Source organism: Helicoverpa armigera, chromosome 30, assembly GCF_030705265.1.
Source record: "Helicoverpa armigera isolate CAAS_96S chromosome 30, ASM3070526v1, whole genome shotgun sequence".
In the NCBI taxonomy this organism is placed as follows: Eukaryota; Metazoa; Arthropoda; class Insecta; order Lepidoptera; family Noctuidae; genus Helicoverpa; species Helicoverpa armigera.
The window spans coordinates 818,158-934,796 of NC_087149.1; the positions used below are offsets into that span (position 1 = coordinate 818,158).

General features: G+C 39.2%; 4 protein-coding genes and 1 long non-coding RNA gene across 9 annotated transcripts; 3 read left to right on the plus strand and 2 right to left on the minus strand.

The window, feature by feature from the left end:
• Positions 1–3,615: 3,615 nt before the first annotated feature.
• Positions 3,616–57,838, minus strand: LOC110382425 (E3 ubiquitin-protein ligase arkadia-A). 4 transcript variants are annotated; one of them, XM_064042917.1, is made up of 18 exons: positions 56,906–57,838; positions 27,829–28,010; positions 27,035–27,103; positions 26,499–26,569; positions 25,825–25,957; positions 25,140–25,209; positions 24,304–24,508; positions 23,567–23,653; positions 21,839–21,916; positions 10,671–10,787; positions 10,042–10,149; positions 9,506–9,574; positions 8,903–9,043; positions 8,243–8,344; positions 7,242–7,307; positions 5,415–5,623; positions 4,752–4,866; positions 3,616–4,049 (listed from the first exon to the last, which is right to left on the minus strand). In XM_064042917.1, the coding sequence occupies exons 1-18, from the start codon at positions 56,998–57,000 to the stop codon at positions 3,987–3,989; spliced, it is 1,980 nt and encodes a 659-aa protein (XP_063898987.1). In that variant the 5' UTR covers positions 57,001–57,838; the 3' UTR covers positions 3,616–3,986. The 4 variants fall into 4 exon arrangements, with proteins under 4 accessions (XP_063898987.1, XP_063898988.1, XP_063898990.1 ...); XM_064042918.1 differs by lacking the exon at positions 7,242–7,307 and adding an exon at positions 7,574–7,639; XM_064042920.1 differs by lacking the exon at positions 21,839–21,916 and having other exon boundaries at positions 56,906–57,837.
• Positions 57,839–59,538: 1,700 nt separating this feature from the next.
• On the minus strand, positions 59,539–69,201 carry LOC126056167 (translation initiation factor eIF2B subunit beta). Its single transcript, XM_064042921.1, has 10 exons — positions 68,977–69,201; positions 68,161–68,247; positions 67,398–67,530; positions 66,639–66,758; positions 65,864–66,040; positions 65,030–65,125; positions 64,280–64,378; positions 63,298–63,398; positions 61,661–61,753; positions 59,539–61,193 (listed from the first exon to the last, which is right to left on the minus strand). Exons 1-10 carry the CDS (start codon positions 69,060–69,062, stop codon positions 61,121–61,123), a joined length of 1,065 nt encoding a protein of 354 aa, XP_063898991.1. The 5' UTR covers positions 69,063–69,201; the 3' UTR covers positions 59,539–61,120.
• Positions 69,202–74,838: 5,637 nt separating this feature from the next.
• On the plus strand, positions 74,839–76,778 carry LOC135119145 (serine/threonine-protein phosphatase 6 regulatory ankyrin repeat subunit C-like). Its single transcript, XM_064042870.1, has 3 exons — positions 74,839–75,174; positions 75,935–76,126; positions 76,527–76,778. The coding sequence occupies exons 1-3, from the start codon at positions 75,124–75,126 to the stop codon at positions 76,710–76,712; spliced, it is 429 nt and encodes a 142-aa protein (XP_063898940.1). The 5' UTR covers positions 74,839–75,123; the 3' UTR covers positions 76,713–76,778.
• Positions 76,779–93,898: 17,120 nt separating this feature from the next.
• Positions 93,899–101,100, plus strand: LOC135119112 (ankyrin-2-like). Its single transcript, XM_064042798.1, has 6 exons — positions 93,899–94,034; positions 97,059–97,218; positions 97,864–99,100; positions 99,865–99,980; positions 100,792–100,923; positions 100,965–101,100. Exons 1-6 carry the CDS (start codon positions 93,899–93,901, stop codon positions 101,098–101,100), a joined length of 1,917 nt encoding a protein of 638 aa, XP_063898868.1.
• A 195-nt stretch (positions 101,101–101,295) lies between these two features.
• On the plus strand, positions 101,296–115,879 carry LOC135119146 (uncharacterized). 2 transcript variants are annotated; one of them, XR_010278001.1, is made up of 3 exons: positions 101,296–101,458; positions 114,449–114,559; positions 115,775–115,879. It is a non-coding gene; the product is annotated as an uncharacterized LOC135119146 (long non-coding RNA). The 2 variants fall into 2 exon arrangements; XR_010278002.1 differs by lacking the exon at positions 115,775–115,879 and adding an exon at positions 115,488–115,592.
• Positions 115,880–116,639: the final 760 nt, after the last annotated feature.

Here is a 116,639-nt window from a genome sequence, read left to right on the forward strand (position 1 = left end):
CCGTTCTTTCACTCATAGAAGACTGACAAAATATAACTTTTCTCAGTACCATCTATTTCATGAAAAGTTCCTCCGTGTTTCGGAAGGCACGTTAAACTGTAGGTCCCGGCTGTCATTTGAACATCTTTGGCAGTCGTTACGGGTAACCAGAAGCCAGTAAGTCTGACAACCAGTTTTGAAATTATATCGGGTTGCCCTGGCAACTGGGTTGAGGGGATAAGATATCTATGTAAAACTTTGGACCTTAGCTACATTCTTGTATTGGGAAAAGGCTAGGCAGATAGTGAAAGAGCGATATCCTCAAAAAAATCAGTACACACGTAAACGCCATTTTCTTCACAAAATTGTGTCTATTTGTCCCTCAGTGATAAAGCACATACTAATAAAAAATATTTAAAACCATTTTTTTTCCAAATTTCAAGAAAATGGGTCTCAATTCTGAAAGTTGGTGATTGATACACCCGTGCATCGTGTCGCACGTTACTGTCGGTGGTGCTTGTGCTCTCTCTCCGGTGGTGTCGGCTTGTCGTCGCATCGCGCTATGAGAGTGAAGGAATACTGAGTGCACCGCAGTACAAGCTAATGTGCACAAACTATAATATGTCCTGCGCAGCTGAATAATCTTTTAAAAGCCGTGGACAGAAATGAATCTAGGTGCCTTTATTTAGGCGAAGTTTTGTTAGAAATGATATGGAGCTAAAGAAAATATTTTAATGACAATAAGACTACTACTCAAATGTTCTCGGTCAAATGAATAGATTATCTTATCTATTAAAACAAAAAAAGAACAATTATTTACAATTTAAATTATAACAGTTCACCTTAGGACAGAAATATGAAGCATGGCCGAAATCGGGCTTGGACACCATTATAGAGTCTAAAATCTATTTTTATAAATGCCCAGCGCCGTATGTGACTTTTCCGACTTTTGAGACCCTACAGGCAAGTCAAATTAGGAGACAAAATTATGATACTCATTTTAAACTAAAGAAGTAATTTGAAATAGCAAGAGATTATGATCTTTAAGATTTTTCAATAGCAGTGCAAATCACAAGAGGGACGTATTGAAGCTAATATGTGTTTTGTTTCAACAGTAATAGAGTATTATATTGCACGAGCAAGCCAAACCGCCGCGCTGTTGGCGCCCAACTGGGCCGAGAGGTTGTAGTAGATAAAACAACGTTAAATATTATGAAATTATTTACCCAGTTTTATGTATTTTTATAGACAAAAACATGAAATATTATTAAACGATATTTTCAGGAACATGTATTATTGCTAATACATATTATATGGCTGCGGATTTTTTTTTTTGTTAGAACGTACCTACTAATTTCAAGAACTAGTCGAAAATGTAAAATTCTTACAGTGTTAGATAGCCCATTTATCGAAGGCAACTTTTTGGCGACGGTTTCACTCGTATCCCGTAAGAACTATTTCGCGCAACCGGATAAAAAGTATATGATATTACTTTCGACGATAAACAAGCTTTTTATTAATTCTGAAAGATTTTGTCAAAACGGGAAAGTAGCTCATGAAATAGGCGCGTATTTCGCGCATCCGGATAAATAGCCAATAGCCTTCCTTGATAAAAGAGCTCTCTAACACTGAAAGATATTTTCAAATCGGTCCAATAGTTGATATTAGCGCATTCAAGCAAACCTACTCTTCAGCTTTATAATACTATTAAATCTTTACTAATAATCAAATAAAAAATTAATTGACATTTTGAAACAGATTAAAATATTTTTTCCTACATACAACCTCTCCGCCCGTATCCGTCTACAATCCGAATGTTTATAAGGTAGAATGCATTGGAAGTGCGACTATTCAATTAATGATATTTTATAAAGCCGATATTTCAATAACCAGATAACTTCTATCTGAAGAATCTATATATTACAGCCTTTGTATCGTCCCACTGCTGGGCTGCGGCCTCCTCTCACACGGAGAAGGATTGAGCATTAATCACCACGCTAGCTCAATGCGGGTTGGTGATTTCAGACTTTATAGTCCAGGTTTCTTCAAGATGTTTTCCTTCACCTTTTTATCAGCCATTGGTGTCTAAGATTACTTAGAAAGTACATGAAAACTCATATTTTATTAATTTGAAGAATATATTTGACGTTTGAACAGCTTTTGTATAGAAAATACGCTATATTTATTCCTCAGATAGAAGATAACTGATGATTGAGAAACCGACCGTTATGAAATAAGCAGGCAAAAGGGTAGGAGTTATTAAAAAAACAAATGCATGCCTAGCGAATTATTATTATTTTGGTCTTTTTTATGCTCTGTATGTTGAGATAAAGTATTAAATAGAATAATAAAGAATAGCATTAAATAGAAGCCGACCCCAACATAGTTGGAAAAAGGCTAGAGAGATGATGACGTATTTTAAAAAGGTATATTGAAAAGAATGCCTATGGAGTTTCTTGCCGGTTCTTCTCAATAAGACCAACTCTTTGGAACCATGCAACTAGCTTGACTTTTCATAGTATTAGGTGTAGGTATTTTAAATATATTTGCTTTTTACTTTGAACGGGACCCTATTACTATAACCTGCATGACCTGAATAGACCTTTTGCAGTTTTGTTCTAGAAAATCTATTAATGTCACCCGAAATCCAATATGGCGGACATTTTATGGAGTTTTGAATTATAATGTCTTTAAAGAATTTTTGCTTAAGCGTTTTAGTATTATCAACAGACATGAATATAGAGATAGTAATTAAGAACCTCTTTTTTTGAGAAGTCGGTCAAACCCAACACACAGAGCACGAAAAAACCCAAAAAAACCCACACACCAGCGTCTCAGTATACTCAAAAAACTAAACCGAACCTAATTTATTTATAGTAAGAGTCACACAACTAACGTAACCTAAGTTTATATTATATACAGGCACCGCCGACTAAACAAACAAACTATATATTTATTATTATTATGTATACGTCGTGGTTAGGGTACCTACCACACGGTAACTAATTTAACGCGGTTTCCGAACGATACTATGACATTTTTTGAACATCCTGTATCTTACATTAAGACAAGAAAACATCCACCTGTATATTAATCTTAAACAGACCGAAAAAATCACGCTGTATACAAAAATTACATAGCACGAAAAAATTCTGCCTGTATACGAAAAATATACAAATCGAAAAATCAACACACTGTATAAACAACTCATATACATGATGTTTCAATTTGGAAAATCCAAAAAAATCATAATATCATTCAAAAAAGCCGGTATTCGGTATTAAGACAAGTACACACTTAATGTAAGACCATAAGGTCTGAAATTTCAATTTTCGTGTACACAATAAGGATTAATATTGACACTTGTGTCAGACACACATGACAGACTTGACACTGCGACATTCGTTGCTGAAACTTTACATGTAGAAGTGACATTTAGGATATTTATACAAATTGAAGAGATTCCGACGACTTTTTGAAACGTCACGAAATCCAATATGGCGGACATTTTAAGGAGTTTGAAATATAAAACGTTTCTAAGTTTGTAAGCATTATTATTTGGTATTATCAACGTACATGAAAGTATCTTAAGGAAAAAATATCCGAATTGAAAACCTATCCCTTTTTGGGAATTCGGTAAAAATGGTGTTAAAAAGGATCTCCGAAATTGTCACTTCTACATCATAATATAGATGTTTCTTACGCATACAAAATAGTTACAAGTTATCTGGTCACGACGATGACGAGTAGGACTTGCAGAATTCGTCACGCTGACGTGTAGGTATCGCAATGTCCAGTTATCTGGTCACATCGCAGTAACAGTATGCAAAACTTGTGTCTTACGCATATAACATAGTTACAAGTTATCTGGCCACGACGATGACGAGTAGGTTGCAAAGTTCGTCACAATGATGACGAGTCGTACTTGCAATGACCATTTATCCGGGTGCGAAGATGATGACGAGTAGCAGTGCACAATTTGTCCGTCTGTGCGTTTGTGTGTCGAGTCACTCGGCATTGTTGAAGTATTCTGACGCGTTGCCGCGGCAAATTGGACACGTTCTGTTTGACTGTAAAAAAGGAAATAACATGTTTAGATATGTATATTAAAGATACAAAGAAAATGTATTTATTTGCAGGATTAAAACAATAATTTAAAAAATAATAACATGATGGGATACATAACGGATAATTCATTTATGTAAGTACATATTTTGTTTTGTTAACAAGGTGAGGTTTTAAATAACTGGATTAATTTAAAATTGGTCGTATTATAAATATCCGTAAATAAATAATTAAAAAAAAAAGTTGGTCTGATTTTGATGAAAAATCACCCAGTATAATGGCTATGATGAGTCTGGATTATATTGCACCAGCCGCTTATCTGCGATTTCACATAAAATATAGCCTATGTTACTTGGAAAGAGAGTAGCTTTCAAACTATAAACGAAGTTTTTAAATCTGAAGTCTAACTTTGGCAAATAACATATTTTTTGAACTAGCGATTTTCAATGCTCAAGTATAACTTAGCTGGGTATTGAACCCGACATCAATTACTTTAACAGCCAGTTTCTTCATAAAAAGTTAAAGCCAAAGTAATGTCTAAAGTAAAAGTAACGGTCAAATTCAATTGTTCTATTAGTTTTGCTGTCACTTTAGCCTCGAAAAAACTAATTTGACCGTTACTTTTACTTTAGACATTACTTTAACTTTTACTTTTGATGAAGAAACTCTAAGGAAGTCATAATTCCTCAAAAAAGTAAAACACTCACCCGCAACCACTTATCGACACACTTGGCGTGAAACTCGTGAGCACACGGCAACACCCGCAGCGTCTGCCGGGACTCGAACTCGCACATACACACCACACAGCTGGTCTGTTCGCCCCTGTGGTAATAATAATTATGTTTATTTATTAGACAGTGTATAGGCCATTTTGTTAGTATAAACTTACAGTTCGGTATTTGACTAGGTCCAAAATAAAATACGTTATATTAATTTGGCAAAGCATCTTAAAATAATGCCACTTTCATTTATAGTTTTGATATGAAAAATCTGTGATGTTACATTTCACATTTTCATACAAATTGCATGAAATTAACCGTTTCATTAAAGTATTAAATTTGACTAGTTGTCAAGTGATGATGTCCTTCTGGCCGATTATCGGTTACGAGGGCTATTCTCGTATAACGTCAGCTGCGTAGTACATGTTATAGTGCACGCACATTAGCTTGTACTGCGGTGCACTCAGTATTCCTTCACTCTCATAGCGCGATGCGACGACAAGCCGACACCACCGGAGAGAGAGCACAAGCACCACCGACATTAACGTGCGACACGATGCACGGGTGTATCAATAAATCTAAAAATATACTGTAGGTATTGCGCTGGAAATAAGGATATCATTGGTAATATTATTTTTTGTGTGTACAAACCTATGCGTAGCCGCAGCGAACTTGTAGCTCGGCAGCGCGTCGATCTCGTGACGCGCGAGGCCTCGCGGCTTGGCTTCCCCGAGGCGTTCCGCGAGGGACAGTAAGGCCTCGTAGTTTTCGGGCTCCGTTGAGTCCGTCCCTTCGTCGTTTGTGGTTCGGGCTTCCGCGTAGGGAGAGAGAGGGAACATTGCTAGGAGGTTTAGGAACACCTGTCGACAAATGGTTAGAAATGTCAAAAAAAAATATACTAAAACATTTACAGCCTTACTACAACAACTGAAACATCTGTTGAACACAAGTCTAAAAAAAATATGGCTGCAAAACGTACCTTGTTTCAACGTAATAATCTGTCATTTTTTTTGACAAGTGTTCAACAGACGTTTAAAAGTTTTTGTGGTAAGACGGGTAAATATTATGCTGAAAACCGTATTAAAATACAAACATTGGAATTTAGAATATGCTTTTGGGAAGTCGGTTATAAAAATATATGTAGATAATAGACGTAGTTCGTTTTCTTAAAACAACTGTTTCCTTTGTCAATTTATCGTTATAATCCATAGTAAACAGCTGTTATAGGAAAAGTAACGTTTAAGTTGTCGTCGAAATTGAACTTTATTGAGGAAAATATATTTATTCCCACAGGTATGTATGACGCATACACAAAAATGCAAAAAAAAAAACATACTTATACTCCATTTAGTTGGATTTAACTAAAGCCAAACATTCAAGAAAGGACTTTTTAACAATTAAATTTTCTGTAGGCACATATAATAACATTGATTTTTAGCCGCTTAATTTATTTTATTATTTAAATAGAAAGTCCTATCAAGGTTGTTTATCTTTAGTTAAGTGTCTACTCAAATGGAGTATAGAATATTATTTTATAGTAAAACAATATAGTTATTCTTGAGTTATTTATGACATATGTATGGTTGTTATAGCTATATTTAGTTAAACCAAGCAACAGAGAAGGAGCAAACATTTATCACAATTATTTATTCACCTTCCATCACCAACAATAATATTTTTTTTGTAAGTATTGTGCCTAGCCATCATCTCAACTATGTACCGGATGCAGCTAAGTACCAGTGTTTTACAAGGAGCAACTGCCTATCTGACATCCTCGACTCAGTTACCCGAGCAACACAATACCCGTAGGTAAGACTGTTTGTCAGACTTTCTGGCGTCTGTCTACCCGTATCAACTGCCAAAGATGTTCAACTGAAATTAGTTCAAAAAGCAGCATATTTGTCCCCTTGGCAAGTCTGGCTTCTGACTACTGCCAAAAATGTTCAAATAACTCCACCCAAAATGTGATTTTACAATTTGACATCATCCCAACATTATATCAAGCTTTTGAGATGAACCCTGCATATGATTACAAATTGCGACACCCGGGATAGTTACCAATAATATAAGCGCCAGATAATCGGTAATCACCCATAATGGCGCAATCCATACCCGTTACCAGCCATTATGGCGCAAGCCAAACCCGTCATCACCACAATTAAGTTCAGTTAGCAACAATTTTAGCGACACAAAAGCTGTTATTGGACTTCATAGCACGACCAGACCCTACATTCGCCATATGTAGAGTGTTTAGGCAACAATGGCGCTAACCAAGCCTTTTAGCGACCATTATGACTTAGCCCAAACCTGTTGCCGCACATCATATGGCGCCGTATCATCCCCTTATCACGCATTATAGCACCAGCAAAGTCGGCTTGGACCCATTATGGCGCATACCAAATCTATAACCACCTATTATGGCGCAACCCAAGTCCGTTATCACCCATTATGGCGCATCCCAAGTCAGTGTATTCATACCTGATGCGACAGAGCTCGCGTGGCCTGCGATATCATGCCTTGCAGCAGAGGTTCAGCCTGGCTCGGCTGAAGCCTATTATCACCCATTACAGCGCCACCCAAGCCTGTTAGCACTCATTATGGCGCCACCCAAAGCCCGTTATCACCCATTATGGCGCTATTGCATCCCATTACCACTCATCATATCAACACTCAAGCCTGTTACCACCCATTATGGCGCAACTCAAGTCTGTTATCGCCCATAATGGCGCAACTTTATCCCATTATGGCGCAGCCCAAGCCTGTTATGACCCATTATGGCGCCATATCATCCCGTTAAGGTGTAATCATACCTGATGCGACAGAGCTCGCGTGGCCTGCGATATCATGCCTTGCAGCAGAGGTTCAGCCTGGCTCGGCTGGAAATATAACTTCGATGTTTTAGAAGTGATTTTATTGAAAGAAAGACAAAGACCTTTATGAGGAAAATTTTATATGAGAAATGTTCGTTCCTTCTCTGTTTGAAAAAAGGTGATGTGCTATGTATTGTTAAAATATTAATTTTGAGTTTGTTACGTTTCTTAATTTGATGAAGATTCTGCTAATTTAAGTTATGATTAAGTTCCTTATTTAATTTAGGAAATTAACGGTGGTTATATTAAAATAAATTATACTTGAATAACTTTAATATGGTAGTTTTATTTCTGTCATGTTACCCACATGACAAAAATAAACCTACTTGTCTGAATATACCTTTAAAAACTTTAAAGAACGTGGTTCACTTAAAATGAGATCAACAAAAATAGTTTAATACTAAACATAGCGCTTTAGCTTATAAGTAATAAATACATACAATCGATGTAATAGTTTTATCAAGTACATTATTGTTGGTCTTATGTAAGTACTTTTTTTTTTGGCTGCTACTAACTAACTAAGCGACTGCGCTAAGGGCGGACCTCGGCTTAGTATGTAATTACTGATGACCTACATATTATATATTAGTACTTAATTATGTTTATTACCTGGTATGTAGGCGGTGGAGGGGGTAACGACAGCGGTTGTGCCACGTGCAGTTGCGCCTGCACATGTGCCGGTAACGCTGCGCCGACGAGGCCGCCGCCACCCTGTGGATAGTAGTTTACTTAATACACAGATAGGCAGATAAAATATTTGTTTGGTGTGAAAAAATTGCCACAGTTATATATTCTCTTGTAGATAGTGTAACTACGTTCGTAACGCTCAATTCTTGGAACAACAAAAAAGGTTGGTAATGACAAATGCAGTAACGACTGCCAGCTGAGACTTTGGATAACAAAATGACATGCAGGTGTTCGGGTGATGAGTAAAGTTACATGCTATACGCGTCATCCCTTTTTTTGAACCCGCCTAATTTTTGTGAAACCAAAAATCTTCGCCAGACGTGTCAAATAAACCAAACTCCTCGTAACTGACCGTTCTGGTCAAGCTTTCCATCCGTATTTGACCTAAAAGAAGGCGCCTGACCTACCTGCCTTACTTATGGCATCTCCGTTCCTCCTTTCTTCCTCCATGGCTGGGACCCATATATTTACCTTTCTTTCCTCGGCAGTAGGGACCCATCATGTATGTTACAGGCTAAAGTGCCTAGGCCTATGCCTAAACCACTTCTACAGTCACTGAAATGCCTAGGCCTACGCCTATACCTGCGTGTGTATATGGTGTATGGGATGATGCGGCCAGCGCGCCGCGTGGCGCACGTAGGGCCGCGCCCGCGAGCCGCCGCCCACCACGCCCACGCCTACGCCGCCGCCCACGCCAACGCCTACGCCACCGCCGCTGCGACGCTGTGGAGACGAGAAAAAAATAAATTATATACTACTTACTTTAATTAAACTTTGGGATTTTGTCAACACAAATGCAGTTTCTAACACTCAAACTTCTAGAAAGATACGAAAGTGACGGTGTTAAATAAGCGACGATTTTTTGTTTGTCACATAGACATTTTGTGTGCCACAGATTCGATCGCGTAAAAAGTCTCTCCGACGCAACAAATAGTGACTGCTACAGAAAAATTGCAATTTTTTATTTCTTTTCGGAAAACTTACAACTAGAAGATCAAGATGAATAATATCACACTTGAATTCCTTTAAAAGTTTTCACAAACATTACTACAGAATGATTAAAAAAAAAACTATTCGGCTCTGGAAAATTATGTTATAGGTACCTACTCATATTTCACACGAGTATGGCTACCCTAAAATTAAACAAAAGAATGATGGGATTGATAGTGTAAATATGTAACTTACATGGTGGTGATGTGACAGAGCATGTCTCGCGTGATGGGGCGCCATCAGCTCCAGTGGGGCTCCGCGCGCCTACACACACATAAAGATGTATTAAGTACCACACTTTTTTATATACAGGCTGTCCCGCGAAGAATTTTTTTATTAGACAAAAAATAGTGCTCGAAGAAATAACACTACAGTCTACAGCATTTTTGTTACCAAGATAAAATATATCATTTCTTGATTTTTTAGATTCTAGAACATTTGATACGTTATCAAAGTCCATAACATAATGTTGCTAGTGCAATATTTGACGTATTTTTTTTAAGGACAGCAACATTTTTTGGTAATTTCTAACTGAAGCGTCATATAGTAATGTTCCCGATTCAAACCCATTTTAACTCCTGATGCTACGAGTTTTTATTCTCCCTAAACTTTATTCCTTTCATATGATACAGCCTCGTGAAAGACGGACTGCGAAGTCTTAGTAATAGGAGGCTCCCATCCTTTGGGGCAGAACCTTAAAAAGGCTGATGATAGATCCGTAGGAGTCTTACCTCAGTGGCGAGCAGTAATGGGGCATGGTGTAGATCCGTGGCAGGTTGTAGAGGTGAAAGAGTACCTTCTCCGCCGCCCACCATTTCTAGGCGACCACCTTCAGCGCGCTGTAGGATGGGAATATACATAAGTTATATGAACAGGGTTTTATGAAAAGGAGTCATCTGATAAGTCTTTTCCCAGCTATAACTTCGGTCGGAATTAGGTAGAGTTATTTATGCACCTGCATCGAAATGTTGATAATAATATGGACCTCCCCGGGATTTCTAATTAACAATCCCGAGTGGATAACAATATTACAACAAAATAATAATAAAAACGTCAGAAATAGACAAATAAAATATTTAAAATACAAATATTTAATTATTAGTTCACATTAATTCACAAAACAAATTATTGATAGTCTTAATTTTTATTAGTTTTCATTAATTCCCAATACAAATTATTGATAGTCTTAAAAGTAAATTTCTTTTTATTTAAAAAATCACGGGATATTTTCTGCTTTTTAAAATTAATCTCGGGGTTTGGGGCATATCGACTTTATTCTTTCGCTGTAGAAAATTAGTGTAAGTACATGAATAACTCTACCTAATTCCGACCTCTGCTTATAACTTACAAAAATACCAACCTGAGAATTAGCAATATAATGCGTATGAGGGTGCGGCGGGGAGGCGAAAGGCCCGCGGGGCGGAGGCGGCGGGGCGAAGCTCCCGTGATACTGCAGGCCAGCATACACGCCGCCCATCTGTGCCAACAACTCGTTAGAACAACGCTATGTTTTGACTCACGACAGCGGGTAAGCCATTGTTGTTTGCGTGTAAGGCGTCGTCCTAATTGGGAGCGATCGTACGATGGCGCGATGCGTTTTTCATCTAATGGTCTCTGCACACAGCGGGCGCTCCGCGGCGGGACGGGACCGCGACGCGACACAATGTACTAGATCGTCGCGTCGCGTCCCGTCGAGCGGGACGGCTCTGTGTGGCGGCCTCCATAATATCTAGTACATTACAACTGCTCAGCGTCGCGTCGCCGTCCCGTCCCGCCGCGCCGCGCCCGCTGTGTGCAGAGACCTTAAGGCGTCGTCCTAATTGACAGCGATCGTACGATGACACGATGCGTTCTCGTCGTGCGATGAGTTCAAACATACAGATTTCATCAGAGTGTCCTATTTGAACCTCGCAAGTGAGATAGTGAGATCGTGAGATGAAAAACGCATCGCGCCATCGTACAATCGCTCCCAATTAGGACGACGCCTAAGGCTGCGGTTCCACTGAAGCGGATATGAGACGTGTGGGAATCGACCAATCACATTACATGAAATCCACATCTCGTTTTTTTTCATGTAATGTGATCGATCCCCACACGTCTCCTCTCAGCTCCGCTCGTCTCCGCCTCAATGGAACCGCAGCCTAATAGACGTGACGATACGAAAAATTAACATTTGTATATTGTTTTTTATGTGGCCGAGTTGCCGAGGCATACACAAGTATGTCTTACCAGTTGTCGTGAAAATATATATCTTTAGCAGAGGCTCTGATGAGAAAGGGCAGAGCGCTAAAACTTTCAATGATTGAAAAAATGAACTTTTTTGATTACATTACTGATTTTTTAAATTATTATAATTTTTGTAAACAATTAAGACAAAGTGCTTTTTCCTACCAAATCACTGATAAACTTTAGAAATTCATTAAATTAACTTTATTTTTCTAGCCTATATCCTCTGGATAGGTATCACAGGTATCTGTGGAGATCTAAGGGGGAGGCCTATGTTCAGCAGTGGACGTCCTATGCCTGAGACGATGATGATGATATCTTCTGGATAAATGGGTTATTTAACACTGAACTAAACAACTGATAAACAAACAAAGTCATCAGCTTTATAATGATAATTTGAATAGATGGTATTTTAAAATATAATATATATACAATAAGTAAATACCACCTCACATTATTTTTAAAATAATCTAGATTTTATCCTTTTTGGTTTTGTACTAGAATAGTGTTGCAAAAAAACCGTTTTTTTTCTAGTGAGAAAAAAAACTTTGAAAAAGACCAGATAAAAAACTGTTTTTTTTTTTTTCTGGGCCTTGTTTTTTTCTAGAGTATAATAACTCTTAAATTATTAGGGCATTTACCGTTAAAGATTAATACTTAAGGTTACATAATAGAGTCTTAGGTTTATTCTTGAATCTACGGTACTTTTCTGATAAAACAGAACCAAATTTCATGAAAATATTGGCAACATTCATTGATATTAACTCAACGAAAGGGAAAATTTGAAAATTGAACTAAAAAGTAGGCTAGAAAAAAAAACCAAATTTAGAAAAAAAAACAACGATGCAAAGTTTTTTTTCATGTTTTTTTTTCAATAAAGTGAAAAAAAAAACAAATCGTTTTTTTTTTCATTTTACATCACTCTACTAGAATAGGGTTTAATTTAAATGTAAATATATCTAGATTTTATTTACACATTGAAAAAACAGTTAAAAAATCAGTAATGTATTTTACCATTATTTTGACCAAAGAAAGTCTTTGCGCGCCGCCCAAACTCAGTTGTCCGACATTTCAATAATTTAAAAGATTGGATGTAACGCGAATTTTACAGATATAAATAATACATATAAATAATAATATGGATGAACAAAATGCAATGCAGTGTACATAAAGTGACAGTTAAGATAAGAAGTGGTTCAAGATTTCATACAGCTCAAGATTTAAAAACAAATATTGAAAGACTAGCTTTACCCCGCGGTTTCATCCGCGCCTTGGGAGAACCATTTCCCGTAATCGAGTAAAAAGTACTAGGCTATGTTCTTTCTCAAGCTCAAGAAATCTAGACTATGTAGTCTAGCTAGTCTGTAATTTTCATTTAAATCGTTTTGGAATGACAATGCGACAGTTTTTTTTTTTATTATTTTCGTCCCGTGGGAACTACTGCCCGTACCGGGATAAAATATAGCCTGTTACTCGGGAAGAGTAGCTTTCCAACAGTGAACGTTTTTTTCAGTACAATACAACTGTTTATTTTTTCAGTAAAATTATATATTTTTCGAGTCGTGCAAATTGGTGCAAGCAAGACAAAATGAAGGTTGAAAACAAGAGTTAGTATAAAAAATTCGCGTTACATCCAATCTTTAATTAAGTCATCCCTGCATCCTTAATTTAAAAAAAAATACTTTACACTTGCTAGCAAAAATATTGAGACAAAAATACACTTGCCGGTAGAAAAAATATGGTCAGCCAAAAAAATTTTTTTTTTCATTTTTTTTTTTCGAAAATTAAGGATGCAAGCAATTTCAAAAATGATAGAGAGGAGCCCAAAGTACCAGGGTAACAAACATAGGCCGGCATTGTCGAAAGCAAAAGTTCTCTACTCGTCCTATCATACATAACATTAAATAAATAACCACACGTGTCGAATCTATGAGAATAATATGAAAACTGTGCCATAACTATTCACATTATTAATTTTTTTATAAAAAATAAATAAAAAAATATATATATTTTGTGAAAAAATCTTGAAAAAAATATATTTTTTTGTGATTAGGGGTACGCTACGCTACGGTGGGACAAGACTATTTGACATCATACATATAGATATTTGGCAATAAAATAAACATAACTGATGAGTATATAAATATATAAGAACGAGAGAAAAACTCATTGCTAGGGTACCGCGACACACAATACCTAAACGCCATGTAAAGAGTGCCTAATGTGAGTTTTGCAAGCTAACTTTCTCATACAACTTAATTACGAAGCATTCATTTTAGAATTGTTCGTTTAATAAGCCTGTCATCTGTTTTTTGGTCGTATTTATAAAAGCGCTCACTCAAGAAATAGTAAAGGCTACCCGGCCAAATGAATGAAAGTGTTATATTCACATCATGTGATAGTAACACACGACTCTTTATTTCAGTCGAGTTATAAACGTATCGAGAGAGTTAACCTACAAAACTCTGTCAGCACTCAGTGTTAATCAATTGTTCACATTAAAAAGAGCATATCTTAAGAAACAGCCAAGTTCTAAATCAAAGCGACCAGCCAAATATTCTTTTTTATTTTATTCTCTACTATAGTACCAAAGCTGATATGCTAGCGGCAAAAATCTTAAATAAACAGTGTGGCAGAAACGTCTCCGGTTTCATTACGTGTAACGAAACTTTACCCTAACGAGAGCCACTTCGTCATTGCGCATGCTTGATAGTAGACTCACTTTTATAATAGAAGCTAGTACACTTAAAACTTGCTGAAATACTTTTTGTCTAACACTGTTCATGTTCACACTGAGACATTAATTTCGAAGCCGGTTCATAATTTTACATAATAATGTTTATTCACAATATAATTGATATGTTCATCCGTGCATTCAGTTTGAACATCCCACAATTACATGGTGATTAAGCCGTATCCTGCAAAAATCAGTTCTGGCTTACAAATTGATGTCTCCGTATGAACGTAGTGTACAATTTTAAGAGAGAGATATAAGAAAAAATTGCTGACGAGTGAGTCTTCCACCAAACACACAGACAAACAAACACACGACGAAACACGAAGACGCCGACCAAAATTACACGAATAACACGTAACACATACACAAGGTATCCAAAAGTGAGAGGAGAATCGTTGCATGCTTGTACACGTAGAAAAAATCTTTACGGGGTTAGTTGTACCAAAAAAAAAATATTTGGGAAGGTCGTCTGGACCGGGTATGAGAGACCCTTTCGGGAAGGGTTGCTAACATCATAGTGTAAAGAAACCAAGTTGGTTATCTTCATACAAATGCGCCGCGCGCGGTTTGTATGTGTGCGCCATTGTCTACACGTCGCCGTACGCACACTTACACGCTCTCCGGGTACGTTCCGGGGCACGATTCTGCTAATTTTACTTTATCATCATCATCTCAGCCATAGGACGTCCACTGCTGCCTCCCCCTTAGATCTCCAATTTTACTTAGCGATATACGAATCACATCTGACTGAGATCCAATCATGACTCAATTACGATTGAGGCGTATGTGGCATTCCGTTATTTTTTTTTTGAAATAAATTTATCGTTTTCTGTAATTCAATAATGCATCATTTTGTTTTGCAAATGATTAACGATTGCAATACGATTGTAGAGCAAACTACCGTATAGACCAAAATGGCAGACCAACCGAATGTCGTTGGAATACGTTTGGTCTTATATTAGTAGCAGAATGCCCGATACGGTTAAAACTGCTGTTGCGATTCAATGTCTATTCAATTTTGACATTATTAACTTAGGAGAATCGGGTCCCCGAAGAGCGCACCGATAGACTTAGCTCAGTATGCGTGCGTCGACGCGTAGACACAATGGCGCACACATACAAGCCGCGGCGGCACATTTGTATGAAGATAACATACTTGGTCTCTTTATACTATTCTAACAGTGTGTTATGCAGCGTCTAGACCTTGCAGTACATATGTACAACGGATTGAGCTGAGTGCATGCTCGCGCCGAGTGAAGACATGCGCGCTAGGGTGTAGCTTTCGACCGCTCCCAATATGCAATCCATCTCTGGTTTTGGTTACTAAAGATACGATTTTGTTCCTATCTCTAGTAAGCAAAACCATAGATAGATAGGATATGGGAAACGGACGTTAGTTAACTTAAGATTATACACGGTGACTATTGGATGTTACGATGTTTTTTCACCAAATATACTCTAAAACCACCCCTTAACAACCTTGAAAATATTTCCAAAAAATACTCAAAATTGTTTGAGTTATTAACAAAAATAGCGCTACGCCGTAGCAAATTACTACGCCGTAGTCTTTTGAAAAAACTGTCGTAATATCCAAAAGGTCACGTAGCATACAATATGAACCACAACCGTCGTCCCACAGAAACACAGAAAATACACTTAATGATAATATTTTTAGTGATAACAGGCGTGACGACAGGGTTAAAAAATGTGATCCTAATTAGTCCACATTTTAAATAACCAAAAAATTTTGGACACGCATTTTTATTTTAACTGAGATATAACGCAAAGAGAGAAGCTCGTGACGTCACTCTTAAGTAAACATTGTACCTAAAAGTGACGTAATACAAAATTAAAACATCGTATCTCCGTTGTTATTGGTCTGAGAAAGAAAAGAAAAAATACGTGTCCATTATTTTAGGCTGATCTAAAAGACGGACTAATTAGTTTTCTTATTCATTCGAAGCTTGTGTTCGCTACACCCGTTTGTTAAAATTAGCGTGCCGTCCGCACTTCGGCGCTGTTTTTTGTGTGTTAAAAATAACTGGTAACAATCAGAGTCAGGAGTGTGGTATGAGAAAAACATCGAGATTTTAATGTAGTTAAGAGCATTTTGGCGGACGCGAACGAGTGAACGGTTTTGTAAAACTACCAACTGTCAAAAATTCAGGCAAACTTTTAAGCGTCATCATCATCTCCCAAGCCTTACCAACTATGTTGGGGTCGGCTTCCAGTATAACCGGATGCAGCTGAGTACCAGTGTTTCACAAGGAGCGACTGCCCTATCTGACCTCCTCAACCCAGTTACCTCCGTGGTAAGACTGGTTGTCAGACAGTTTACAAAAACGTTCACGTTCCGATTCACGTGATCAATACCTACATTGTCAAGCACTGTGCACATCTATGTTTAAAGAGTGATGCACACTGTCTAAAAGGCACCGCCACCTCTCTAACATGTAAAGGAGAATGCACAATAACAGTATGTCACTAGCTTTTCTAGAAGCTTGAACAAAGTATTGATAAGCTAATAGAAAGTAGATAGTACTACTATTATGTAGGCTTCTTTACAATCGACCATACGACGCGCGACTTAGTACATATGATTTTTATACTGATATACACCAGAAACTTGTATTTTTGGTAAAAACTAACAAAAAAACTTAAGCGAAAATATTTCAGTACTTTTCTAAAATAAATTATTATCCCCATACATGAATGTATTTTAAGATTAATTCCATTACAATCAACATTATTAAATACAGCAAAATTACAAAAAAACAAATATATCCCCATTTGTTTCCGAGCGATTGCTTACTACAGACACCCAGTAACCAACATTAAATCTTAGTAAGTTGTCAGAGCGATTGGTTACGACAAAAACCCAGTAACCGACATCAATCAACTTTAGTAAATTGTCAGAGCGATTGGTTACAACAAAAATCCGGTAACCAACATCAAATCTTAGTACGTTGTCAAAGCGATTGGTTACAACAAAAAGCCGGTATACCAATGCCCGATATATCAGTGGCCAAAATATTTTTAAATATTTATAATTAAACCTTGAAATATTAAGTATGTTTTTAAACAAATAAATGACCAAAAAAAAACCCAGTATACAAATCATACATGTTTGTCGCACGCATCAGTCGCAGGTCCAAGCGGTTCGTTCTAACATGTGCCGTGGCCGGTCGGCATTCACAAAACATCGCACTATGAGCTTGTCGCCCACAAACATACACTTGTATTCCACTTAAATTACTATTGACATCAGTTAAGGCTTTTTTGAAAGATCGTGTTTCTTTAGGCGACTATTAGTTTAAAGAAAAAGAGAAAAGATTGCATGTTTAGAGTATAAAAAGTGGCAGAGTTCAGGAAATAGAAATCGTAGGCGTCTTAACCGTCTCGTCAAGGTTTCTTTCTAGATGCTAGATTTTTGATGGGAAGTGCCGCTGTGGGTGCAGCGTGAGGGTCCTTCTTAAGCCCTTTATGTATCAGAGCCGCGGTAGCTCACGCAAATAATTCCGCAGCCCCGGCAGGCTTCAAAGAATTCATTGATAGTAATTCCGAAAGCCAGCATTTTGTGCAAAAGACGGAAGAAAAAAGGGTAGTATAGTACAAAAGTATTGACAATTTTAGATAGATTTAAAGTCGCCTAAAGAAAACACGACTAAGGCTAGCTACAGATGGTAGTTACACGCATTTTCTTATAACAATGAATGAAAAAAACGCGCTCTCCCGTGCATCTGAACATAACCGCAAATATTCTTAAGACATACACATTAAACACTATGAAAATCACATTATTTATGAAGTACTCGGTTGTTTTTTAAATAGCAATATAAAGCATCTGCCTAGCTTTGGCAACTATGTTGGGGTCGGCTTCCAGTCTGACCGGATTTTCATTTGTAATATCAATTGAATGAACACTAGTGCATTTAATGCAACAAGATAGGTTTAAGTTGAGGATGCAAAGGATAGATCACGACACAAAAAGGGGTAGAAAGAAAATGGGGAAACTTGCCTACTAAACAACACAAGGAGACAAAGTAAATAGGATTTGTCCTATAAGTTGCATTAAACGTAAACTGTGTTTCAGGCAGCATAGATCATCATCTGCCTAGCCTTTTCCCAACTATGTTGGGGTCTGCTTCCAGCCTAACTGGATGCAGCTGAGTACCAGTGCTTTACGAGGAGCGACTGCCTGTCTGATCTCCTCAACCCAGTTAACCGGGCAACCCAATACGCCTTGACAAGACTGGTAATTACTTTCTGATTACCCGTAACGACTGCCAAAGATATTCGAATGACAGCAGTTTAAAAGGCAGCATTTTTATATTTAAATCATTAAGAAAAAACAACCAAATACTTCGTTCTAAAACGCAAGTGTTAGTAAGCTCGAGTAAGGAATAAAATAGGTTATCAAAAGTGTCAAAGCGTCAAGTGTGTGTTCGTTTGAGCGTGTTATAGGCTTACTATTAACATTTTTAGCTTTTTTTAACGTCTTGCTTTAAATTTAGTCTATCAATGGTAAGCCTAAACTATATTAGTACCGCCCCCGCGCTATTTAGCTCAGACGATGCTCTGAATACCTTCAAAAACATAAATATTTAGTACTTGTGAAATTGGCAGATAACTTATGTATGCCATTCTCTTACTGAGTTGTCAAAAGCTCAAATTCCCGAGTTTCTCTCTCAGTATTTTTGAGTTTGTTAAACTCATACACAAAATTGCGCCATTTCTAATAAATTCAATATGGCAGACTTTTCAATACCGTCAACCATACTACAGTAGGATTCGACAGTCATTTACCCCCGCACTCAGAGACATTTAATGATTACTTAAGTCACTCCTTAGTGACGACACTAAGGAGGGAGTGACTGAATTTAGAGGACTTTTTTTCAATCAGAGCATCGTCCGGTACATAGAAAAAGGTATCTTATAGAGTATCGAAGGCTCCAGTTAAATCTAAGCGACACAATACAAGCCACTAACTGCCTAGCTCCCTGGAACACCGGACCATCTGGGCATGCATATAGTGCGTACACCATGTACAAGTATCTGTGGGGCCCGACAGGAAACCCCCTGTGTATGTCACTTTTCTTTTCTAGGATAAGATGAATTGGTATATTCGGGTAAATTGAGGCCAATATATAAAGGATAATCTTTGTTACCAATTTGAGGTAGACATACAATTTTGATCTGCTTCAGCAAAAAATTTGGTGTTATTGCTACACAGCTGTCATGACACAGACCAGTCATTTAAGTTTTTCTTTGGTCGTATTTATGTCATATACATCAATGCTCGATATCAAAGTATATTTTTTTAGTCTGAATCAACAGTATAATCTGTCTAGCTCATGATCTTCCAATGCTTAATTGGTATCGCATCAAAAGAGCTCTTATAAGCTGATTTGAACAAAAAAAATTGACTGATTTTAATTGGATTATTCCATCAGCTTTTAAATAGTAGTAGGTAGGTAGTTTTAAAGAAAAAAGTGACAATACCAGGGCATCCCCAACTACGACGGGCCGACGTAACATCGAGAGAGTCAAGTAACATACTATTGTCAAACCAAGCGCGGTGGAGACGAATGCTTACATTTATATAGATTGTGGTGTTGACACGCTTTTTATATTACACTTTAGGAATAAATGAGCGAATTTAAAGTAGTAAAAAGCAGCCCGGTCAATGAATAGTAACAGTGGATAAGGGAGAAAATGTAATTAGCATTGATAGCCTTAAATTATTTGAATAGGATCCACAAAAGTAAAGTGTAAAAAAAGTGGCATATCATATCACAAAATATCTCCAGACACGGGCAAACATAAAACTCTTGCAGATATATTTAAACCAGTGAGCATTTCTTTTTCTAATGTAACTTTACTTCCCAAAAGTGTAAATATAAAAAGCGTAACAACAACTAATAGAAAGTATTTATATAATGAACACTATGATAAAGTTAACGGGACGAGCGTATCGTCAAGCCGACCCAACAACCTGAAGCTTAGAGTAGTACCAAACCATTGACACGGGGCTAACACACACACAACACGAGTTTTATTTAATAATAAATAAACTATATATCATGTTTGTAATGTTTAAATATGTAAATAAATAATGGAATAAAAATGAATACCTATATCCCTTGGTTACGCCATCACGTGTGAACGGATGGACCGATCAAGTTGGAAAGCTGAGTTTGTTGCGCCACTTCTTCCCAACAAAAACACATAGGAAGCGGTGAAGGGTGGGGGTTTTGAGGGCTGTCTTTTATAAATATTGACATTCAAAAAATGCTGTTCTGTAGCCAAGCTTGAACAAATGATTTCAAGTTTGATTGTTGAATGGATGCAATTTACATTCCACATTTAAAAAAGTTTAAAGGTGTCAGAGAAAAATAAATATGACTTTCAATTAGAAAAGACAAGAAAAGGAGCTACTCCCTCGACCTATTTAAATCGGTAGAGATAACAAATGGATTTTTTAATGTACATATATTTTTAAAAGTGGATTTAACTGTATGTGTCTGTGTGTATATTAGTCACCGTGACATCACTAGAGATACAGTGGTAAAGCGGGGCTGGCAGCCAGCGCCATCATAGGGACCATCACGCAGCGGAACGGAGACAACTCGTGCCCACGAGACGTTTATAACAACTATACATCACATACACGAAGGTTAAGCACAATACAGTGTAATTATGAAGGTGAATGCTCTGGACTTGGCTTACAGTTATCGCCAAATGGAGATGACACATAAAAGTCCAGATTATATCATACATAAAAATATTTAAATAATGACAATCACCACAAAGCAATAGAAATGCTATTAAAACATATTTTAAATACTTGTGTTGCCATAAAAAAGCTTACAAAGCCACCTTCGTGAAGTAATGTGATGTAAAATTGTTACTTTTACCTCGACGATATGCTAAAGTACTGTGTTAGGTTTCATGCACGCCTTCAATAATAAGTTTATGACAAGAAACTTTGTAACCCACTCCGATACGATTTAATGTTATTTACAATACAATTTAACAAGCTTTCTGAACGTTTAAATAAGATTCTTAACCCCTTCAATTGATCTGTGTGAGGTTAGTTAGATGCTTTTAAGTTATTTGGTTTTCAAGCTGTGTAGAAGAGTAAACAGTTAACTTAGAGTAAAATTAGTTTAAAAGCAATGATATTCATAGTTAGTTTTATAATTATTTTTATTACAATATATTTTAAAATTAAGACTCACATGGTGCTAATGTAACATATAATCACGGTGTCTTTATTTTCAGGATATTAAATTCAAGCGTTTTTCTGTTGTGTAGCACATAATAATTAGTTATTCTATTAAAGAAATGTGTAAAAGCAAAATAATTGAAGGGGTTAAACATACACCACTGACCACAATAACAAAACTTATCACCAAAAGACGAAAAAAGCGGAAATCCAAGCGTCTAATCGTATCGGAGCCATCAAACCCTTTAGCAGAACTTTGCGCAAAAGTTGCGCAACCATGCGCAACTTTGCGCAACGGTTGCGCATACAATAAAACGCGTGTACAACGCCTGTATACCTGGTAGCGCAGGTGCGGCAGCGGGGGCAGCACGGCGGCGCCCCAGAGCTCGGGCGCTCCCACGCCGCCCGCGGCCACCTACGGCCACCCACTGCCCTCAGCACGGGGCGCCCGAACCGAACGTGCGGGGGGGTGTCGCGTCATCACGTGATATTTTATTTTCCCCAAAATAGTGTCAAAAATATTCCCAGAAGAAAAGAATCCTCAGATAAGGAGCAAATTGAGTATTTTGGCTAAATATCTGTCTATTTTAAACGATTGAAAAGACAGCATGATAAACTCAGCAAAATAGTTAAAACTCAGATGATGACGTGACAAATGAAAAAACAAACGCAAAGTTCGGTTCGATCGCCTTTAAAAGTAACTTAACTTATATACTTTAAAACTAACATCATATTAAAAATACATGTATTTGATTTTACATATTTAACCTAAGTAGAATCGAGTGTGCCTATATCATGGAGAACAAAATGACTAGCGGAGGTGCCATAACGGAAAATGAACGGGGGACCGGCCTTAAACGTCTTCTTAAGACCCTAGCAATTTCTGTAATACTAAAAATAGTTGACAAATCTCAAAGAACCCGAACGCCTCGTTACTTCACTCGTAACTGATCGTTTTGGTCATGCCCACCGTACGAATTTGACCTAGAAGAACTGACCTACCTGCATTATAGCATCTCCGCTCATCTTTCTTACTCCGTGGCCTAAATTAATCATTAATATATGCTATGCCCAGATCGACAATATAACATAGAATTTATAAAATTTTTGAATCTTACAAGTTACGTCACACTTGGTAGTGTGTGTGAACGCACACATGTAAAACTCAGTATATTGTGATGTTACGGGTATATATACCTAAACATGTGTTTTTGTATGTGTTTAAAATCATGTATGTCATGTGTTTTGAGAATATTGGTACAAACATTTGTGGTTATAACACAAATGTTTGGTCCAAGTGTCTTTTGTTTGAAAAGTTATAATGTATATTGTTTTAAAGTGTAAAAAATTAAAATGCAACGCTAGCTTGAAGAATTTGTCCTAATCGTACCTATTAGACTTGTTTCGTTAAAATATGTTTCTTAATTGGTAACACTGAAAGAAATTTGTTTTCATTAAGTTGTTCGTTCGGGACACGCAACGGAGATATGGCGAAAAAAAACAAAAATAAATGTTTTTTTATCACCCTGTATATATGTCTTTGGAATCTATATTGAAACCGCGTCGTGATAGGATACTCCATCATTTTTAAATACGATGACTCATTTCTGATATTCTGGATTTACTGATCCGATTTAGACGAAATTTAACGCAGACTCAACACATAATGTGTATTTATTTTTATTCAAGAAAGGAAACAGTATCATCCGGTTTACTATTTCTTTAAATACCTGAGTTTTTTTTAATAATAGCTTTAATTAACTTTGATTGATTCTATCGACTCGTGTGAATTATTTAAGCTTTACTGCACAAAAGACTCGGTACCGGTACTTGATAATGTCTTAAAATTCGTTCGTTCTGAGCAGAACTATTAAGAGCGGGAACAAAATATAAAGAGGCACGATCTGCCGTTTCTCTTATCACATAAAATTATCTCCCCAAACCGACTTTAAACACAACCATTTTATTCTTATCCCGTTTAAACGACTCCCAACTTCGTACCCTACGCCTACATCTCGTTGCGCATCCGTCCCGTGTCCCCGCGTGTCCGCGTATCCGCGCGTACCTGCGTGCGCTGCGCGTGGTCGCGGTGCGCGTGCGGATGCCAGCCCACGCCACCCAGCGCGCCGAGCCGCGTGCCGCGTACTGACATCTGGTGGTCACATTATACATGAGCTTTTAGCACTATTCTAGCAATGACAGTTTTGAGTTGTGACACCCAAGTGTCCAAGGAATTAAAGTAGGTATATCCCCAACTAGCCGTTTTCCCGCGGTTTCACCCGCGTCCCGTGGTAACTACTGCCCGTACCGGGATAAAATATAGCCTATGTTACTCGTGGATAATGTAGCTTTCGAAGGGTGAAAGAATTTTTAAAAACGGTCCTGTAGTTTTTGAGCCTATTCATTACAACCAAACAAACAAACAAAGTTTTCCTCTTTATAATATTAGTATAGAAGTATAGATAAATGGATTTAACGAAACACTTTTCTTACAACTAAATTAATTCATGAGGTACAAAATAGAATATTCGTACTTTATTTTCAATTGAAAACTACAGCCACACCACAGAAATGGGTCTTTCTTTTTAATGGGTCCTGTTAAAACTTTGGTTGAAAAAAAAAAATGATTATTTGACATCGATTTTTCTAAAGCAAAATCAAAGAAAAAATTTATTCTTTATACCCAAAACATCAATTATTTCTATAGGCCGACGAAGACCCCAATAAAAACTGAAAAAAAAAAAATCATTATCTTACCCTATATAAAAAAAATAAAGTCACCCACCCCATTAACATCCTTACCTGGTTAATATCAAGCAACAGCGGCGTATGATGGGGATGCGCATGATGCGTATGATGGGCCGGATGCGCCGGATGCGCGGGATGCGCGGGATGGGCGGGATGCGCGGGATGCGCGGGGTGGGCGGGATGCGGCTGGTGAGCGTGAGGCTCTAGCAGTCGCTCCGCCCACGCGCCGGCACCGTTGTTCACGTATCGCATCCGCCGGCTGTGGATGCATGAAGTACGTGTTTAGACTATGATCGTTATGGGTATTGTCGTCGACATGTATTGTAACTTGACTTCGTCAGAGAAACTTTTCAGCTTAAGAAATGAACATAGCAGTTTTTTTATTACATTGAAATTGAACAGATGTGAAATAAACGCCAATACATAAATCTTCTCTGATGATATGCAACTAACTCTTCGGCCACAATTTCGACGTTACTCAGACATACTCAGTCTCATTTACTTCCCAAATTCTATACTTAGGGATCTTGAATAATTGTGTAAGATTGTCGTCCCATCGGGCTATGAGAGTAAAGAAATAGTGAGTGCATCTGTGTCCAAGCAAATGCTTGTGCACTATAATATGTCCTGCGCAGCTGGCTGATCGATCTCCTTTGATAGAATAGCAGTGGTGACCTCGCCGGACCTAATTTTTTTTTGAACGACGTCAAAAATCATCAAATTACCCCGCTGTGGGTTAGCGGCGGTGAGGGAGTGTCAGACTCTTACTCACTAAACACCGTCGTGTTCCGTCGTAGGCCTTTTATATACCAGGGCCGCGGTAACTTTTTCGAACTACCAGCAGCCCCGGCCGGAGAGCTATATAAGAGAAAAAGTACAGAAGTACTCACGGTGGTTGATAATGGTGTCTGGGAGTGCGTCGTTCGACGGCGGGCGCCGATACCGACACGTTGCTTTCTCCTGAAATCGTCGTAATAAATCCAATCAGACATAGTTTTAGATATAAGATTAATTTTATATAGAGACATTGCTCAAAGCAAGCAGTATCATATTAGAATATGACCTCTCAAGTATTAATGTAGGGTTCTCAGTTATATGTATGTTTTTATACCACTTTTCGTTGCAATTTTATAACTTAAGGTCTCACATATCCAAACCAAATGTTAAATCTTTGTTCGGACTATTTAGTAGATGGTTTATGTGAAGTTTGCAGAAAATCGATTGAGCGGTTCTTCATTTATAACATTTGTTGCAACAAAATGATGGACTTTACACGTAGCGAAGCCCGTGCCGCGGTTCAGCAATTACACATATTTTGAATATCGTTATTTTGAGAGCAAGCTGACTCCCATTGCATATAGGACTTACTGCCTTAACAATATAATTACTTCACCTGTCTATAGAGCGGTCTAATATCATGTTATCGTGACCCTTTTGACTACCATCCCGCAGTGGGTGCATCGAGAGATACCGACTTAAATGCATTTCTTCTTTCAGCCGAGGTAACTCTTTCGAACAATCCTGCAGTGCACCTCTCACATATTAGTTTCCACAAATCTTCCTGACAAGACATACCTGATGACAAATGTCTGGATATGCGCCTCCTCTTCCGGCTGGGGCTGTCTCCGGCCTTGGACGACAGTTCTCCATCCGAGGATCCGGCTCCGCTCACCATCGATTCCACTGAACCTTCTAGAGGGTTCGTGTCCTATGGATAGAGAGATGAGAATGTTAGATGATGTGGAAGGCCCCCGGGAAAGATGGCGGGACGACCTGGACGCCTACATGACCTGATTGGTGGGAACAATCAAAAGATCGAGAGGTGTGGAGCCAAAATGGGGAGGCTACCCAGCAGTGGAACTGTTAAGGTTAAGAAAAAAAAATGATGAAGGAAATCTGCTCAATTAAACCATTCCATACAGCAATTTAGGTATTGGATTCGTATTTAACACGCTGTTTAGGTCGACGTGTGTGTAACTATGCAATAGAATTTAAGGTAACTAATTTATTCAAGGAAGCTCAGAGCTTCATCACTTCCAAAATCCAGCTTATATATACTTCCCTGCCGATTTCGGCTATGGTGACTTGGTGACTGCTTTCAGCTGTCATTTAGAGAGGAGCTATGTGTAAACGTGCGCGAGCAATGGTTGCACGTGAGGATACCGTCCACATAGTTATAATGAATGGCTGTTGGTGTTTTAGCCAATGCAAAAATCCAGCTTGTTCTTCCATGTCAGCTGTTTACTCACCATGTGATGATGATGCATCATGTGAGGCGGGTCTGCCGATGGACCCGCGCCTCCGGGACTCACGCGCATTTCTGAAACGTTACACAAATATTGTCTTTAACATGAGAATTACAGAATTTGAAAAAAAAACTAGGTTTCTGGTCGGCTTTCTGTCTAAACAGATGAAGCTGAGTACCAGTGTTTTAGATAGAACGATTGCCTTCAATTAATGTAAGTATCTACCCTGATACCAGGTATTTAACTTGTATTCTGGAATGGTCGCTTTTGTTTGTTATTTTAACGCTATACATATATGTCTCTTAATTGAAGTGTGGGGGTTTCATACGATCTCGCAGAGATAATTCTAAAATTCGTTTCGTTTGGCGCCTTCAACGCAAACGATTTTGATCTGCGTTCACCATAAATTTTCTCTTCTGACCTATCTTACTTATCGAGTTCCAAAAGGATCAAGAGCCTTAAGGCCTTAGATTATATGATCAATGGAAGAACGGTCCAGGTGTGTTATTGGGCGTGACATTTTGATATCACCAGCATACCTGTGCGACGTCGCTCGGAGGGACCGGCGGCGCGGCGCTCAGCGCGCCGTGACCCACCAGCTCCACCGCCTTTTGGACAATTTATTATACATCAAATATAGCAAAGAACGCTAGGACCAATCTAGATTGAAGACATCATTACACCCTGAATAAATTCTATGGTAGTTCAAAAAAGAAGGGGTTTTTAAGAGGTAACTAAACTAAACCTACAGTTCTCCCTGCAACTCTGAATTAACTCAGTAGTGTTTTGTTCCTCTTTTTATGGTGGCCGTAGGACAAGCCTCTTGCCATATCTTTTACAAACTCTTAAAGGTTTAGTCTTTTTCAAATCAAATAGACATGTGTTGCTAGGGACTTTGTTGCGCCACTTCTTAGAAGCAAATACATAGGAAGTGGTGAAGGTTTTGGGCTGCCTTTTGTTGCAGAATTATCAGCCTAACGACAGAACGCTGAAAAATCACTCAATTTTAAGTGCTCCTCAAATGTTTGTACTTATATTCTTTCAATGTCACACAAATTGCTGACAGTGGGCTTTAAAGAAAGTCGTTAGAGTATTTCAGGGGTAATTCGCCCAAGTTTTTAACACGCTTAGTCGCTTATATTAGCTTCACTTGTAACTATGTGAGTAAGAAAATCTTGGAATCTTAATTTGTTGACCGGTCTTCGATGAAGATGAAATTTTGCACAAGCTCTGAGTTTTAATGACAATACATGACTAGTCAAGAAACGTCATTACAAATCCAAACAATTTTGTGTGTGCTTTTTAAAGTAACAAGTTTTTTTACTTAACCTACCTATACTCAACGGCCTCGAATGCTGCTCATGATGCATATGCTGCTGATGAGGTCCATGGGGTCCATGTTGGTGCGACACGTGCTGATGATGGTGACGGACGTCCCGCTTGACCGGCGCGGGCGCAGGGGGAGGAGACGCGGCAACGCACGCCTCTTTTGGACTGCCGGCGCTACTGCCATCGCTGGAACAAAGGGTTTTGGATGTTAGATAAAGAGTAGATTGTGAAATGAATTATGCTATTTCTTAAAAAAAATACGGGTGTTCCCAATATGTATGTATCTGATCTGTTATTTTGCTTACATAATATAGGACTTCGACATTCCATATAGGGGTTTACGTCAAAATTCTTTCAGATAGATAAAATATTAGGAATGGCCGTTAGCCACATCGTTTATATAAAATATAATACTTCTGCAAAACTGTAAAGCACTTTGTTGGCACATGTAGTCCGTTTACGTTTAGATTAAAATATTGATAATTTAGAATAACTGACAACAATACAAAACAACTATCTTTGACAGGTACAAAAAAAACTAAGACTTAGGTAGGTAAGATGCAAATAAGAAGCTCTTGGCTAAGAAACAGCTCAAATGGTCGATCGATGATAAGAAACTTGTTATGTAAGGTTTCAGAAGTCACATTAAATTAGTATGTCCTGGTTGTAATTTGTCAGTTGTTACGAGAAATCAGAAGGCAGAATGTCTGACAACCAGTAGCTCCAAGTGGCACACTGGTACTCAACTGCTTCTGGTTAGACTGGAAACCGACCCCAACACAGCTGGGTAAAAATTCCCCAAATGATGGACATGAAGAACAGTTTTCGACAAATAACCATGTGCAAAGCAAGTCAGTATTATCTGAGTGCCAACTTCCTATCTAACAAGGAAATAATATTCACGTTCCTGCCGATCTTGGCCGGTATCCAGGAGAACTTCGTCAAGCAAAATAAACAGTTTTAGTTACGAAGGGGATAACAATTTGTATGTTGTTGATCTTGTGGGTTTCTAAAGTTAAGTATAACCCCTCCCGCTGTGGGTTAGCAGCAGTGAGGGAGTGTCGGAGTCTTACTGACTAAAAACCGTCGTAGGCCTTTTATGTACCAGGACCGCGGTAACTCTTTCGAACAATCCCGCAGCCCGGCAGGAAGTTAAGTAGACACTGAAGACGCTAGTATGAAGCGAACTGTCGAATTCAACTGCCCACAGCAGTAACTGCAAGAAACGATCTCAGCTGCACTACTGGCTTGTATGTGTTTATGTGGCTTTTGATCGTCGTGGCAGCAGCACGTACAGTTGCCCTCAGCTATCAACTGATTTCATGCAAACTCTACACGTGAAGACAGCAATTCGATTCCAAGTAGCACCTTTATTCTATACTTCTAAGAGATTTTTTTTGTTTGAACAAACCAAAAAGGCAAACAAAAAAACACTGTTGCGTATCTATCCCCTTATAACATAGGCTATATTTTATCCATCAAATCACTTTATATATCAATTTCCGGCCGAAATTTTCACGGGACGCGGACCACGAAAAAGAGCTACCCAAAGAAAAAGCACTATAGAATAGATACATAGTTTAAAAAAAGTATCGACACAAACAGAAGTCACCCCATCCAAGACGCAACCTCATCTTACAACCAACCTTATCACCCTTATCACACAATAATCTAACTAACATACGAAGATATTGAATCTTATATACATATAGTAAATAGTTAAAACAAAGACCATTGTCAACAAACGGTCCTCGTGTCAGCTATGACGTCACTAACTGCAAGAGAAGGAACCTCGTGGGGTTCTGTTTCATAATTGCGTTGGGTAACGGCGTAGTAAGCCTTTTGTAATATGGAGAGAGGGTCCTACGACTGATGTGTACGCAGTATCAAGAATATTGGGGTGTATTTTAATTAACTATCAGTAGATTTGCGAAAACTTTAGTATGTAAAGTCAAAATTAATCTCTGGTAAGAAAATCAACGGATAGTATAATATCGGAATCGGCCAGTAAACAACACAACTACGCATATTTATACCCTGTGAGGGGTAGGCACTCATACGTACTAGCTTCCCTTAACAATATCACCAATATTGAACTGCTCCGTAGGTTACCACGTTCAAGTAATCAAACTCTTCAGCTTTATAAAATAAATAAGTATTAAGATTTTTGTTATGACGTAGTACAAGGCACTATTTCCTCAATCTACTAAGTTCGTATATAGATACTAATATAGATACTAATATGATTATAGATTGTACCTTAAAGGCTCCGAAACTTCTGAACCGATTTTCAAAATTCTTTTACTGCTAGGAAGCTAGACTATCCCCGAGTAACATAGGCTATATTTTATTAACTTTACTTTATTCGAACTATTTAGTAGATGGTTTATGTGACGTTTGCACATAATCGGCTCAAGTATTTGTATAGTTTTTGGTTATTACGTAGTACAAGGCATCATTTCCGTATAAACTACTAACTTTAACTACATATATACATATAAAATGTTGCGCAAAGGCACGCGTGGCCTTCGGTAGCACGCCTCTGTAGGTCAATCTATGTCGTCATATCGCGTCATATATGTCTTTGTTTCGAGTCCTCCATAAGCACACACACCTATATGTTAGATGCACTTGAAATATAGCTATTGACGTTATCTTTACTAATATTAAGCAGAAGAGTTTGTTTGAGCATGCTAATCTCAGGAGCCTTTTTTGCAGTGTGACGCAGTGTCAGACTCTTACTGAATAAAACATATTAAGTTCCTATTTGTGTCAGTATGACGAGTGACAGGGAAAAATGGAAGAGGAGGACATATTGCGCCGACCCCAAACAAAATTGGGGACAGGGCAGGAAGAAGAAGAAGTTAATATTTGAGCCCTTTGTGTACCAGGGCCGCGGTAACTTTTTCGGACCTTCCCGCAGCCCCGGTAGTAGTCTCGGAATCAATTGAACCGATTTGAATAAAATCTTACAGTGTTAGTAACCCGTATATTGAGGAAGGCTTTAGGCATACATTTTTATAAGGGTATGCGAAGTCGTTCTCACAAGTCGCGGGTCAAACCTTTGGCGGAAGCTTGTGTAGTCTAAAAATAGTTTTTATTCGAAAACGCCTTGGTTGTGTGTGACAGTTTCACCCACGTCCCGTGATATCTACTTCCCATACCAGCACAAATTCAAAATCGATGCATTAGTTTCGTAGCCCTTATTCCACCACGATCATTTCAATCCCCTCTTTCTAACATCACTTCAAAAAACAAAAATAAATGCAAAACAGTTCCTGTATGTCTTAAAATCAAGCTCAAAGTATAGGACAGGCAAGTCAAGTCGGGTCGTGGTATACAAGCTTCGATTGCGGCTTTCACCCTTCGCTTTCGCTCGCGTGGCACCCGACCGAGTGTTATGTAAGTTTTATCTGCATATACAAGGGTTATTTTTGTATATCTACAGTTGTTTTATGATTGAGTGATTGCGTTTGTAATTCAACTAGCTTTTAACGCAGTTTCACCCGGGTCCAAAAATAACTATCGTTAATGTAACCATCATCTGACTAGCCTTTTCCCAACTATGTCGGGGTCGGCTTCGTCGTCCGTAACAGATGATGATGATGAATATGATATGATTACTATAATAAGAGTACCCATGGAGCTCATTTCCATGGGATCAACTTTTTGGAACAGTGCAAGCAAGTATGACTTTTCATAAGATCCTGCAAAAGGTATATTTCAAATGAAAATTTTAGAATTTGATTTCAAAGTACTGAAAATCCAGTCAGAGGTTTTTGATTGAATATTAAAAGTAACGAAAATACATACATACATCCTTATAAACTTTCGCACATACATAACAAAATTAGTAGGACATAAAAACCGCTCTCTTTTACTGAAATAAGTTCAAGAAAGTTGTTTTAACAAAATTGATTAAAAACCCGTTCCTTGCTCCTTTTAAAGGGCCAATATTGAAATACATTAAACCACAGATTATATAATAGTTACTACGTAACAGATAAATCACTCCATACAAAAAAGTCCATACCTACTGTTATAAGCACCTACAAGTTCCCAAACTACCTACAAATTCATAGCTGCGTTAGAAAATGAACCTTAAAGCTCCAGCGCTCGATTGTTATTTCAATGCGATAGCGCACAGTTCAGTGACCGCGACTGTGCCGATAGCGAGCGTAGGGTTGCCTCTTACAATTAAATAGGGAAACAAAGTTACGCTTATTTGTAACTGACTTCCCAAATCAATGGAGGTGCCCAACTACTTTTCGAGCACAGAACACGCAAGTATTCTATACTTACCTACTACCCCTGGCACAACACCGCTGACCGCTGATACATACCTACTTACCCAAAATTGGTTTCTGCGCAGCGATATATGCAATGTTCCAAGCCACCATTTAGTTGGACGAAAACTATACCTACTTATACTCGAAATGTTTTTAGCTACAAAACTCGGTAATCATTGCATGTATAACTAAGTATATGGTATAAGTATCTATAATTTAAGTATCTAAAGTAAGTCGCTTATTTTTAAAATGACAAAGAAGATAAGTATTTTTACTTTTAAAAATAGAAACCTATGTATATTCATACATAGGTATAAAATATTTCTAAATGCCCATACATATATAATAGGAAACCTTTATATTTTCCTACAATAGTCACATACACCTACACAAATCAAAATAGTTGTTCAGTTTATTAGATAATTTTAAAAACCAAATAAAAAATAAACAATAACTGACCTACATCTCTAGGTAAACGGAAAAACGTAAGCTTTATATTTTTTATTTTACTTGATCTGCAACCAAGCACAGCACATAACTGGCCAGAGGTCGTCATGTTCACAAATAAAAATAATAAACATTAAACGCGCGCGTCGCGAGCGACTGTCGAAAGCCCTGTGCCGCGTGGGGCTACCGGTAACCCAGCGAGCGGTAGGCATTTATCGCGCGCAAGTACGTCGAGTGACAGAGGCCTGATTAAACTTTTTATCCGCTTTCGAAACCGCAATTTATGTAATATTTTATATCAAAAACGGTACACCCGAAAATATATTCGCAAAGTCTGCGATCCGCGTTGCTTGATGATTTTTCAAATCAGTTCAGTTATTTTATTTATGCAAAAACAAGGTAAAACTCCGTCTTATTACATTAGTATCTAGTAGTACATACATATACATAGTATCTATAGATTATTTATTTATACTAGCTTCAACCCGCGGTTTCACCCGCGTCCCGTAATAACTGCTTCCCGTTGCCGGATGGTTACAAATACTATGCTATGTAATTCTCCGGGGTCTAATCTACCTTTCATCTAATTTTCAGTTAAGGATTAATTTACATACACATAGATCTTTCTATCCCGACGTTTATGACGAATTGCACCTAATTTGGTCACGGGTGGACTAAAACGTCGGGTAAAGAAAAAGGTATCATACCTCTATCATAGTATCGCATTCAAGTCCCGATTGTTTATAAGCACCATTTTTGTAATTCTTGCCTCAACTATTCTTCAGAGTATTGCGTCTATCGCATGTCCGAGATAAGGAAACGTTACAGAGTGCCCGATCGCTATTTGTAAGATAAGGATGGCTTTCAACACTCGATAGATAGATAGGATTGTGTCTACAATGATAGTTTTATGGTGTTGAAGAATATAGGTATGGAGCTTGAGATAGATACGGCATATCATGTGCCAAGCCTTTTGTCAAGCATGTTGGGGTCGGCTTCCAGTCCAGTTGGATGAAGCTGACTATGTATCATCAGTGCGCCACATGGAACGACTGCCTATCTGACCTCGTCAACCCAGTTACGTAAGCAACCCTATACCCGACCCTTGGTAAGACTGATTGTCTGACTTTCTGAAAGTTAAACGGTATCTTCTTCAAAGTAAGACTTCGTTGGGTTGCACTCCTTAACTATAACAATAACAGAACCATAACCAGCCGTGACGCCGTGTGCTATCTGCCCATTGGTAAAATCAGCGATTTGACCACTGAAAATGGTTCGGTTATCACTATAGGTAAATGGTGCAACTGGCTCTTACAGTCACGTTATTTACATAAGTGCAACAGTCATACGACTGCTATTTGAACTCTTTAAAATTGTATTCCGTTCCAGTATTCAGTTGTAAGATGGTCTTATTAACCGAAATAAGGAACTCAACTCGCGAAACCACGGCCTTAGTATACAAACGTACCTTTATCAATATTCATTATGATTGTGAAATGTCAAACTCATCAGCGCTTCCGCGTTGACAATCAGTTACAAACGTAATGTTAATGACCTTATCATTTTGTTGATAAATAAATACTTAGTTTTAATGAGTTCGGTGTATCGAAAAAATATTGATGTCAATATATTTACAGCTTTTTATCCGGGTGTGCATAGTAGTTTTCTTTTTACGGGAATTCATCAAATGAACTTTCCTGCTGCAGCGTGAGGGAGTGTCAGACTCTTACTGACTGAAACCCACCATGTTCCTTCTTAAGCCCGTTATGTACCAGCGCCGCGGTAACTCGCGCGAACAATGCTGCCGCTTCGGGCGCATAGTAGTTCCCAAGGGATGGGGGTGAAAATACTAGTAGAAGCTAGTCTTTATGAATAGTATAAAGCTGTAGAGTTCGTTTGTATGATAGTGGTTATCTCAGGATCTTCCTACAGATCAGATTTTAAAGATTCTTTCAATGTTAGATAGCCTATTTATCGAGGCTACTTTGTATCCCAATTCAGGAAAAAGATCTCTATGGACGCAGGTAGAACCTAAAGTCGGAATGTCATCGAAAATCATGACTAAGCTACAGAGCCTTCTTATCTGCCACAGGTACGAAAGTCATGCTGAATTAAGGATTTGAAAAAGTATGACTGAGTAAAGTAAGTTATCATTAAAGTTACGTACATAGAATCCCCCTGATCCCTCACCGTGCGTAAATTGGCAGATTTTTTCACACGTAATTTTACCCGGCGATTCCAGCACTTGACCTGATCTAAAACCGTGCTGAACAAGCAAGAATGACGGAACGGTTTACCTGGATGACCTTGAGTCAAGGTCAGTGCTGAATGGTATCTACCTAGCGATAGTTAGTGCATTGACTTTTGATCTATACTGTATAGCAACGACCTCTAGACAGGATTTTGTTAATGTCATATGGTGATGAGAAAAAATATGGAAATATTATTAAATCTGCAAAAGTGGACTGGTTTGGTAATTATAGTAGTGTTAGATAGCCCATTTATTGAGGAAGGCAATTAAGTCCTTTTTATCACAGTGTAAAGAGTAGATCTACTGGACGCTGGTGGAAGCTAGTATTTGTATAGTTATAAGTTCTGCGATGATTTGTAGCAAAGAGGCCCACAGGAACTTTGCAAAGTCTGACGTTTCGGGAGATCTTATCGAGTGAGCTGCAGGTTTAATCACCTAACAAGCCCTAGTGTCAGAGTTTTCTCAAATCCGCCTGACGGCCTCTGACGTGGAATTGTAACAAGTACTGCTACTGAGTAGCATTTGAGGACGCCCGCTTTCCGCGCCCTCCCAGGCACGAGGGTGTAAGATCGACAACTTAATTTTTCGGGAGATGAAAACATAATATGAGGGTTTTAGTCGCTAAAAAACATAGGTTCACAAATATACCGTACGTTGTGGTAAGACATTTGGGTATCTCGCTTTTAATGGTATTTCTATTCAAACATTTCTATGGTGATAAATTGAAACTAAGAGTTTTCCAAAACGTGTTTCCTAACGGAAACGTAAATAAACATGCATAAATAACCTTAAAAAAAAAATACCACACCGTTTCGTCTGGGACCGGTTTAAAAAAACCGGGTTCGTAAGTGGGTTCTGCGTGAACCTTCGGCCTACTTTGACGTTTCGTGAGGCAGCCATTTTGTATATCTGAGTCAACAAAGAATGAAGGTTTTAAACTGCGTAGTTCTGAGGTACGCAGGTACCTTAGCAGATTGGATGCTTGAAAGTCCCTGCGTTTCTTATTTCGAACAAAAAAACATACAAAAAAGGCAACCTTTGCCGTTCCGCGAAGAAACATTCACCTCCATCCTACTCACTCTGCGAAATTCACCCTAAGAGGAAAAGAGACGGCAATATACCACGGATTTCGTATACACGGTAAACTTTGTCACCGCAAGCTACCACCAGCCACGCAAAATTGGACCCTATTTCACGACACATAAAATGCATATCCCCCTTTCATCACCGGACAATAACGCAAGATTTTTCATTATTCACCCACCCTTAACCTAAGAGTCCAATCTTATGTGCTTCAGCATACGGTTGAATTTGCAATATCAATTTTTTGTGCAAACCGAAATTGCTTAGTCGTTGCTTTTGGTGCAAATTATGCTTTATGGCTCGGGAAATAAAGATGGTTTTGGGATGATAACGAGGGTTGGGCAGACCAGTGTTCCCGAAAATGAGGGTCGTTGAACTTCAGTCTACCCATGGACTATTTTGTGAGGGTCGCGTTCTCCGAAAGCCCTAAGAAGTAAATGGCTTTGACGGGCTTTTGGGATGAATCATGGTATGAGTTGCATATCGAGCCTACTCGGAGTTTGCTTGAGTTTGGTTGCTTGAGAAATGTGAGTATTTCTCAAGTTTTCTTGGCATCTATACCGATCTATGCTACTACATATTTTAAAGAGGAAACATGTTTTATTTGGATCCTTTTGTAATAGGCTCTAAGTATGTTTAATGTTATTTCAAAAAAACACAGTCAACATACCTGCAGACAAAGTCTAGAGATGTTTCAAACTGTCAAAGTTTTATTTTGTCCCTTTTAGTGTTTTGAGAAGTCGGTATGTTTTTTTTTTTTTGTAAAATGTTTTAAAGTGAGTGAAGTGAGCGAAGTATAGGCTACATTACTTACGCATATACTTCACGTCATAACTTTAAGTCATCACGGAATATTGCGCAATTCGCTGCGTAGAACCCATATTTAGGTAGCAGAGGATCACGTAGGGGAAGGATATCAGCCAAATGTGCATATTTAATTGCAAATCACCAATGAGTTTTACGAAAACTGAACCACCAACTTACGACCAGTAGGTACAGTCAACTTCAGGTCAGTGGTAACAGTTTTATAGAAAAATCGTACTTATTACTATTGAGTTAAGGTGCATGACAGTTACCACTGATGTGCAGTCTACCGTACATACATACTCCACAAAGTTTAATATACACCCTTCGGCAATACCAACACCCACAAATCCAGTCAGTCATCATCTACCAACAGCTGCCAAGCAATAATCACCTCTATTACTTAACACAAAAGGTTGCTTCTAGGGCTTTCAAATACCGGATTTTTTCAATTCCGGGATCAATACCGGTATTAAAAATTTCAATACCGTGATCACGTGATCACGGTATTGTCGGTCATGCTAATATTGCAATATTCCAGATAGCTCCTTTATGCGTCTTCGAAGTGCTTTTGCAAGATTTTGACTTAAGTCATTGCTTGCAAGCTTGACCATCTAACTTCGTCAACATAAATTTTAGCGCAATATCCGCTTTTAGTAAATTGGCATCCCGTTTTCAAATTTTTAATACAGTTACTTTGACTACAGAAAGGCTGTTGTAAATATTTTTTAATATTGTCAAATCGAATTCGTCTAATTCGAAATCGGGGTTTAATTTTAGATCGAATAAAACTTTTAAAACACAATCCTTTAGTTCAAAAAGCGTCCAATCACAGCCCCGACACTATGACTAAAAATGAGATGACAACAAAAAGAGAGACTTCATCATGACGAACAAGAAGCACATAGTCAGAGACGTCTCCTTGATCAATAGGTTTAATACCGGGAGCGATCACCGACTTGTCCGAGGCTCTCTGAATATCAACTTCAAGGCCGAACGTTTTCGTCTGATGAAGGCTAGGCTCCGACCAACACTGCTCCAAACCATTTCAGGATCTGAAACTTTCCAGTCAAATTTGCCGCCGTGGAAACCACAACAGACGTTGGAAACGACACCAGAACCACGAATATGTGGTTCAGATCCTCAGGGAGGAAGAGTCGATATTCTGTAACAAGCAGCGTAAGGGCAAGAAATCAAAGCTTTCGGAAGAGACAATAGGGCTTATGAAGAAACGACGTGAAAACCCGCCTGTCACTTCGTCAGCTAAGTGGGCTCTAAACCAAGAGATCAACAAGCACGTACGACACGACCTATGTGCTCCAATACTCTTGACATTGAAAGAGCAATTGAGCTGAATCGGAGGTCAAAGGTGTTCGTACAATCTCTTGGAAGAAGCCACTTGACGAAGCTGACCACAACAAGTGGAGAAGTCATTTCTTCGGTGCCGGCAGTCCTTTCGGAAGTGGAAAACTTCTATGGCCGGTTATACGCATCGCATGCATCTCGACCTGATCCCGGAAATGAGGATTCTAGAGCTACTGGGGGAGCTCCAGAAGCTTTTTAACGCCGTCCTGTTTGAAAGGAGAACTCCAGAGGCGTGGAGTAGGAGTGTTGTCGTCCTGTTCTTCAAAAAGGGAGACAAAACCCTACTGAAGAACTATCGACTCATTTCCCTCCTAAGCCACGTATATAAGCTGTTCTCAAGAGTGATCACGAACCGACTTGCGCGAATACTCGACGAATTCCAACCACCGGAGCAGGCTGGGTTTCGGAGCGGATACGGCACCATATACCACATCCACACAGTGCGGCAGATTATACAGAAGACCGAAGAGTATAATCAGCCCCTGTGTCTAGCATTTGTGGACTATGAGAAGGCCTTTGACTCGATTGATATATGGTCTGTTCTGTCTGGAGTCCCTGCAGCGTTGCCAAGTAGATTGGCGGAAATAGGCTCGGAGGATGATGATGACATCTTACGAGTACGTAGTTATTTATCTTATTTAATACAACTTCCTGCTACTTATTACAACAAACCACAATAATTAAAATTATAAAAAGATTGTAATACCGTAATCACGGTATTGGCTCGTCAATACCGGTATTGAAAAAAGACCATAATATATCCGTGATCACGGTATTACGGGATCCCGTAATACCGGTATTGAAAGCCCTAGTTGCTTCACACGACCTTCGAGGATCGACCTTCGTGAGTTCTTGATCTACATGTTCTGCTCCATTCCTCTCACCTAGTTTAAGTTAAAGCTATTGGTTTCAAGTTCATTAAGTAATTCTGTGACCGCGACTTTGATTAAGTGGGCTAAAAGTTGAAAAAATATATCTAAAGTAGTACTAATTTTTGTACGTATGTTTGTACCCTAAAGACTCCGGTACTATAGAACCAATTTGAAACATTCTTTCACTGTTGGAAAGGTACACTCTTCCCGAGTAACATAGGGTACATTTTATCCCGGTACGGGCAGTAATTCCCACGGGACGCGGTAAAACAGCTAGTGTAAAATATTAGGGTGCATTTTTTAAATAATTCCAGTATATGATATTTCCAGGCCTAATCAACACATTACAAAGTAAATGTCCAATCGTAGTGAAACTACAATTTTCTACTCAGTTTACACGCCACTATCACCGCGTACTATGTAATTATAATAACTAGCTCTGGCCTGCGGCTTTGCTTCAGTAGATATTGGAAAATTATCGTAACAAAGTTGACAGGCCTACTGTGTAGCATTGCCGTTGAGAACGATGATGATAATATCCTCCTAGCAAATTGTCAGCCAAGCTGTTCTCATATAAAGAGATCAGCTAGCTGCGCAGGACATATTATAGTGCACCAAGCATTTGCTTGGACACAGGTGCACTCCCTATTCCTTCACTCTCATAGTCCTCAGTGACGGCAATCCGACACCACCGGAGAGAGATCTCAAGCAGGACCTACAGTAACGTACACGGGTGTATCAACACCAATAGTCGGCCATTGAATGCCCCACGCATGCGCTTTGGTGTTCATATCGTCTACCCCGAAATCATTAGTTCATGATCTTGCTCAATAATGACCCTGTTTCGGAGGGCACGATAAACTGTAGGTCCTGGTCATTTGAACATCTTTGGCAGTCGATACTGGTAGCCAGAAGCCTGACAGCCAGTCTTACCTAGGGGTATTGGGTTGCGCGGGTAACTGGGTTGAGGAGGTCAGATAGGACAGTCTCTCCTTGTAAAGCGCTGGTACTCAGCTACATCTGGTTAGACTGGAAGCCGACCCCAACATAGTTGGGAAAAGGCTGGGCAAATGATGAAATCATTAGTTCGTGAAATCGTTATTAACAATTTCGGAACGGTAAGTTATTTGATGATATTTACCTTGAGAGAATAATAGCAAATGTCATTACAAAGACTTAACATTGACACCAACAAAAGAACCTAGAAATCTATGATTTGGACAGAGAAAAAGAAATAAAAACAACAATAAATTTAGACAGACGAGACACCTATCAAATATCACCAGCATGAATAAAAAGTTTACCTAGATAGTAATTATTTAGATACCAACATAATAAAAAGGAAACATTTGTTTGTCCAAAGACTGCGAAAGCACAGAACCGAATTGAAAAATTCTTTCACTGTTGGAAAGCTACACTCTTCCCGAGTAACATAGGCTATATTTTATCCCGGCACGGGCAGTAGTTCCTACGGGACTCGAGCGAAACCACGCGAAAACGGCTAGCATTAAACAATTAATCATGCATGCATTTTGCATGCATGATTAATTGTTTAATACATTAAATCGAAAGTACAAATTCAAAATCATCAAAATTGTATTTAAAGTAAACAACAAACAATAATTTTCAAAAACGAATCCACAAAAATCGCCATTTTGTTTCCATTACCAAATCCCGTGCCCGCCATATTCCCAAACTCATTTTTTTTCAAACGCGCAAGGCAACAACGCTATACAGCCAATCGACTGACGTAACATTCGACTACACGAGACGCGCGCACGTGTGAACTGCACATGTGTGAATGTTTGTAAACTGACTCACACATACACACCGATATCACACATATATCGAGACCGTCTGTAGACTGTTGCGTTTATATTTATAGGTGATTGTCACTCAGTGCGTTTTCAGTCTGTACCGTGACGTCACATACGAGTTTGTTTGGTTTCGTTCGCTATCGTGGTAAATATACATATACAAAGATTTTCTTTGTTGCAACTTGTGTGCATTGTAATCTTGTACGCCATTTTGCTGCAGACATGACTGCAATATTGAATTTTATGGGCTTATGACCTGGGTAACGTAATAAGGTATGTAAAGGTACGATGTATTTTTATGACAATGTACGAGGTCGCCAACACGAGCGTTGCTAGATCCTCAATCGTTGCTAGATGATTTACATATCGAAATAAGAAGAAAAAACGAAGTAAAGCTGGTTTTTATTTCATCTTAAGTTATATTGAAATTAGCTCATCAAAGACACCATAACCATCGCCTGTGAGAGAGATTTTCATCCACATAAACCCAAAAACTACAGTTCAAGAACAATTTGGTGAAATCCATGACACGAGTCGATGTAAGCACACACAATTCTTCATATTATAAAATGTGTTCTTGTAGAAATTTCAGCTTCAGTAGAGCTAAATTTTAAACAACATGACACAAAGGTATAAGCTGGAGGGTGAGGAAAAACATCTCGAGGAAACCTGTTTGAAATCACCAACCCGCATTGAGCAAGCGTGATGATTAACGCTCAATCCTTCTCCGTGTGAGAGGAGGCCGCAGCCCAGCAGTGGGACGATACAAAGGCTGATGACAAGGGTGCGTGATTGATGAGAAATGAATGATAAACGGCAGAAGAGGAATGACAGTATTACCAAAGTTCCGTCCGTGGCCTCCGCCTACGTTCCTACTATTGCTATTCTGCCAACTGCCAATCAGAACGCCGACACTATCAAGTACTGAAACGTCCGTGATATCTACACGTGTATTTACGTCAAAAGATACCGAAAATATCTTAAGTCTGAAGTATTAGCCGTCTACTCTCAAGTTTAAGGTTAGTAAGTTTCTGCCAGGGCTGCGGGTTGTTCGAAAGAGATACCGCGGCCCTGGTACATAAAAGGCCTATGACGGAACACGACGGTTTTTAGTCAGTAAGAGTCTCCGCTCCCTCACCGCTGCTAACCCACAGCGGGAGGGGTCATTTGATGACTTTTGACGTCGGAAAAAAAAAAAGTTTAGTAAGTTTTACTATTGCGGAGTTGTTCGAAAGCATGACAGCGGCCAAATGGCTCCAGAAGGAACGAAGGTAGGGTAAGAGTAAGATTTCCTCTGAACCTATAGAGACAAGGGTTATGTAATAACTAGCCACCTCAAGAAACGTCTGTTTTGATTGATCAGTCATTTAATTTGTGCACCCTTCACCACTTCCTGTTTTATTGCAGGGAAGAAGTGGCGCAACAAACTCCCCAGCAACAGAAATGCCTACCTGTTTGGTATGAAGTACCAACTACATTACCAGACTAATAAAATAGCTGTATTTATTTGCCTTTTTTATGAGGACAGATTTGTTTCGTTCATCCATTTTCCATTTACCCATACCCTTTTGTCAGAATCCCATTTTTTTAATTCTGCTCACAACTACATACACAGACTCTTCAAAACTCGAATCCTCCATTAAAATCTACACACTCCTCATCTCGTAGCACTCAAGGGTTCCGTCGTAGCCCGTAGCGCTACGCAGCTACGCGAGTGATCGTATCTGAGTCTGTATGTCCTCCAAGGCTGGTCAGGGTTAGGTCATTGTGGAATTGAGAAACGCCTTCGACCTACTTGGTAACTCATTGAATTGCCTGAATCATTGGACTGTGGTGAATTTTTGATAGGCTGTAGGATTTATTGTTTTACAATGACCATTAATCTGTTAGGAAAGAAAGCATACAGTATTGCACTCTTAATAACAAACGCCTCATTCAGTCTTCTGAAAATTGGTACTTGATACAGAAGAGTACCAGTGTCATTCTTACACACATCAGATGTAATACTGCTAGTTTCACCGCAAACTGACCTTACTTATTTTTTTAATGTGCCGGAATTAAAAAGGTTATCCCCTACCTGCCTAGCCACCAAGCTACATTATAACCATTACACATGGCCAGGTTAAAGGTAACCTTCATCAGGCTCTACCTCTAGACTATCTGTGTATCTAATTTTGGCGTGAAAGCGCTACAGACTTTCGAATTCATAATATTGGCAAGGATTCGCTCACGCACAAACCCAAAAGGAAGATCCTCACAACAGGACGTAATTCTTGCAAAATCACAATCATTAATCACCTGAACCCAAAATTCCCCCACCCCCACCCACAGCACACTAATTAAGCAGGCATCACTTCAAACAATGCAGGCTACAGTAGGCGTCGCAAGCCCAACCTTGTAATACTTGCGCCGGCGTTGACCTGACATACATTTGCGACTATAGCGCATGCGCCAAATGGCTCACGATTTACCGCCATTAATATAGGCTGGGTTGTTAATGGTGAGGTTTTTACCTTCAAAAATATAGTGGGGGAATGTGTGGCCGAAAATCTTTGAGGGTAATCAGAGATTTCTAGGTCAATTTGGATATAAAATCGTTAATGACATTTTGCAATCGTTATTATTCCTAGAAACAATTTATTTAGCCTTAAAGAGGCAATTTTTTTTGTGTTTGTACGCTTCGTAGCTAATGAAGCGATTTGAAAAATTCTGGTGATGGAAACTGATGGAAAGCTACACTATACAAGAACAAATAGATAGATTATTGGAAATGGCCGTTAGAGTACTACAGCACCTAATCTATTCCTTCTCTTCTCAATGCATCCCAAGGTTGTCGGGAAGAGATCGCTCTTAGCGATAAGACCGCCCATAATGTCACCTACTTTAACTAGTTTCAGATCAAAAATGTAAAATTGGTGTACCTAATAAAGAATATCTATCTATCTACAGATCGCAAATCACCAAAAATTCACGGCCATGACTCAAACAACTTAAAGCGTTGATAAAAAGCCAACTTTCTTTTTCCTCGAGCGCTTGTTTCGCGAGGCGTGTCGGTGCAAAATTTCGGCTATACAAAATGGTGGCAATGTTCAACAATGGGTATACAGTTACTTATTGTTGCAGATTCTGTGTAGTTGCGAGAGTAGTAAAGGTTTACTGGTCGGTTTTGAAAAGAAGAATTTTGAGGTTATTTGATTGTGAAGGAAATGTCACATTGGTGTCCCTAATTGACTTGATCTAATTAAAAAAAAAAACTGCACTACTTAATATAACTAAGGGGAAACTTTTTGGTTTATTTGTACCCTAAAGGCTCCGGAAACTACTGAACCAATTCAAAAAACTATTTCACTATTAGAAGCTACACTACACTAACACCGGATAACATAGACTACATTTTATCCAGGTAAGAGAAGAATTTCACCAGAGAACGCCGCTGAAACCGCTAGCTAAAGAAAGTTGGTAACGAATAAATTGGGAGAAACACAATTCTGGAATATAATGATATGGAGGAACCCCTAAAAGGAAAAAAAAATCGAATCAATGAGAATAGCTAAAACCTCTCTCATATAGTGGAAGCTACTGGTTCCTACCCTGCTCAAGGATATATTTTATATGCAAACCACATAATAAGTATAGTAATATTTTCTTGGCATCAAATCAAAAACTGGGCCCTTAAGATTCCGAGAGAGGGAAACTAGCTTCAGCATATACTACCTTTTTTTAAGGAAATCATTCAATTGACTCCCGCTGCGGGTGCAGCTTGAGGGAGTGTTAAAAGCTTAGCGACTAAAACCCATCATGTTCCTTCGGAAGCCCTTTATATAAAAGAGCCACCAACTTTAAGGCTTCGGGCTGCTTTGAGAAAGTTTCTAAAACCCACAAAGCTATTTTGGCCCGCTCTGGGAATCGAACCCCGGACGGACCTCGTGAACAGCAATAGTGTTGCAACTACTAGACCAACGAGGCAGAAAAATAGGAATAAGGGCTGGGAGATTATATAGTTAGGTAGATGACATGCTAAATCTCACAAACTCCATACGTGCCTTAGTTCAATAAAAAACGGATACCTACATTAGTTCAAGAACTACTGGTCTTGAACACTTAAGTGTGCATTAAATAACCTCTAGTGTAACCTATTATGTTAGGTTTCGCTTCGAGTCACGTGTTACGATATAACAACAACAAAACTACGGGTATCCGAGTGCTGTAATTGGTGGATTTCGTGCTAAAGAGTGTAGAAGCTGGTTTGTTTAAATTTTACTATCCAGATGCACACAATCGGCATATAAAGGCTTAAGAAGGTACATGGTGGGTTTAAGTCAGTAAGAGTGTGACATTCTCTCATGCTGCACACACAGCGGGAGGGGTCATTTGATAATTACCCATTAACAAAAAATGTGCCCACAATCGCAGAAAATAAGAATCATCATCTGCCAACAGGCATCTGGTAACAACCAAATATGTTGGGGTTGAATTACAACCTCACCAGATGCAGCTAAGTATCAGTGTGCCACAAGGAGCGACTGCCTTTCTTTACTCTTCAACCTAGTTACCTGGAAAACCCGATATCCCTTATCAAGACCAGTTGACAGTCTTTCTGGCTTCAGACTACCCGTAACGACTGCCAAAGATGTACAAATGACAGCAGAAAAGTTGCAATCCTTCGCTTTTTCATCTTTAAAAAACCGACAATATTTTTCACAAAACCTCTGTACCTACCCTCTCTGTACAAAAATATTGAAACAATGCTTTGTTTAAGACTGCACCACCGTGGGCAGAAAACATAAGAGCGATGTGGTGGTCACGTGACGATAAGTCTACCATGGCAATGGGTAGGGAGATGCAGAAGTGCAATCATTTTAGCGAAGATGGTCTTTCTACAATCATAAGTTTATATGGGGAAAGAAATACATGTAAATGGCATTTCAAATCGATAAAGCACAGGGACATTTTATAGATTTCTATATATATATAGGTATATATAGGTTTCTACTTATTGTAGAAATACATCCTTGTATGTGAAGGGAAACAAGCCAGTACGTTTCATATGTATTTAGTAATCTTTAGACAAATGAAATGTGTCTGATGCTTAGTCACTCTAAAACGACATAGATGAAACTTAATATACATAGGATTAGACAAACCACGTCCGCAATATAAAAATGATTGCCTGTCTGCTGGTCAAACTATTGATTGTGGCTTGACGAAACTATGTTTTTAATTGGTTCACCATCAACATTACAATTGAATAAGACCACAAAAATACATATATACCTACTATATGCCCCTACACTAGATAGACGGACAATCTCGCTTAAGTCGCCGAGAGTGGAAGCGAGCAATGTGGCGAACCTTTGGGGAGGCCGCAGTCCAGCAGTGGATGTGTTTCGGCTGACATAACGACGACAATTTTTAAGGACATTAGAAATTAAACCTTTTGCTTGGAACTGCAACACGGCAAGTTTCTCAAGCGCTGCGCCTCCATTGTTCTCGTATCCGAGTGGCCTTGTGCATGCTTCCGCGGTTCTACGTCACCGCAAACAGCGTTTACGCGATTACCTTTATATGTACTGAGAATTTATTTATTCATATACACTACAAGTTATGGGAAATACCTACTGATTGGGTGAGGAAAATATCAAAAATCATTTATTGAAACTCGGCTGCAAAAAATTTACAAAAGACTGCCCCCAAAACGCCGACCCTTCACCACTTCCTATGTGTTCTTGCTGGGAAGAAGAATTGGTGCAACAAACTCCTCAGCATTAAAGTTTAAAAAGCAGACCCTGAAGGTGCCACAACTACTGAACCGATTTTAACATTCTTCTACTGTTGGAAAGCTACACTCTTCCCGAGCAACATAGGCTACATTTTATCCCGGAAGGGGCAATAGTTACCACGGGACGAGGGTGGAACCGCGAGAAAACGGCTAGTTTATTAATTTAGTACAGTGGGAAATACCTACTAATTGAGTGAGGAAAATTTAGTTTTATAAAGGGGATAAACCGCTATGCTTATTTGTACATTTTACAGGATAAAGTTTAAAGCATATATTATTTTTGGGCATATCAAAAATTGTATGGAAATGAAAATGTTAGAAGAGCGACCATAAAGTTAACCAACGCTTGGCGTAGTCGGTCCGTGGATGGGTAAACGATAAACTGCAGGTCCCGCCTGTCATCTGAATATCTTTGGTAGTCGTTACGGGTAGTTAGAAGCCAGTGTATTTGACAATCAGTCTTACAAAGGGGTATTGGGTTGCCTGGGTAACTGGGTTGAGGAGATCAGACAGGCAGTCGCTTCTTGTAAAGCACTGGTACTCAGCTGCATCCGTTTACACTGGAAGCCGGCCCCAACATAGTTGGGATAAGGCCCGGGATATGATGAGTAACAAACTCAAAAACCTTCACAATCAACATCCACACGAATCCGGGGGAAACGACTAGTATTTGTTATAAATAACTGGGCACATTGTATGCTTTGCCGGGCCGTTTCCTTCCTCCAGATAATATAAAACACAGAAAACCCATTTTGGTAACCATGGAAGTATATTTTAAGCTGGTTATCATTATGTGGTTTTACCTATACTACATCTACTTTGCAATAAAATTATTTTTGGAAATAACAGGGTTATATAACGTTGCTTTCTCTGAAGTTAGCCATATGAAGCCTTATTTTTTTTTTTAACGACGTCAAAAATTATCAATTGACCCCTCCCGCTGTGGGTTAGCAGCAGCGGTGAGGGAGTGTCAGACTCTTACTGACTAAAAACCGTCGTGTTCCGTCATAGGCCTTTTGTTTACATTACGTTACTCACTGACAGCGCAACTTGCCAACAGTGGAAGCATTTTTCAAATCAGTAATATATTTTATTTAGCATCGCTTAGTATTATTTTTTATAACTATTGTGAAGTTAATTCAGACAACCAGAGCTTCTCGGCAAGATCTGTACGAACAAATGCTCAAGAAGTCATATATGTCTTTACAAACGCAAAGATATTTGACGTTCACATTACTTCTGTTGCATAATTGGTACCCAAGCGATGGTGCAACGACCACTGCGTTAATCTGAACGTGATAACGCTACTGTGAACGAGTGTACCCCGCACTGCGTCACTGCATAGATAAAATATGGCTGTGGACTATAAAATGTCGCAAGTTTTGTGTAAGAACAAAATCAGAATGCATGTATTTAAAGTAAGCTGAAAATCAGTACTTGTCGAAAGTCAGAATTACGTGAGACAGGTCCCAAAAAACTCCCCCAAAAAACCCTTCGCCACTGGAAAGAACTCCCCAGCAACAAATGTCTGTCTGTCTTGTTCAAAAGCCAAGTTTAGAGCCTCCTGCGACACGCGATTTTCTGCCGTAAAGTCTAGGCAAGAGGCCTTATAGCGAGAGTCCACCGGTATGCGGCACAGTGATACACACAAATGTATCTTCTGCTCTACTCGCTCTAGCAAGCAGTAACACATTGCGTGCGAACATTAGTAAAATGTCCGCGAAACTGCAACCTGCGCGAACACATGCTAGCTATGGACTCACACTAACCCATACACATTTCTTGTTCACAAATAATTTCGGTAGCATCTCGAGGTCTCTACTACTACTTCATCATCCTCCGAGCCTTTTTCCCAAACTATGTTGGGGCCGGCTTCCAGACTAACCGGATGCAGCTGAGTACCAGTGCTTTAAAAGCAGCGACTGTCCTATCTGACCCCCTCAACCCAGTTACCCGGAAACCCAATACCCCTTGGTTAAACTGGTGTCAGACTTACTGGCTTCTGACTACCCGTAACGACTGCCACTGATGTTCAATGTCCCTACTACTACTACTTACTTACTACATTAATTCCGTAAACACATCCACCAAAGTCAGCCATTTTAATTCACTGCAAAACCAGTTGACCTCATACAGACAGTGAGTAACCAAGGTACATTACGATAAGCTTGTAAATTTTGGAGGCTAAAGCAAGCCGGCAGTGGATGCTGCATAATTGACGAGTGACCTCAAGACTTGGTAGCTAAAATAACAGGCAATTTTTTCATACGAAGAATTACGCGAGAAGATTAATATAGAACTTAATGATTTCAATAAACTCTGTATCTACTTATTTGTGAATTTGCTTACTTAAACATGGCAAGCTCGTTAAGGCCACTCCCACGGTATAAGCAGGTATGAGGAGGGTAGTTTGACATTCAAATACTACTTTGCAGCATATTTTTAAAAATATGTAGGACTTACTACTGACTGCTTAAACCTTTTTCGTGGGAAATCATCAAATAACCTCTACCGCTGTGGGTGCAGCGTGAGGATGTGTAAGACTCTTACTGACTAAAACCCACTATGTTCCTTCTGGAGCCTTTTGTGTACCAGGGACGCGTAACAATCCTTCAGTCCCACGGAGGAAGAAAAGATAGCGGAGATGCCATAAGGAAGGTAGGTCAGGCGCCTTCTTATAGCTCAAGCAACGCACGGTAGGTACGTGATCAGTTACTAGAACTAACGAGACGTTCGGGTTCCTTGTCAAATCAAAACCTAGTCAAAGATTGGTCTTGATAGATTGGTGATTTTATTTTGACAATAATGGACGAAATTCCATAGGAGACGTGTCGGAGCTAGTAACGTTCCTCGTCTGCATTTTGTCGAGCTACTTTCTTAGAAGACGCTGGATGCAGGTCGCCTCCAACAGGTATCTGTGGAGATCTAAGGGGAAGGCCTATGTTCAGCAGTGGACGTCCTATGGCCGAGATGATGATGATGATGATTACTTTCTTAGGAGATTTTGCGTTATGACATCTCCGCTAGTCATTTAGTTCACTCATTTCTCAGTTTATACTAACGGACAGTTATCTCGGGGGGTCAATAAAACAATATGATTGTTGAACTCGTTCGTTCTGCTGCTATCGTTTAAACTGTGACACTGTATGTACGTATGTATTGTTTGAGATATTGTAAATAAACAGTCGGGAACTATGTTGTAGAATGTATGAATATAGATTTTTTGTTAAAGGAAAAAAAGCTGTCATTTGAACATCTTTGGCAGTCATAATGCCAGAAGCCAGTAAGTGTGACAACCAGTCTTAACTAGGTGTCTTGGGTTGAAGAGGTCAGATAGGCAGTCGCTCCTTGTAAAAGTCAGTTGCATCCGTTTAGACTGGAAGCCGACCCCATGTCGGCTAATAGATCAAAGTTGGGAAAAGGCTAGGCACAGATGATGTGGATGTGTGTGTTGATAGAAATATAGATGTTTGAGAATCACTTAAAATGCCAATGCAATTTCCAATTGTAATTTCAAATTGTATGTACTTTCATGTATATTTTGGACACCAATGACTGACTAAAAGTGAAAGAAGACATCTCGAGGAAATCTCGACTAACGCCTGAAATTAGCAACCCGCATCTCTTGCACGTGGTGATTAACGCTCAATCCTTCTCCGTGTGAGAGGAGGCCGCAGCCCAGCAGTGGGACGATAAAAAGGCTGACGATGATTGTCACTTAAAATTGAGTGGTATTTCAGTATTTATTAGCCTTTAGAAGAGAAACAAGGTGTAATAGAAAAATCCTCATTTTATATGGGCAAAAGTTATGTATTTACGCTCGCCCTATTTCCTACAGATAATTCAGAGTATTGATTTAATAGACTGCAACTGACCCGATTTCATGTTCTCGTGTGTACTTAATAAAATAGTATATAATCACGCCTTTTTTCTCTCTGAGGGGTAGGTAGAATTCTATGTATCTAAATATATAAAACTCAAAGGTGACTGACTGACTGACTGACATAGTGATCTATCAACGCACAGCTGAAACCACTGGACGGATCGGGCTGAAATTTGGCATGCAGGTAGATGTTATGACGTAGGCATCCGCTAAGAAAGGATTTTGATCAATTCTACCCCCAAGGGGATAAAATAGGGGATGAAAGTTTGTATGAAACTTGCCCACGCAGACGAAGTTGCGGGCAACAGCTAGTTACTAATATAGTTACTTCTTCTTCCCAGCAAAAACATATAGGAAGTGGTGAAAGGCGGGCGTTTTGGGGACTGTCTCATGTAATTTTGGTCTTCGAAAAGTGCTGTTTTTCATCCTATTTTGAATAAATGCTTTGTGATTTTAACGCAGGATAATCGCTCACTTCATCTTACAAAACAGGTCAAAGTCAAAGTGAAAAAAAAAAATTCAAAAAGGCCTATAAAAGCTCTTTCGAAACGAGTCAAATTGCGAACCTCCTTTTTTGAAGTCGGCTAAATATCAGCTGCGTTTACAAAAACCTACCCTGTTACCTGACTGCCCAAAGTACAATATATTGTAGGACAAAAGCCATATTTCACAATAGGTTGAAAAAATTCTTAGGTTTCATGCCAGAACAAAAAACCTGTGGGCCCATTGTCGAAAGAAATTTTGCGGATGCCATACAAATGTAAAATGTTAATTTCTTTTGTCTTTCGCTGTTTTTCGCCTTTTTTTCAAAGTTGGTAAAGTAAAAGTTGGTTTTTGTAATACGCTTTTCGAAATTTTTCAATGGATGTTTGTTACGGTCAATTTTGAAATTGTTTTTGTAATTTGAAGCATAAGTATTTAGGTACTTAAACGTTTCATTTTTTTTTGGCCGTCAGATACCAGAAAGTCTGACTTTTGGTAGTGGTTGTCAAGGAGTATCGCGTTGCCCGCGTAACTGGGTTGAGGAGGTCAGATAAGCAGTCGCTTTGTTTCATCAAACAAAAAATGTTTCCTCTTTAGTATAATCAAAATCATTTATTCAAACTTGGCTGCAACACAGCACTTTTCGAGCGTCAAAATTACATGAGACAGTCCCCAAAAACGCCAGCCCTTCACCACTTCCCCTATGTGTTTTTGCTGGGAAGAAGTGGCGCAACAAACTCCCTAGCAAAAAGTAAGTTGGTTTTACAAATATTTTATCCATGTTATCCATTTTACGGCTGTTCCCAATATTAGGAATTTGACATTACTTATATAGAGCTTATGTCAAAATTCTATCCCTGGTAAGGAAATCATAGAGATTCTATTGGATATCTTGTAAGGATATCAAGGAGGTAGTAAGAATACTGGGAACGCCCGTATATCTTTTTATCCTGTTGCGAGAGTAGAAAGATAGGGACGCGGGTAAAACCGCGGGCGGAAGCTATTAGCGTAATAATTATCGAATTTTAAGACTTCCTTAAATAGAGAGTACCTATGGCTTTCCTTACCATGCAGGAAAAAAAATATACCTACATTAATAATATTTAATGATTTGGGATTGATTAACTCGAAAACACCATTTAAAATTCCGCAAAGTTTCCCATTTATTGAAGTGAAGTAATCTCCGAAACGACTGAGCCAAATGCATCCAAAAATTCCTATTATAAAACAGATCACTAAAATCCCCAAAGATTTCAAACATTTTCGGGTACAAAACGAACGCAAAAAATGCTGTACCATCTTTCATAGAACCCACCCACCGACTGCCTAGTCTTACAAATACATACCATCAGAAAAAAAGGGTCGATCACATAGCTAGCCACCTGTGCACACTTTCTAGGGTTCCGCACCCAAAGGGTAAAACGGGACCCTATTGTTTTCGCTCCTCTGTCCGTCCGTCCGTCTGTCACCAGGCTGTCATGAACCGTAAAAGTTAGAGAGTTGAAATTTTCACAGATGATGTAGGTATTTCTATTGCCGCTATAACAACAACTATGAAAACTAGAATAACATAAATATTTCGGGGGGCTCCTACACAACAAACGTGATTTTTTTGCTCATTTTTGCTCGATATCCATAAATATATACCTATAGATAATTAGTTTGGTACGGAACCCTACGTGCGCGAGTCCAACTCGCACTTGGCCGGTTTTTTGTGCACCATATCCCCCTCCCTACCCCCTCGCCTCGCGACATCCGTGAGTATTTTAGGGCGGCGGTGCGATGAACCCAAAGGTCGGTCGCTACCTGCAATGCGCGAGCGCACACATACACACCCTCTACGCACACGTGTAAAGCTTGCGTGCTATTTCGACGGCAGATTTCTGTGGTGCTAACATCCGCCTATCCTTGTCCAAATATGTTGGTGACTTGCAGACATAAGATGAGTAAATAACGTTGATATTTCTGGTTGAAACTCGGGAGATGATGATGATGATTTCTGGTGGCAACTTCCCTTTGTTATAAAAGCCATTTTTGGCAATATTACGTAGTCTTAACAAGGGGTATCAAGTTGCTAGTAACTGGGTTGAGGAGTTCAGATAGGGCAGTCGCTCCATGTGGTACATTGATACTCAGCTGCAGCCGGTTAGACTGGAAGCCGACCCCAATATTGCTTAGGAAAAGGCTAGGATGAAGAAACTTTGGATAGTTTGAAAATGTTTTGGCTTAAATATTATTATGTTTTTTTCCGTCAGATATAGTATAACACTCTCTTTTGCCAGCGTAAAGACTGCCAAAGATGTTCAAATGACAGCCGGGACCCACCAATTTAAGATGGTAAATGTGATTCTAATCTAAACATTCCTAAAATCTATGGTTTACCTAGGGCGGGGTTTTGCTATGCGGTGTGTTAAAAATATCTACTAGATAAGGAACTTTACATAGGTGCCGCTATCTATGAAACTATGTTTTTGGCAAATACCGACAGCTTAAAATACATACTATTATTTTGTCGTGGTTCTGTCTACTTTTGTTATAATAGCGACCTTAATTTCGGTATATGGAGCCTTTAGATTATTATTGAAACATGGTGTTTTTCGTATGCGTAAGGCAAAATCTACCCAGATTTGATATCTATCCAGGTATTAGAATCATTATACAATGATTTGTCAAATATGGTAATTTTACTCCCAAAGCTAAAAGATGGGCTGGGCTAGGGCTGCCATCCGTCCGGGTTTCCCCGGATTTGTCCTCGTTTGGAGGCCGTCCGGGGGCCGTCCGGGCGGGGTTTCAAGAAGTGTCCGGGGAAAACCCGGACACTTTTCATGTAAGGAAGCACCTCATTGAATTTAAATATGCTAATAGTAAATGGATTACAAATAAGGTATTATTTTGTTTAAAAAAAATCGTACTCGTTCGGGGAAAAAATGCGATTTACGCCAAATGTCCGGTTTTTTTTTAATTTTTGTCCGGGTTTGGCGAAATTCGAGATGGCAGCCCTAGGCTGGGCTAAAAGATGGGATGTGACAACTAGGTATGTGTGTCTGTCTGTTGCATTATCTATGAAATGTGTGACCTGATATGGATACATTTTTTTTTAAGTTGAAAGCTGGTTTACCAACAGGCTTACATACGTTTCATCAAAATCGGCGCAACCACCATAAAGTTATGATTAAAACAATAAAAATCGCGGGTGAAACCGCATGAAACATCTAGTACTATTAAATTAACATTTGTGTAATTAACTTTAGTGTAGGTTTTTTATCTATTATAATGATATCAGCGTCTATTCGTGGTCACCACAAGCTTCCGTGGTGACCCTCACTCACCTACAACTAGCCTAAAATCATACATTAATTATATTACTAGCTATATCCCGCGGTTGCACCCGTCTTCTGTGGGAACTACTGCCCGTACCGGGATAAAATATAGCCTATGTTATTCGGGACGAGTGTAGCTTTCCAACAGTGAAAGAATTTTTCAAATCTGTTCTGTAGTTTTGGAGCTTTTTGGAGGTGGAAACGAACAAACATATTTTTGGTTTTTATAATATTAGTCGGAATTATTTACATACTTGTTTAGAGGGCATAGCTGTATAGTAAGAGGTTGCTGCCTCTATGTGTTAAAAATTAATGCAAAAAACCAGTCACGTTTTGTGGCAATAACATCTGAATCCTGAATCCTCATCATCATTTTTCAAATTAGTCCAGTAGTTCCTGATATTACTGTTTTCGAAAAAAGTCTTCAGCTTTACAATAAGTTATAATATATTTTAAGCTTACATTTCTATACATATACTTAAAACTCATCTGCTAAGCCTTTCATCAACTAGGTATGTTGAGGTCAGCTTCTAAAAATCTGTCTATCTGGCTCCAAGCAACTGTCTATCTGACCTCTTCAACCCAGGTACCCAGGAAACAGGATAATCCTTTGTAAGATTGCTTATCAGACTTTCTCCGCCGTACCACAAAAACTTTTAAACATCAGTTTAACACTTGTGTAAAAAAATGACAGATTATGACCTTGAAATAAGGTCCATTTTGCAGCCAAACTTTTTTTAGACAAGTGTCCGACACATGTTTAAGTTTTTGTAGTAAGATCATCTGTCTCCGGACTTCCCGCTAGAATTAACAAATTTTGTGAAATATTGAGTCATAATTTCTTTACCTTGCTAAGAACCACCATGAATAAGCATGTGGGTTCAACATATTGCAAGAATAAATTAATTAACTATGACTCATAACAACTGATTTTGTGAAAATATACTATTGTTTATTTCTTGTGTTGGTGTTGATAGCCAAAATGTGAATACTCCATTTGGTTAGAAATTCAATAAAAGGTCAACAATCTTGCCTTGTATTTTCCCAACTATGTTGGAGTTGGCTTGCAGTCTAACCGGATGCAGCTGAGTACCAGTGTGCCACAAGAAGTGACTGCCCTATCTGATCTCGTCAACCCAGTTACCCAGCCAAACCAATACTTGAAGGTAGATTTTTGTAAGACTTATGGGTATAGATGTTCAAATGACAATCGGGACCTACAGTTTGTAGTACCATCCAAACAACAGAAGAACTCATTATGACAAGATGGTCACCCATCCAATGCCCTGCAGCAAGCATTGCTTAACCTAATACTCAAGTGTGCCGAACAGATTTGACTTAGCCACAAGCTGGCTTCCTGTGGGAACTTATTCCTGTACCTGAATTAAATAATGGCATCCAGGGCGGCTGTTCTCATTTAAGGAGATCAGCCAGCTGCGCAGGACATATTATAGTGCACGAGCATTTGCGTGGACACAGGTGCACTCCCTATTCCTTCACTCTCATGACCCGATGAGATGGCTATCCGACACAACCGGAAAGAGATCAACTGAATGAAATATAGCCTATGTTACTCAGGGAGAGTGTAGCTTTCTCGTAGGTCCTCATAGGTCCAGTTGAAAACCAGCGTCAGACACTAGCTGTCTGGCATAATGCTGAACTGGACCTATTTGGCGCAACCTTTTGTTACTTTTATATTGTTTATTCCTATGTGTATGTATGGCTTGTGTTAATAAATAGTTTTTCTTTCTTCTTCTTCTTTCTTTCCAATAGAGAAAGAATTTCCTCTTTATTATATTAATATTGTATAGATGATTGTTCGTGAACTTATGTTTTATGATAAAAGTGATATCAGTGTACCCACATTGAATAGATATTAAAATGAAACCAGTTTTGATAATTAAAATACAGTTTCTTTGTTTTTATAAATAATAATGATTTGTTTAGACGATGTGATCATCAATTTTGTTTTAATGCTATGTATATTTCCCTATTATAGATTAATATTGATTATTATGAATATATGATCCCATAAATACTTTGGAAAAAAATGCTATGTTTATTTTTAAGTGTTTCATCAAATGATTACTTAAAAAACTGATAGTGGAAATTGAGACTTAATATCTTTTTTTGTGTTTTTTGGGTCATTAGGAACTTACTGCCAGTATATACCAGTGAAATAAATAAAGAATTACAATCAAACAGCTTACAAAATTATCAGTAACTTAGGAAGGTGAAAATGACAATCAAGTCTCCAAGATTATTGAAAAACATAAATATTAAATGCCTTTAAAACATCTGTATAGATTCTCAAACATTTCCAACACATTTTCTCAAGAACACATCGCGTCAATTTCAAGTACGAAGCAGGAAATACTGACTGTCAATATAATATTGTAAGCACTACGTTTCTACCCGAGAACACTCATTTATTATGGAAATAACAGGCCTCTCTGATCTCTTAACCAACAGTTACGTAAACTGCAATGAAATGACGTAAACGGACTACATTTTGGTCGTTTGCTGCACATAACCACCACGAGGGTGACCTGTGTAGGATCAGAACATGCTCAACGCATCGTAGGATGCATTCGTCACGTACCAAACCCAGCCGAGCACGTAAGGCGCCGTGCGACGTGACAAATGAATAATGCTCATCACGCATACGTGTGTACTAAGTTTAGGTACCTATAGTTTTGTTCGTAGTCCCAGTAGTCCTTGTAGCGCGGGTGCCAACGCGGGCCCCCGCGCGAGTAGGGCCTCCTTGAGCCTCCTTGGCTCATGTCCTCTGCGCCATACCACTTCGTCGTATCGATCCGCGCCGACACGGCGGAGCCGCGAGCTCCGCTTCGCGTCACTATCACCAAACAACACAACACTGGCACACTGCACTGCGACACTTTTACAAGCACGGGGATTATTTAATTTATTATTTTTGGGACTCCCACGGAGCCCTACGCTCTTGTTTTGGAACCTACTGCAACGACGCGAAGCTCGCGCGGACTGAGCTCACGCAAGCGCACGAAGTCTTTATGTGAGCAGCGCCGCCTAGTGGACGCACCACGCACTAGATTCAAAAACGACCGCCAAGTTTAGCATTTTGTTAAAAATATTTTTTTTGTTACTAATAAGTCCAACGAAACTGAACGACACGGTTATCAATTAATATTTGACGACAAACAATATGTTGCAGGTAATAAAAACAGTGTAAAGTTCACTAAGGATTAACAGTTCACTCAGTATTGATTTTATATTAGCGGCACATATGCATCGCACTTGAGTTCTTTGCAGGCTAATAATAAAATGTCCTGGATGTCCGAGAACAACGGGCGTGTTATCGCGCACTTAAAATGGTTCGTCACCGTTCACATAATTAATGTGAATCAGGCTGGGTGATCTCGACTCGGTCGTCACGCACTGGCGCATACCACAATCTCGCAAAACGTACACTATTAACACAAAACAGTTTTCCTCGAAAGAAATAGAACTCAGGAACGGCAAAAACCCGACAGTTTCAAGAAAAAATCCGAGATAATATAACGCTATGCGCCCAGTCCGGACGACCGATACGTAAGCCTCATTAAAAAAAGTTTACACAACTCGTGTCCCGACATTTATAGCGCTGTTTTCAGCGAAACCACTCTCTTACTAATTAGACGAGCGTATTGCTAAAGCGGTAAAGCGCTGTAAATACAAAAGACCCCGCCCATTGTTATTATAATGCAGCCAACATGACGCACATAGTGCAGTGTGAAGTTGTTCGCGAGTGGAGCACGTGTTGTCGTCTCTCTCGAACCAATGGGAGCGAGCGAGCCGGTCGTCGGGCGTATGGTTGGGCGCGGTGCGTGTCTCGATGGCGCCTACATCCCATGCAGTGCGATGCTATTTTTGATGACACAACGTCGAGACCGACTTTCACTTAATTTCGTTTTATTTTGCAACAGAAGCGGAGTCGTTGCGGGTTAAATCTGGTATAACGGGCACCGCTGAACTTACGGTATTTTTAATACGTTTTGTCACCAACAGTGGTTGAGCTTGGTTTAAAAGGCGGACTATAGATTTCCCTGGAGTATCACAACTCCTATTTATGCTTGACCGCATTTGCTCTCTGTCATATGGGTGATAAATAATGCAATTATCACTAATTTAAGCTTGGCTACGAAGCATATCCAACTTTCTGGGGGGTATATCCACCATTTGGGTAGTAAATAGGTAACTTAAGATAAACTATCTGGATATGATTTTTATTTTAGAACACAGTTTGAAAATAAAATTGAGCTATAACTCTGAGAACACAAAAATAACAGTAACATAATCCATTGAAATAGTATTTTAAGCAGTAGTTTGTTTAATATTTTTTTGTAAAAAGTTATATCAGATCTCTATCAGATACATAGTTTCAACCCAGGTACATAGTCAAGCTAGGTATATAATACTCTATACATAAAAATGAATCTCTATATCCCTTGGTCACGGGTAAACGACTGGACCAATTAAGCTGAAAATGAGAGAGAAGGTGCCTTAGACCCGGGAGAATTCAATAACAGCCGGGGCCTACAGTTTAACATGCCATCTGAAACACAGTCATTGGTGTCTAAGATGTACTTAGAAAAGTTGCATTGGTATAGTAAATATGTAGGTACCACACGCCCGCAGTGTGAAATAGTTATATCTAATTACGTGTGGCGAGCTAATTGCCTGTTAATTTATTAAGATAACAGGCACGAAGCGACAAGAATTATTTATAACGTGCGACATTATACTATCTTATATTTATACTAGTCACGACATTTATATTTTTTTCATGTACTTATTTACACCTGTTTTTTATGGGAAATCATCAAATGACAGCTTCCGCTGTGGGTGCAGCGTGAGGGAGTGTCAGACTCTTACTGACTAAACCCACCATGTTCCTTCTTATACCCTTTATGTACCAGCGCCGCGGTAATGAGCGCGTACAATCCCGCAGCCACGGAAGCATAGACACGGAAGGCTTTGGGCTTTGCTGACTCTCTTTGAGGAGCGCGTAGACGACGAGCGCCGTCGACACACCTATGTACATTTACATGTTCTTAGTTATAAGTAAACTATTGCAATGCAAGCAAGCTAATTTATCACCGAGGTTCGCGTTCAAAGGGAGCAACTTTCTGCACCCGGATGAAAATAGCCAAAGTATCTTCTTGTTACCATCTGGTATCTGTAAGAATATTACCTACTTATGAGATGACAGCAGATAGAAGAGTATGGAAGAAGAAAACTTGCTGCGCCGACCACAAATAATATTGGGATAGAAGGATTTCTAAAATAATAAAAACTACAAGTTTTGTATAAAATTCTTTTATTATACAATTTATTTACATGGGAAGTGTATAATTTAGACAATTCTACTTACAATTTAAACATTGAGCCAGCATTATTATTTATTATAGAACTTCTAAACATCAATGGCCTTACTACAAAAACTTAAACATCTGTTGAATACTTGTCTAAAAAAAATTGGCTGCAAAACGGACCTTATTCCAACGTCATAGTCTGTATTTTTTTAGACTAGTGTTCAACAGATGTTTAAACGTTTTTGTGGTACGACGGTATAAGTTCTCGCTAAACGGTGTCAAAAACAGGACGACAAAATGTTTGGCGAGAACGAAACTATTTATTTGACTATTTCATGTTTTTATTAGAAACACATAGAAGTACATACACATAAAAGTTGAATTTCAAAATAGATTGTCAGTAAAATTATCTACTACCCAGCGTTGTAAACGCAATATCAATTATCATCATCACAACAGGACGAATGCTGAACTCTGATCGTCCTACCATCTCATTGGAAACCGACCTACAGCCGCTCCCAATATCCTATCAATTATTTCTTTATTCTGACCTTCACCTGAGCAGAAGTAATTTATTGTGTCCCTTTTGTGGTATGAAGTGAGGCGCGGGGGCGGGCTAAAGCGGTGATTGGCCCGCAGTGCATCGCGTCATAGCCGTCACTCGGGATTGGTTCTTTGCTAATAAATCACTTCTGCGCAGATGTAGGTCAGAGCTGAAGATTCGTGCCGATAACTATAGAATTTTGACATTAGCCCCATAAAAAAGATAGATCGTAAATTGGAAACAGCCTTTAAACTGCGTTTGACAGTCCGTGATCTCTCCACTACACAATATCAATACGTCAATAGAATTAGAAAAAAATACATCGAAGAGATTTTATAGTGTGTTCCGAAAATAATCTCTTAGATTACATTAATTAAGACGCGGGCAAAGTCAAATATTACTGGTCGTGCTCGTAGCGAGTTATAATTCGGAACACCCATTTCACAGTTCCCGAAATCATCCGAAGTTTTACGATCTTTATCGAAGATGAGCTAACTTATACGAAGTGGGAGCCTGCTTTAACCTGACGAACAAAATTGCTGAGAAAGCGAAAAAACTGGCCAATTGCGAATTAGACGCACGATGGGTTCCGTACTTTTATTAATATCGAACAAATAGTACCTGAAATAATTATTATATTCTATTTTTCAGTATTTGTTGTTATAGTGGCAATGGAAATACATCATCTGTGAAAATTTCAGCTGTCTTACTATTACGGTTCATGAGACACTACCTGAGGCAACAAATACTGGAAATTCAAATATAATTACTATTTTAGGGGGATCCCATACAACAAACATGTTGTATTTTTTTGTTTTATAGATAATGGTACAAAACCCTTCGAAGTACTGGTACTCAGCTACATCCGGTTAGACTGGAAGCCGACCCCAACATAGTTAGGAAAAGGCTCGGGACATGATGATGGTACGGAACCCTTCATACGTAAGTTCGACTCGCATTTGCCCAGTTTTTTTGTTTTCTGTAGGGTTAAAGCAGACTTCCCTATATCAAATTTTTTAAATACATTTACAAACAGTTGTCATTCGGATCATAGAGTTCGGAAACCATCCGATACATGTATGATGGTGAGCTGCCGCCTCTGAAAATATAGAAATAGGAATATTAGAAATATTAATAATAGCTATGTAATTAAATGGCAAACATTATTTCGAAAGGCACTATAAACTGTAGGTCCCGGCTGTCAGTCGTTACGGGTAATCAGAAACCAGTAAGTCTGACACCAGTTTTACCAAGGGGTGTCAGGTTGCCCAGGTAGGTAACTGGGTCGAGGAGGTCAGATAGGCAGTTCCTCCTTGTTAAGCACTGGTACTCAGCTGCATCCGGTTAGACTGGAAGCCGACACCAACATAGTTGGGAAAAGGCTAGGGAAATGATGGTGGCCTAGTGGGTAAACCACCAACCTCTCAAATATGTGCGAGTTCGATTCCAGGTCAGGCAAGTACCAATGCAATTTTTCTAAGTTTGTATGTACTTTAATGTAAAAAAAAGAATTGTGTACCTAATTTTCGGGAAGTAGGAAAATAAAACAATATAATATGTACTTACAAGTTAGTAATGAACAGTGTGACATGGTCAGGCGGCGCGAAGTCATACTGCGGCGCGAACACGTGCACATTAGCACTCGCTGTCTCCGGACGACTGCGAATAGGCAAAATAATATTTAACTTAGTATGTGTGAATGCATTTTATGTATTTAACGAGCTAATCTTAAAAATCACTCAACCGACTAGAAGAATTATTTCTGTTGGATAGGGAATCAAGGAAGGCTAGGCTATGTTTTACAGGGCGCAGCAGAGTAACACATAGGCTTATTTTTAAACCGGTGAAAGAAGCTTCCCGTGGAAGCTACGTGGAAGCTAGCATCACGCATTCAGATAAAATGTAGTCTATATCGCCCCGTTGTAGTGTAGCTCCTCAGCAGTGAAAGAATTTATAAAATCGGTTCAGTAGTTATGGAGCTTTTAGGGTACAAAAAAAATACAAACAAAAACTGTTTTTCTCTTTATAATATAAGTATCAATATAGATATACTCCTTTTATAATATTTCATGTCTATATCGTTCATTACATCCATAATGTACATTAGGTTGTCCAAATGATTTACAATTATTAATCCTGATGCAATAGTTGTAAGAAGTTTTTAAACTTATAAAACAAGTCTATTATGTAATGTTGTAAATAATAAACAATACTAATTTATTTGTTTATTTATTTGCTGTTGTTGGTATTAATTTACTTACTCATAACAGCTTCACACCGAGTACAGCTTGTATAAGGGATCTAAAGCTAATACCTGTAATATTATATTAATTAACTTACTCATAAGAGATGATAGTTCCCGTGCCCCGGGTACAGCTTGTATAAGGGATCTAATGCTAAATACCTGTAATATTATATTAATTATAATATAAACTTACTCATAAGAGATGATAGTTCCCGTGCCCCGGGTACAGCTTGTATAAGGGATCTAATGCTAAATACCTGTAATATTATATTAATTATAATATAAACTTACTCATAAGAGATGATAGTTCCCGTGCCCCGGGTACAGCTTGTACAAGGGATCTAAAGCTAAATACCTGTAATATTATATTAATTATAATATAAACTTACTCATAAGAGATGGCAGTGTGTGGTGCTGCGAGCCCGTTGACCATGGTGGCGTAGTTCCCGTGCCCCGGGTACAGCTTGTATAAGGGATCTAAAGCTAAATACCTGTAATATTATATTATAAACTTACTCATAAGAGATGGCAGTGTGTGGCGAGGCTAGCCCGTTGACCATGGTGGCGTAGTTCCCGTGCCCCGGGTACAGCTTGTATAAGGGATCTAAAGCTAAATACCTGTAATATTATAATATAAACTTACTCATAAGAGATGATAGTTCCCGTGCCCCGGGTACAGCTTGTATAAGGGATCTAAAGCTAAATACCTGTAATATTATATTAATTAACTTACTCATAAGAGATGATAGTTCCCGTGCCCCGGGTACAGCTTGTACAAGGGATCTAGTACTAAATACCTGTAATATTATAATATAAACTTACTCATAAGAGATGGCAGTGTGTGGGGCTGCGAGCCCGTTGACCATGGTGGCGTAGTTCCCGTGCCCCGGGTACAGCTTGTATAAGGGATCTAAAGCTAAATACCTGTAATATTATATTAATTATAATATAAACTTACTCATAAGAGATGGCAGTGTGTGGCGCGGCTAGCCCGTTGACCATGGTGGCGTAGTTCCCGTGCCCCGGGTACAGCTTGTATAGCGGAGCTAGGGCTAGCACCTGGAATATTGTAGGAATATTATATTAGTTTATAGAAACTCTAAAGAACTTGAAAACTTAAAATTGTGTCAGAAACAGGTCGAGTGCGACCGTACCGTTACAAAATAAAATCTATTACCAATACCATTTACAAAATGAGCAAAAAGTCACGTTGCTATATGTGAGCCCTCTGAAATATTCATTTATTCTAGTTTTTTAAGAACTTAAAACTATCAAGGTCCGTGAGAAAAAGCCTAATGACAAACAAAAAGGAAAGTCTCAGTAATACGATCCCATTTTACCCTTGCAGTACGGAACCTTAATGTATTTAAGATTTCACCAATTCTGTGAGAGGTTGTAGAAAGCAGGAAATCCTCAGAATGAACACCAGATTTTAATTAAATCTACTACTTCTGATGATATAATAAAATCGCAAGTTTGCAAGTATGTGTGCATGTACATATGTTCTACTTGTTAAAAACTATTGTACAAATTTTGATGAATCTTTGCAGTACTTTAGCCTAACATATAGGCTACATTTTTATCCATGTTGCAGGAAGTATTACCCTACTAGGTCTTGATGTAACCTAGGAAAGCAATTTAAATTTTCTATGGGCTCTAATTGCTTGAAATATGGCAAAAAATTAATAAAATTTAGCGATAAGATCGCTAATTGTATTACCTAAACTCTTAAATACTTTCGTTTTTTTATTTAAATTGATGTTCATAATCTTATTACATAAAATGAATTGTGGTTCGTTTCTGACTAAAACTCGAGAATGGCTGGGCCGATTTCACTTATTCTAGTCTTAAAATGTTTGTAGAGGGAAGATTTAAACGATTCGAAGTTCTCGGGATCAGCTAGTTAAGAATATATCTATGTAAAATAAATATATACGTACGGGCACACTGAAGTGCTTGGCGGCCTGCGTGACGGCGTGCATGCCGGGCGCCACGAACACCGCGCCGCCGCTCAGCGCCGCCTTCACGCTTATTATCACCTGCAATATATAAGTTTTTTATTAGTAAGAAAGTTTGAAAGGATGTATCATCTATTCTATCCTAACATTATAAAGAATTTTTAGTTTTGTTTGGTTGAAAAAGATACACTTAGAAAGCTATATCATCTACAAGTAACAAAGGCTATATTTTATCCCTATAGGGAGTGTAGTAGAAGGCAGGTAATATGTAAATGGTAAACCCAGCGCAATTTTATGTATTTTATTCGTGACTTTGTGTTCTCTTTGAATACATTCAGTTCCATTACAAGTCAAACAAACAAACACGTCGTTTTTTTCAATGCTAGCCGTTTTCCCGTGGTTTCACCCGCATCCCATGGGAACTGCTGCCTGTTCGGTGCCTTTTAGCGCAACAAAAAATAAAAAGAAATCTTTATAGTCTATACTGAACTCTAAAATAATAAACAGGAGAAAATTGTTTGTTTGTACCTTACTAGAGGCTCCAAAATTACTGACTCGATTCAAAAAATTAAGTGTTCAAAAACTACACTCTTCCCGAATAACATAGGCTATATTTTATCTCGGTACTGACAGTAGTTCCCACGGGACACGGGTGTAGCCCAGGAAAGGAGCCATTAAACCAAGTTTCAGGTTTACAGGTATTTTATAATATCTTGTTTGTAAATTACATACCTTATTAACCCTTGACATGACAGCATATATAGCTTCGGAGCCGATCACAGTGACCGGCACGCCGGCCGCGCTCAGACGATTCGCCATCGCGTGACTCTGGAATATACAACATTTTATATTAAAACAGCTAGGCAGATGATGAAACGGCTAGGCAGATCGTAAGACGGCTAGCCAGATTGTAAAACGGCCAGCTAGATTGTAAAAGGACTAGGCAGGTTGTAAAACGGCTATCCAATTTGTACAAAACCAACACATTTTAGTTCCAACATATTTTCTGTACTCGTCGTTTAGTTTTAGCGAGACTGCTTTATGGTGCGAAGACGCTTTAGAAACAGCAAGCTTAATAGTAAGTTATTTTGTTATTTTTAAAAGCGTTTTTAAGTATTTTAAACTATTATTTTTATTTTTTACTTTTTTAGATTGAAGTCTCAAGACAATTTTTTTCGTATTACTGACAGGAAACCCTTTCATTTAATACCCATATCATGGGGGTGGATTTGTAACAGCCAGTCCGCCATCTTGGGGAGGCCGCCATATTGGATTTGTAATGACGTTTCTTAGCTAGTCATGTATTGTCATCAGAACTGATAGATTTTTATCGTGTAAACAATTGTTGGTGAGCCAAATAAATAAAATAAATGTGCAAAGACGGGAGGAAGGGAAGTGGGTCAAATTAAGGTTCCAAGATTTTCCTACATACATTTCCTACACACATAGTTACAAGTGAAGCTAATATAAGCGTGTTAAAATGGCTAGGCAGATTGTAAAACACCATCCCAGCGAGACTGGACCCTGAAGACACTTGGGAACCGTCCAGCCAGATGACGTGACTACCTGTGTGGTGTCGGGCCCTGTGGCCAGTATAAGCTTGTAGTTCCTGGGTGCTGCAGCCCTGAGGAACCGCTCAGCCACCACGCTGCCTCCGCAAGTGAGGATCAGCTCGTCTGCGTGGACGTGCTCTCGAGCTTGGCTGCAGATTGAAGATATGCTGGATTCTATTTCGCCTCGGAGCTGTAATGATAAAGAAATAGGTACATATTATTATTTTTTTTGCACACATAAATGGACACAGAGAGATTATGTACAACAGGTAAGTAGATATTTGGTTAGAGACGGGTAGTCATAAGCCAGTAAGTCTGACACCAGTCTAGCCAAGGGGTATTGGGTTGACCAGGTAATGGTAATGGGTTGTGGAGATCAGATAGGGCAGTCGCTCCATGTAAAACACTGGTACTCAGCTGTATCCAGTTAGACTGAAAGCCGACCTTAAAATAGTTGGAAAAAGCTAGGCAGATCTTTGTAACTTCTTCATATGCAAAAGATTGAACGGATTTTGATAGACGCAACCACAACCACACGACGCAGTAACTAATCTCAAAATAATATGAGATTTCAACTAATTGGGCCAAACAAGCTTTTAACTAAGAAAACCGCATCCGAGAGAGACTAAGAGAGAGGTACATACTACAAATACTTTTAACGATTGCAATGTGTGTCTGTTTTTCTCTGTACCCATATAAGAACAATACAAAACATTCTGCCAATACCATAATTTCCAAATTTCATCTTTACCTAAACATCAGTCTACCAAAATCTATGTACCCCTTACCTCAGCAATATGGTCTCTCAATGGTTCCCTCAAGTCATGCTGTGCAGCACCCAGGGTGGCGCGACGGGAGCCAGCGGCCAGCACCAGGCGTTGGAGACTCTCGCCTGATCCTTCTATACTCTGCAATGTTAAAAACAGACTTGAAAGAATATTGTATTTTAGTATTTTGTTTAGTTCATTTTATTGCAATTGGTATTGGCATGTAATGAGGAGGGATGATATGCATGCAACAGTGTGTGCTAGGTATGAATGTAGATGGATGGAGAGGAAGAGGAAGACCTAAGAAAAGATGGATGGATTACCTGAAAGATGACATGAATAGGAAGGGAGTGAGTGTCAGTATGACGAGTGACAGGGGAAAATGGAAGAGGATGACATATTGCGCCGACCACAAATAAAATTGGCAACAGGGCAGGAGGATGAAGAGTGCGTAGAGTGTACATAGGGGAGTACATAGTGTACATAAGGAAATACATAGAGTGTACATAGGGGAGTACATTGAAATAAGAAATAGGGGAGTACATAGGGAGTATAGGAAGGGGAGGGAGTACATAGAGTGTACATAAAGAAATACATAGGGGAGTACATATGTAGAGTGTAAACAAGGAAATACATAGGGGAGTACATAGAGTGTACATAAAGAAATACATAGGAGAGTTAATAGTGATGTAACCAGTGACTTCACAGTAGCTAGAATATGTGCACAATATACCAAAGAAACCATGTATTGTATAACCAGCTCAATAAAGAACTCCTCACCTGATTAGCATGAGCCCTATTCTCGTCCCGGATAGCTCTCAGCACTCTCCGGGCCACGTTAGCGGCAACCAGCTCATGTGGTAACGCTGAGGATACGTGACGTCCCACTGCACGGACTGTGCCACAGAGTTCACTGGAATGGAAAAAACATGATGATATGTCAAGGATTTTTTAGGTCTTTGGTGACAAAGATTTTCATCATCATCATCATCATCTCAGCCATAGGACGTCCACTGCTGAACATAGGCCTCCCCCTTAGATCTCCACAGATACCTGTTGGAGGCGACCTGAATCCAGCGTCGACGGCGACCTTTATAAGATCGTCTGTCCACCTTGTTGGTGGACGTCCTACACTGCGCTTGCTAGTCTGTGGTCTCCACTCTACCACGTTTCAACCAAGATTTTTCCCAACTATATTGGGGCCCCCTTCCAACCAAAACAGTGTGATAGACAGCTGTGTTGCTGAAAACTTTGTTCTTCACCGCTTCTTCTTTCCAGCCATAGCACTAGGAAGTAGTGAAAGGGGGGCGTTTTTGGGGTGCTGTCTTCTTGTAATATTGACATGAAAAAGGACCAGGTCCTGAGAAATAGCTGTATAAATGTACAAATAAACTCAAAAAATATTAGCTTATGATGGCAAACACTCAGCTGCATCCTGTTAAACCGGTAGTTCACCCCCACATAGTTGGGAAAAGGCTAGGCAGAAGCTGATGATGAAACACAAGACATAGAAATAATATAGGTAGGCTGTTGAAATACTTACAAAGCTGTAGCATTCTGAGAATCTGTTATAATTGTCTCCAATAACGTAACCATTGACAAAGCAATGTTATTTGTGCCTCGTAATTTCCTGGAAATAACAGATATTGCAATTAAAAATGTGCTGATTAAGGTATATTCTGTTTAAAGGTACAGTAGACTGCACGTCAGTGGTAACTGTCATGCACCTTAACTCAACAGTAATAAGTACGTATTTTCCTATAAAACTGTTACCACTGACCTGAAGTTGACTGTACCTAAGTACGACCAGCGGATGGTTTAAATATATGGTCAATGAGACGGTTTGCCTTTGATTGAAAAATTGGAAATTATTAATAAATATTTGACTTTTAAGAGTAACTGTTTCTTGCAGGTTTACCTCGGTCCTGTGAGGGCTATTGCCCGTTCCGGGATATCATATAGCCTAAGTTACTCAGGGATAGTGTAGCTTTCCAACAGTGAAAGAATTTATTAAATCGGTTCAGTAGTTTGGCCAATAAGTTTGGTTCAGTTTTGCCAAGAACACAATCAGTTATAGAATGTATAAATACATATATTTACTTATAAGAACATAACAATGTTATCTATAGTATGTTATAGAGTAGGTATTAGCTTGTTGACACATTGAATATTTGAATTCTGATGCAATAGCAGACATTTCAAAAAACTTCATATATTTCGAGTTTCTGACACAAATATTGCTAACTTAAACTGTATGAGCATTCTACTATAAAGTATCTAGCTTTTAGAATAGATTTTAATTGATTAGATGGGGTTAATTCCAATATTTTTGTTAAAATATGATGATAATACAACATACCCATTTCTAATGTCAGAGACGAATTTGCCAATTAACTTGACGTATTTCTCGTCTAATTCCTTCACAGGGCATTTTGATGGGGTCATTTTGACTAACTGCACTGTAAGATACTACTTCTAATAAAGATTTAATGTAAATTCATGCAATAAAACAGAAAAATAACGCTATTATAGCTGGTTCGCGAATTTGACAACATAACCTCAATTTGACGTTGTCAAATGTACTTGTCATTTGTCAAAAAAAAAATGTGACGAGATCATTCCATATTAAAAATGTATTATATTTTAAGCATGTCCTCCTGGCCGATTATCAGCCAAGGCGGCTGATCTCATATAAGGAGATTAGCCAGCTGGGCAGTAACTATTATATACCACAAGCATTTTAGCATATTTATTTGAGTAATGTAATTAAAATCATTGAACCTGTGTGAAGGCTCTTGCAACATGTTAAAGTACAAAGCATCGTCTGTCAATGCCGTACCATTGTCAACCTAAACATAGAACACTTGATTGCTGTTTACCCGACTGCGGTAAGCAGAGGAGTGATAACATGTCCCCGTAAGGTACTAGGTTCTGTGGAGTGGCATCTAGGTCATAAACATTGTACAAGATTAGTATATTTACAGATTAACCATTGCCTGCCACAATCTTTAAATCATTGGTCCACATAGGTTCCAATACTAATTATAACCGTAATATTTTGTCTTCTTACCTAAGCGGCACCACAATACACGAAAAGGTCTAACCGGCGGTGTCCACGGCTTCAGATATTATATAAAAAATGCAATTGGTAGGTATTCAAATAAAAGATTTATTCTTAAATAAAAAAATATGTATTAACATATCGTACAATTAATTCAATTTATAATCAAAACAATCATAATAATTATGTAAATTCCCCTTTATTTTACTATTGTGTAATCCATGATTTTTCAAACAAAAACAAAAGAATAACAAGTAAAACTATCTAAACTTAAGTAAATACATGATTTCAAAATAATTCATAAAAAATGTTGAAACAATTTAAAATATTTGCAACGTAGGTGGTTCAGGTTAAATGCTGGATAAAATATGATTTAATAAGTCTTTAAATGGACTTCTATAATATAATTAGATGATAATAAATTAGTGACAAACATGATCTTTACAAGAGCAAAGCCGAAATACTTTTGCCCCCTTTAGAAAGATTTCCCCATCAAAATAATCCCTTGCAGAAACTTCACTGGTCTGCACCGATTTACTATCTAAATCGGCCTTTCTTTTTCTTGAATTACTACTACTTTTTCGACTTTCATTGAAATTATAACTGATAATTTCATGCATGTCGTTAGAAATGTCAAATTCTAACTGTCCACCGACGCCATTTTGTTCCGATGACGTTTTATCCGTGGGTGTCTCAATATACGCAATTGGTTCGAGTGATTCCGAGTCGCGATAATGGGATATTGAGATAGATTCTTGAGATAAATCTGGGTTTCCAGACCTGATTTGTTCTATTTCTTCGATTGAAGATTCTTGATAGGACAAGTCAGGTAAGATTGTGGGTGGATCTGAAAGTTAAAGAAAATGTGTAATTACCTACCTCCTACTAGCTAACTTCTTGATTACCAGAAGAAATGGTGAGGATCGCATGAAAATAAGTTCCGTAGTTGTAAAACAGACGGACAAATAGACAGGTTGGGAGAGTTTTAAAGAAGGTGCTTGACTATATAGGAACGAAATTTAATTTAGATAGGTTCATTAGTTCTAGCATAGGAGCGCGACAGACAGACATAGTTACTTTCGCAGTAAATAAATAAGTATAAGATATAAAGATAATAAACATAGGATGATATTTTTAGCTCTGAATCAAATATTCAGAACGATGAATAAGATTCCGAGAAATGAGCTTAATAAATTCTTGCTATCTTATCCGCCTAGAAACAGTTGTGAAATGAACGCCAGAAGCAAAAAATATGTCAATATAAGCAAGAAACAACGTACACAGGTGCATCAGCACATTAGAATCTAATTTAAAAATACCTAAGTGTTATGCAATAATTTAAATTGTAAAACATAAAATAAGAATAAAAGGCTAAAAATAGCTTTAGATCGTAAAAACAGTGAATTTAAAAGGTCTGAGATCATCACCCAGGTATATTTCTAAAACAAAATAAATAATAAAAACCATGCTACAACTAGTTTGCAAACTAGAATTTGATGTTATGCAATTAATTCAAAGTTCTCAGCGCATCATAGATCATCAGCCTATCCTTTTACCAACTACGTTGGGGTCGGCTTCCAGTCTAACCAAATGCAGCTGAGTACCAGTGTTTTACAAGAAGCGACTGCCTATCTGACCTCCTCGACCCAGTTACCCGTTACGTCTGTGCTCAGTGGAACGATAAAAAGGCTGATGATGACGTCTTACCTTCATTGTCTTCCACTCTCACCACATCTTCGAACTCCACTTGCATCTCCTCACTACGAGCAGCAGTCCTCACAACCGGCCTTGTGGGTAGAATCACACTTTTAACTGACTCTTCATATACTGTACTCTCTTTATCTTCGTGGTGTTTTGTACCATCGACGTGGACTAGAGCTATGGTTGTTATTTGCCTGTAGTCTGTATCTGGTTTGAAAGAGATTGAAATGGTTAATAATTATCTGTACTTAATTTAATAATATTTACGAAGCTGAAAAGTCACGACTGCATAAAATTGGCCGTAGCTGCACTACTGGTTTATGTATTTACATGAGTCCGTTTTGGATCGAAGCGGCAGCAGCACGTGCAGTCGCCCTTACATATCAAATGTTTTCATGCAGTCACGGCATGTGCGGTCGACCAATATAGACAACTAGCTTCCGCTCGCGGCTTCGCCCGCAAAGTGTGTTGTTAACACGTCCGCGTAAGCAACGTCTTACAACGTCGTATTGATATAAGTATGAAAAGGCCCAACGTCGTACGACGGCCTCTAGATTGTCATATTTATTTTGACGGACCATGTCAGACCTATGTGGTGGCGACAACGTTTATAGACGTCGGACGTGAAATAACGTTGCGCCACATAACACAGATTATAAGACTACGTATAACGACGGGACGTCTTAAGACTTGGTTTAATTTTGTGTGCGAAAAAGGTGCGCCACAGTACCAACATTTAAAAATGAGATTGCTCACGCGAACGTGTTAAAAGTAGCCTATTTGTTAATCCAGGTTATAATTTATCTACATACCAAATTTCAACCAAATCGGTCCAGCCGTTTTCGCGTGAAAGCATAACAAACATACATCCATACATTGTCACAAACTTTCACCTTTATAATATTAGTAGGATAGTAGGATTATAGCATCCAATATAGACAAAGATCTGAATTGGACTGGTGACTCACCTGCACTAGAAAGAGTTTCTTCATTCTGACATTCTGTATTTTCATCTGTCACCACCTCAGTGACATTCAAATCATTATCGTCACAATCCTCAGCTTCTATATCTTCTTGATTTAATTCTATTTCATTATCATCATTAACCAAGTCCGTATTTATTGTATTTCTAGATGCTTCTGCACCTATTTCTTCAAAATCATTTCTTTGATGACTTTCATTCAAGTCATTGCTACTAACTTCATGTAACATTTCATTATCATCTTCATCTATTCTAGCATTATGTAAATCTTTTGGAAAAATTACATTTTGAACATTTCTCGGTCTTTCTATTTCTACTAAATTAGGGTTTGATAAATCTTCAGTATCTATAATTTCAGTAGGGGCTAGACTTTGCCTGTCTTTATCATCAGGTCTTGACATTTCAGCATCTTCTATTCCACGTCTATTTAAAGATTCAATAGTTGTATCTACCGATTCGAAATCAGCTTCATAATCATCGGAATAATATGAATCATTACTATCCGTACCATTATTAATATCATTGTCACCATAATCTGCCACTGGAATGGTGCCATTGGAATTTGAATCGTAAACCCCTCCACTTAAGGTTCTATTTTCAACGTCCCGAACATTGTCATCTAAATCTCTAGCTTCATAATCCATACCATCATGATTGGAACTGCCATTGGAATTTGAATCGTATATACCACTGCCTAAGTCTCTATTTTCAATGTCACGAACATTGCCATCTAAATCTTTGCCTTCACAGTTGAAACCACCATGTTCGGAACTGCCATTGGAATTTGAACCATATAAACCATTGCTTAAGGTTCTATTTTCAACGTTCCGAACATTGTGTTCTAAATCTCTAGCTTCATAGTCCAAACCACCATGATTGGAACTGCCATTGGAATTTGAATCGTAAACCCCTCTGCTTAAGGTTCTATTTTCAACGTCTCGAACATTGCCATCAAACTCTCTTTCGTCATAGTCGAAACTGTCAAGATCAGAGTTGCCATTGGAATCTGAATCGTATACACCACTGCTTAAGCTTCTATTTTCAACGAACAGCCTTCGGTATACCTTGATCATTCTCTTCTGAAGTTTCACGTAATATTCCTCAGGCTCATCATGTTTGTTAGGAAGTATTTCAATGATGAGGGGGGGCAGAGGACTGACGGACCTGGTGGAACTATCAGACCTGTCATCGTGGAGTATTAGTGATTTATCAGTCAAATCCGAGGGTTCTTCAGTGACTGGAGATAGAACTGAAAATAAAGTTTTTATTATTCGTTGATTGGCTGGTTTCACTTGCGACACGTGGAAACTACTGGCTGAGGAAGGGTGTAGCTTTCTAACAGTGAAAGAATATTCTAAATCGATTCAGTTTTTTGGAAACCTTTTGGGTACAAACAGACAAAACAAAAAAAAAATCCTCTTCATTTTCTTGGTACAGATTAAAAGTTTCGGGGTTCAAGTGTGAATCGATTGAGGTCTAAAACTCAAAAATATTATAAAGTCGGACTGGTACTACTTGAGATTAGCACATTCTAGCAAACAAACTCTCAAGCTTTACAATCATCATCATCATCATCATCTCAGGCATAGGACGTCCACTGCTGAACATAGGCCTCCCCCTTAGATCTCCACAGATACCTGTTGGCGGCGATCTGCATCCAGCGTCGACGGCGACCTTTATAAGGTCGTCTGTCCACCTTGTTGGTGGATGTTCTAGCTTTACAATATGATGTAGTTAAAATGACGTGCAAAACTGCGCAGTCAATGTAAGTATGTGGTAGTAACAGATAGAAAAAAAAAACTTACTTGGGAGATCAACAAACAGGCTGTCTACCCGTCTAGATACCTGTCTCTGCCACTCTTCTTGGTAAGAACTAGTACCACGATGCATTTTTAAATTAAATTCGGCAAAGTAAATTAAAGCTGAACAATGTTTGTATATCACCTCCATTCTGAGAGAAGACATTTGGTTGAGGGTAGTCTGATAAAGTTGCAAGAAAATTAAAATATATTTCGTCGAGAAATTGAAAAAAAAATTAAGTAAGTATGGTAAAAAAAGACATTGAGAACTTGATTTTCTGTTATGTTAAGTTAATTATTGGTAATTAAAATATGATGTGGCAAAATTTTACTTTATAATACATAACTTTGCCAGAAACTTGACGCCAAAGGGTAGATAGATAGATAGATAAAACATTTATTCAGACAAACAAAAAAAAGTAAAATAAAGGGTAAAATAAAGTATGGAAATTCTATGTAAGTTCCGAACGAATCTTGTTTATTTTTACAAGTATTTTCTTAGCGCAGTGGAAAATAAATGATATTATTTAAATCCTTGGCTACAGTGCTATGAAATATTTATGTACATGAGATATTTTTACAAACTTTTGTAATATTAACAAAACAGTAAAAAACAGAAAAATTGCTAACTTCGCGTTCGGAACACTCAATGGGAACACTGCAGTGTTTACCTGTCATTCAACTGGCTGTCAGCTGTCACCGACTCAGGTCAGCTGTCATCAAACAAATCAATAAACTAAATCGCGATTTAATTTGCAATTTAACACTAATTAACGTTTCCCATCCGCAATGCCGAAACAGAAAAACTATTGGTGCACGTAACTGTGTATTTTAAATGCAGTGTTAGTGAACATTTTCATGTGTAAACCCGTAATTCCTTTTGAGGCCTCCCGTAACGCTTCAGTGGTTGTTTAGGCCGGAAATGTCGGTTTTACTTGTGTATTTCTTGTTACAAACTGTATAATGGACTTGTCCCCGGATGAGGACAACTTCCAAGGCCGCCTCCTGCATCAGGTGAGTAAGATATGTGGTGAAAACTCCGCTTACTATTTTCTAGGTGATGGATTGAAAGGCTGGGTTTTACCGCGGTCAGGGAAGTCGCGATCATGTATTTTAAATTTAGAATGTAGCATTAAGTCTTTGCTAAGATGTTAGTCATCGAATAATTCCTGGATTTTTAAGGAAACTCTTAAAAAAAAATGTTTTGAACATTGCAAGCCAAAATAAACGATTTTATTTCATTGTTATGTGTTCCATTCTCTTATAATATTGACTTATGAGGTTGATTGGATAACTTAGAAATAATCTAGTAGACGTAAGAAGTAAGTTCCTTCCATTCCTTTTAAATGTCATGTAGTTCTTTATAATCAAATCTAAATAATGAGGATTACATTTATCTTTCACCTTCACCAGTTAAAATTAGGCTCTAGTATTCCTTGATAAATAGGCTTTCAAATCTATCCCATAGCTAAAACTTTTCAACTTTATAATAGACAGCTACTTCCCACTGTTTCATGTAAGTCCCTAGGGTAGTTATTCCTAGCTAACGAATTTTTCAGATCGGTTCAGCAGTGTTGGAGTGTTGGAACAAACAAGCAAAAATATGTATTCTCTGTATTATATCATTTTTATTTATTTAGTGTACTTTCTGCACACTAAGCTACTAAAACAATGAACAATGTGTGACTTTTATTTAGACTTAGTTTCCCTCTCCATAAGTATAGACAGCACTTTCAAATAGCTCCCTACAAACCTACCTTCATTTCATCTCCAGGCAGCCTTATGGGATAACCTAGAGCTACTCCAAGAGCTGCTCTCAAGCGGTGCTGATGTCAACGCTCGGGATTGCAGCAGCCGCAGTGCACTGCATGCAGCTGCACTGGCTGAGCGCTCTCGGTGTCTGTCTGCGCTCTGCTCTGCCGGGGCTGAGATTGATGCTAAGTCTGATGAAGCTACTGGGGGCAAGGTGAGTAGACAGGGCTTTGAAAAGTTAATAATACATTGAAGAGACTCAGAAAACTCAATCCGAAATAACGCCTGTTCCATATTAAACTAGAAAGCAAAAAAATGTTTTCTTGAAGCCATGGGTGGTAAATGGGTAGGCTAGATACAAATAAATCTAACCTTGTCAATATGACGAAGACAGGCGTGTTAATGTCATACTAGCTGTTTCCCGTTGTTTCATCAGCGCCCGTGAGAGCATCTTTCCCTATGCGGATTAAATATACTTTATGTAATCCAGGGATAGAGTACCTTCCCAACGGTCAAATAATTTTCCAACTCGGTTCAGTAGTTTTTGAGTGTTCAGATAGCAGGAAAACAGTTTATCTTATGTTTACCATACTAACCTTCATCCAACCTTCCAGACAGCCCTCCACATAGCAGCAGAACGCGGCCACTTCGAGAATGTCAAGACTTTACTCAGCGCAGGCGCATCGCTCAGCATACTGGACGCTCACGGCAACACCGCGCTCGCACTCGCCGAGCGCAACAGCTGGCGACACGCCGCGCATGCGCTGAGAGAGGCTCGAGGTGAGCTGTCCGCGGTGTAACTGTAGGAGTGCAGGAGTTCAGCATACTGGACGCTCACGGCAACACCGCGCTCGCACTCGCCGAGCGCAACAGCTGGCGACACGCCGCGCATGCGAGAGAGGCTCGAGGTGAGCTGTCCGCGGTGTAACTGTAGGAGTGCAGGAGTTCAGCATACTGGACGCTCACGGCAACACCGCGCTCGCACTCGCCGAGCGCAACAGCTGGCGACACGCCGCGCATGCGCTGAGAGAGGCTCGAGGTGAGCTGTCCGCGGTGTAACTGTAGGAGTGCAGGAGTTCAGCATACTGGACGCTCACGGCAACACCGCGCTCGCACTCGCCGAGCGCAACAGCTGGCGACACGCCGCGCATGCGCTGAGAGGCTCGAGGTGAGCTGTCCGCGGTGTAACTGTAGGAGTGCAGGAGTTCAGCATACTGGACGCTCACGGCAACACCGCGCTCGCACTCGCCGAGCGCAACAGCTGGCGACACGCCGCGCATGCGCTGAGAGGCTCGAGGTGAGCTGTCCGCGGTGTAACTGTAGGAGTGCAGGAGTTCAGCATACTGGACGCTCACGGCAACACCGCGCTCGCACTCGCCGAGCGCAACAGCTGGCGACACGCCGCGCATGCGCTGAGAGAGGCTCGAGGTGAGCTGTCCGCGGTGTAACTGTAGGAGTGCAGGAGTTCAGCATACTGGACGCTCACGGCAACACCGCGCTCGCACTCGCCGAGCGCAACAGCTGGCGACACGCCGCGCATGCGCTGAGAGAGGCTCGAGGTGAGCTGTCCGCGGTGTAACTGTAGGAGTGCAGGAGTTCAGCATACTGGACGCTCACGGCAACACCGCGCTCGCACTCGCCGAGCGCAACAGCTGGCGACACGCCGCGCATGCGCTGAGAGGCTCGAGGTGAGCTGTCCGCGGTGTAACTGTAGGAGTGCAGGAGTTCAGCATACTGGACGCTCACGGCAACACCGCGCTCGCACTCGCCGAGCGCAACAGCTGGCGACACGCCGCGCATGCGCTGAGAGAGGCTCGAGGTGAGCTGTCCGCGGTGTAACTGTAGGAGTGCAGGAGTTCAGCATACTGGACGCTCACGGCAACACCGCGCTCGCACTCGCCGAGCGCAACAGCTGGCGACACGCCGCGCATGCGCTGAGAGAGGCTCGAGGTGAGCTGTCCGCGGTGTAACTGTAGGAGTGCAGGAGTTCAGCATACTGGACGCTCACGGCAACACCGCGCTCGCACTCGCCGAGCGCAACAGCTGGCGACACGCCGCGCATGCGCTGAGAGAGGCTCGAGGTGAGCTGTCCGCAGTGTAACTGTAAGAGAGAGTGCAGGTGTTCAGCATACTGGACGCTCACGGCAGCACTGCATCACAAGAGTTATATAAAGTCACCAAAACCTTCTTCATGTATCCCTTATGTTCTCACCTAATCATAAGCGGGGGAGCTTTGTACTCTGTCATGTACAACACCTATGTACACCCTTATGTACTGCCCCTTTAAACTCCCCCCTTCCACTTCTTTATGTTTTACCCTAAGTATTCTTCCTACAAACCCCCTTTTAGTCATCTTTGTGTACTTTCTTATGTACATACGTACACCCATATGTACTAAACTTATTTGCTCTCTTTATACTCCCTTGTGGACAATACCTTTGTACGAGTTGGGGGATTTGCTCATACACATGCGAGTTGGTGAGCATAGAACGTTATCATCATCATCCGAGCCTTTTTCCCAACTATGTTGAGGTCGGCTTCCAGTCTAACTGGATGTAGCTGAGTACCAGTGTGCCACAAGGAGCGACTGACCTATCTTACCTCTTCAACCCAGTTACCCGGGCAACCCGATACCCCTTGGTTAGACTGGCGTCAGACTTACTGTCTGGAGCGCAGAGTGTTAAAAAGAAAGAAACTTTTAAATACCAATATGGACCTTATCTTCTTTTTACATTAATAAATAAACATTTCTTATTTATCAAGTATGTCGACAAACATAACATTTAAGTAAATGTCGGATTTCACAACGAACAAGATCTAATAATCTTATTTATTTTTAAGATTATATAAAAGTGAAGAAAAAACAATATTGCAAGAATATTTCACAACACAATTTAGTATGAAAACTACTTAATCGATTTAATTAAATGGTACACAGAATCTCTAATCTCAGAATGCCAGAGGCGTATGAAAAGTAAACGGCAGTTTTTTTTTTAATGGGAAATCATCAAATGACGGCTCCCGCTGTGGGTGCAGCGCTCGGGAGTGTCAGACTCTTACTGACTAAACCCCGCCATGTTCCTTCTTAAGCCCTTTATGTACCAGCGCCGCGGTAATGAGCGCAAACAATCCCGCAGACCTACACGTTTCGTCTATGTTCTATATAATATACTAGCTTCGAACAGTTGTTAAAACGGCTTCCCGATGGAACGATTCCGGACACTGTTGGCCACGGCTGCTATTCTCATATAAGGAGATCAGTTAGCTGCGCCGGACACACAAAATCCGGACGGGATGCTTTGTGAAAGTTTCTAAGTTGTAAAACCCGGGAATCTAACCCGAGACGCAGTCGTCGGTATGGGATTACTAGATCAACGAGGCAATTAGTTAATCTAGATCTAAGTATGCTAATATAAAAAAGATCAAACATTTTTTAGCTGGCCCTAAAAGCTCTGAAACTACACAACCGATTTAAAAAATTCTTTCACTCTTAGAAAGCTACACTCTTCCCGAGTAACATAGGCTATATTTTATCCCGGTACGGGCAGTAGTTCCTACGAAACGCGGGTGAAACCACGAAAACACGGCTAGTACATAATATGTATCACATATGTAGTATGTAGTAACTTGTATAAGATGAAGATAAACTATAATTTAGTACCCTCGCGATCGTCGACTAGAACACACGTCGTCACGTCGCATTCAAAAATAAAACGCCGCGATAATATAAACAAATGTTGTGATAAATAAATATTGTTTTGTGTTCATCATAATAGACAGTGAAATATTAAGTTATAATAGTGTGTTCATAATACTAGACAGTGACATAAAAGCGTTGTTTTTTTTGTGTGTTAGTGCTAATATGTTGCGTGTTATTATGAAATTGGTGCTTTTTTGACACCTACTTTTTAAGTAGATTTTTTTTGGATGTTTCTTATCATAATGGTAGTAAGTTAACCTTTATGGTTTGTCTTCTTCTGTCTGACCTTGGCAGTGTGTTTATTTGAATGTCTGATAAGTAGTAGTTATCATCTTGAAATGATCCTTAAAAATAATAATAAATTATAATTGTAGCAATGAAAGAAAGCCAGTGAATAGTTATAGAAAAATACATAGAGATAGATTTACCCTGCGAAAGGACCTAAGATATTTTTTTTATCTGAGTTTGACGCTTATCTCAGGATTTGAAATTACTTCAATGTTAAATCCATTTACTAAGGAAGGCTATATCTATGTATACTACAGGCTAGTTTTATCCAAGTGCGCGGAGTAGTTCCTCCGGGATGTGATCAAACTACTGGGAGAAGCTAGTTTAAAATAAAACCACAAGATTTTTTATGGCTCTGAAATGTCTACAAAAGAGTATTTTTAAGTAGAAAGAATGCGGTAAGATTACATATTTCGACAGAAAAAAAGAACCAGTTTATTCTGTTTTTACTGATACGTGTAAAACTATTAACTTAAAAGTCGTAGGTCGACTTATTTAAAGATTACATTAAAGTGCAATAAAATTGAGCCAGTTATAGAATACGTTAACATTATATTGCAATAATATTGGGCCAGTTACGAAATATGTATTTAAAATACGAAAAAAAAAAACGGTTAAGTGTAATTTGGACTCACGCATAAAGGGTTGCGTAACATATATTTTTTATTTAATACAAAATGGATGATTTACAGTCGCTCCTTGTAAAGCACTGGTAGTCAGCTGAATCCGGTTAGACTGGAAGCCGACCCCAACATAGTTGGGAAAAGGCTCGGGAGATGGATGGATGGAAGACTTATAGCTATGTAAAAACTTAACAATAGAAAGAAGTCTAGATAACAGAAAGTCATTACAAATCCTCGCTTATAATAACAGCCTAGAAATAAGAACACAATGTATGCTATGTGAAGTCGTGGTGGCCTAGTGGGTAAAGAACCAACCTCTCAAGTATAAGTGTGTGGGTTCGATTCCAGGTCAGGCAAGTACCAATGCAACTTTTCTAAGTTTGTATGTACTTTCTAAGTATATCTTGGACACCGATGACTGTGTTTCGGATGGCACGTTAAGCTGTAGGTCCCGGCTGTCATTGAACATCCTTGGCAGTCGTTACGGGTAGTCAGAAGCCAGCAAGTCTGACACCAGTCCCATAGGACATGGGAAAAGGCTAATGATGATGATGATGACTTGTGATTGTGATAGAACAAAAAATATTGACCTACCACAAGAATTTCTTGTACGTACATACATGGCATGCCAATTAAGCTTTTTTGTAAACCGGTTAAGTCAGAATCGGGGTTAGATAGTTGAGCATTCCGTTACAAAGTTAAAATTATTTATGAGTATCATCAGTAGATGTCGGTTTTAATGCCGAAATATGCATGCAAATATGCACTTAAAAGTTGGGAAATATGCACTATCAAAATACACTTAATTATTTAAATTCGCATTTTCTCAGCTACCTTTCGCTAGCGGTTTTATCCGCATTCCGAAGCATCTACTTCGCGCACTCGAATAAGAAGTAGTCTGTACACTCCCTCAATAAATGCGTTATCTAAAACTGGAAGTATTTCTCAAATTGTTGTTCCTGAGATTTCCGCTTTCGAGCAAACAAACATTTTACAAAAAAAGAAAAAACTGCTTCAATAATATCCTAAAACCTAAAGTGCGTGACAAATACTAAGCTCAAACCGCATCAAAATAGCTTAACCAAACGTGAGATAATCGCCCACAAACAAACATACAGACAGTTCAAACTGACCACCTCCTTTTTTTGAACTCAGTTAATAAATACAATATATAATTATTAAGTATAGTGTCAAAAAACCTCTAATTAAGTTCGAAATGACACCAACCTAATACCCTTCAAATTGTCGCCGAAGCGACCTAGATAGTTCCCACGTAATCTTGTTATGTACCCAATGTGAGGTCAATGGCTGACCATGACCTTTGTGTCTTTGAGTTCTTCAAAACGATATATTTAATAATAATAACTGCCTCATTGGTGTAATAGTAGCATGGTGCGATTGCACGAGGTCTTGGATTCGGTTTCCAGGTCAGTCTCAAAGACTTATTTTTGCAAATCTGCTTTCTCCTGACCTGTTCCCAAATTTTACTTGGATTCGGCGCAATATGTCATTTTCTTCCATTTTCCCCTGTCACTCGTCATACTGACACTCACTCCCTTCCTATTCATATCATCTTTTAGGCAATCCATCCATCATTTTTTGCAAATATGGGTACAATAATGTTGTTGAAGGGTGTCTCTCCGGTATTGTTGGATTGCCGTCCTGGAGGACTGTGGTAATGAGGGAATTCAAACTCAAAATCATTTATTAAAATTGGCTGCAAAACAGCACTTTTTGCACGTCAACATTTACGAAAAACAGCCCCCAAAACGCCTACCCTTCACAAACATCCTATGTGTTTTTGCTGGGAAGAAGTTTCGCAACAAACTACCCAGCAAATACCACTTGTGTCTGCGCAAATGCTTGTGCTATAATATGTCCTGCACAGCTGGCTGATCTCCTTATACGAGAACAGCCGCCGTGGCAGATAATCGGCCAAGACGACATTATGATCAGTAAGCCAAATAGTCTGCTAGCTTGAAAACCTAGCTCCATTTATCCCTACAATTATTTCCTTCGAACAATCCCATAGCCATACATACTTATAGATAGTTCAACTCAGATTTGCGCGCGGCTCTATGTGTGCGTCGGCTTGTAAATATACAACTTTCATTCGTGTGACAGTGACGTCGTCCGAGCATGACGTGTTCTTATCACTTTTTCTTATGGGTACAGTCGTTTACGAAAATACTAGTTATTCGCGGAGAAATTATTAAGGAGTCGGATAAAGCGTTTCAAAAAATAAAACGACATTCAAAGCTTTTTATTGTTAAATATAGTTTTTCATTATTTTTTCATACGTCTTTTCAAATTGACATTGACAGTATCTAAGAATTGAATACTCCTTAAGTACATATTTTCTAGCTCGGGGTACGTGGACAATAAATAAAAGTGTGGACTAAGAATGTAAAAAGAGGTATAATCTAGTATAATATTGTAAACAAAATGTGTGGGGAATTTTAAAAAGTTATATTGCTTCGCATAATGTCGACCAAAATAACAAAATAATGAAACTCATAAATGAACGTTTAAGTCAAATTAATGAAGGGATGTGGCGTAATACTTGTCGACATGTAGAAAAGAAAAAAGAAGAATACTATAGACATTTTGACATTGGAGTCAGAATTTATAATTCTCCTTGGAGAGTAGCGAATCCGAAAATTCATCATTTGATTTTTCAAATAGCGATTCATAATCATTATAAATAAATAAACATTAAATTACGTAATAACTGTTTTTCTTTAAACCCCCGTATACAACCCCTAAATAACTGTATTGTACCCGACTGTACCTCTTGTCACGCACACAAAGTTACTGTATATGTACAAGGGTTACCCACACATAAGGCCGCGCGCACAACTGAGTTGAACTTACTATACCATTGTTAACATTTGTACCAAAAAGGTATTACGTACATGTCCAATCTATTTAACTAAATAGAGATAATTTGATCGCTACAAGGCCTGACCTTGTTGAATCGACAATACGTAGGTTAGATGACGTTGGAAGCCATAGTTGAATCTATACTCGTAATTCGTTTGTTGGTATAAGTCCTAATAATATAGACTGGTTGATAACCGCGGTTTTTACTGCGTTTTGGGGAGTTTTTCTTGACAATTTCACAAATAAGATGATAGTAAAGGATTACAGTTATTTATAATTCATATAATAGCTGTACCTCGTTTTGCGCGAGTCGCAATGCAACTGCCTTATGGGACATCATCAGATGACCCCTCCCGCTGTGGGTGCAGCGCTCGGAAGTGTCAGACTCTTACTGACTAAAATCCAGCATGTTCCTTCTTGTACCTGTGCCCTTTATGTACCAGCGCCGCGGTAATGAGCGCGAACAATCCCGCAGCCACGGCAGGGCAGGCAGGGAACTGCCTGAACTGGATAAAAAGTAGCCTTAACCCTTTGTTATAACCAGCTATGCCGACGATGGTAATTTTTTTTGGGTTTCACAAAACATATTCTCAACTATGGATTCGTTTTAAAATTGACGCAGAAAATACCACGTCTGAAACTACAGATTTTCACTTCACTTCGTTTTTTGTATCTGACCCGAATTATGTGCACGTAAGTGTAGTAGACGAACAGTAAAGTTTTTTTATAGATAATATTATGATGTTGTTATAAAAACAGTTGATACAGTGAAATACTGCAGGTATGTTTAGGGCTGACAGCATATTAGAGCTCTTTCACACGAGTGAATTTTATCGCGCATATACGCAGAAAATAATTGTTGCGCGGATCCAAGTCTCATCGTTTGATAAATTACTAATAATGTTTATTTTCCGCTTGTGCGAAAGCGATGTTAGATGCCTAATTTCAAGAAATACAAGCAATCCCTGAGGTATTTAACATCATCCTCCGAGCCTTTTTCCCAACTATGTTGGGGTCGGCTTCCAGTCTAACCGGACGTAGCTGAGTGCTTTACAAGGAGTGACTGCCCTATCTGCCCCCCTCAACCCAGTTACCCTGAGGTATTTAAATAGGCATATTTTTTGCACTGAAAGAATTTTTCTAGTCGGTCCAGTTGCTCTTGGGATTAGCGAGTTATAAACGTACTCTTCAGCTTTACATTATTACTTTTAGATTCCGAAAAAAAAAAATAAAAAATGTAAACTAGATTGATATACCTATATACTTAGTACAACTTTTTATCCCAATACGGGCAGTAGTTTCCTCAGGACACGGGTGAAACTGCCAGCTGAGCTATTCTTACATAATTCCGGTTGGATGCCAACCCTAGTATTTCTCTCAATTGTCAGCAGTACAATGCGGCATTTTCAAGGCCAAACATTTTATGACTGCGCCCAAAATCTCCAATGTGTCACGTTCATACTAAAAACTCGGTTTTGTACTAAAAATATGTAATGTAGGCTTTTAGAGGTATTAAAGTATCATCTGCCTAGCCTTTTCTCGAGTATATTGGGGTCAGCATCAAGTCTATGAGGATATAGCTGAGTACCAGCGTGCCACATGGAGCGACTGCCTATCTGATATCCTATCCCTTACCCTGCTTAGCCGGGCAACACCTTGGTTGTCAGACTTTCTGGCTTCTAACTACCCGTGACGACTGCCAAAGATGTTCAAATGACAGCCATGATCCGCCAATTTAACGTGCCTTCCGAAACACGGAGGAACTCGTCATGACAAGATGGTCATTGGTCATCCATCCACGGACCTATCGCACCAAACGTTGTCCCTTGTGGCTGTTCGGTAGTAAATTGAAAATATTCTTATGTTTATTTTGAAGATTTAATTAAATATTTTATCAACTATTCTTGTATTTATCGTAAAGATTCAATGCCTTATATTCGTTTCCGTAAAAATAATTGATAAAAATATAAATCAATTACTAACTTAATTCAATTAATTATTATCTTAATGATTGTTTAATTATTGCATAATGCATCTCTAAGTTTAAGTAATACGGAAGTGTTTTGATCTTTTTATCTAAGGTTCAATAAAATACGACAAGTTTTATATATCACGTCCGATATACATATTATATTGGACGTGGGTGAAACCACTTGAAACTACTACCTACCTATCTTTCTAGTAGTATCACTTGATCCTTACTTATTAATATAAATACATACATACACGAGAGGCATTTTATTACTTTTGTAGTCCTCAAACTGGGCGGTGCCTGTATCTTGGGTACCTAATCTCTTTTGGAGATCTAATAAATGCGAAACTGTCTGTTTGTTGCGCTTTTACGCCAAAACTACAGAACCGATTTAATTGAAAATTGGCACACGGATAGTATAAGAACCTAAGATAATCGCAGGCTACTTTTTATCCAGGTGCACGATGTATTTCCTTTGGAACTCTGGTGTATCCGTTTGTACGGAATAGCTAGGAAGATTATCCAAATACCGTTTGATAACAAGATGGTCAAAACCTGATATATTTTCTTACATATAAAGAATATATTAGCATAAATGATTACTGTTATGGTATGGCATATCTTAAAGTAGATGTCAAATGTCAACTTATATTTAACGACGTTTCTTTGAATATTTATTTATGTAAGCTCTGATTAGTAGTTATATATTAGGGCTAGATAATTCAATAAAGTAATACATAAGTAATTTGATTAAAACAGGCAAGGGTTATCTTGTTATTTGAACGTGAATAAGCTGGAAACTATCCCCAAAATAGTTGGGAGAAAGGCTCGTAGGATGATAAATGTAAATCAGGCTGCTCATTCTATGTAAAATTGGTGAAGACTACAATTTTTACTATTCGATATAAAATTAACTATGTGACCTTGGATAAATGGGTATAGGAAAATTCAAAGAAAAACGAAATATTATGCCAAAGCAAAAATGGTACAATATATGCTACTCTCCTAAAGCACTGGTACTTAGCTGTATCCGATTAGACTGGAAGCCGACCCCTACATAGTTGGGAAAAGGCTCGACAGATGAGGATGAATTTTCTACAGTATTATGTTTTTTAATGTCTACTCAGCCAATGACCGCCAAAACTCAATTCCCACGTAAAACAATAGTAAAACAGTTATGTTTGTTTTTTGTTACTTAGGTATTTTTTAACTAACATGAAGTCTTAATTTGTGCGTCGTTCATTGTAATCAGGCCGTTTTGTCCATTAATTTCTCGAAAACTTGCGAAAATAAACTTCCTAAAAAGGGTAAAAACGGGACCCTATTACTTTTATGTTGTCCTCCTGTCACCAGGCTGTATCTCATGAACTGTCAAAGTAAGACAGTAGACCAATACTTAACTAGAATAAAAGAAATATTTACTCGCGTCCCATGGGAACTACTGCCCGTACCGGGATAAAATATGGCCTATGTTACTCGGGAAGAGTGTAGCTTTCCAACAGTGAAAGAATTTTTCAAATCGGTGTAGAACTTTCGGAGTATTTAGGGTACAAACAAAAAATGTTTCCTCCTTATTATATTAGTATAGAAAGCCTATATATAGCCTATAATATGCAACTCAGACTTTGTCAGTTTAAATATTAGCAAGGCTTATCCTACATCTGGGTACGTTACATTATTTGCAAAAACGACTTAAGTTAGCCAACTTATAGGCTATAAGACGAGTGAGGCTTCTCGATACTCGGCTCAGGTATCCAGTTACGCAATGAGACTAGTATATTGTATATCCGCATCAATTGAACGATCTGCCTGACGTAATATTGCGACAGGGGCCCGATTCTCCTAATTTTACTTAAGCGACATACGATTCACGTTCGACTGAGATCCAATCCCGACTCAATTACGATTGAAGCGTATGTGGCATTCCGCTATTTTTTCTTTGAAATAAACGTTTTTATCCTTTTCTGTCATTCAATAATGAATCATTTTGTCTGCGATTGATTTACGATTGCAATATGATTGCAGAGCAAACTACCGTATATACCAAAATCACCAAAATAGCAGACCAATCGCAAACCAATCGAATGTCGTTGGAATACGATTGGTCTTATATTTCTATTCGATTTTGACATTATTAACTTAGGAGAATCCGGCCCCAGGTCTACTTAGAGGGGACAGGCAGATGCAATAACTTTAAAATTATTAACACGCTTATATTAGCTTCACTTTTAACTATGTATGTAGGTCAGAAAATCTTGCGAGTCTTAATGTGACCCACTTCCCGGTCTCCGATTAGGGTGAAATTGTGCACGCTCGGAGTTTTGATGACAAAAGTCAAATCATTTATTTTCATTTAGGCCTTTACAAGCACTTATGAATGTCAAAAATTATAAATAAGGTTGATTCTAGTTGCCCATTCCAAAAGTAGCTTCCTACGAAGAATACATGGCATGCTAAAAAACGTCATTACAAATCCAATATGGTGGCCTCCCCAAAATGGCGGATTGGCTATTGAAAATCTACCCCCATGATATGGGTATCAAATGAATGGGTTTGCTGTCAGGAATACGAATAATACATAATATATTTTTTTAAAAGCGTGTTTTTTTAGATTTTGGGAAATCATCAAATAACCTAGCGCTGTGGGTGCAGCGTGATAGAGTGTCAGAGTCCTACTGACTAAAACCAGTCTTACCTAGGGGTATTGGGTTGCCCAGGTAACTTGGTTGAGAAGGTCAGATAGGGCAGTCGCTCCTTGTAATACACTGGTATTCAGCTGCATCTGGTTAGACTGGAAGCCGACCCCAACATAGTTGAGAAAAGGCAGATGATAGTATAGATTTTTTCCGTATACATAGAAAATACTTGAAGTAGAAATAGCTAAGTTTTAAAGGCTAGTTATTTTTAGGTATAATTAACATATCTAGTCAGCATTCCGGTTCGATAAGTTTGACCCGTCATGTCGATAATTCAGAAACCTGATATTTGGCGAACACAATGACTCATGCGGTTGTCTTATCTTAAATACATATATTTTGTTTCTATATTAACTAATTAGAAGCCCGGGTTGATCAAGGTTAAGCGAATGCCGCGGTCACTCGAAAAATGTGAGAGCAGTGTAAATCTGCTATTATATTGGGTTGCCCGGGTAACTGGGTTGAAGAGGGCGGATAGGCAGTCGCTCTTTGTAAAGCACTGAATCCGGTTAGACTGGAAGCCGACCCCAGACCCCAAAAAAATCGTTCACGAGTCTGCGAGTAACATAGGCTATATTTCATTCCAGTACGGGCAGTAGTTCCCACGGGAAGCGGGTGAAATCGCGGGAAAGCGACTTGTTTAAGATATATGTTTCGTGAGCAATCTTATCACTCGGTAAGACTGGTGGTTAGACTTTATGGCTAGCCGTAACCACATCCAAAAATAAACAAATGACAGTCGGGATCCACCAAATAAAAGTGCCAACCAAATCACGGAGTAACTCATCATGACAAGATTGTCACCCATCCGTGGTTCGACTGTGCCAAGCGTTGCTTATCCTTATGATTGGCTGTCTTTCTAACAATTCCGCAGTTTCTCAAGGCGAGATTCCACAAAAACTTTGTTCGCGGACTGTTGTTGCAGTTTCGCGGACATTTTACTAATGTTCGCGCGCAATGTGTTAGAATCATCGGCACGAATCTTGAGCCCTGACCTTCAACTGCGCAGAAGTGATTTATTAGCAAAGAACCAATCCCGAGTGACGGGTATGACGCGATGCGCTACGGGGCAATCACCGCTTCAGCCCGCCCCCGCGCCTCACTTCATACCACCAAAGGGATCCAATAAATTACTTCTACGCAGGTGAAGGTCAGCGTTCAAGTGTCGTGCCGATGATTATACTGTTTGCTAGAGAGAGTACACCAGGTGATACATTTATGTGCGTCACAGTACACACTGGTGGAATCTCTCTAGATTTGACTATTATTGGACCGTAAGTCAACAAATGCCTTGCTAACCCAACAAGGGACGAACCAATTAGCTTTTATTGACCACAATTGACCTATTTCCTGTGCGTTAAGACGTTTTATCCTATCATATAGGCAGATAGACTGATAGACATAGACCGTCGTACCACGAAAACTTTTAAACGTCTGTCGAACACTTGTCTTAAAAATTACAGATTGACGTTGAAATTAGGTCCGTTTTGCAGCCAATTTTTTTAGACAAGTGTTCAACAGATGTTTAAGTTTTTGTAGTAAGTGTTAAAACCACATTCATACTTGAGAGGTTGGTTCTTTACCCACTAGGCCACCACGACTTAGGGTCAATTCCCACTGAAAGAGCAGCGGCCGGCAGCGGCCGGCAGCGGCCGTAATTGCAAGGGATTGAGCGCGAGCGCGGCGCCGCGCGGCGCCGCACCGCGCCGCGCTCTTACATTTTCCGTGTTCTTACGGCCGCTGCCGGCCGCTGCTCTTTCAGTGGGAATTGACCCTTACAGTTCTGAATTAAGGTAAACGCGGGTGAAGTCGTCATGCCCCAATAGTCGTCAATTAATCTTAAAACATTTATTATTATTTTCTACTGAACTTAAAATGGGCCGGTTTATATATCAACATATTCTTGATAATATATTGCACAATTGAAATAACAATACGGGGTTTTAACAGTCACGGCTTCTAAGATATGTTATTTCAAACGTGTGTGCCCTAACAAAATCGTTTTTTCGTGAAGTTCAGCTGTCAAAAGTGAAACTCAGCACGTGGTTCTGTGTTTTGATTTACATAATTCCAGTGGTGTCTGTGGTATGTTTCTTTGTTTAATTAGATAGTTAAGTTTATTTGCTAGCGATATAATATGCAATTTGGAATACTTTTAACATAGAAGATATATTTTTTTAATGTGACATCTATTGGTACTTCAAAACTCCCATTTGACCCAAAACCCGTCAATTTTACAATTATTATGACGACTACTGGGACATGCTCAAAAGTTGCACCTAAACTCGTCATAATGAGGATATTTTGTGTTTTACAGTACAAAATGCGAATAAATAGCTAATATCGGGATTTTTACAAAATTGATAACTGTCTAGAACAAACATATTTAAGGTTAAGACTACATTTGTTCATAAAACTGCGTTTCTTTTAAGCTTTTTCTTAGGGGTAAATTTTACTCTGCTGGTTCTAGATGCACGTACACAGTCATGTTATTCGATTCAATTAATATGTTTCTTAATGGTTAAATCCCCTGTTTTCTATAAGTATGCACTTTCTACGAGTATTTTTTCAGGTATATATTAGCCACTGTAGGCCTCCGCCATTTGATTAAGATCTACCGCTTTGGGTACAAGTACCTAGGGTTAGCACTAGCCTTTGTTTCTACTACGCTTGGATTACAATTTGTGGCAAACAAAAATTTACTGTTCTTACACTATGCTTTTTGTTCGAAATAATTGCATTTCGTGACGCGTATTGTACCGCGTCTTCCTAACGTGCCTTAATAGCGCCTGTATAAAAATTATGTCATTCAACTAGTTTTGACGCAAAAATATTAAAATCAGTTTAAAACTAAGATGACATAGCTTCCATCGCTGTCACTTCTTTGCTTGTCGTATTCGATATTGATGGGTAAAGAGTAATCTTAAGTAAGATTTTTTTATTTAAAATTGTCTGTATTTAGTGATTGCATGATCGTAATTTTAATAGCAGATCATGACTGAAAGAAACTACAAGCAAGAGGGCCTGTTAAAAGTCATAAAAGCTGTAAATCAAGGGCCCACACACAACATCAGATGCAGCAAAAAAATTTAAAACGCTCTTTTAAGACAACTTTAATGAAATGGTGACACAAAACCGATGATTATCCCTGTGATGTCCTCCTAGCCGATTATCGGCTACGGCGGCTGTTCTCATGTAAGGAGATTAGCCAAATGCGCAGGACATAATAGTGCACAAGCATTTGCGCAGACACAGGTGCACTCACTATTCCTTCACTCTCATAACCCGATGGGACGGCAATCCGACACGACCGGTAAGAGATCAGGCGCAGGACCGACATTTACGTGCTCTCCGATGCACGGGTGTATCAATCACCAGCTTCCAGGCTCCGGGCTGCTTTGTGAAAGTCTTCTAAAACCCACAAAGCGATTTCGGCCCGACTCGGGAATCGAACCCGAGACCTCGTGCTCAGCAGCCGCACTTGCGACAGCTAGACCAACGAAGCAGTTTAAATACTATAGAAATGAACCCAAGGACAATCTCCGGTTCTGTGCTAAAGTATTGCTAACTATGGAGGAAAACTACTTGGGCTATTGCATTGCGAGGGATGTTAGTGGATTAGGATATAGGAAACTAAAGGAACTATGGCACCTGGAAAAAAAGTCGTGGTGGCCTGGTGGGCCAAGAATCAACCTCTCAAGTATGAGGGCGCGGGTTCGATTCCAGGTCAGGCAAATACCAACGCAACTTTTCTAAGTTTGTATGTACTTTCTAAGTATATCCTGCAATGACACCAATGACTGTGTTTCGGATGGCACGTTAAAATGTAGGTCCCGGCTGTCATTGAACATCCTTGGCAGTCGTTACGGGTAGTCAAAAGCCAGTAAGTCTCACACCAGTCTAACCAAGGGGTATTGGGTTGCCGGGGTTACTGGGTCAGATAGGCAGTCGCTTCTTGTAAAGTACTGGTACTAGGCTGAATCTGGTTAGGCTGGAAGCCGACCCCAACATAGTTGGGAAAAAAGGGTCAGAGGATGATGATGATGAGGAACTATGGCACCTGCCGATGACAATGTATAAATACATGTTAAAATGGCAGGTGGAGACTCGCCACCTCACTTACTGGGCCCCCGGGAATCAGTTGCTAAATCGCAACAAGAGGGCAACAGATACATGAGCGGCTGAAGGGTGAGGATACCTCGACGGACTTTAAACGCAGATCACGCGCTCCCTGTGGGTCCAGCATCACCGGCCCACTCGCCACTTACCACGAGGCACCTACCCTCCGAGCAGGGCTGCTAACCCTGCTCTAGCGACTCCACTCTGATTTGCCAATGAAGGCAAGCCAAGAGGCGGGAGACCTTCACTCCGGCAGGCCGGAGATGAGGGACAGTATACGCTCCCCGGAGCACTCGGATATATAGCCCCGCGGGGTCGCTACTCCCCGTCATCCACCTCAGATGCCCTGTGGGGCTTGTTAGATATTATTATTATTGAGTTTGAACGGTTAGTTGTACCTAATCATATTTTATTTTTTGATTGATACCTTTAAGACAGCAGACAGTTTAAACTGTCTATAGAGATTTTTGCAAATGGTACTTAGCATGCGCTAAGCAGTTCAGAAGTTTTGATGAATGACAACCTTACCTACATATCTATGAATGTTAGTAATTATTTCGCGGAAAGCTATATATTTTTTGTGAATACTAATTATTTTATTTTACAATTTAAATATTTTAAAAGTAATTATTTTACTCGTGCTACATATGCACATGACTGCATCGTTATTATGATTAAAAAATATAACATACTAGCTTCTGCCAGCGGTTTCACCCGCATTCCGTGGGAACTACTTCCCGTACCAGGATAAAAAATGGGCTATCTAACACTGAAAGAAATTTTCAAATCGGACCAGTAGTTCCTGAGATTAGCGCGTTCAAACAAACTCTTCAGCTTTATAATATTAGTATAGATATTTTATAGACTGGTTTTGTGATTCCAACCGTTTGATAGATAGGAATATAAATTAAAATGCAACCATGTATCTGTTTTATTGAATACCTGCTCTTCTAACAGATTATGACCTGCTATTCTAAATAGGAATTTGTTTTTTATCTATCTACCTACCTAATGTTTCAAAAGCACAAGTATGCTTAACAAATTCAAGCACAAAAAAAATGTACATAACTTGAACCTTATGTTCAAGAGCAGAGAGTTTACATTAGCATTAAAAGTTGACGAGTACTGGGATAATTTGACGAGTATCCGTACAAATCAGACGACTATTGGTACAAATCGCCCTTTTTTTACTTTTGCCTTGATAAGTATATAAACCCATCAAAATGATTGAAAAAACATTAGTTAATTAGAATAATGAATAAATAGTCTAGCACGTCATGCAAAAATTTTCATTTTCTATTGAATATTTAACACACAGTAGCGCTTCAAAGTCAGTGATTTCCGAAATCCGACGACTATTGGTACGTTTACCTTACCTAATCTAGCAAATAAATTCTTCTTCCACTTACTCAGAACTAGGAAAAAAAGCAAGCTCTCTTGACTGACATGCCTACAAATTGAAAATATTAACTAGCTTCTGTAAGCGGCTTCACACGCTGCCCGAGTTTCATCAAAATTCATTATGTAGTTTTCCGTGAAGGAGGGATAAACATCCATACTTACGAACTTACGCATTTATAACATGTATGAGTACAATTTAAATATGAACTCTGTCAAAAATATAAGTGATAAGAAACATAAAACAAACAAACCAAAAACAATGATAAAATAAATCAGTGATTAAAAAAAACCAAGTGCAACAACAATGCTCGGTCGATTCCGTCGCGCTGCGCAGAAAGTTGCGCGCGCGCCGCGTGACGTCATCGACGAGGACGCAGACGCGGCGTATGACGTATCTCACTACTTCTGCGATGACGTCGCCGATCCCTGGAGGCAGAATGGTAATTATACTAAACTATACTAATATAATAAAGAAGAAAACAAGAAAAAAATTGTTTGTTTGTTTGAGCCCAAAAATCTCCGAAACTACTCAACTGATTTGAAAGATTCTTACACTGGTCGAAAGCTACACTCTTCCCGAGTAAAACAAGCTATATTTTGTCCCGGTACGACCAGTAGTTCTCAAGAAACGCGGGTAAAACCGTGGAAAACTGCTAGTTGAAAGAATCGCGGTGCAGTAAGTTGCGCGCGCGCCGCGTGACGTCATAGACGAGGACGCAGACGCGGCGTATGACGTGTCTCGCTATTTCTGCGATGACGTCGCCGATCCATGGAGGCAGAATGGTAATTATACTAAACTATAGTAATAAAATAGAGAAGAAAACAAGAAAAAAATAGTGTGTTTGTTTGTGCCCAAAAAATCTCCGAAACTACTCAACTGATTTGAAAGATTCTTACACTGGTCGGAAGCTACACTCTTCCCGAATAAAACAAGCTATATTTTGACCCTGTACGGTCAGTAATTCTCCAGCAATGCCGGTGAAACCACGGTAACAGCTAGTTGAAAGTATCGCGCAGCGCAGATCGTTGCTGACCTATGGAGGCAGAATGGCAGAATGGTAATTATTAACATGGTACTTATTTATAGGCACCTATCCATAGGCTTTTTGAAGGAGAGTTCGCGCGAGTTACCGCGGCGCTGGTACATAAAGGGCTTAAGAAGGAACATGATGGGTTTTAGTCAGTAAGAGTGTGACACTCCTTCACGCTGCACCCACAGCGGGAGGGGTCATATGATGATGAAAAAAGACAGTACTTTCCGGTCTATTAGCAGACATTCAAAGTGAATGGAATTTCAAAAAATATAACCTAATCATTCTAAGCTAATCAGATTAAAACAGTATTTCGCTCATATTTTTTTTCTTAACCACTATTTAAGAAGATTTAAATATATTTCGATTTGGTTTTCACATAAACAAGTTAATTCAGCGCACTCTTTGATAAATAATTTATTTGTAACAATTTACGTATTTCTAGAAACCGTTTTATACGATCCTGACTGCCTTATCAGTTCGATCGTTTCATAAATAAATATATGTTTATTTGATGAACCATCTAGATTCTAGACCGCTATTATTTACTGTTAGAAATGTTCTATTAAGATGACTGATGACCTCTATGGAATGCTAGTAAACCCAAAACAAAAATGTGAAAGACTGCCAAGTTCGATAATATGGGAATGCTTCGCCTATAAAAGAAGTGAGATCTGAATAAGTACCAAGTTCCATACACATACCTCAGTTAAAATAGTTACTTTTTAATGATGTTACTTGGCAAGTTTTCATACACCTTGTTATAAACCTACTAAACGCAATGAATCAAGTATTTAATTTTCTATTAAAACTTGCCAAGTAATCATCATTAAAAAGTAACTATTTTTAACTGAGGTAGGTGTATGGAACTTGGTACTTATTCAGATCTCACTTCTTTTATAGGCGAAGCATTCCCATATTATCGAACTTGGCAGTCTTTCACATTTTGTTTTGGGTGGATTTCATTTATTTTTGTAAGGTTGTTTATTTTATTTTTTTCTTATGATGAAGTTAGTTAAAGAAATTTCTCATTTATACTATCTTTTAGATTTTTTAATATGCACTATGTTTCTTACAAAGAAATGAACTAGATTAACTATGACTAGATTTACCAACTGACTGACATGACATGTTATCATATATTATGTTCGTGGATCAAAGCTACACATTCGTTATTTTCGAAAGTGATTCACACTTGGCCGTTTTCAGATTTTTACTTTACTTTGACTAAATACAAACCTTTGTACCATTCGAAGATATATTATATAAATATAGATAAATTTAGTTCGTTTTAGTTCCTTAGGGGTATAAATTTACACCGGGTATAAAACACCTTCATTATTTTGAAACCGACTCACACTTGGCCATGTTCAGATTTTTCCCTTTACCTTGACATAAAGACCTACCTCCATGCCAAATTTCAAGTCAATACGACTATTGGAAGTGGTCTAGGTTTTTGATGAGTGAGTCAGTGAATCAGTGAATAAGTGAATCAGTCAGTGAGTGTATAGTAAAAATAGCGATTTTCTGACGTCAATATCTCAAGACCTACAATAGGTATATTAATGAAATTTTGTATTTTAGATAAGTGAGGGAGTCTCAACAGATACTAGAAATTTGATATGCGTAAATAAATAGATTTTGAGTTACAGGGGGGTCGAATTTGGCCCGAAATGGTTCGTGTAATATAACCCACGGCCGGTGTGTCGCCTTTTTTGCTCGAACTTGGCGGACACACTGCCGTGTGTCTAGATGTCAGTTTCTTCCAAATCTTAAAAACGAGATCTATTTATATTGTGACTATGTTGGGGTCGGCTTCCAGTTAAACGGGATGCAACTGAGTACCAGTGTGCCACAAGGAGCGACTGCCTATCTGATATCCTCAACCCAGTTACCTGGGGTGACAGACTTTTGGTTTCTATGTACCTACCCGTTACCCGACCACGTTAGCCGTAACGTCTGTCAAACATGCTCCAATATAACGTCCCTTCCGAAACATGAAGGAACTCGTCATGACATAGGTCACCAATCCGTTGACCAACCATTTGAAAAAGCAACCCTTGCGGCTGTTATCCATCAGCTCCTTTTTTTGCAAAAAATACTTAAAATGATAAATGTGTTTCGGATGGCACGTTAAACTGTAGGTCTCGGCTGTCATTAAACATCCTTGGCAGTCGTTACGGGTAGTCAGAAGCCATTAAGTCTGACTCCAGTCTAACCAAGGGGTATCGGGTTGCCCAGGTAACTGGGTTGAGGGGGTCAGATATTCAGTTGCTCCTTGTAAAGCACTGGTACTCAACTGAATCCGGTTAGACTGGAAGCCGACCCCAACATAGTTGGGAAAAAGGCTCGGGAGATGATGAATATTAGGTACCTAACCACGAGCTGTTTTTTGCGAAAGTATACTTATTTTTATTTTTTTCCTCTTTCCAGATGCTCTAGAACGCGAACGCCTGTCACAGCATGCGGCACTGCGGGAGCTTGTGTCTCGCGGTGACTGCGCCCAGCTTAAAGCTCGGTTGAGCGCGCTCGGCAACCGCGCCGGCCTGATAGCGAATCTAACGCCTGGGGGAGCTAATACTTTGCTTTATGTGTAAGTTTGAGCCAAAAATTCTATACTAATATTGTCTGTCCATCGTTTCCACTCTTCACTAGATAGTATAAAACAAAGTCACTTTTTCTGTCCCTATGTCCCTTTGTACGCTTAAATCTTCAAAATTACGCAACGGGTTTTGATGCGGTTTTTTTCAATAGATAGAGTGATTAAAGAGGAAGGTTTATATGTATAACTAGCTTTTGCTCGAATAGTAGCATGGGCATCCGGCAGATATTTGGTTTGAACAATAGATGGCGCTGTATGTCCGGAATAAATTGTATTTTTATTTTTTTTGTAATATAAACTATGTCCTTCTCCTGGCTCTAAACTACCTCCCTGCCGGTTTTCAGCTAAATCGGTTCAGCTGTTCTTGAGTTATAAGTGGAGTAACTAACACGACTTTCTTTTATATATATATAGATTTTATATATATAGATAACATACATTAAATAGTGGGGAAATACTGTTACCCCGTGCGAAGCTGGGGCGGGTCGCTAGTGAAGTACTAAACCGATTTAAAGTATCAACTAAAACAAATATTTGCCTAGGTACTGTATGTAACAGTAGATCGTATTTGAGCCATTTTAGATTAAAAACTCTATTGTGTACACCTTAATTCTTATATCCCCTTTTCCTTTTCAGCGCCTCAGAAGCCGGTCTCACCCAAGCGGTCTCCTCCCTCCTAGACGCCGGCGCTGACGGACGCGCTCACCCAGTCACCAAGTACTGCCCGCTATACATCGCCTGCTACCACGGCCACGCGGACATCGCCAGGCTGCTGCTCGCCTCCTTCCCGCAAGCTGTGCAGGTCAGTAGACCACAGCGTGGTGCTGTGCCCAGCTGGAGATTGTCAAGTTATAGCTCGTGGTCTACCAAGTACTGCCCGCTATACATCGCCTGCTACCACGGCCACGCGGACATCGCCAGGCTGCTGCTCGCCTCCTTCCCGCAAGCTGTGCAGGTCAGTAGACCACAGCGTGGTGCTGTGCCCAGCTGGAGATTGTCAAGTTATAGCTCGTGGTCTACCAAGTACTGCCCGCTATACATCGCCTGCTACCACGGCCACGCGGACATCGCCAGGCTGCTGCTCGCCTCCTTCCCGCAAGCTGTGCAGGTCAGTAGACCACAGCGTGGTGCTGTGCCCAGCTGGAGATTGTCAAGTTATAGCTCGTGGTCTACCAAGTACTGCCCGCTATACATCGCCTGCTACCACGGACACGCGGACATCGCCAGGCTGCTGCTCGCCTCCTTCCCGCAAGCTGTGCAGGTCAGTAGACCACAGCGTGGTGCTGTGCCCAGCTGGAGATTGTCAAGTTATAGCTCGTGGTCTACCAAGTACTGCCCGCTATACATCGCCTGCTACCACGGCCACGCGGACATCGCCAGGCTGCTGCTCGCCTCCTTCCCGCAAGCTGTGCAGGTCAGTAGACCACAGCGTGGTGCTGTGCCCAGCTGGAGATTGTCAAGTTATAGCTCGTGGTCTACCAAGTACTGCCCGCTATACATCGCCTGCTACCACGGCCACGCGGACATCGCCAGGCTGCTGCTCGCCTCCTTCCCGCAAGCTGTGCAGGTCAGTAGACCACAGCGTGGTGCTGTGCCCAGCTGGAGATTGTCAAGTTATAGCTCGTGGTCTACCAAGTACTGCCCGCTATACATCGCCTGCTACCACGGCCACGCGGACATCGCCAGGCTGCTGCTCGCCTCCTTCCCGCAAGCTGTGCAGGTCAGTAGACCACAGCGTGGTGCTGTGCCCAGCTGGAGATTGTCAAGTTATAGCTCGTGGTCTACCAAGTACTGCCCGCTATACATCGCCTGCTACCACGGCCACGCGGACATCGCCAGGCTGCTGCTCGCCTCCTTCCCGCAAGCTGTGCAGGTCAGTAGACCACAGCGTGGTGCTGTGCCCAGCTGGAGATTGTCAAGTTATAGCTCGTGGTCTACCAAGTACTGCCCGCTATACATCGATGTCATCAAAAAATATTTCTTCAAAGTCGGCTGTAAATCGGGACTTTTTGAAAGTCAAATTTTCAAAAGACAGTTTAAACACAGCTGCCCTTCACCACTGCCCATGTGTTTTTTTAGATTCAGAAAAGATAAAACTGGACCCTGTGACTAAGACTTCGCTGTCCGTCACTCTGTTCTTCTGTCACCAGGCTGTAACACATGATAGCCAGATTGTTGAAATATTCATACATGATGTGTTCCTATTACCGCTATAACAAGAAATACTGAAAATATTTTAGGGCACTCCCAAAATTTTTTTTAGGGTTCTGTACCCCTAGGGTAAAACGGGACCCTATTGTTTTCGCTCCTCTGTCCGTCCGTCCGTCCGTCTGTCCCCAGGCTGTATCTCATGAACCGTAATAGTTAGAGAGTTGAAATTTTCACAGATGATGTATTTCTGTTACCGCTATAACAACAAATACTGAAAATTAGAATAAAATAAATATTTTGGGGTTCTCCCGTACAACAAACGTGATTTTTTTGCTCATTTTCTAAACAATGGTACGGGGTTCCGCGAGTCCGACTCGCACTTGGCCGGTTTTTTATCGATACTGCAAAGCAACCCTTTGTGCGTTAGTCCGACTCGCACTTGCGAGTTTTATTTAACTTATTTTAACAGCTTCTTCTTCGTTACAGCAAGAGACGGTAGAGAAATGGCTGCCTCTCCATGCGGCGTGTATCGGCGGTCACGCGGCGATGGTCACCTTGCTACTGGAATACCCGTACCCTGATAGCGTGCTCACTACTTATACGTAAGTTGTACTTAATCTTTATTTGTGAGATGAAGGCTGATAGAAGAGTATAGAAAGAGAAGACATGCTGCTCTCAGCTCTGACCATAAATAACATTGACATTTAAGGGCAGCAGGAAAACGATCCATAATCTGTACTAATATTGTAAAGCCGAAAAGCTTTAATTGAACGCACTAATCACAGAAACAAGTGCTCCGGTTTGAATAATTAATAGAAAGCGATTTAAAGAGAATAGTTTAAGGCTAGGTATCTTTCGTTTTTATATGGATACTTTTACTTGCTATGGACATTTTATCTGGATGCTCGCAATAGTTCACACATTGATGAAATTCGAAAAATTAAAATTTCGTAATAAACCTATCTACCTGCCTGTCTGTAGCACTTATCCGCTGAAACTCTTTTATATGGTTTTACGGGGACGTGTATGAAATCGCTGGTACATTATACTTTCAATATTTAGGTATATGTTTAATATGATATTATTAGCGACACTACGGGACAGTGGCAGTACTCGGCGGCGTTCGACGTGAACGCGCGTGACGTCAGCGGTCAGACCGCGCTGTACGTCGCCTGCACTCTTGGCAACTTGCAGCGTTCAAACGCGTTCTATAATAAACTATATTTATATGTTAAATATGATATTATTAGCGACGCTACGGGACAGTGGCAGTACTCGGCGGCGTTCAACGTGAACGCGCGTGACGTCAACGGTCAGACCGCGCTGTACGTCGCGTGCACTCTTGGCAACTCGCAGCGTTCACACGCGTTCTATAATATTCTGTAGTTAAACTGTTAAATACGATATTATTAGCGACGCTACGGGACAGTGGCAGTACTCGGCGGCGTTCGACGTGAACGCGCGTGACGTCAGCGGTCAGACCGCGCTGTACGTCGCCTGCACTCTTGGCAACTTGCAGCGTTCACACGCGTTCTATAATATACTGTAGTTAAACTATATTTATATGTTAAATATGATATTATTAGCGACGCTACGGGACAGTGGCAGTACTCGGCGGCGTTCGACGTGAACGCGCGAGACGTCAGCGGTCAGTCCGCGGTGTACGTCGCGTGCACTCTTGACAACTTGCAGCGTTCACACGCGTTCTATAATATACTGTAGTTGTACTATGTTTATATATTAAATATGATATTATTAGCGACGCTACGGGACAGTGGCAGTACTCGGCGGCGTTCGACGTGAACGCTCGTGACGTCAGCGGTCAGACCGCGCTGTACGTCGAGTGCAGTCTTGGCAACTTGCAGCGTTCACATGCGTTCTATAATATACTGTATTTAAATATGATATTATTAGCGACGCTACGGGACAGTGGCAGTACTCGGCGGCGTTCGACGTGAACGCGCGTGATGTCAGCGGTCAGACCGCGTTGTACGTCGCGTGCACTCTTGGCAACTTGGCAGTCGTTGATGCGTTGTTGTCGCATACGGTCGTCGCTTTGCCGGCTCCTAAGCCTGATCAGGTGAGGATGTTTATATTTTTATTAGTGTTTTATAGAACATTTTCAAATTATAGACAAGGAAAGAATATAAAAAATGTCTGGCTTCTTCTACTCTATATATTTACAATGCTTGCATTATCTTTTTACTCATTTCGTCCACTTAATTCATTACCCCTTTTTTCCATTAGTTATTTTCTCCCATTTTGTTATTTTTCTCCACTTTGCCTTTCGGCCACTTAATCCATTTCATCAACTTTGTTCATTTAATACCAATTCTGACCACTTTATCTTTTTGATAAAGCCTAGTCATCTCCCTAACCCAGTGGTTCCCAAACTTATTTTGTCTACTGCCCACTTTGAGAATAAAAATTTTTTTAGCGCCCCCATTTTTTCACCTATTTAAAAACCACTATAACTTCAAATTAAATTAATTAATTATTGTGACCTATGTATGTTTATTAACGGGGAATTCTAAACGAAACTTTTACTATAACCCGCAACTTGAAACCTTAGCGCAGGTAGGTAGTTAACTCTTGCAGTGGCGGCGTAGTCCGCCCTGGGTGCCACCCGATGTACCCGGGGCGGACTACCTATTGAGCACCCCCCATAAAAACGACAAAATATAATCACGAAATAAAATTGTTAATTAAAGTAGGTACTTTAAAATCATGTAGAAAACATTCATGCTGCTTTTTGCCTTGTTTAACATAAAGAAACCGGAGACAGATCACTGCAAACTTGTAAAGCGCTAGCGAAGCGAGCCCGTAATTTTTGAGTTTTGGGACATAACAGAACCCAAACATGTTTTATAAAAACCAGGGACAAGTGAAACAGCCGCGAGCGCAGCGAGCGCGAAATTTTTGAGTTTTGGAACAGTAAAGTACCAAAACGAGTTAAAAAAACCGCGCAAATTGTTTAGTTTTGGGGCACAAGAGTACCTTAACAAGTGTGGAAAAAAAAACACTGCAAAGAGGAAAAACCGCGAGCGTAGCGAGCGCAAAAATTTTTGATTTTTGGGACGCAAAAATACCTAAAGAAATTAGAAAATAGTCACTATTAAGTGAAAGGCGCGAGTGCAGCGAGCGCAATCTTATTTATTTATTTATTTATTTATTTATTTATTTGTATAGAATGTAGGTACAACAATAATGGTCTTAGCTTAAAAAATACAGTTCCAGTACATTCTGCCTGTTGGCATACAAATTTTCTTACAATTATAGATTAGAGAAATCTTAAGATTCTAAAGTAGATACTTACAATTAAAAATAAGATCATGAAAACTAAATTATAATAACTGAGAAGAACAATAGGTTACAAGTCATCATTTAAAAAATCTGTAACGGAATAATAACATTTCTTAGTTAGCAGCGCGGACAGGAGGTTTTTAAATTTTCTCAGGGGCTGATCTTTTATGGAATTCGGTAACTTGTTAAATATAGTAGGTGCCATACCAATAATGTTTTTCTTAGCCAATGTAGTGTTATACTGGCCTTTGTTCAATAGATTCCTATATTTTGATCGCATGGCTGTAGTTCGTGTTCTCGTGTTACTTAATGTAGGAAACAAATCGGTGTTAGTTTTAACGAAAATAGCTACTTCTAAAATGTAAAGGCAAGGAAAAGTTAAGATATTGTGTGTCTTGAAGATAGGGATGCAGCTGTCTGTTACCTTAAGATTAAAAATCGCCCTTATGCACCGTTTTTGACATTTAAATACAGCCTCTCTTTCAGAACAATTGCCCCAAAATACCACACCAAACCTTAGGATAGAAACCACCAAACCGTGATAAGCTATCAGTAATGTTTCAATGTTCGCTTTTTTTGACAAATTGTAAAGAATATACGCAGTAGTACTTAATTTTTTACAAATTTCATCAGCTTGTGGTTTCCATGTTAATTGACTGTCCACTATTATACCCAGAAATTTTGCTATGTTAGTGCTATTAATGGTTTGACCGTTATAGTTAATGTTTAGGTTTAAAGGATGAATTCTTTGATAAAAGTGCATAATATTTGTTTTGCTGAGATTTATCACAAGATTATTTTTGTTGAGCCAATTAATTATTAATTTAAGTGAATTATTTATTTCATCTTCATATATTTCTCTATTGACACATTCTATTAGGACCGTACTATCGTCGGCAAATAACACGCAAGGGTAGCTGATGTTGCGGGGAAGATCATTTATATACAGCAAAAATAATAACGGCCCTAGAACGCTGCCTTGCGGCACGCCATATTTAATTTCCCTAGGATGAGATAAGTATTTGATTTCTCTTTTGGATTTGACGCATACATTAGATATTTCGGTATATTGAATACGTCCGCTTAGGTATGATTTTATCAGGCTTAAGGCATTCCCTCTTATACCGTAAGCATTAAGTTTGATCAAAAGCGTTTCATGGTCTACAGTGTCAAAAGCTTTTGTCATGTCGGTGAATATGGCGCAAATTGGTATTTTTTTGTCTACATTAATCAATATTTTATTTATTAGGTCATATATCGCCATATTAATATTCTTATTCTTTCGAAACCCTTTTTGTTCATCACAAAGAATATTATATCTTGAAAAGAAAGAGTAAAATGATTCATAGATGTCTATTCTGTTTACATAATTTATAATACTACGTGAAACTGCCATACAAAATCGATAAAGTTTGTTTACCGTTAGTACCGCAAATCGGTAACAGATGGCGCTGTGCCGAAACGTCATTTTTCTACATCGCGGTGTTAAGATTCTCCGCCGATATACGACCTATGCAGTTTTATGTGCAATAAATTGTCTTGCTCTGGACACGATTGTTTTATTCTCTTGCGAGATATTTTTGGGACGTTGTACAAAGTGGTCCTTCGAGCCGGATGAAGGACTGGTGTGCATCGTCATACGGTGTCGTAGGGTTGCACGGTCAACCTGCCGCGAGTGTGACGTCAGCGCGAGCGGCATCGGCGGGCCGTACATGGTAGGCGCGTACGCGTGTATGTACTAGTGGTACACAACGGTCGGCGCTGGCGCTGCTGGTTCCTGTTGGCGTGAGCGGCTGCGGTGCGGGGGGAGGAGTACCCCGCATATCATCGCGACGAGTATAAGTGAGTGAGTGGTGAAGTGTTGTGTTACGAAGACAAACTGTGAGTACTTTATAATTTCAAAGTGACAAAATTAATACATTGAGACTTAATAAAATTTCAAGCAAATTTAGACCTTATTAACTTAGAAAATTTTACTTAACAATTTGGACTTAGAAAATTTTAACGTGTGCATGGACTTAGAATAATTTCAATAAAAAGTGAACTACGGGGAACCTATGCCCGATTTTGCAGCGAAGTTTAATAAGTTAAAAGACTTGTGATTTTTTACGTGTTGGCCACGGACTTAGTATAAAATTAGTGAAAGACTTTAATATTTCAACATGGAAGCGTTGAGTAACTTACAATTTAATTTACAATCTACCATCAGTAAAGCAAGGTCTAATTTTAAGAAATCACCTAAGGAGCGACTAACTAGTTCTTATATAGAAACTAGACTAGAAAATTTAGAAGCTAACTGGTCAGCTTTTTTTGAAACTCACATGAAAATTGTGTCATCTGTTAAGTCCATGGATTACGAAAAATCTGAATATAACTTAAAAAATGTTTACGAGACTACGGAAGAATTATTTACCGAGTATAAAGCAGAGTTGAAGGAAGCATTGAAAAAAATTGTTTGCTCCGATAGTTCAGCTAAAGCGATTGAATCTTCTTCGAAGGGTTCTAAAGAGACATCTTTTGTAAAATTACCTAAAATTGAATTGCCTATGTTTACCGGAAGTTATTCTGAATGGATTAGTTTTAGAGACTTGTTTAAATCCTTAATACACGATAACAGTGCACTTGACGATGTTCAAAAGTTGCACTATTTGAAATCACATTTGTCTGGAGAGGCTGAAGGTCTTTTACGGCACATTCCTATTACTAGTAGTAATTATGCAACTTGTTGGAGTCAATTAGAGAATCGCTATAATAACAAAAAGTATTTAGCAAATTGTATAATTAAACGTTTTATGAGTCAAAAGAATATTGTAACGGAATCTTCTAGTGCGATTAAGGAATTATTAGATACTTCCAATGAATGTTTACATGCTTTGCAAAATTTAGGTATAATGGTTGATCATTGGGATGTAATAGTTATTTATGTATTGAGTTTAAAACTAGATACTGAGTCACGCAAACAATGGGAGATGAAAATTAGCGATTGTTCAGACGAATTGCCTACAATGAATCAGTTTAAATCTTTTCTTGAACAAAGATTTCGGTCTTTGGAATTTTTAGATAACAAAGGTCAAGGTCGTCAGTCCAATCGTAATGTGCCAGTCAAATCACTTCATGTGTCTACTACATTGTGTATATGTTGTCAGGATAACCACAAGCTTGCTAATTGTAAAAGGTTTGCCGGTCTCGATATTGAAAAGCGTCGTAATTTTGTCCAAACAAATGGTTTATATTATAATTGTCTAGGGGCAAATCACTCCGTATATGCATGCCGCCAGTCTTCTAGATGTCATATATGTAAAAGGAAGCATCATAGTCTTCTTCATCTCAAAAACGTCTCCAAATCAGGTGGTGATAGTAACAACCCGGATCAAGTTGTCGAAGGTAGTGGGTCAGCTGTTACCACTTCAAACCAGAGTAATTCCACCAATATTGTAAGTTGTTTTGCTAATAGTCATAGCCAAATATTATTGGCTACTGCGCTGATTGCAGCGGAATCAAAGAGCGGTACTGCTATAGTATTAAGATCCCTGTTAGACCAGGGATCTCAGGCTTCGTTTGTGACGGAGTCCGCAGTCCAGCTCTTAGGTCTTAAAAGAATACCAACTAAGGGTTCAATTTCAGGTATAGGTTGTGATCAAGACAAATCATCAATTTCACTAAATTCGATGGTTCTTATTAAGGTTAAATCACGCATTGACCCTAGTTTTATTATCACGGTTAAGGCTTATGTTTTAAAGAAGTTAACGACTATTTTACCGGAAAGGAAAGTTATGGCAAACGTTTTAACCACAATTTCGTCTTTGGCTTTAGCAGATCCTTCGTTCGATACACCGAACAAGATTGACTTGCTTTTAGGCGCCGAAGTTTATGGCCAGATTTTGTTAGAAGGTTTAATCAAAGGTTCATCCAGTCAACTCATCGCGCAAAACACAAGACTAGGATGGATCTTATCTGGTCAAGTAGGTGAAATCAACCAAAGCGAAACATGCCACAATACCGTCGTTACACTGCATTCTACTCTCACAGATGAAAATAGTCTCCTTAAAAAATTCTGGGAGTTAGAAGCTGAGCCCAAAGGCCTTAACGATAAGGCGTACTTGACCCCAGAAGAGCAGAAGTGCGAAGAGATATTCAAGGGCACGACTAAGCGAGATGAATCTGGTCGCTATATCGTGCACATGCCCTTCAGGTCAAGTGATCCTGCTTGTAAATATGGGGGATCAAAGGACATTGCTCTCAAACGCTTTTTAACATTAGAAAAGCGATTTCTAAAGAATCCAGACTTCAAGGCTCAGTATTCAGCGGTTATCAAGGAGTACTTAGATCTGAATCATATGGATATAGTACGAGATAGTGACAAGGAAAGTGCTGTGTACCTACCTCATCATGCCGTCATTCGAAACGACAAGAGTACCACAAAGTTGCGCATTGTGTTTGATGCATCATGTGTAGGCAGCAACGGAGTGTCTCTTAATCACGATTTAATGGTGGGTCCTCCTCTACAACCTGATCTTCGTCATATTATCATGCGGTGGCGTCGTGAACCTATCTGTCTGGTCGCAGACATCGTTAAGATGTACAGGCAGGTTAGGGTATGCGATGAACACACAGATTTTCAGCGCATATTATGGCGGGAGAATCCAGATGACGAAATTCAGGTGTTACGTCATTTGCGAGTAACTTTTGGAACTTCATCGGCGCCTTACCTGGCAGTAAGATCATTGCAGCAGTTAGCTCAGGACGAAGGCGCTGAATTCCCTTTAGCAAAAACCCGTGTTCTTTCAGATTTCTACATGGATGACCTTATGGCAGGCTGTAAAACCATAGAAGAGGGAGTAGAAATATATAAGCAGATAACCGAGTTACTTAAACGTGGAGGGTTTCAGCTTCAAAAGTGGGCTAGTAACAACGAAGAATTATTAAAATTAATTGAAGACGGTCAACAAATATCACAAACACAAGGGAACATGGTATTAAAAACTGATGCTATTTCAAAAATATTAGGCTTAACGTGGGACAAAGACAATGACGAGTTCGTTTACACAATTCAACTTAAGGAGCTAGATTTACCAGTTACGAAGCGTAAGGTTATTTCAGACATAGCACGACTATTCGATCCCCTTGGATGGTTAGCACCGACAATCATTACTGCGAAGGTGTTCATTCAACGAATATGGATGACTGGGATCGAATGGGATGCAGAACTACCTGCACCATTGCTGAAAGAATGGCTTGACTTTCGAGAAAACCTTCGTAACCTTGTTAAGTTTCGTCTGCCTCGTTGGATCAACTCTAGCAAAGATAACAGAGTTCTAGAATTACATGGCTTTTCAGATGCATCCAATGTAGCATACGCCGCGGTGGTATACGTTCGCATCATTGACAGAGAAGGACACATTCATACAAACTTGGTGACTGCAAAGACTAAGGTTGCTCCTGTTAAGCAGGTATCAATCCCTCGTTTAGAGCTCTGTGGAGCTGTCTTGCTTGCAAAACTTCTTGAGGAAGTCGCTACAACCCTAGAAGTTCCCAAGCAGCACTTACATGCGTGGACAGACTCATCCGTCGTATTGGCGTGGTTAAGCAGCCACCCTAGTCGGTGGAAAACGTTCATCGCGAATCGGGTTTCCGAAATACTTACCATAATGGATAGAAGTCAGTGGTCACATGTGGTGTCGTCGGAAAATCCAGCAGATTGCGCATCTCGGGGAGTTAGTCCTTCTGAATGCAGTGACCTGCAACTCTGGAAAAAGGGTCCAGTATGGTTGCAGAAAGATAAAATAGATTATAATAGAGCAAATATTCAAGGAACTACGTTAGAAGAAAGAAAGATAAAAACAAAGTGTCATGCAACTGCAGTAGAATTTGATGATAGTATATTAACTAGATTTTCTAAGTTCAGTAGGTTAGTAAGAGTAATAGCTTATTGTAGAAGGTTTCTATGGATGAAGGAATTAGAATGTGATAGAATTAAACTAACTACTTGGCTTACTACAAAGGAATTAAATGAAGCTATACTTACCTGTGTCAAACTCTGCCAACTCCAGTCGTTTAGTGATGAAATAGAAGCTGTAAAGAAGAATCGTAAATTAAATAAGAATACTAAACTTACCTCGTTGAGCCCTTTTCTCGACGATGATGGCATCTTAAGAGTTGGCGGCCGCTTGCACCGCGCTTCTATTAATGATAATATGAAGCATCCCATTTTGATTCCTCACAAATCACACTTTACCAATCTTTTGATTGCAGAGGCTCACGAGAGAACTTTGCATGGCGGGCCGCAATTGATGCTGAATTACTTAAGATCCAAATACTGGATACTCAATGCAAAGACTCTCGTTAGGCAACACGTTCATAAGTGTGTGATTTGTATTCGACATTCCACACAAACACATCAACCAATGATGGGTCAGTTACCGAAGTCCAGGGTGTCTGTTCAGAAGCCTTTTCAATGCAGTGGGGTAGATTACGCTGGTCCAATCAGCGTCCGAAGCTCTAAAGGTCGTGGTCATCACTCTACCAAGGGATATATATGCTTATTTGTCTGCATGTCCACTCGGGCTATTCACCTCGAGGTTGTCAGCGACATGACTTCTCAGAGTTTTCTAGCGTCTTTTAAGCGTTTTGTAGCCAGACGTGGCCGAGTATTGGACCTGTGGAGTGATAACGGGACCACATTTGTTGGTAGTGCGAAAGAATTACGACAATTATTCAACGCTGAAAGGTCTATGGTAGCTTCGGAAATAGCTGATTTCCTTTCTATGAATGGTACGACTTGGCATTTCATACCTCCCCATGCTCCGAATTTTGGAGGATTGTGGGAGGCGGGTGTCAAGTCCACGAAGCACCATTTAAAAAGAATTATAGGCACCAGCACATTGACTTTTGAAGAAATGACAACTGTGCTGGCTCAAATTGAGGCCTGCCTAAACTCGAGGCCTATTTGTCAGCTTTCTAACAATCCAGAGGACTCATGTCCATTGACGCCTGGGCACTTTCTCGTGGGTGAACCTCTGGTAACTGTACCCGACGTTAATTATGAAAATTCGTCTGTTAGTAATCTGAAGCGGTGGCATCTTACACAGAAAATGCTTCAAAATTTCTGGCGTAGATGGTCACTGGAGTACTTAACTCAATTGCAACACCGATATAAGTGGACAGATTGTAAGCCTGAACCTGAGATTGGAGACGTAGTTCTGGTGAAGGAAGATGGTCTTCCACCTGCTCGATGGCTATACGGTATCGTTACAAATAAGCATCCAGGTTTGGACAATATTACTCGCGTTGTAACAATACGCTGTAAAAATAGTGAGATTAAAAGACCCATATCTAAATTAATTATGTTACCTGTAACTACTTAGTTGTTGTTTATCACCATATTGTTGAAGTTTATATATAGTTTATTTTACATTTTTTATACACGGTTTGTGAATCTACTTGAATGATTTTGTATCTTTTACTTGTTTTTACTGTTGTTTTTTTTTGTATGTTTACCTAAGGAATGAACTTGTATATTTCACTTGTTTTTTTTGTTGTTTATTGCATTTGTATTACATAAAGCATGTTCTTGTATTGTAGACATAAGGCTTTAGTTTAGATTTTTATGCATTGTCGAAACCAAATTAATTTAAGTTAACATTGTCATGATCTGGTTGATGGACAATGCCGTCCATGGTGGGCGGAATGTCTATTCTGTTTACATAATTTATAATACTACGTGAAACTGCCATACAAAATCGATAAAGTTTGTTTACCGTTAGTACCGCAAATCGGTAACAGATGGCGCTGTGCCGAAACGTCATTTTTCTACATCGCGGTGTTAAGATTCTCCGCCGATATACGACCTATGCAGTTTTATGTGCAATAAATTGTCTTGCTCTGGACACGATTGTTTTATTCTCTTGCGAGATATTTTTGGGACGTTGTAACTTTTTCTATGACTTTAGAGAAAACGGGAATTAAGGCTATGGGTCTGTAATTTGTCGTTTCTTCTTTATTATTCTTCTTGTGAAGTGGTTTAATTATTGTAGTTTTAAGACTATTGGGGAAAACACCAGCTGATATGCTTGCATTGATAATGTGGCTCAGAGGATCAGCTATAATGGTAGAGACAAATTTTATGACGTTTGTTGAGATACCGTCATAACCAAAACTTTTCTTGTTTTTTAAGGATCTGATCACTCTTACAATGTCGTGGGGAACAGTAGGGGCCATAAAGATAGAGTGAGGGTTACTTTTAATTTTAACAACTTCTTTACTTAAGTTCGTGGATGAGGAGACTTGATCGGTAAAGAAATCGTTAAACGTTTGGGCTATTTCCTTAGGGTTAGTTATTATTGCACCATCTTTTTTTATATTGGTTATGGGTTCAGTTATAGATTTTGAGCTATTTATTATTTGCCAAGAGGTTTTGGATTTATTTTTAGAATTTTTTATTAGATAATTGTTTTGTGCTTTCTGGGTCAATTTGATAATTTTTTTAAACCTGTTTGAATATTGTTTAAATTTTATTTTATTTTCATTTGTAGGCCTAAGTCTTTGTACCCAGAGCAATTGGCGTTGCTTTTTGCTGCAGATTCTAATACCTTTAGAAACCCATTTGATCTTCTTTTCGGAACGTAGTGTCACTGTTTTTAATGGGAAGCATAATTCATACAGGAGCAGCAATATTTCTAAAAAATTATCATATGCCTTATTAGGGTCGTCCGTGCTATAAACGTCTGAAAACGATAAGCTTTGGAGATGATTTTTAAAGATCATTAAGTTTTCTTCAGATATGTCTCGTCTTAATGTTTTCCAAGTTTTGATTTGACGAAACCTATTAACTTTAATTTTTAATATCTGAGCCGTATGATCAGACAGACCGAAATCTATTATCTCACTCTGACAGGTTTGTTTTGAATTGTGTGCAAAATTATCTAAACAAGTTTTACTATGTGGTCTGGTTGGTTCATTTATTTCTAGTTTTAGATTGTAATTCATAAGAAAGTATTCAAACTCCATGCTGATTTTGTTTTTTTTCAAGATATCTATGTTGAAGTCTCCGCACATAATAATTTTTTTGTTTGTTTTATTACATATATTTTTCAGTATAATGTCTAGCTTTTCATAAAATATGTTAAAATCAGTATATTTTGGCGGTCTATAAACACATAAAATTGTTAGTTTTTGTGAGGTTAATTCAATTGCGCAACATTCTATAATTCCTGCAACCGAATGTCTCATAATGTCAGGCAGCTCTTTATATTCAAGACCTTTTTTAACTAATATACAAGCTCCACCGCGCTTAATGTTTGGTCTAGCGTAACACGCCGCTAGTTTATAATTAGGTATGCATAGTAATTTCTCTTGGCCAGACATAATGAAATGTTCAGTTATACATATAATATCTAATGTAATTTGTTTGCTTAACAATTCTTGTATGTAAATAACCAATAAATCGGACTTGTTTAGGAGTCCGGCAATGTTTTGATGCATTATATTTAATTGATTAACGAAAAAACTCGTATCGTGGAGATGATAAGTTTGTTTGATTATCGTCGACCATTTCTGGTTGACAATATGAATAATCAGCTATAGTCAACGATAGATTATGAAAGATGTTTCTCATACCATGGTTGTTAATTTTCCTATCGAATTTAGAAAACATTGTAAAATCATAACACAAATCTAAGTTAGAATCAAATGCCGTTGCATAGTTGTATGTCTGCAAATCTAGATGTAGTAAATTATTAAAGGTTTCTATGCGCCAGTTAAACAAAGTTGAGTAATTACTCAATTTAAAAGTAGGGACACATATTATAATGTTCGTGTTTTGAATATTTTGCAATGTTTCTCTAAGTTCTATAATTATATCTACATAATTATCAGTTTTATAAAAGTCTTTTTCTCCAATTAATATAACACAAAAGTCATCCGTAGTATAGTCTATTAATTTCTTATCCAAGTTGCTAATTAGTTGTTGCGTGCCACAATTCGGAGAAACATAGTGACATATTTCATAGTTTTGAAATGTTTTCGTGGCTATATCCAAAACTTTGTTCCTCTTATTTGTACTGACAATGCATAGTTTTCTTTTTTGTACAGCTTTCGTCGCAGTAGAACGTGCATTTTTATCTTTGACTTTAATCTTACTTTGATCCTGTGGCTCCGAGTTTCGAAAAGCGCCATCTGTGTTCATCTCTGTTTTTGATGTAGTAGCAGTATTAATTGGGTTGCCTTTGGAATAAATGGTATTTGTCTGCGTGTCTTCTTGACTAGGTTCAGTTATGGCTACTGAATTATTCTTGTTTTGAATATTGGTGGTTGTAATACGATTCAAATGAGTATGGACTTGTGATGTGGGTGTTGTAGACTTGTCTTCACCGTCTTGGCTTATTTCGCTGTTGAAGTTTTGTTCACACGAAGATGCCGACAACTCCTTTAAGATTTTTGTTGGAATCTTGGTTTTGAGGTCAGCGTTTTCTATGCGTAGAATGTTTATTTCTTCATTTGCTGCAATTAGTTTTAAATTAAGTTCCTGTATTTGTAGCTGAAGATCTGGTACTTTGTTGTCGTCATACGATAATTCTGGCATACTATCATTGTTAGCGCCATCTATCGTCAAACTGCTTGAACTATGTTCATCTTCGGTTGACTTAGTCTTAGACTTTGTATCTTCGAAGGTGTCGGTAGATTCTTGACTGACATTGCTTGTATTTGGATCGCATCTATTCACTTTTTTACGAAGCGTTATATTGTTGAGGAAATTCATTGTTGTTTTTAAATATGTACAGAGATGTTTTAAATATGCACAAAAAGCTAAAGTCGAATGTTGGATTCGAACTCAAGTCCTTTTTATCCCACTCTGGCTCCCTCCGTACTAGGCTACGCAGTACATTAAGTGAATAAGTGAAATTGTGGTTCTTAATGTGCGTATCAATTTTCGTTATTTTGAAGTCGTTTTGAGCAAAATATTTAAATTTTTGAATTTAAAACTGATGTTCACTTTTTTTCACAAGTTTGTTATTAATTGTTTATAGTAAACTAGACACAAAAAACTTGCATTAGGCAACAGTTTTAGAAGTTTTCTTCACTTATTTAGGGTTTTAAAATACAGTTTTAATTGTTTTTCACTCACAAACTGTTGTTTATATAAAAATGTTAATAACTCCACATAGCACTTATTTAATATCTGGATAACATTGTCACTAGTCATTTGCACTTAGTTTTACAGTTATATGACATAATATCCTCACTATTTACATTAATAATATTTTTAAACAACAATAAATACGGAGCTCGATGTTTACTTGGCGGTACAGCGCCATCTATAATTCATATTAGTTGCTGTAATTCATATTAGTTGATGTTCACAAGTCGTTGTCTAAGAGGCCTCCTAGCTAAATAAAATTAGAAATCACCCCCCAGGCCTCTACACAACGCCCCCATTTTCTTTCTGGGTCTCTTACCGCCCCCTTTGAGACCTGCAGCGCCCACAAGGGGGCGTTATCGCCCACTTTGGGAAACACTGCCCTAACCTTTTCCTAGCTATGTTGGGGTCGGCTACCAGTCTAACCGGTTGCAGCTGAGTACCAGTGTTGTACAAGGAGCGACTGCCTATCTGATCTCCTCAACCCATGCAACCCGATACCCCTTTGTAAACTGGTGTCAGACTTACTGGCTTCTGATTACCCGTCCTACTTTTTATAAAGCCTGGTACTCATACGGAGTTACAACTAAGCCTAGCAGTAACTCTATATAACAATGATCTTCAATCCACCAGGATCCTGAAGAGACCGTGGTAGCTACTCAAGCGTTGAGTCCACATCGCGGCGGCATCTCCCTCGGTATACATGCTATTGTCAGCAAGTTGACTGGATCTTCTGGGAATAATGTAAGTAGGATATTTTCTATGTTATTAATTATTTATTTATACTTTTACCACACTGTACAAGGGCTGACTAAACGCCCCAGGCGTTTAATATAACTCTACTTTTAAGGTTAGCAGTTTTCTATTTATATTCCTACTGACTATATAACAAAAAGTTTTTTTTACCGATTTTCCAAAAAGAGGGAATCTCAATTCATCAGGATCCTCATTTTTTGGTAACCATAAAGGCTCAGAAACTACAGGTCCGATTTGAAAATTCCTTCGACGTTAGATGGTAAAGCTAGAGCTAAAGACTCCTCCTAGAAGTCGTGATAGGACATATCACGTCTTCTAGGAGGAGTCAGCAGACCGGGGCATATGCCTGGCGGATATGAATATTTTTAAGATCCTGTCTGATGACAAAGTCTCAGTAACAGTGGCCCGTTGTATAGTGAAGTCTTAGTAACAGGGGCCCGTTTTACAGCGAAGTCTTAGTAACAGGGACCCTTTGTACATTGTAGTCTTAGTAACAGGGATCCGTTATACGGCGAAGTCTTAGTAACAAGGGCCCGTTGTATAGCGAAGTCTTAGTAACAGGGGCCCGTTGTACACTGAATTTTTAGTAATAGGGGCCAGACAAACGTATTTCGCACTAAAATGATTTACATAGCGTTTCTCTTCGGAAGCTACTTTCGGCATTGCCAACCTTTATTTCTTCAAATCGAAGTAACTATAAATCCACCTATGGGATTAGGGCTATAGATCCAAAAAACCGGCCAAGTGTGAGTCGGGCTCGCGCACCATGGTTTAACTGTCTCAGTATCACAGTATACGAGATACAGCCTGGTGACAGACTGACATCGAAGTCTGAATAATAGGGTTCCATTCTTCTATTTGGGCATGGAATCCTATAAAGAGAAGCCTACAACTGTCTCCATCTTCGGTCTTCTAGGAGAAGTCCTCAGAGCGGCGCATATGTCCGGTGGTGGTGGAGGCGGGGAGGGGAGGCGACGCGTGCGTCTCCTGCGCCGCGAGGGGGGGCATGTCAGGCTGCTGACTAAGAGACTGACTGACAGACGGAGAGACTGGCAGACTGATAGATTGACAGACTGACAGACTGACAGATTGACAGACTGACAGACAGACCGACTTCCCAAAATGGATCTTTTTTTACTGGTCCGATTTGAAAAGTCTTTCGGAGACAGATGCTAAAGCCAGTTGTCCTATCATGTCTTCTAGGAGAAGTCCTCAGAGCGGCGCATATGCCCGGTGGTGGTGGAGGCCGGGAGGGGAGGCGACGCGTGCGTGTCCTGCGCCGCGAGGGGGGGGCATGTCAGGCTGCTGGCTAACAGACTGACTGACAGACTGAGATACTGACAGACTGACAGACTGAGAGACTGACAGATTGACAGACTGAGAGACTGACAGACTGACAGACTGACAAACCGACAGATTGACAGACTGACAGACAGACTGACTTCCCAAAATGGATCTTTTTTACTGGTCCGATTTGAAAAGTCTTTCGGAGACAGATGCTAAAGCCAGTTGTCCTATCACATCTTCTAGGAGAAGTCCTCAGAGCGGCGCATATGTCCGGTGGTGGTGGAGGCCGGGAGAGGGGGTGATGCGTGCGTCTCCTGCGCCGCGAGGGGGGGGCATGTCAGGCTGCTGAAGAGGCTGTTGGCTGCGGGAGCTGATGCTAACGCTTCTGCGTTGCCGCCGGCTGATTTGGTGAGTATTTCTTTTATATGAAAGATAGATTCAGAAGGACCCTGTGTCATTTTGGGTCTATTATTTAAATACTGTTGAACAGTGGTACCATATCAAACAAAAAACTCTTGAAGTACTTTGTTTCTTACTTGCGCGAACAGTCATAAATTCAACAACTGTTTCGACTTCTCAAAAAGCAAGAGGTTCAATTCAGGTATTTTAATTGATGGTGACAAAGTAAAATTTTTGAAATGTTTCTAGCAGTCAGTGGCAATGACTGGTAAAAATATTTTAGGACTGAGACACTTGACAGGGAAAAAATAAAACCTTTATCCTATATGGTCTATGCCTCTATGGTCCTAATATCAAAGGTTTTATTTCTCCCTTTCAGTGT

Excerpts from the sequence above, each read along its gene's own strand:
- LOC135119112 (XM_064042798.1), top strand. The coding sequence starts at position 93,899 with ATGCTCGGTCGATTCCGTCGCGCTGCGCAGAAAGTTGCGCGCGCGCCG. Across the intron at positions 99,101-99,864 it reads CCTTCCCGCAAGCTGTGCAG|CAAGAGACGGTAGAGAAATG; the intron begins GTCAGTAGACCA and ends TCTTCGTTACAG. Across the intron at positions 100,924-100,964 it reads CACGCGTTCTATAATATACT|CGACGCTACGGGACAGTGGC; the intron begins GTAGTTAAACTA and ends TGATATTATTAG.
- LOC135119145 (XM_064042870.1), top strand. The coding sequence starts at position 75,124 with ATGGACTTGTCCCCGGATGAGGACAACTTCCAAGGCCGCCTCCTGCAT. Across the intron at positions 75,175-75,934 it reads AAGGCCGCCTCCTGCATCAG|GCAGCCTTATGGGATAACCT; the intron begins GTGAGTAAGATA and ends TTTCATCTCCAG. Across the intron at positions 76,127-76,526 it reads ATGAAGCTACTGGGGGCAAG|ACAGCCCTCCACATAGCAGC; the intron begins GTGAGTAGACAG and ends CCAACCTTCCAG.
- LOC110382425 (XM_064042917.1), bottom strand. The coding sequence starts at position 57,000 with ATGAGCCAAGGAGGCTCAAGGAGGCCCTACTCGCGCGGGGGCCCGCGT. Across the intron at positions 28,011-56,905 it reads GACTACGAACAAAACTATAG|CGATGGCAGTAGCGCCGGCA; the intron begins GTACCTAAACTT and ends CCTTTGTTCCAG. Across the intron at positions 4,050-4,751 it reads GTGTCGATAAGTGGTTGCGG|TCAAACAGAACGTGTCCAAT; the intron begins GTGAGTGTTTTA and ends CCTTTTTTACAG.
- LOC126056167 (XM_064042921.1), bottom strand. The coding sequence starts at position 69,062 with ATGACCCCATCAAAATGCCCTGTGAAGGAATTAGACGAGAAATACGTC. Across the intron at positions 68,248-68,976 it reads GTCTCTGACATTAGAAATGG|GAAATTACGAGGCACAAATA; the intron begins GTATGTTGTATT and ends TGTTATTTCCAG. Across the intron at positions 66,759-67,397 it reads ATAGGGCTCATGCTAATCAG|AGTATAGAAGGATCAGGCGA; the intron begins GTGAGGAGTTCT and ends TTAACATTGCAG.